The 141,300-nt window shown below is 50.9% G+C and overlaps 2 protein-coding genes, 2 long non-coding RNA genes and 1 other non-coding gene across 14 annotated transcripts in view; 3 read left to right on the plus strand and 2 right to left on the minus strand.

Moving 5' to 3' along the window:
* The window catches only part of RBM17 (RNA binding motif protein 17), a 21,828-nt gene extending 20,940 nt beyond the window's left edge, over positions 1-888 (plus strand). For all 3 annotated transcript variants that reach the window (XM_032473957.1, XM_032473955.1, XM_032473956.1), the window contains exon 12: positions 1-888. This exon is cut by the window's left edge and continues 547 nt beyond it. The gene's annotated coding sequence lies outside the window, so the exon portion shown is untranslated.
* Positions 889-20,697: 19,809 nt separating this feature from the next.
* Positions 20,698-91,838, plus strand: PFKFB3 (6-phosphofructo-2-kinase/fructose-2,6-biphosphatase 3). 8 transcript variants are annotated; one of them, XM_032473947.1, is made up of 16 exons: positions 20,698-21,028; positions 73,030-73,155; positions 73,922-74,018; positions 74,653-74,719; positions 75,232-75,306; positions 75,670-75,726; positions 78,227-78,351; positions 78,984-79,191; positions 79,564-79,710; positions 79,902-80,006; positions 81,353-81,482; positions 81,948-82,010; positions 82,123-82,187; positions 83,974-84,147; positions 85,529-85,645; positions 89,262-91,838. In XM_032473947.1, the coding sequence occupies exons 1-16, from the start codon at positions 20,713-20,715 to the stop codon at positions 89,307-89,309; spliced, it is 1,920 nt and encodes a 639-aa protein (XP_032329838.1). In that variant the 5' UTR covers positions 20,698-20,712; the 3' UTR covers positions 89,310-91,838. The 8 variants fall into 8 exon arrangements, with proteins under 8 accessions (XP_032329838.1, XP_032329840.1, XP_032329839.1 ...); XM_032473949.1 differs by having other exon boundaries at positions 85,623-85,645; XM_032473953.1 differs by lacking the exon at positions 20,698-21,028 and adding an exon at positions 66,553-66,990.
* Positions 30,485-30,556, plus strand: TRNAA-AGC. Its single transcript has one exon. It is a non-coding gene; the product is annotated as a tRNA-Ala (tRNA).
* LOC116661569 lies at positions 61,378-63,375 on the minus strand. Its single transcript, XR_004317516.1, has 2 exons — positions 63,117-63,375; positions 61,378-63,025 (listed from the first exon to the last, which is right to left on the minus strand). It is a non-coding gene; the product is annotated as an uncharacterized LOC116661569 (long non-coding RNA).
* On the minus strand, positions 72,122-91,068 carry LOC116661568. The gene is made up of 3 exons (XR_004317515.1): positions 90,937-91,068; positions 79,337-79,343; positions 72,122-72,157 (listed from the first exon to the last, which is right to left on the minus strand). It is a non-coding gene; the product is annotated as an uncharacterized LOC116661568 (long non-coding RNA).
* Positions 91,839-141,300: the final 49,462 nt, after the last annotated feature.

Consider the following 141,300-nt stretch of genomic DNA (forward strand, 5'->3'; position numbering starts at 1 on the left):
ATTCTATAATAAAGTATCATCTTGGCGGTCTGCCAAAGGTGAAAATGTCTGCTTTCTCTAACAGAGAAATTCTTCTTATTGACTCCAGTCATAGAAAAAGCTCTTCACGACCTGAACCAAGGCCCAAGAACTGTAAACCTACCATGACCAGTTTGGATGGATCATTTTCAGTTAGGCTAAGTCGGACTGTAGAATTTGTGGTGAATTTTGGGGTATTCGGATATAGAAATCATGAATATAGCGTTTGTTTTCAGAGATTCAAGGCTAGTCATTAGCGTAGGTCAGAAATGACAGGTTAACTCAGAACCTTGAGGGTGTATCGTAAGTGTGCGCCCAACTGTGTTTTGGAAATGGTGGGTGTTATTTTGGGGTCACATTTCTATTGGCAAAATTTGCAGTAGTGTTAGTTCTCATACGTAAGTTTAAACTTTATAAAATTCAGCCACATCAGCTACTTTAAACTGTGCTGCCACTTAATAGAGTTCTGGAATTGTGAAACATCACATCGTTGAAATGCAGTGGGATATGTGGCTTAAACATTCAGCAGGGCCACAGAACAGAAACAGATGAAAATGCTCAGTGCTAACGTTTGTTGTCAGAGCAGGAGGTGTCTCCAGAATATGCCTGTGCCTGTGTTCTGTCCCTTGCTTGCCCGAATGTTGCATGTGACTTACCTGAAGTGGCACCTGCAGGACATGCGCCCGCGTTGTCTCTTTGGGTCCTTATGACTTTATTAAAAGCGTGTTGTGACCCTCCACGGGGAGAAAGCTCTCGGCATTTCTTTGCACCCATGGACTTGGTTTGGAGACATAAGGAATATTCTGACCCTTTTTAAAAAAGGATTTTCTCATGTTTTTATTTAACATAAATAAAAGAATAACATTTTCTCTTCTGTGGTTTTATTTTACTGAGTAAAATTGAATCACGACTCTGCATTTGTGATAAAAGTGCGTATGTTCTGTAAAATAAGCGTGGGTTAAAGAACATTAGGTTAAAGAATCAGATAATTGAACATTTCATGGGACGTGAGAATCAACAGTCGGCCTGAAACATAAACAGGTGGACTTAGCTCCTGAGCACCAGTGAGAGCGCCGCGTCGGGCTTCAGGTGCCTGAGTGTTCACGTGACGGCGTGGTTCAGTTCGCACGCGCCCCGGTGCCCTGCAGTGTGCTGTCCAGCTGCCCTGGTGCCTCTCGCGCTCTTGTTATGCTTCATAGCTTCATTGTTCATTTGCGTGTGGTGGCTTTTTCCACCATTCTCATGATCGACAGCCAGAGAAGTGCAGGTGACTGCCCTAGCGAGGGCACGACCGAGTGAGCGTCTCTCTCCCCAGTCCCTCTAATTAGTACTTACAGTTGCCCACGGCTGCTGCAGGCACTTGGTGCGTTGTTTGCCGTGAGTTTCCAGCATGGGAACAATTTTAAATCTGCAATGTAGTGCTTGAAAAACCTGAAATTAATTTTCAGTGTTAACTAAAATTCAAATTAACTTCAATATAAATTGAAAATTAATTAAGCTATGATATAGCCAGAAAGGTTCGGTATAATAGACATCTGGCCCACCTGAGATCTGAAAGCCCTTCCTGTGTTGGAGGGTCTCCCGTGTTCACCTGCCTCCCAACAGCCGTCCTCACACTGGTGACAATGGGCCCCACGCTGTCCAGCCTTGGGGGGGGGGTGCGTGTGTGTGGTGGGGCCACTTGTCAGGCATGGCGGTATTGGGAGCAGTTTCTGGGTGTGATTTGGGAATGTCTTTATAGAACGCCTCCACGCAGGACTGGGGCCTGTCTGGAGATTCTGTTTGCTACCTGGATTTTTGGTTTTTTTGTTTTGTTTTTCTTTTTGCTTTTTTAGTAAATTCCTTTTCTGCTTAAAGAAGCCAGAGAGTTCTCATTTGCAGCCAAGAACTGGTAAGCACGTTGGTGTCTGGAATTGCAGGTGACAAATCCTAACGGAGGAAGGAGGGCCCAGTCTCCCAGGTTCACTGGTGAAAAGTTGATGAACCTTGTTATTTGGTGGCAAAACATTTTGCCAACCTGTTACTGTACCTTAGGGTCCAGACCAGACTGGTGCTGAGGGACGGGTCAGGGAGTCTGCAGGGTCACTTCTCAGGCAGCTGTGGAGGTGCTGCCGGGCTGCGTGGGTTCAAACCCCAGTTCTGCTTACTCGCTGTGTGACCAGGTGCCTCCGCTGAGGACGGACGTGATAGTCACACCTACTTCCTAGGCTCGTCAGGAGGAGGACACATACGTGGGAAGCAGTGTCGTGGCACGGAACACGCGCAGGCTGCGAGGTCCTGCAGAAAAGCCATCATGTCCCACTAACGGGAGCTGATTCAGAAGCAGAGCAGAGCAGAGAAGGGAGCATGGCCTCGCCGAGGGAAGCCTTCTGTGCCCGGCTTGCGGTCTGAGTCGACAGAGTTGCACAATGAGTTCTGCTGGTTTGGGAAAACCTACCATAACGGACTTGCCCGCGGGGCCCGGCAGCAGCCTCAGCGGTGTGGACTGGAGGCTGTGGCCTTGCAAAACGGGATGAAAGGTGTTGCTTTCCCACATCAAGTGATGGTTTGAAGTGCCCCAGGACGGTAGCTGCAGAGGTACAGGAGGGACTGGACCACCTGGAGACCAGCTGCCGCAGGACAGCGCTCAGACCAGAGGCGGCCAGGTAAGGTCAGACGCGCGGGGCTCCGCGGCGTGCTGGGTCCCGGCTGGCCCCGCGTGGCCCGGCGCTTGCCCGAGCGCCTCTCCTTCTTAGGCCTCTGTTTTAAAGGCTGGAGCCAGGGGCGGCCATGCGACACGACTGGCCAACGAGCTCTAAGTGGCAACTGAGGTGGTTTCAGAAGTGCTTCTCACGTTCCCAGGGAGGCCACCGTGCCAAGCCTGCTGGGGACGGGAGCCCCGGTCCCGCGCCGTGGGGCTGCGGCCGTGCGGGAGGAGCCCTGTGAGCCACAGGACCGTGCTTTCTGTTGCCTGAAGGCGGCTTCTCCGCTTCCTGACGCAGTCTGTCTGCTTCCCCAAATGTGTGTGATACGTTCACAAGCTGGGGGCGAATTACTTTGCAGATAATTTTTAAAACTCACCTGTTAGTATGAAACCTTGCAGACTGTGATTTTCTCTTAATCTGCCTTTCTGCTAAGTCACCCAAACTGAAGGAGAGTTCAGCTCTTCGTTTTGTTCCAACAAGCACTTCTCTGTGAATTGCCACGTATACATAGGTGGTGTTTTTGGCACTGGGAATGAAAAAATGACAAGGTAGTCATCTTTGCTTTCAAAGAGTTCATAGTTCTTATTTCAGAGACAGAAGCAAAAACAACGCAAGGTGAAACGCGTGAACATAGGCCATGTCCCCTGACTGAGCTCCGTGGGCGTCATGACATCTTCAGTCCCAGCCTTGACACGTATCTCGTACGCAGTAAGTTGGCAGTAAATCTGCTGACTGTGTGCAAAGTACTGAGGTCACGGGTGACTGAGCAGATCTGTTAGGTGTGGCAGAGGGAGGTGGCAGTGAACAAGGGGCCATGTGTGCTGGGTCTTGAAGGAGGAGGAGGCATGGCCTCTGGAGAGGAGGGCCTTCCTGACGGGACTGCAAGGAAGGGCAGTGGAGCGCGGCTGCCCTGCGGCCTTCTGGCCTTGGCCTGGTTCTGATTTGATCCCCAGCTCTATTAGTTTTTAAAATGAACTGTTAATTTGAGATTTACAGATTGCTGTGACCATTGCACAGAGTGCCCTTACGTTGTCCCAGCTTCTTATCTTACCATTAGTATGGTACATTGTTACAGTTAATGACCCATGTTGACACGTCACCACATACTCACAGGACATGTATTATTATTAAGATATTTTGTACTTTATTCAGATTTCTCTAGTTTTTAGCTGAAGTCCTTTTTCTGTTCTAGGACCCCATTCAGGAGACGGAACTACGTTTAGTCTTCTTAGGTTCCTTTTGGTTGTGACTGTTTCTCGGACTTGCCTTGTTTTTTGATGACCCTGACAGTTCTGAGCACTGGGAAAGTATTTTGTAAAATCCCCCTCAGCTGGGACTGGTCTGGTGGTCTTCTTGAGGGTAGACTAGGGTCGTGTTTTAGGGAGAGGAGGGCGGCAGAGGTGAAGTGCGTTCGGATCACATTGAATCAGGGTGCACGCCGCTGATGCCGACCTTGGTCACCTGGCTGAGGCCGTGCTTGTCAGGTCTCCGCTCTTCGGAAGAAAGTCACTGTGCACAGCCCCCACTCAGGGAGCAGGAGGTCTGTTCCACCTCCCCAGGGTGGAGTAGCTACATAAATTATTTGAATTCTGCGTGGAAGATTTATCTGTTCTTCCCCCATTTGATTACTTACTCAGCCATTTACACCAGTATGAGCACATGGTGTTTATGTTACACTTTGGGGTATAATCCAGTATTACTTTAAGTTGCTCAAATTGTTCCATCACTGGCTACTAGAAACTTCTGCAGTGGTTACCTGTGTCCCTTTGGCCTTCGACATCACATTGCTGCGTGGTGTCTGTTTTTTAGGAGAGAGGAGAGAGGAACCACAGGATGCTCCAGGCTCACCTTGTCTGTTTCCTGCGCCATTCCTGGGGTCAGCCATTTCTCCAGGGAGCCATGGTTCCTTTTGCTGGGGAGCCAAGACCTGGCCATTAGGTGAGCTCATTGCTGCGGGGGTGTCATCGTGTCTAGGCCCTCTCAGCTAACAGAGCAAGGAAGACGTGTGTGTAGACGTGTAACTGCCTGAATCCGTGTTAAGGTGAACACGAGTTCATACCGGCGTCTCCATCTCTGATCCACACGAGTCATTCTAGCCTCCTCCCCTCGCTTACCTGTAACTTCCCACCGCCGTGGGGAGAAGCCTGGCGCCACCTTCAGCCACCGTTCCGGACGTTCAGTCCCAGCGCTCCTTCTGAACTGCCAGTGCCTACCCTGTGTGGGAAGCGACTCTGTCAGCTAGAGGGCAGCACTCTGTGGACAGTTTGTCACGCCGCTGGTCCTGCAGGCTCCACTCACTTCCAGTTACTTAGCTCGCACTTTATTCCCTCACCCCAGCCTTCAGGAGTTTGTTTCATATGTCTGCAGTAAATTTAGATTTGTCTGCCACATTCTGCATTTCGTCCTGGGATTCCCCCAACCTCCCATATGAGTTTTAAAGAATTTATTTACATTAAGGCTTACTCCTTGGGCTGTAAAGTTTTATGGGTTTTGGCAAATGCTTAATGTTTTGCAGTCACCATTACACTGTCGTACAGGACGGTTTCACCGCCCTAAGTAACATGCCCTGTGCTGCGTGTGTTCAGATCTCCCCCTCCCTGTGCCCGGTAGCTGCCACTCTCATCGCTGTCTCCACAGTTTTGCCTTTTCCAGGTCACGTACTGAAATCACACAGTCTGCAGGCTGCTCAGACTGCCTGGCCTTTCGTTTCTGCTGTGGCTCCTTCGCTCAGCCCTGTGCTCTTTAGAGTCATCCGAATCTTCTTGCAGCCAGAGAGCTTATTTTTTTTTTATTGGCGACTAATATTCTGTTATCTGGATGTACCAGTTTATTTATCCATTCCCCTACTGAGGGACGTCTCGGCAGCTTCCAGGTTTGGCGACTATGTACAAAGCTGCTATGAACATCTGTGTGCAGGGGTTTTGTGGACTGAGTTTGTTCCTTAGTTGGGTGAATGTGCAGGAGTGCGAACGTTGGACCGCGCCACGCCTCCCCCCGCGGTAGTTACTTTGAACTGTTCTGCTGTTGCTGCTGGTCTTAAGCTGGGGTCTGGGCTCTGCCTCGTATTTCTAAATACACGCCCACGAGGCTGCTCTCTCCTCCCTCCACTGCCCCATTCTTCGTCCTTCTCTGCCCGAGCAAGTGTGTAAGAAGAAGAATCTGAACTCAGTCTTGGCCTCCTTGATTCTCATTCACTCCTCAACCCACTGCAGCTCGAGGAGTAAATCCAGAAAGAGATGACACTGACGTGGGGACACAGGGGGCCCAACTCAGAACAGAGGGAGAAGCCGTTCCCGAGATGATGGAGAGGAAGTCTTGGCCCAGGAGCCGCGACGTGCAGGCAGGAGGCCTGGAGAACTCGGGCCCTCTGGGAGCAGGGGGGTGAGGGCTCTCAGACCGGTGTCTCCACGGGGGAGACGGATTCGATGTATTGCATACTCTGTCTGACTCAATTACGGGAAAAACTTGACCCAGTTAATTCCAGGAAAAGTTGTATAATGATGAAAATTAATCACCTTATGGAGTTGGTTCAGCTGGGAATGATACACACACAGTCTTAAAAATATAAATACCAATGTCTGCTTTGTGGCGAACTTGACGGAGTGGGCAGGGCGGGTGGAGGCGGTGCTGGGAGGCTGGGCTCTCCCGTTCTCTAGGAGGCAGTGGGCAGTTGGAGCCCTGTCCCTCCCGTGGCGGGTCTGGGTCTCCGTTTCCTGACTCCCTGTTTCTGGCGGAGCTTATCCCATAGTAGGTTCCTGAGAAAAGAGACACGGGAGATACAGTTTTTGAAGCCTTGCACCTGAAAACACCTTAATTCTGTCATCATACTTAGTTGATAATTAGACTAAATATGGAGTTCTTGGTTAAAACCCGTTTTCCCTCAGGATTTTGAAGGCGCTGCCACACTGCCCTCTTCCCGCATCACTGCTGAGAAAGTCGGTACTGTCCTCTGTGACCCGTCTTCTTTTCTCTGGAAGGGCCTGCAGCCCCGGGAGCAGTTGCAGGATTGCGCCTCTCTTCACGTGCGTGCGGGGCTCCTTCAGTCTGGATGTTTCTGTCCTTTGAACCCACACCCCAGACGTCTCTCGTGCAGTGTTTCCGTGGTGTCTCCCTCCCCTTCCTTCATGGTCTCTGTCTCCACTCCATCTCCTTCTGGAGCTCGTGCCAATCAGTGTGTCTCTGGGTTGCTCTGACTTTTCCCTCGTTCGCTCTGAGCTGAGGCACTGAGATAGGGAAGTGGTTGAGTCCTGGACTGGAGCCTGGGGTCTGGATGAATCTGAATTACGGAGCTGCATGTGTTTTCTTTTTTAAAGCAAGATATTCTAAAGATTTTTAGATCTTTTGAAGAACAATGAATTAATAATGATGTTTTATAGAAACGCACATATATTGACGATATGGGAAAATTAGCCATTTCCGTCTAGAAGTATATTCTCACTCCTCAACACTTCGTCATTAGGACGTGGGTGTCATTTGCTAAAGGAAGAGCAGCCCGTAGACCCTGTTCTGTGAAAGGCTTAGCGAGTCTTCTTTGTTTTGGTTACCACCTAGACCTTCACAAAATACATTTTTTTTTTCAAAGTAACCTAGAACCTCTTTTAGGGAAAGACTAGGGCGCTACCTTACATGTAGAATGCCTTGAGTTCACACAACCACGATAACAGAGAACGACAGTATTGTTTCATTATTGTCCCTTTAAAAGTCACGTGTCTGCAGATATTTTTAAATCTGTCTCAGGACACTAGAAACTTCCAGATTTGGTAACAGCTGGGTCTTTTTCTTAGCAGCCACCTTTTTCCCTCCTCCGCACTCTCACGGTATTAGAAATACCTCCTGTTAAATCTCCCGTTATCTGCTTCCTGCTGCACTTTTCTCGCCCCCATGTGTGTCGCATGTGAGCAGCGAACACGTGAAGTCTTCAGAGTTGCGGGAAGTCAGAGCCCTGTCCCCGTGGGTGGCTTTGGAGCAGAGCCTGTGGGCGCGTGTGTGTCTCGCTGAAGCCGGGGCTGGTGATGGGAGGAAACGGACTGACAGGCGGCTAAGGGAATTTCATTGCTGATTTATCTCCGAGAAACAGAAGGAGTAAATGGAATCAAAGCCTGAAAGTTTGGCAAAAAATCTGAAACTGGCAAAGACACACTTTGCGGTTTCTTGCAGTTCTGTTCCTAGGGTCATAATCAAGAACTAAGACACCAGATGGTGCTGTGACACTGTCACTTCGGAAGTGAACGGACAGCAGGTCAGGAAGCCACCCTAGACGTGTGTGCGTATGGGTTTACAATGGACCGACTGTACTCATTCATTCTGAGCTGAATTTTGTGTAATTATTACCAAAACCGAGGTAATTGAAAAGTAAGTTTGGGCTGTTATTCCTCTTTTCAATTTTTAATTTTTGTCTATATGTACGCATAATTTTAAAGCCAACTAAGCTCAAAGGCTGATAGCAAACTAGACCTACCCCTGCCCCAGCCGTCCTGTTCCCCAAAGGAAAACACATTTCACTCTTGTACCTGTCATTTCATGGTATTTATTTCCCTGGTTTTAACTCATTTGCTAATAAAGCTATTCCTTTCTTTATTTTTTTTTGTTTGTTTTTTGGAGGGAGGTAACTAAGTTTATTTACTTATCATTTTAACAGAGGTCCTGGGGATTGAACACAGGACCTCGTGCATGCTAAGCACGCGCTCTACCACTGAGCTGTACCCTCCCCACTTAATAAAGCTATTTCTTGCTTTATTATTTTCAGACATCTTTCTGGTGCTTTTCTGTTACGGAGAGGATTTAGCTCCCTTAGCCCCACTTTTGGCACTTTCTCCTCCCCTGTTCTTCTAATATTACAGCAAAATTCTGTGTTAAAGCAACAGTCACTGCTAACTTCCTAGTACATGAGTGTGATTCACTTATGATCCGGGTAGTATATTATGATTATTTTCTTATGTAACTTTTGGGTTAACAATTGCTCAATTAAAAAAAAAGCTGTTTAGTGTATGTACTTAAGGTTTTCCCCTAGTTCTTCCATTGGTTTTTATGTACCATTCAGTACTCTCTCCCCTGGTCAGGGATACCAATCATTTTCATCGTTTTCCTGGAGACCTCGCCCCCAAGCCCTCTGGCCTCTACCCCAGTCCGGACTGCTCGCTCTGCAGGTCTCTGCCCAGGGCCCCCTGGAGACTTCCCTTGGTGTCTCCTGTCTCAGCACTGGGTCCCTTTTTCTTAGAGTCTCCTAACTTCTGCGTCCTTGCTGTAGCAGAGTATGTGCCCCCGGGAACTTCACGAGAATGTGGTTTGTTTCTGTATGTCTGAAACTGCCTTGACATTCTGCCCCCATCCCTGATTATTATACTTAGATGCGTGGCTGGGTTTTAAACTAATGGTCCGCCGTCAGACTTCTGAGCTATCACTCCATTCTGTTTTAGTTCCTACAGTTGACATTGACAAGTCTAGTGCCATTCTGGTTTTTCTTTCAATGTGACATGTCTCTTTCTCTCTGGAAACACTGAGGGTTTTTTTTTCTTTTTTCCCAGTGTTGAGAAATGTCCTGATGTGGTCGGCCGTTTCAATCTAGAGACTTGTGTCATTAAGGCCTGGGAAATTAATCTTGTTTATGTAGTAGTATTGCTTCATCATTTCGTTTTCTGTTCTCTTTTCCTGAAATTCTGATTAATCAAATGCTGGATCTCAAACTCTTACTGAAATGTCATTTTGATATGCTCTCCCTCCCTCCTTCCTCTCTTCCTCTTTCCCCCTAACTTTATCTCTTTAAGGACATTAATGAGGTTCTCTTCGTTTTATTATTTCAACAACTGTTTTTTGAGCACCTACTATGTACAGACCGCTGTCTAAGCACTTGAAGTGTACGTGGGACAAAACACACAGCAGCACAGTAACTGGACGAGCCTCCTGCCTGCAAAAGGCAGCTGGTCTCCTGCCCTCACACCCCTTCCCTTAGAGACCCCCAAGTTTTAACTGAACACAGAGCTGTCTGGAAAAAAGGCCACCTTCCCGAGCTGGTGTTCTGGGAAGTGAGACGGGATTCCCCTCGCTTCGTTCAGCAAACGTTCTAAAGCTCCCTGGTTCCGTTCTGAGGCCTAGACCGTACCTCCAGTTGAGTTGGTACCTCCAGTTGAGTCGGTGTCAGCAAGCCCAGAGCCACTCTGATTTTCCTCCACGTACCCGACCCAGCCCCTGCTCTCCTGCCCCCGGTGCCCCTCCATCCCCGCCTCACCATCGCCCCCCCCCCCCCCCCGCCTGCTCCCTGGTGGCCACGGAACTTCTCAGTTCTTCCACGTTCCATCACCAGAAGCCAAGAGCAAGGATCTTGCTGGTTGAGGAAAGCACCTCTTCTGCAGCAGTTACCCAGATCAAACCCCGGGGGTTCTGGTTGATTTCTTTTTGGCGTTCACGCAGCTGCATACGAAGTGCGGGTGTGGAAGGCCTGCTGACCACAGCCGCTCTAGACGGGTCTAACTGCTTCCCAGGTAGCACCTGGCCAATTGTTTCTGGGGTGGCCCAAAGCTTCCTTGTCCAGAGTGGGTGGGTCAGGGGGCAGAGAGAAGGGAGGGGCGAGGAGGGAAGATGGAACAAGAGTGAAAGAACCTACTAGGTGTTAGAAAGGGAGCTCTGCGCCATCTTATTAACTAGTTTTCCTGCGCTGCCCCCCTAATTTCAGAGGGTCGGCCCTCTGTCCCTGCGGGGTTGGTTCCAGGAGTCCCTCCCACCCCAGGATACCAAAACCCAGATGTTCAAGCCCCTTATGTAAAATGGCGTAGTACTTGTCTCCTGTCTACTTCGCATCCTCTCCAGATTACTTACAATACCTGATAATGCAAACGCTCTGCAGCTAGTTGTAAACACAACATAAATGCCGTGTGAACAGTCACCAGCACGGGCCGGTGAGGGAGGAAGGTTCTGGGCAGAGTTAACAGCGGAGCTGGTAATACAACTTCCACCTGCTATAAATCAGTGGAAATCGTCAGCCACCTGCCAGCAGATTTTCCAGTTCTGAGTAAACAGTGGCGTGAGTGTCAAGCGGGGAAAGCAGTGGTCCTGCAGGTTAGTACAGAGGGGTGCGCTGGGCCTCGTGCAGCAAGCAGGTAACGGCAGGTGAACCTGCTTCCTGGGGCTGCCTTGGCAAGTCATCCCAAACCGGGGGGCTTGAAACAACAGAGATTTATTCTCTCAAGGTTCTGGAAGCTACAGGCCCGAAGTCAAGGTGTTAATGGGGCCGAGCTCTCTCTGAAGGCCCTAGGGGAGGGCTCTTCCTGGCCTCTTCTTTATCTCCTGGTGGTTACTGGCCAGCCTTGGCATTTTCCAGCCTTTGGATGTACCACTCCAGTCTCCATCCCGTGGTGTTCTGTCTCAGTATCTCTGCTCTTACAAGGACACCAGTCATTGGATTTAGGGTCACCCAACTCCAGTATGGCCTCATGTTGACTAATTTTATCTGCAAAGGCACTTTCCAAATAGGGTCACATTCTGAGGTTCTGGAAAGGACATAAATTTGGGGGACACTATTCAACTTAGTACAGTAACTTATAAGAGTGCTTTTTGTCTCTCACAGAAAAGTTCCAGGATAAGTAGTCCGAGATGGGCAGGTGATGGTCCTGGGAACCCAGGTGTGCCTCTCTAATTGCTTTTCTGTCCTTACCATGTGCCTTCCACTACATGGTCTGTGAAGGCTGCTGAAGCCCCAGCCATCACATCTGCTTTCCACCTGCAAGAAGGAGAAAGTGGTGGAAGAAGAGCTTATGAGGTGAGTGCCAGCTGTTCTTTAATAACACAATCCAGCATGTCTACTCACGTTGCATCGGACAGGACTTTGTCAAATGCACAGCCAGCTTGAAGGGAGGCTGGGAACGGACCCTTTCTTCAGACAGCCTTGTGTCCTGCTAAACCTTGCAAGTTCTCTTTCTGAGAAAAAGAGGGTGGGTGGCTATTAGGTAGGCAGCCAGCAATCTTCCACAGTCAGGGCGGCTTATTTCCCCCACAGCGTTTATAGAAAGTAGTTTCCTAGATGAATCTCCAAAAGTTGCCGTGCTTGTTAAATGATTTTCTAAATGTCTTGGTAATAAATTCTCTTAAAAAGTGATCTATGTTTGTAGGAACTGGAGATGCCTGAAGAACTCCAAAACTGACTTTGAAAGGTGAGACGCAGGCTGCCGCATCGCTGTGGCAGCCCGAGGGCAGTGACGGAGCTGGACGCCCACTCCTCTGCCAGCCCGGGTGTGCGGCTGCGCCCCGCCTCCCACGTCCCGCCCCCGCGCCTTCCCCAGGCTGCGCCTCCTCCCTCCGAGGCCTTCTCTGCGCACCCAGAGGTATGAAAAGAGTTCGGCTTTCTTGCAACAATCTAGTAAATGTGGACGTTACCAGAGAAAAGAAAAGGGAAGACTCAAAATAAAAGCAGTCCCTAAAAATACAAGCTCTGGTCCCGCAGGAAGTCTGCAGGAGGCCGGGCCGAGGATGGAGGAGGAGAGTTTTCTCACATCTCCCGGGTCCAGTGAGTCACCACCTTCACGCTGACTCACGGTCTCTGACTCACTGAGCTCCTGTCAGTGTGTTCCCAGGGCTCCCGCAGAGGGGAGCTTCCTGTCTGCCGAGATCGTGTCCCTCTCAAGGCTGTGCTCACATTTCTGTCCCCTCTTCAGCCTTAGAAGCACGAACAGTTGTCACTGCGCCCCAGGCGGCATACTCCGGCGCGCTTGTCCAGGAGCCGTGGGAAGGGCTCGGTCACGGCTCACTGAGTCCAGCGCTGGGGGCGGACAGGGGCGGGGCGGGACTGGGACAGGTGGGCGCCCCCCTGGCCCCGCTCCTTCCGCTGAGTTCATCCTCACGCCTCTCCGTCTCCTCTGAGGCCCCCGCCGCTGGAGTGTAACCCGCTCTGGGCAGCAGGTGTGGCGCAGGACCCCTGCACTCAGCAGCGTCTGGCCAAAGGCTCCATCCTTCTCCTTGAGATCAAAAGTAACGATTTCTCTTTAAGAAAGACGCGCTGCTTCTCTGCAGCCCCCTCAGTGGGCTGATGAAACTCGTAAGGAATTTGCCTCGGCTGTAAGAGTGCTGTGCAGTTGCCACCTTCGCTCCATTGCACTGGTGGCAGGGGTTTTATAACGACGACCAGGCAGGAATAAAGGCTGCACTTTTCCCTCCGAGCGATGAGACAGATGCTTAGTTCCTGACAACAATAAACCTCCCTCCTCACATATCCTCTCAGGCTTCCCACCAGGCACCCACACGCCCCTCATCCTGAGCCTCTAGTCCCCTCCTGTGAATGACCTTTTGAGCAGACCCAGACGTTGTTTCCCAAGGCTGAAGTGACCTTGCCAGCTGGGCGGTGCCGCCACCGTGCTGTTCCATGGCCCTTCGCGGGCTTATTTGTGTGGAAGTGTTTCATCTTCCCAGGGCTCAGAGGGAAGAAGGGGCTAGAGTAAGATGCTGGACTTCTTTTTGAAACAAGTCCGTTTGAAAATGTTGGGCAGGAGGGAAGGGGTGCCACAGCCGCCTTGTCCAGTGTTAGAGGACGCCGTCTGTCTGCCATCGCGTAGAGTGCTCACTGAAGCCAAATTAGGTAATTTATTTCTAGATTGGGGTGGAGTGGAAACATATTCAGGGCAATCATATATTTTTATAGCAGTTAGCCATCAAAGAAGTATTTCTGAATGCTTACCATTCTGTAGGCACTAAGTGTGAAAAACACATTCAGGGCTTGGAGAAAAGGGTTTTTTTTTTTTTTTTTTTCCCTTTTTTCTAGCTCTTAGAGCCACATTAAAACAAAAAATTTCAAAGCATGGACGCTTTGCTTAAGCCACAGAAGGCTCCCACAGACACCAGAACTTCAGGGTTTACCGGGCTCACTGGTCTTCCTTGCACGGCAGGCGGACCCATCCTGCCCAGCCAGAGGTGGACCAAAGTCTAGTTTCCGTGTCCTCATCTGTCTTCAGTTCTTGGTCCACCAGCCGGGGGTGGGTGCTGGGCATCCCCGGTCAGACGGCAAAGCCGTGACCCCAGACTTACCTACAAGACGTCATGTCGACGGTGAACTCCCAGCTAATCTTGGGAATCTGAGACAGTTCATTTTAGTGAAATGTTTTACAAAGCCTTGGCCCAGGATTGGCGCTTGTCTAAGACATCTGCTTTGAACAAGTTCTAAGGACCCGAATGTCCCTCAGGGGGTGCTTCCCGCAGCTGACGTTGAACAGGACCAGAAAGCCCCCAGACACCACCCCCGCTTGGGAGCCCCGTGGTCACCCGCCGTCCCCAGCCCTCTTCTTCCCACCTGCCCTCTTCTAGGAAACACCTGCTTCCCAGCAGCTGTGTTGTGAGCCTGTCCCATGAGACGAAGCAGGGGTATCTCAGGCCTTTCAGGGAAAGCCTCTGCTTTCCTGGTGGAAGGGAAGGATGAGCTGGAGCTGCCCTTTGTCCCGGCTCAGGCCTGAACGCCGTGGACCCGGGCCTGGAGATGCGGCGGTGGCCGGACTGGACTGTGAGCAGCAAGCCCACTCACTACGGCCGGTGGGACAGAACCTGTAGACTCACCACTGGGCCATGCGCCTCTGGGCTTCCTCCACCAGAAGCAGCTGCCCTTTCTTGTTTAAGCCCCAGCAGACTGAGATTTCTGTGCCTTAAGGGCAGAAACACCCCTGACTGATACAGAATTAGGTGTCTGAAAATGGGTGGCTCCAGGATTTTTAAAAAAATTTAATACAGAGATTAGGAGGTATTGTTTAGTTAGCTGCATTTTGCCAAATGTTTACTGAGCATTTTGTGCACGCCAGGCATTGTGCAAGACCGGTGACGAAGAGGACAGGAGTAATTTAGAGTCCAAGCCACACAGAGATATGTATGGGTCCATATTCAGCAGGAAAGGTAGCCTCGTTGATTGGCTGACTCATTCTTTTAAAAATTATGTGCGTACGGTGAAGCAGGCTCTTGGAGCTGAAGGTACAAAGATGAATGTCTAAGCTTTAGAAGCACAATCTTCCGAACACCCTTCCTTCATCCGCCCGGCAAACGTTCCATGAGGACTTGCTGCGTGCCAGGCGGGCTCAGAGCTCATGATCTGAGGGGGAAAATCAGTAAACAGGGCTGCAAGGTCATTCTGCTTTTGCATAGTATCATAGGTGCCGGAAGCTGGATTCAGGAAGGAATAAAATGAGGGGCAGGGGACCCGGCCGGAGGCACTTCGGTGGGTCTGCTGGCATGGATGGTCGGGGCCCTCCCTGGGCGAGGCCAGGTGCTCCAGTGCCCGCTGGGCTGCAACCTTCTTCCTCTTCCTTGTTTTGCACCTGGCTGCACAGTTTCGCCCGGCCAGCGCCCGCTTTCCTTCAGGGTGTTTGCTGAGCAGTAAGTGCCCGCACCTCCATCCGTCTGCCCAGTGCCCTTATTGCTTCTCCTTGGCCCCCCAATCTGCCTTTCTGCCCCTAATTTAGAGGACTGTAGTCCCGGGCCTGGGAAGCCTCCTTCGAGGTCTTCTGAGTCACTTTAGAGTTGAGAAAACTGAGGCCCAGCAAAGGGAGGGGCTCCTCCAAAGTCAGCAGGTTGGCTGGTGACAGCAGTCAGCACCAGAATCTAGGTCTCCTGATTCCTGGCCCTTCCCATAGATCCGCGCATAGTTGACGAAGCCCAGGGGGATGAGCTGTTCTCCGGAACCAGGTGCGACCCTTCAGTAGAGCCCACCCCATTCCTGGAACCACTCTTCCCCAGCTCGGAGCACACGGCTCCCGCGGGAGCCCCCTCGTTCTTCAGGACCTCCACCACGGAGGGGATGCGGCCCCAAGAGCCACTGCTGTTGCCATCAGCTGTGTCCCCGAACACCGGTTGGGGGGGTGGTGGGGGCCGGTTCAGTGTGAAATAAGGAGACAGCCAGCAGGAGGAGGAGTGAGAGATGGGTGGGGTCCTGGCTGTGTACATGGTCCTTGTGCCCCTTGTCCCTGGAACACTGGCATCTTGTCCCGTGGTTTGGATGTTTTGTCTTTTATCCCGAGTAATACCACCATTCTTCTAGAAAACTGCCATTTTGCCCAGTCTCCTCTGAGTTGGACATCTGTCCCTCAGAGCCAGGCGTCTGGTGACCTTACCCCAGGGGACTGTGATTTTGACGCCAGCTTTTCCTTTAACTGTCTGCAGGCCTGTCCTCTCTCCGTGCACCTCTGCCCCGAGAAAGCTCAGCCCTGGCTCCGCCAGCACATGACACCATGTAGAATTTAATTCCCTGGCTAATTTTGAAGCCATCTTGAAGTAAGCAGCAAAGGCTTGGTAATAGCTTAAAAGCTCTTCTCAGATTCCATCTAGAAACTTCCCAGCAGCAGATCTATAATTTAGCTTTCTTTTTAGTTTTAAAGATTATATTGCAAAAATAATATAGCCCACAATTTAGAAGATACGGAAACCACTATTGTGTATTTTTGGGGGGTCTTTTTGGTCCATAAGTAACTTCAGTGCCTTGGGACAGAACCTTTGACTTCCTAGTAATGACATTCATGTATTAAGTTTCTTTTAACCCTGGAAAATTTCTGTGTAAGCAGAGGAATGTGCAGTAAATTAAACTCATATTTTTGAAAATTTGGGGTTAAGTTTAGGTGATCTGTACCTATTTGATATTTTAAGAACTTGTAATTTTAAGAGAAAGTGGCAAATTAGAGTATTCAATGGAGGAAACTTGTGATTCCAGTTTAAAATACGTAATTGAGTATTTGATGTAGACTTGTGATTTAAGCTAAAACAGTGCAGTACAATTTTATTAAGATTGTGAGGTTATGGGAACATTTCAGTGAACTTCAGATTCACCATATTCAGCTGGTTAAGAACTTGGAAAGGTTGTGAGTAAACTGAAGTCTTGTGAAGTTAATTTCATAAATGAAGGTTTAAATTGTTCAGGCAGTTTAAATCACTAAGTTTCTAAATGGGACCAGTCATCAAAGTTTCTCTTAAGAGTGACTTAAATTTTACTGTATTTTCTAAAATAAAGTTATAAGTAGAATAATCAGTTTTAAGTTAAACATAAAAGCTTAAGGAAAACCTACACTTTTTCATTTGAATAAAATGAATGAATATTACATGAAAATAGAAATAATTCAAGCAGTTTTTTTGTATATATAAAAGCCCCCTCAGTTACAGTAAAATGCTTGTCTAACATTAGAAATTCATGTATCTTTTCTTTTAAGCAGTCATTTCTCCTTACATGGGGCCAACAGCTAATGTCCTCTGTATTTCACAAACGTGGCAACAGAGGAGGGGAAGAGGAGGCAGCGGCGGCCGCAGCAGCAGCACCAGCCAGCCCTCGCCTTGGTCACGCGCCGCCCCACCCGCCCCACTCGTCCACGGGTTAGTTTGCCTCTCGAGTGTCCTTATTACAGGTGAAGTGAAATCCCATAAGGAACATGTACCCTTTTTCTCCAGAAGTGATTATGTGACTCGCTCCTTTCCCCCTCGGAAGGCAGCATCGTATTCTAGGACCTACTGGGGGTGGAAGGCTGCCACTGGGCCCAAGAAGTCTAGGCTGATTTCTGGGAAAGAGGCAGCTTGGATCCTCAGCCATAAATAGTTTATTAAGATGAAATGCACTGAGACTGAATGGCCCCCATTTCCCAGCTAAGCTAACCCTCAGAGGACCTGCGGGACAATAACCGCAGGAGAGAGCCAGCTCCCTGGAGAAAGGGTGTGGAGCGAGAACAGTGGCCGTGGTCAGCAGCCTCGATGCAGTCCCTGCTCTGTCCTCATCTGGCCCAGGGCAGCCGCCTCCCTGCCGGGGCCAGCTCTGTCATCCGCAGAACGGAGTGAATGCTGGCCTCTGCTTGAATCAAAAACTCGTCAGAGTGCAGTGGAAAAAAAACACATCAAAGCCCTTTGTAACAGGAGAAAAAAGCCTGGTTGTACTGGCACAGGCGTGGCTTCCTAGGGGGCAGACTGGTCACGCTCAGGGCCGTTTAGGGCACTGACGTTTCCAGTGGCTCCATCCTCAACGCAGACCCATCCCTGGGCTCAGTGGGCTTCAGAGGCTCAACTTAAACTCAGTGAACAGCTTGCCAAGGCCGACCACTGACTTTGGAGCTTCGACTTTGGTGCTTACGAAGTGCAGGGACAGTTGAGCAAAAAATACAATTGTTCTCTCCTTCCTGGGGGACATTAATCAAGGATTTGAAAAGGAGCTGTCCCCTAGACATGGAATCTCAATTTCTGAAACCCTAGCTGGAAAGAAAGGAAAGGATAATTGATGACGCTCGGCACAGGCAGGAGTTTAGAAAGAGGAGGGTTGCTAGGAGACAAAGGAGGCCCTCTCTGTGAAGCATCCCATAGCCGAGCCAGGTCAGACCGACGTGGGGGGCCCGGGGAACCCGCATCCTCACTGCAGGTAGCCCATCCCCCCCCCCCCCCAGTAAACCTGCCACCAATCCACAGCCATGTGTTCGGTCTGAGAAATTAGGCTCCGTGGTAGGCAGGATTTTCATCCTGGCCCGCCCCTGTGTACACACACTTCCCCCACTGATTCCAGCAAACAGGAGCCTAGGTACCACTGAGAAGAGAATCTGCAGATGTGATTAAGATCCCAAGTTGGTTGACCTTAAGAGGGAGATTATGTGGGTGGGCCCGAGTCCTCTAAGGCAGCGGACTTTCTCCTGCTGATCCTAGAAGAAGAGGTCAGAGCATGAGAAGGACTCAGCCCATCCTGACTGACTTGAGCCTGGAGGAACCGCGTGGCCTCTGGTTGCTGAGAGGGGCCCCCACAGACAGCCAGCAGGAAATGGGGACCCCATTCCCACAGCCTCGGGAACTGAACTCTGCCAACGAGAAACCTGGAAGCAGACTTTCGTCCAGCGCCTCCTGATAAGAACTCAGCCTGCCTGACACCTTGAGTTTGGCCTCACGGGATCCTGAGCACAGGACCCGGTTCCGCCATGGGACCTCTGACCTGCAGAACTGCGAGCTAGTAAACTGGCGGTGCTTTAAGCCACTAAATTTGTGGTGACGCTCCTCCCTGTGCCACCTGGCAGCGGGGCAGTTGATCACACGGCTAAAGTTTGGGGGTTTTCTCATTTAGTGAGCTCACCAGCATCTATAGTTACTTTTAAATTTTAAAAAACTTCATTTTGAATTAATTTCAGCCTTAACAAAAACGTTGCAAAGAGTACAAAGAGTTCCCGTGCACCCTTCACTCCCGTCCCCCGGTCGTTATCTAAACACAGCACAGTGATTGAAATCTGGAAATTAGCGCTGGCACAGTCCTATTCAGATTTCACCAGCTGCCCTACTGGTGTCTCCTTCCTCGCCCAGGGCGCAGCGCACGCCCCACTTCGTGTCGTGTCTCTTCAGTGCCCTTTCATCTGGAACACGTCCTCAGTCTTTGTCTTTCGTGATTTTGACATTTTTGAAGAAGGGCTGGCAAGCTATTTTGTAGAATGCCCCTTATTTTAGGGTCTCCTGCTTCCCCTAGATTAGATTCCAATTAGGCGTTTTTGGCAAGAGCACTGCAGACGTGGCGCTGTGTCCTTCCCGGTGCGCTGTACCAAGAGGAGCACCACGTGATCCTTTGCTTAAGGCGGCTGCCAGCCTTCTCCACGGTAAAGCTGCCTTTCCCTGCTTTGTAATTGATAATTACCTCGTGGGAGGAACTTTGAAATTGTCAGTTTCCATTTCTCATCATATCTGTGCTCACTAATTTTAGCATCCACTGATGATTCTGCAAAACAGTTGCTACTCTGGTATTTGCCAAATGGTGACTCTCCTAGTCGTGTGATTCCTTCCACATTTATTACCTAGAATTCTAACAATTTCTGTAAATTCTGGGATTTGTGAGAAGGCACGTGCCTCCTCTCCCTCTTACTTGTGCGTCTGTTTATGTCAGTGTGGACTCACAGCGTCTCACTTTGTTCTCTGGGTCACAGTCCATTTCTACCACGCTTCATCTTGTTGTATCACCACCGGTCACAGGAGTCCGCAAGGGCAGTAGAGATGCCAGCGAGAAGGAAGACACATGCGTCTCAGTGCGTGGCCTCTGGCTTCATTATGACTCATGGCAATCTGAGTCTGAGATGTGCGGTCCTGCACAGTTTATCTGACCTCAGATAAATTTGCCTTCCGTGGCAGCTAAGTCCATGGAGCAAAGTGCACGTCCATCGGGCATCATGGTGGTGGCAGGGAAAAGGGCAGAGGGAGCTGACAGCGCCCCCAGCACTGGATCTGGGACTCCCAACGTCCCTCACTGCCTGCTCCCCTCAGGCAGACCGACTCCCACTCTTAGGTCACCATCCAGATCTCCAGCTGGGTCAACGCAACAAGTGTCTGTCGAGAAGGCCAGGGCCGTGCTCCCAAGCCAACGGACAATACGCTGTCTGGCCACTTCCTTCTCCGTTCAGCAGCCTGTGGGGGGAGTTCGGACTCTTAACCATCAAAGATAGGAGGCTAGGAAACTGATTCTGATCAAGAAAAGATTAAAAAAAAAATCCACTGGCTGTGACTTTCCAGCTCACCTGGGTGGTTCTTTTTCCACTGTATAGAAAGTCGGCCAATTTGCATGGGTGCTTTGAATATTAGATCAGGAGATTGTCCTAACAGCATTTCTTCAAACTGCATTGTGAAACAGCACTTTTCGCAGGAACTAACACTCCTGACCGGAAGGGTGACTCGCCTCTGAGACACCTGAACCCACCAAGTAATGAAGCATCTCTCAGGTGCGGGTCTCACAAAGGCAAAGTGACCGGTGCCGTGAGGGGCCCCTCCTCCGCTTCTCCGGGATACAGCTCTCTAAGTCCCACACTCAGGGTACTTTCTGACATTTATTGAGCTGTGTGGAGCGGCTCCCTCCAGCCCCCATTTGATTTCAGGTCAGCCTGCCACTGAAGCACTCGCCTGTGCCTGAGGACGACCAGAGTAAAGCGGGATGAAGTTCCCCAAACACTTCCGAGCATGATGTCCCGAGTCGCCCGAAGGCTTTGATGAACGAGTTGATTTTCTTCCTGATCAGGAGTTTTCTTTCCGCTCAGTGGTGTCAGGAGAGGCAGGCCCAGCTCCGGGGTCCACGATGGGGGGTCTCGGAACTCCGACCCGGGAGCGGGCGAGGGGAGGCGGCCGGCTCGCGGGCCGGGCCGGGAGCGCAGGGGTTAAGCGGTTTCCGCCAGGCCCGCCCCGGGGCCGCGCTTCCCGCTCCGCCGCGGTTCCTCCCTCCGCCGGTGACGCGCCGGCCTTTGCCCAAATATGTCCCGTTCCCCCTCCCTTGCCCGGCACCCGGCACCCGCAGGCGCCCCCGAGCCGCGGGACTGGCACTCGGACGTCGCCCGGCCTCGGAGTCCCGGGCCGGACCCACTGGGAGCGCCCCTCCGCGATGCCCTTCCGGAAAGGTAGGCGGTCCCCGCGGGGCGAGGCGAGGCCGGGCCGGGCCCGAGACCCGCGCGGGCCAGGTGCGCGCGCGGCGCGCAGGCTGCGGCGGTCCCGGGGGCGGCGGGGGGGCGCCGCGGTGTCCCCGCCAGCCCCGCACTGTCCCTCGGATCCCGCATCGCCCCTCTGACCCGGTTCGCTCCCTCCAGCCACTCGGCGGCCGACCGCACGTGCCCGAGCGGGTGCGCAGGGCACGGGCGCGGGTCGTGGTACCCGGGACGCCCCGCGATGGCGCTGCATCAAGTTCTGAGATGCAGGTGGAATCGACGGACTGGTGATTTGGGGCGGGGTGGGGGGGGGTGGTTCTACGGTGGCGAGACGTTTGCAGCGTGGAGTCCTGGCTGCTCGCTGATTGCGGTCCGAGTCTCCGAGAGCGACCGGAGGGCGGGGGGTTGAGGGCGACAGACGCCGGTGTGGAAGCAGATCTGAGTGCGAGTCCTGCCTCCGTCCTGTTCTACCCTCTGACTCTCCAGAAGTCATTTAATCTCCCGGAGCCGCAGTTTCCTCCTCTGCAAAACGTGCGCATGGACGGGGACCGCTTTGTGGGGCGGGGTGAGACGGTGCGCCGGGCAGCAGCGTAGGCGAGGTGAAGTGGGCCGGCCTACGCAGGCGAGCGCTTCCTCCCTGCGCCTGGCAGCCTGACACCTAGCGCCCCACCTGGCCCACCTGCAGGCCCTTCTCCTCTGTCCCGGGTGCTGGGTGCACGAGGCCCGTCGGAAAGTCCCAGATGCTCCCATGGCCCCATTTTCCTGGCAGAGTGATGGAGGCCCTTCTCTGCCCAGGGCCCTGCAGAGCTGGGTCCGGCCCAGGGCCACCCTGAGGTTGGAGCCCAGAGCCACCTTCAGGTCAGAGCCCAGGATGCAGAAGGAGGTTCGTTTTACTCTCCATTCAGAGCCGTCCGACTCCTGCTTTTCTTTTATTTGTGTTGCAAGGGACTTGGGCCCAGTGACCCACTGTCACTTAGACCTGGGCACCGGGGACTGGCCGCGTGACTTTCTCCGGCTGTCTCCACCCTGCCTTTCCTGCCATCTCTTCACCCTTCTCCTCATTCAGATGAATCGTCAGGTTAAAGCTGCAGTTGCCCTGTTACCCTAGTGGCCTCTTAACGGAGGTTGCTAACATGCCATTATGAGGTGCTGGTTGTGAAGGGGCAGGGTCGGCACTCCCCATCCTTTGGGGACATTGAAAAGGCAGGTGACAGCTAAGAGCAGGGACCAGGGGTTCTGTCCGGTCTCAGCTGATGACGTGTCGTCTCCAAGTCACCGTCCTCAATGGCTCCATTATTCCACATATAACGGGGCTGCCTTGTCTCCGGACTTTCTCCCGAGTCCCCACCTGACCTCACTTAGCTGCAGAGTGAATGGTCATTTATCTCCTGTGTCCTTGTGGTCTCTGGTGGCAAACTAGAAGGCGAAGTCGCCGTTTACCTGTCACAGGGCTGGAGGGAGCCTTATGCAGGGAGGAGTAGGTGACTGGGCTGCTAAGTAAGTTCCCCCTCTGTGCTGGCATCATGAGGTCCCCACAGGGCAGGATGTCTGCACGCTGCCAACCACGCTGAGCTTTGATTTTTATTATTATTATTTTTGGTTCTAATCTGAAGAGAACATTGTTGCCTGGAGAGGTAAATCCTGCCCCTCCATTCCGTGACTGCTGATGCCAAAGGGCCCGGGGCGTGAGGAATGGTCCTTGTCGGGTTTTCTGGAAGCTTTGGTGTGAGCCAGGGCAGGGGGCACGGAGGGCTTCCAGTCCCGGGCAGAACGCCACGGCCCCGAGGCTCAGCTTCCTCTGTGGACAGTAGCACAGCAGTGGGGGAACTGTGGGAGACGCTGCCTGGAGGTGGAAAGGCTGGCCCGTGAGGGGGACCCCACGGCACCCCATCTCTGGAAGCGACCGGGTAGTGGAGACGTCAGTGTATATATTTATATTATATATTACATATACACATGTATATACTCTTAATTTTTTGAATTTTGAACCATCTGAATGTATTAACTATTCAAAGAAGTAATTTTTAAAAAATAAAAAAGAAAAGACTTTGCTGCTCTCCCCCCAAAATGAAGAGAAGCCAGAAGGAGGGGTTCTTCTTGTAGCTCACGTCTAGAGGTGAACTGACTGCCCACCCCCTTCCCAGGCGGTGTTTCCATGTGTCCACAAGTCCGATTTAGAAGGAAACACACGACCCTCTTGTGTCAGGCAGGTTGAGGAGAGTTTAATAAAGGGGCTCTTACAGAGGTGTGGGGAGGGTGGGGGAACCACAAGGGATGTTGCAGAGTGCCAGGCAGTGCCACCCCAGGCCCAGCGGGTCGAGGGCCAAGCAGTCCCTGGAGCCGGCAGCCTGATGGAAGCTGACCCTCTCGGGGGATGCAGAGACCCCACGTTGCTCCCTCCCTCTGACCCCAGGGCATGGCAGCTGAGGGCCCACGGGCCCCTGTGTGCACGCAGGTCAGCCTGCTGGGACCGAGATGGGTGGCTTTTCCGTTCGTGGACAGCGGATCTGGGGGGACAAACAGATCACCAGCTGAGGATTTTAGGTCCTCATCCTGTGCCTCGCCTATGGGAGAGGCTTGATTGATGGCTCTGAGTGTAACTAGGACAGAGTTCAGCGATCGGGCTCCAGTCACTCACTCACTCACTCTCACATTCATTCTCTAGATTGAGCCGCACGCTCGAAGTTCTAGGTGAGTAAGACTTGGCGGTTCCCTCCCTGCAGTCACCCCTCCCCGGCGTGGTCCAGGATGCTGTGATCATGTCCGGCAGACCGTGTGGCCTGACCAGGATGTGGGGCTGGGATGGCCGGCAGCAGCCGACAGGGACCTTCCCCGTGGATGCAATTCGAGCACCGAGTTCATGCTCACATCCACGTGGGCGTCCCTTCCTGACGGCTCCAAGGTGCTGGTGACTCTAGTGGGGAACAGAGTCAGACCCTCAGCCAAGCTGATGGCATTTGGAGATGGGTTTGAGTAAGAGGGAGATGCCGTGATGTGGAACGTTAAGGAAATCCGTGAGAACAAAAAGGGGACAGGAAAAAGTTAGGCGGGACCCCTGAGGATGGTAGTGAAAGGGGCAATTAAGTCTGGAGACCAGGCACGACTCCCTCTGGAGGACTTTAAAGATGGGCTAGATGGTGATTTTCCAGGGGCCTGAGCCATGGTCTCTTCAGAGACTGGGGTCTTAAGTTCCCGAGGTCCCTTTCGGGTGGAGGAGCTGATAAAGATGTCTCAGACGGTGGACTCGTAAGTATTCCTGCACATGCCCCCTTCAGAAGGGACAGGGGAATCTGGTGGAGGTTCTGATAATAGTAACAGTAAGAAAGCAAACGCACACTTACTGGTCACCTTCCAAGCCCGTGCTGAGTGCTTTGCACGTGTTCATTTATTCTCACAACTACCCCGGGGGCTGTTACTTCCCTGGTGAGGAGGAGGGAAGTGAAGCTTAGGAAGCTCTGCAATGAGGTTCCCACATCAGCTCATGTGCTGAGCAGAGCTGGACCGAGGCCTCAGCCTTTCCGGCGTGGACCACGATGACAGGACAGGATGTGACCTGGTGTGGTGTGTGGCAAGCTGAAGCCGTCTAGTAGGGCAGGTCTGCCGCTACGAACCAGCGGTGTCTGCCACGTTATAAACGAGCCGAGAGACAGGCTTGGAGGCTAGACTTCCGCCTCCTTTAGAGACAGACGCCTGGCACGTGTGAACAGTCGGCCTCCACCTCTCTTCTGTGGCCCCAAGGGCACAGCTGTCATGTGCTGGACTCCTAACCCCGCTCCGGTGTCTGGAGATGATAGACCAGCTGGACATCGGGCCACTGCTGTCCAGGGAGCCGGCCCGTCCCCTGCTGGGCACAGAGGCCAAAACAAGTTACACCATCGCAGGAGATGCAGCACCTTAGGGATTCCTGCAGGTGAACTGCTTGTAGCCGGAGGTCCATCGCCGTGATGTCAGTATTTTTGGACTCAAACCCGGGACCTCTCCTTCCTTTCTCTCCTCAGCAGGAGTGCAGGGAGCAGATCCCAGGAGGCTGGGCTGGCCCTTGGTCCTTCCATCCCTGCCCTGAGCTCCCGTGCTGTGCTGGCCCCGCCCTCTGCTCTGTGTCTCTGCAGGCAGGCTGTGTTCTGCGCTCTCCTCCCTTGGGGCCCGGCAGCTTGCTGGATGGGACAGGGCTCCCTGGCCATTTCAGAGGCTCTGCCCCGCATGTCTGCAGTACGATTCCCAGGGAATCACCTGGCAGCCGGGCTGAGCTGGCCCGTTTCCGAGCTGACCTGTCTCCAGGTTCCCCGCTGCTGGTTATCATGGGACATCTCTGCCGATGGCGCCTTCCCAGGCCTTTGCTCCATGGGCTGCACCCTTCTAATGCGTTCCCATTACTGTAGAGCACGTCCTCTGCTATGGTCAGTGTCCCCAGCATCCAGTCGTGGCCATCAGGGCCCCTGGGGTTCTCACACCTGTCGCTTCCCCCCCATACCCTCTCCCCTCCTCGGACCCAGCCACCCTTTCTGGGGGCTCACCACCCTTCACAGAACATTTACACACACAGACACACACACTTGCACGTGCACTACTTCTGGTCATTCCTTAAGGCCCTGCTCAAGTTCAAGTCTTCTCTGCACCCCTCTCTACCTGTTCTTGCAGGCATATCCTGCCCCATAGCCGGAGTTCCACACTTACTGGGCCTCTGAAGGCTTCCTGCATGTTCATTTGTCCTCGGCTTGGGGGACAGTCTGTGTCTCATACTTCTGTTGGGCCAGGCGGTAGCAAATGCTTCATAAATCCTTGTGCTCGGTTAATTTGTCAGAAACCCATTTTCTTCAGCAGTGGGTAGTTGCACAGCGCTGACTTCTGTCAAAGCACATGATACCCTCTGTCCTCCAGGCCGGCCTGGGCCCTGCCTCTGACGTCAGGATGCAGGCATCCCTGGTCTGGGTCCTGCTGGGAGCTCCGGCCGCGGACTCCTTGCGGGTCTCCCTAGAGTCTGAAGTAATTACTGGTGGCAGGTCCTTCCAGGGGGAACCTCAGCGAGGGGCGACTGTGCTGGGCGCGGCCACCCAGGCCGCTGGAGATGTAATTCATGTACTTCAGCATCGAAGCCCCAGGGTTTCCCATGTGTGTTCAGTTGTAAACAACTTGGAAAGTGCAGAAAACAGAAGGAACACAAAAAGGGCTCATCATCTCACAGCCTGCAGAGAACAGTTCCAAGGTTTCATCCTGGTGATTCGGCCGGTGGAGGGACACCTGTAAGGGGGGACCCAGGAAGGAGTGCCCTCCACCCAAGCCCGCTGGCCTCAAACAGCACGTGGGGCTCTGAGCTGCATCTGTGCCCCAGGTCTGAGCGAGGGGGGCCCGTCCCAGGGGTATGGACGCCCTGCTCAGGGGCCAGGCAGGGGACGTCCGGAGTGGGAGGGTTTGGGGCTCTCCTGTCTGGATGTGCAGAGATGCCGATGCTTTTGCAGAAACAACCGTGTTCTTCCTGAGGGCCAAACAATACCAATGATTTGGTATTTTGACTGTTGGCTTGACCTACTGAACCCTGTCGAAGGCCTCCCCCTGAGGCCTGGGGACGTGGGCCAGTCCAGTCACAGGAAGAGCAAGATTCTGTCAGTCCATGGGGGATAGACAGGAGCTTAGTGAGATGCTCCCAAGGAAGAGTGGGCTTTGAAGCAGGGACAGAGAAGGATTTGAGGTGCTGAGCATAGAAGGACGCATTTTGATGCAGACAGACGCTTGGGAAAGCCTGGTCTGGGTACCGTGGCCCCTGCTGCTGGGGCCAGACGCACCGTTTCTCTTATTCCTGGCCCCGCACTGGGGTTAACTGGGGAGCTTCTAAAAAAGTCTGATGCGGGAACTATATTCAGTATCTTGTAATAACCTTTAGTGAGAAAGAATATGAAAATGAATGTCTGTATGTGCATGACTGGGACATGGTGCTGTGCACCAGAAATTGACACATTGTAACTGACTTCTTTTAATTAAAAGAAAAATGTAGAGTCAAATTTGGGGGGGGAAAAAAAGTCTGATGCACCAGAAATTCTGATTTAATGGTTCTGGATTGACGCCTGGATAGAAGGATTCATGAAACAATGCTAACCCTTAGGCTACAAGGTACACACTGCCATTTCCAGTCCATTCCATCTCTTTAAAAAGGATTCTGGTCCAGTTCCAAGAAACCAATTTCAAGGCCAGTCACGGGAAGTAACCCACACTCCTGAAAATGCATTTATCAGACCTCGGAGGTGACAAAGCAGTGACTGGCACCTCGCAGGCTCCCTGGCAGCTTGGATTCTGGGTGTGACTGAGCGTCTTGGGCAGGTCTGGGTGGGGCAGGTGAGGCAGGTGCTGCTCAACTCTGGGGTGGGGTGAGGGGTTTTCTGAGCCAGGGTCCTGGGAGGAAGCAGTGAGTCTGTATGAAAGGAGGGAGGCCCCCAACACGCAGCCACCTGCAAGGGCTCATCATAAAGTAAATATTTTGAGAATAGGAAAAGGAGGGTTATGGACTCGCTCGCTGGGGAACTGTAGGAGAAAGGGCAAGAAATGCACCTGGAGCCCTGCCTTGGCTGCCCACCATCTGTGATGTTACCTGTCTCTCCATAAGCCCTTCAGTCACGCAGCAAATAGCAGGTGTGTGTGAAGCGCTGGGGGTGCAGCAGGGAACTAAGCGGACAGAGACGCCTGCCCTCGGGGGCTTACGTTCTGATGTGGGGACAGACAGTAACAGACAAGTGAGTGAGCAGAGTGTGTGTCCAATGGGCATAAGTGCTGGGGAGAAAGATAATGCAGTGGGGGTGGGAGGAGGGGTGCTGTTTCAAACAGGATGATTGGAGGGTCACTGAGATGACATTTGGGCAGAGACTGAATGGAATGAAGGAGTGGACTGTGCCATATCTTAGGAGAGTGTCTGGCAGGGGGATGTGTAGGTGCAAAGGTCCTGTGGCCACAGTGGCCTGAGTATGGAGGCCAGGGAGACTGGAGCGGAGTGCATGTGGGATGTGGTTTAGAAAGGGTGGGTCGTGTAGGTCCTCAAGGCCGTTGGAAAGCCGTGGCCTCTTCCTTAGAGTGAGATGGGAAGTCCTGGGAGGGTTTTGGTGGAGACGAGGCGTGGGTTAACTTTATGTTATAAAACCATCTGGACTGCATGTGGCTGCCCTCCTGGAAACAGATCGCAGGTGAGGGGGGCCGTTGGCTGGGGTCAGGGTGATGGAGCGAGAGGTGGCCGTCAGGGGTCAGATTCTGAACAATTTTGGGAGGCAGAGACGGCAGGGTCTGTCAATGGATTTGACTGGATGGGGGTGGGAGAGCCGGTGAGTCTTGAATGTCTCCTATGACTGCCTCCTCACCAGCCTGTGCAGATCCTGAGAACACGTACTGGTGTTTAACAGCCGCACCACCGGTGGAGTGGCAGGCCCCAGCGGGCTTGGCGGGCCCTGTAACTGTCGGGTAACCTCAGGCGGGGCAGACCTCCTGAGTTGTGGTTCACTCTCTGTCCCTGGTTCAAAAGGATTGGGGCTTGGCAGGCAGCCCGCTGAAAAATCCATTATGCCCTGGGCTGGTCGCCAGGCAGACGCGTCTTTTAAGGAGAAACTGGCTTCCCAAGTCTGGGCGGGTGATTCTTGCCGCTAGCTTCGCTGTGGCACTGGGCATGGATAGTTTCCAAGCTGGGAGGGAAGCGATTGGTAGGTTTTCCATGTGGCCAGTGTTTCCTACCAAGTGATCTGTAGGTTTCCACCAATTAAATTTCTCTCCATTAACCTGGGAAGGCCCCCACCGTGGGGGAGAAAAGGAAAACCCCCCTCCAGGAAGGCTTCCTGGACTAGCTCAGTCCAGCCACCAGCTGACCGAGTGAGCCTCCTAATAGGATGACCAACTCAACCTGGTTCATCCCGGGTTTGAGCACTGACGGTCCCAAGACCCAGCCACCTCCTCATCCCAGGCAAACTGGGACAGCAGGTCACCCTCCCTACCTCCAGCCAACCCTTGTGCCTTGTCTGATGACAGCTAGATAGCCTCATTTTAGAGAAATGGGCTTGAAAACCTCATTCATGTCTGAACAACAAATAGACTCCAAGGTAATTTTATGGCCCTGGGTTCCAGGCTTGAAAGGACAGAAGATGCGTTTCAAAGCCATTCTGCCAACAGACTTATTAGAAAAGTCGAAACAAGAATTTTATCATCGACTTGCAGCCTCATCGTAACAGCAAAGTAATCTGAATCTGCAGATTACCTGGCTTCTCTGTGAAAAATCGAGAACTCAGATGTCACCCCTTTTTCATGAAAGTGAGCCGGCCGGCATCCACTCTGCCATGAATCACGTTTACTTCTGTGACATCATTTCCCAGATACAAACGTGGAACAAAGAATGGAACCGGCTTCCAGCTGAAATCATGTTTGGCACAAATCCTGGATATGATATAAGAGCTTTTCACGTAAAGTCATTTGAATGCAGCAAAAGGTCATGTTGTCACTCCTGCTTTGTGGGAAATTGGTTTCTTAACCTTATAAAACTTTTACAAGTTCATTTTCGAATGCCTACCAATAAGTAATCCACAACGTGACAGCCACATCATAGGAGGGCCAGCTGGGCCCAGCAAGGAGACCGGCCTGTGCCTCTCTGGGGCTGTGGTCCCTTGTCTGGCTTCTGCTAGAAATAACCAGGTGACTGGGAGAGTCTTTAAGAAACCAGGCAGAGAGTGACGTGATAAAGAAAAAAAGAAACGAAACCTCTTCAGGGCTCAGGAGAACGTAGATGGGGGGATCGTGGTGAAAGGCTTCCTTGCTGGCAGAAAGGAAGGCTGACAGCATCAAGTGTGGGAGGGAATGAGGACCAGAAGGGTCTCTGATACGTTGCTCGTGGGCATGTAATTTGGTTCAGTTGTCTCAGAGACAAGTTTGAAATTGTCATGCACAGTTGAAACCCACGCGCCTGCAACCAGGTGTCATCCTAGGTGTTTCCCTGAGGGAGACCTCTGGGCAGCTGGTGTTCACTCGTATTCTACTGGAGTGCCTTTAAACAACCCCAAAGCCCCTGGACAGGAGAAGAATGAATTAATTCTTGGTATAGTCCCATGATGGAATATTCTGTGCAGTCTGAATGAGCCACACTTTGAAAGACAGCTACACACAGTACTGTCCATGAGTCTTTTAAAAAACCCCACAACATTGGATACAGTCAGATACTTTTAAAAATAAAATTAAAACAACAAAAGGAAACAATATGCTTTTAAGATACACACATAATAAAACGATATTTCTTTTATACGATTCAGGAGAATGGTTACTTCTGTGTGGGGAGGCAGGACCCCGGGAGAGGGGGACAGACAGACATAATCAGAGTTGGTAATTCAGATGTCGACTGGCTGATGGATTCCTGGTTGTCTGTTATATCATTTAAACAAACAAGTACAAAGGAGGGCCCTCCGGGGAATCAGTGATGGGGGGGGTATAGCTCAGTGGTAGAGCTCATGCTTAGCACGCACGAGGTCCTGGGTTCAATCCCCAGTACCCCCATTAAATAAATAAATAAATACATGAATAAATAAGCCTAATTACGCCGCCACCACCACCACCACCGAACAGATGAAAAAAAAAAAAAACACTCTGGTGGGGAGCCGTCAGCCAGGTAGCCGGTCGAGACAGCTCCAGCCCCGATCCGGCCTCGGGGTCTCTTACTGGAAGGCGCCGCCACCGTTCTCCTCGCTCCTCCGGTGCCAGCGTCTTCTGCTGCTGGCTCTCTCCTCCCATGGAGCTCAGTCCTTGGCAGCAGAACGAGAACAAAGTCAGAGATACTGGGGTACATCCTTGGGGCTGACGCAGCAGTTGTGGACACAGAACGTCTGGTCGTATGGCTGTGTCCTTGGAACCAGGGTTCCAGTCGTGGGGTAAGAGAAACCACCTGTTTTTTTTTTAACAGCCTGGCACTTTCTTGCCCCTGTTAGTCAGCCAGGGTCAGTAGCGAGCCTGGTCACCTCGAGTCACCGGCTGTTGCATTTCTCAACGTGTTTTGTTGTTGTTTGGCCATTTGAGAATCTGCTGCAGACGTCATGACACTTCATCCCTAAGTACTTCCGCCCGTTCCTCCCAAGATCAGGAACACTCTCTTATGTTATCCCTGTGGATTCGCGGAGTTTTACAATTATGATTGCTCGTGTTAGAATCCATTCCTGATGTGATTCGGTTTTGCTTTTTTTTAGCTGAAGTACAGCCGGTTTACAGTATTGTGTTAACTTCTGTGTTCACGCGCTCGTCGCCCCGGACTTGGCCAAGACCCTGTTGGGACGGCTGCCGAGTCTTTCTGACACATCGCCTCTGCTTTGTGAGCTCTTCCTTATTTTCTGGTACGGCCAGGTGCTCCGGGCTCTGCTCTGCTTCGTTGAGGTCAACCACTTCTCCAAGGGGCCTGGTTACTTCTACATCCTGGAGGGCGGTAGTTAACAACCAAGCCCTGGGCTCTGGTTTGCTTCCTGCTCCTGGGGAGCCACTGTTCCTAGGGCCTTTTCAACGGCCCTAGGAAGGAGATGCTTTAAAAAATCATCAATTTAGGCTCTCTCGTTCCAGCCCCACACCAGAGGGCTCTTCCTCTCCTTTCCCCGCATTCCATATTTTTTTAAGGTCCTTCTTTATTTTTATTTTTTAAAAACTAAAAAAAAATTTTCACATATTCATTTTCATAAAAGGTTATTGCAAGATATTGACTATAGTTCCCTGTGCTCTACAGAATAAATTTTTTAAAATCTATTTTTATATATAGTGGTTAATATTTGCAAATCTCAAACTCCCAAATTTACCCCTTCCCACCCCCTTTCCCCTGGTAACCATAAGACTGTTTACCATGTCTGCAAGTCTGTTTCTGTTTTGTAGATGAGTTCATTACTGTCCTCTTTTGTTTTTCCCATTCCATATTTGTTTTATATATTTTCCCTAACAGTCTTTTTTTTTTTTTAATCTTGAATCACCTTTACTCCTGGTATTGTTAATTTAGAAAACAAAATTCCTCGTGATGAACGTCTTAATTCCGCATGAGCGGCGGCAGTGAGTAGACCATAAACTCTGCACAGGTTGGGGCTGATACCCAGTCTCCTGGGGCCACAGAAACACCTGCTCAGACAGGAGGGTCTGGAGGAGGCACAACCAGGAATACTTTACGTTCTTTCTATACGTGCCAGTCCTTTCACGATGCATGTATATTACCTGAAGAGTAAGAAACAGGAATTTTTTAAAGTCAAAATTAGGGGGTGGGGTGTAGAAGGCCCCACACCTGCTATCCAAGCCCCCCTCTCAGCTGTGGGCCTCTCCTCACCCACAGTCCCAGGAGCAGATAAGCAACCCAGAGCTCGGACCACCAAGCATTTAAAAAGGAGGAAGGAAAAAACAACAACAACAACAACAACAAAAAAAACTTGAGGAAAACCAACACCAGAACAGAGAAGCCGAAAGCTTAACAGCTACAACACGCAAGACACAGAGTTAACAGAAGACACAGAGGAAGACATGTCTGGTTGATGATTAACATCTTGAGAATGATTAAGGCGGAAATCATGCTGGGAAGAGACAGCCGCTAGAGCCTTGCTTCTCAAAGTGTGGTCCCCCATCGCCATGACCCGGGAGTTTATTTAAAATGCAGAATCTCAGAGCGCATCCCAGGATGACTAAAACAGAATCTGCATTTTCAGAAGACCCACGGGGTGATGTGTATGCCCGTTGATGTCAGTGGGTCACTGGAGGGCATGGAGTCTGAAATTTTGATTATTGGGGAAAAAAATAACTGGTGGACTACGAGGCAGAAATGGATTCAGCTGGATTGAAAATTAGTGAGTCGAAAGCTGCAGATGGGGTGGTCTCTCAGTACTGCCTCTGGGTCTGATCTCTCTTGGCAAAATCAGACATCGGGAGGAGAGGAAAAAACATTTTTCTTAGAATTCTATACTTAGTAAATAAACTACCAGTGAAATAAGAGCAAAACAGAGGTGCATTTAGGATGGCAAAGATTCAGAAAAGTTACCCTCGTGCCCTCTGGTGGGGTTGCTGGGGCGTTGAGGGGGGGGATGGATGATGAAGATTATCTGAAAGAATTGCGTGAAGTACAAAGAAAACAAAGAATTAATGTAAGACACAAGAAACAGCGGTGAGTAATGAAGTAGAAAACCTAGGTTAGGTTTCACTAACTCTTGATGCATAATTTAAAAATATTTATATTAAAAATACTAGATAATCTCAAAATGCAAGGTCGCAGAGGGAGGAGAGAGGAAGACCAAAAAAACCCCCAAAAAACCAAAAAACCCTACATAGATTCAATGTCAACACTTTAGTCCTTCATATCGTAGGGGAGGAAAAAGAGTTTTCCTTCTACTCCTTGGCTGAGACATCTCCCCCTCCCCCTCCCTCCCATAAAAAGATGAGCAGGAGGAAAAAAATTTTAAATGATGATAAGGGAGCCCCAGAAAGACGGGATTCAGAAGGCTGCCAGGCAGCTGGGGCCTGTATACCCTCCTGAGCCAGGACTGGGATGGGGGTCGGGGCTCCGCAGGGGAGGAAGACAGTTCCCAGGACGGTGGGGAGGAAAGGTGTGGTCCACTGTCCCCCTCCCCTGCAGATGTCTCTGGCGACAGTGCCTTATTCCTGGTACAGACGCCCTTTCTAATGTAAATTTCCCTTACAAAAGGTGAACCTCTCCGTTTCCGGAGCTTCTCCTGTGACTGCGGTTTCTCAAAAGCAACCAGCTCAAAATAATCCTTAAGCGGAGAGGCATATTTTGGGGTGGCGCATTCTGCCGCCCTTGATACACCTGGAGCCAGGCCGTGGAGACAGACGGAGGTGGCCAGGGACCGTGGGATAAGGAGAGGCAGGCAGAGGGCAGGACTTTGCGGCGTCTCCACGGCGGCGAGGCCAGGGAGGAGCCTGCAGGTGCCCCACGCCCGACCCCAGCCGCCGCCTCCCCCTCCCGGAGATGTTAGCGGAGCCGCGCGGCCGCGGGGGAGGTCAGCTCAGGACACCCTGCGACGGCAGCGGCGGCGGAGCTGGAGGGGCGGGGGCGGGGGCTGGGGGGGCGAGGGGGCGGGGCGGGCGCGCGGATTGGCTGCCGGCGCGGCGCACGGGCCGATCAGCGCGCGCCCCGCCCCTCCCGGCAGCGCCGCACGCCGCGTTCTCGTGGCGCCGCCCCAGCCTGCCCCGCGGCGCGGCTCCTGCACGTGGGCGCGGCGTGCACCCCGCGCTGCCAGCCCGGCGACCAGTGCCGGCTCTGCGCTTCCCCTCCCCGCGGCGTGGTTTCGTTTTCCGGCCGAGGGCTTTTTCCGAGAAGGCCTGGGAGCGGCCGTGCTTTGTCAAGGCGCCAAAGGAAATAGGTCGGCAGGTGACTTGCCGAATCCCGGGTGGGGCGGGCCGGGGGGCTTGCGCGCCGGAGGAAGGGGGTCGGGGCGGCATTAAAAAGAGCCCTGAACGTGGGAACTTGCGTAAGAGCCTGCGGCGTTTTTATCTTCGGGAAGTAAATGGTGCAAGAGCTCCGTGCTGGTTTTCCCTGCCCGGCAGAAAGACGTACTAAACCCCCTGTTCTGTGGACGCGATGTTCCGTGTAGCATCGTGTAAACAGCTCACACAGCTACCCAAGATTGGGGACCTCAGTGGACCCCAGAAACTGCACCCCTGCGTTGCATGCAGGCCCAGACCCCCAACCTGGAGCTGGGAAGCTCCCCTACTCTCCACAGAGCCTGGAATGAATTGGGACCGTGGCTATATCCAGCTCATCCTTAAGAGGGTCTGGACTTAACTCGCAGAGAATGACTCAGCTTGTGGAGGGTCAGGAAGCCAAGTCATGTGAGGAGTGGTTGAAGAACTGGGGTGTTCAGCCCAGACTAGACAGGCCCTGGGGGTACGTGGGCGCAGCTGCAAGTATGTGAAGGACTCTCACGTGAAGGAGAGATTGCACAGGTCCCCTGCTGCCTGAGGGGACAGAACAGCGCAGTTTATAGCAGATGAATATCAGGTCAGTTACAGAGACAAGAAGGAAGGAGCCTTGATGGAGTTTTCTCCCGCAGTCTGGTACAGCTAGGTGTTTACCTCTGTGGGTGGTGAAACAGCTGGACCCTGTGGGGTCCTACTTGGTACAAATCCTTTCCGTATCTCCCAGTTTCTTGGTTGTAAGAAATAGGCTTCATTTAGCCTCCTAGATCTTCCGAAAGTTCTAGAGGGTAGACTCAAAACAGTTGCTAATCAGGAAAGGGAGGGAGTGCAGAGCCAAATGAGAAACAATTAGGAAGCAATTGTGCAGCCTTGGGGCAGGGTCCTGGTTCCTACTTAAGGAATACACATAACAATATCTTTTGAGTTCTGCAGGAAGCAGGGCCCCCACCCAGGTGGAGGATGGCAGCTTCAGGCCAAGGACAAGATTGCTGAAACATTGCACAATTAACCTCAGCACCAACCAATCAGAAGGAAGTCACACACACTGCAACTCTCAACCCAAATTCTACCTATTGAAATTTATATCCCCCCAAACCATTGGGGAGTTTGGGTTTTGCAAGCTTGAGCCACCGGTCCTTTCTTGGCCCTGCAATAAGCCTTTCTCTGCTCCGAACTCCAGTGGTTCAGTTTGTTTGGCCTCACTTTGTGTCGCGCACACGGACTTTTGTTCGGTAACAGTGGAGCTAAGATTTAAGCAGATCTGCTGCCCTGCAAAGGACTTGCCTTTTCATGACGCGTCTGTTTCAATGGAATGGGTTACTCTGGGAGTAGTGATAGTGCCAAAGGGTTTCTGCATTGATGGAGTGCACTGGACCAGAAGGTTCATCGAACTCCATTTAGCTGTGTCACTAATTCTCTACCTCAGATGAAGAGGGAGGTCGTCCTGGGCCAGACGAATGACAGAGGTGGGGTGTTGGGCTCTGCAGTCAGACTTCTGGGTTCAGACACCAGCTCCACCCCCTTAGCAGCTGCGAGCCCTTCGAGAAGTTTCTCCCCCTCTCTGTGCCTGGTTTTCCCACCTGTCAGTTGTGTGGGGGGGTTGTGAGGATGAAGCACAGAACACTCGGTCCTGGCTTGGCACGTGCTTGGTGCCCCCCCCTCTGCCGGTGCCCTCGGTCCAGTGATGACACCTCTGCATCCTGCCTCCGAATGAGCTTTGCTGGGTGGGAGACTGGAGGATGGGTGGTCAGCGCTGCAGCTGCCCCTGGCTCACTGGTCTTCCTGGCCTGCCCTGCAGAAATGCAGGTGGTCTGCAGTGCTGACTTGTGTCCAGGAAACTCCCTAGTCGTCCATCTGCCGGAGACATCACCTCCCAAAGTGGTCCTCACCGGGACGCCCCTCCTTCCCTCATCCCCAGAGTTCTCCAGCAGGATCCCGATCCGCGGTGGTCCATGCGCCCGGAGAAGAGAAGTTTTCCCATTCTTCCTCACTCTCAGATCTGTGGGATTGTGATGGGGTCTCTGGTGGCTACAAGCAGAGCTGGATCTTAATTTTTATGAGAAGAGGAATGAAGAGGGCTCAAGACTGGGCCACAGTCGTAGCTGTTGGGAGCGTAGATACAGAGCAGACATGCCTTCCCACGGGATCTTTGATTTTGATCTTGGGCCTTTGTGTCTGTTCCTCAGGCTGCCAGGGGGCAAGGTGTTTGTGTGTGTGTACTTGGGTGGGGGTGGGCGAGGAACAGGGAGAAAAGGGTAGTTTTCTGAGCTCCAGAGAGGCTCACACCTGTGAAGACTCTTTAAAAAGCGTTCTAAAAAATTTGGCGTCCTTAAATGCATATACTCTGGGGTGAAATCCGGGTCCCTGAGCTCTGCTACATAATTGGCCGCAGGTATCAGAGGCCCTAGAGAGGACTGGCTGCAGCCTGACTCCCAATTTTATGTCTTTATAAAGGTTTTATTTTGCGGATGTGCATTTCCTCAGCCTTCACGGGCTTCGGGGAGGCTCTGGGTCTGTATGCGAAGACTGAAATACTTGCTGGTAGTAGGTACGGCTTGCTCTCCGGGAAGATGACTTCTCTTCCCTGTTTGCATGAACCTTAATTTAGTAACATTTTGGGAGTCTATTTCTGCATTGAATTTCCTGAACTTCTGTTTGTGGTTGTTTTGAAGTGGCGGGGTTGAGGGGACGTGCCTTGGGGCCCACCCGCTGGTTCTCTAATGAGGAGATGATGGTTTTACTTTCAAGCAGGAGGACGTGTTCACCGTCCACGGAGCCCCAGAAATAGATACCCTGCCCAAGATAGGAGGCGATGTGCCTAGAAGCAGTTAACAAAGCTCTGTAGTTTTAACTCTCTTCAGACTATCTTGGGAGACTTCTTGGATTGTTTGGTGATCTAGAAATGAGAAGGAATATGAATTGTGTTCACATCAAAAGAGAAACCTGTCTTCCACGCTGACTCCCTGTCTGTTCCTTGTTTACCTTTTCTTTCCTGTTCCTCTAACGAATGAGATACACATACAGACGGATGGACATGTGAATGGGACTAGAAGCTCTCAGCCACTGATGGTGCAAATGGGAAAATTAAGCACAAGAGTGGCGGGGGCTGGTGTCAGGGGGTGGTGGTCAGGCAGGAGCAGAGTCGGGGTGGGGGGAAAGGGGAGGGGGAGCTTTCTGAAAAGCAGAGGGGATCACCTCTGCCTGGACCCCACCCATGTCCTTCCTCAGCCCCCAGAGCATGACTTTGCATGCGGGAAGGAAATATTACAACTTCTCTTTCTACTTACTGGTTAAAAAAAAAATTTTTTTTTTAAATGGAAGTAAGCTGGGGATTGAACCCAGAACCTCGTGCCTGCTAAGTAAGCACGCCCTCTACCCCTCAGCTCTCCCCTCCCCACTCTTTCTACATATGGTTAACTCATCCTTTTTAATTTTGAATTTTCAGGCACGCTTTATAATGTCCCTATCAGGACAGTGGCACGTATATCTAATTTATAGCTAAAGACATATCTTACTGGGAGGTGGTGGTTTGTGGGGAGGAAAGTTCGGAGGCCACTGCTCAAAGAAATGGTGACACAGCAGGGAGAGACGGTGGTGCTTCGGGAACTTGAATGCACGTGACTCATCAGAGATGTCGCTAAAATGTAAATTCCTGTTCAGTCGGTCTGGACTGGAGCCCCAAACTCAGCAGTCGAGGGCTGACTCAGAAGGAGCAAAATGGTGGTGTTCACTGCTGCTGGGTTTTTTTTTGCTACAAGATTTCATTTGGTGTCTTAGTCATAGAGGGAAACCCTGAAAGCCTGCAGGGGGTCAGGGACAGATGCTCTGGAGCCTCCTCTCTGGAATGTCCCGGCCTTACCCCCGACGCAGCAAGGAAGTCCCCATGTGGTGGATGTCAGAGACGTCCCGGCATCTGTGACCACCAGGGATGTCACTGTCCTGTGATATGTGACTTGCTCTGCTACCTTGGTCCAGGTGGCTTCAGGGGCCGCCTTCGCAGGAAGGGAGGGGGCTGGGTGCAGTCAGAGGAAAACGGACATCTCTGAAGCTCGAAGGAGGAGGAGGAGGGCGGACAGGTGCGCCCCTTAGAGCTGGTGCCGCCCCTCCTGCCTTCTGCGCTGGGGGCTCAGGTGCTTCCTTCCCTTGCCTGCCTGTCCCTCCCCTCCACCGCACAGGTGACAGTGTACCTACCCCTGCTGACGTTAACTAACATTTGTAAAGCACATTTCAGCACTGCTGCTTAAAAACGGCAGCTCCCCAAGCCTCGGAGTTTTTTTGATTGAAGTGTACGTTTACAGTGTTGTGCTAGTTTCTGGTGTACAGCATAGCGATTCAGTTAGACGTACGTATGTTCTTTTTCATTATAGGTTATTACAAGCTATTGAATATAGTTCCCTGTGCTCTACATTAGGGCCTTGTTGTTTATCTATTTTATATATGGTAATTTGTATCTGCTAATGTCAAACTCCTAACTTATCCCCACTCCCTTTCCCTTTTGGTAACCATAAGTATGTTTTCTATGTCTGTGAGTCTGTTTCTGATCTGTAAATAATTCATTTGTATTGAGCCCAGTATTCTTTTCACCACTTTGCAAAGGAGGAAACTGAGGCCCTGAGCGGTTGAGGGGCTTATCTGAGACCATGGGGCCTGGAAGCAGTGGAACAGGGCAGACTTTCTCAGCTATGGGCTGGGCTCGCCGTTCCCTGCGTTTAGATAAAAACTGCCTCTGCTCTGGGAGCCCGTGAGAGTTAAGAGGCTTGAGTTTTTGAGGACTTCAGTCCTCACTCATTCATTCATCAGATAAGTATCCATGATGTGTCCAGTCCGAAGTGCTTGTAACTCAGAGACGAACAAGGCAGTGCTGGGTCTGGAGGCAGGAGTCAGAGAAGCAGAGGCGGATCGACCAGATGTCCGGTGATGGGATCAGGTCACTGCGCTACTGGAGGGTCCCGGTGCCCGCGGCAGGGGTGGCAGAGAAGGTTCACTGGCAAAGGGGTTTAGGCTGAGACCTGAGGGTGAGTGACCAGCAGGATGAAGAGCGGGGACGCCGCCCGCGGGGACTCAGTGTGCAGAGGTGGGCGGCTCTCTGCAACGTGATCGAAGCAGAAAGGATGGTGATGAATATATTTGAAACTTAAACAAGAATCCTAATGACTTATACTCATGCATCACTCTGTCTTCCTGCCGGACCGGCCCGTTTAATCCTTGTGGAAGGCCCTGCGGATAATGTTGGCTCTGAGATTCCCCTTGCTCTTCATACAGCGGCTCCCTATTCTGTCGACTCGTGTTTGCATGGTGTGCGTGCCCCATCCTTGTACGTCCCACGACCTCCCGTCTTCGTATTTAAGCTGGATTTCTTATCCTGGGGCATGCCTGGGGGGAGAAGCAGCTGGGATGGCCGGAGTGAAGGGGCCGGGAGGGGAGAAAGGCTGCTGGGAGCCCCCTGCACGGGACCTACAGTGAAGACTGAGGAGGTTGAAGGTGGTCTCAGGAGAAGTAGGGAGCCAGTGATAGCTCCCGAGCAGGGGAAGAACCGGGCTGAAGTATTGTTTTTGGAAACGCGTGTGTGAGCGGAGTGTGCGACAGACGGGAATGGGGAGGCTGGAGGAAGGGGCTGGGAAGTGACCCCTATGGTCCAGGTGAGGTCGCAGGGCTTACGTCTGCCGAGACAGAAGGGGTGAGACGAGCACACATCACGTATATGAGCGATGCTACGGGAAGTGGGGTTTGGTGACTCATTAGCCATGGGGATTGGAGAGACCTGAAGCAGGAAGTGAAGTCAGAGGAAGGATCAGTGGTCACCAAGGGGGCCTCACTCCAAAGCCCATGCTCTGTCTGCTAATCTCTCTGAGCCTGAGTTTCCTTATCTGCACAGTACGGGCGCTTGGTCCCGGTGACTCATCCTGGACTCCTGTTAGACCTGGGCTCCTGGCACAGACCTGCTGTTTACGTTGTTTCAGGGACCCAGGTCTGTTTATCAGGAGAAGCCAAGCCCTCCCCAACCTCTTCCCGTCTGGCCACATCACCTACCCTCCCCATCCGGACTGGGGGTTCTTAGAAGAGTCACAGCACCCCCAGCACGTGGCCAGGCTGTGCCCAGGCAGGGCACCTCATGGGCAGCTCAGGTCCCACGGAGCCGGGGCTGCCACGGCCCCGCCTGCCCTCCCGGGCCTGCTGCCTGGAGCTGCCCGCGGTCCCCGGCCAAGGAGGCTGAGACAGAGCCCAGCTGCCAGGCAGATTCTTGTCCCTGCCCTGGACCGCAGGAACCCAGCCCAGGACGAATGGCTTCTCATGTGGTGGGGGGAGCAGGTGGAGCTAGCCTGGCGCTCCATCGGGTCAGGCCTCTTCGGCCCTGGGCTCCCTGTCCTTCTTCTGCAGACTTTGCGGGTGACGCCCGGCCGTGAGGTCCTGGTGAGCCCCACAGACGGGCCTGTTTCTTTTCAGCTGGGATGAATTGGCGCCCAGCCTCAAACATGTGTCACCTCTTCTTCTGTTCCCACGGATGAGGGAAATAACTTCTTTTTCGCTGGGTGAAACAGGAGGCTGCTGTTAAGTGGTGATAAAGTACCGACAGATGTGGAATTTCATCCACACCGTGGAAAATCCATGTCCTGCTCTCTGCCTCAGAAACAAAGGGCTGGTCAGTGACTCCCCCAAGGGCAGGAAATGGACACAGTTTGGACAGAATCAGGACTCAAACCCCTAGTTCTTTTGATTGCACATACTATGGTCTTTAATTGAACACAAACGTTTACTAAGCCTTAGTTAACTTAAAGATCTGTAAAATGCAAATACAGGGACTCTGTTTACTGAAGAAAACCCATTATAAGTGCACCCACGCAGTTCAAACCCGTTATGGTTCGAGGGTCAACTGTATATCCGTATTTTAGGCAGAATGGCCCAAAAGAAAGAAACCAAAGTACTGGGGAGAATTTGGAGTGACAGGAACTCTCAGGTGGAAGTAAAAATTGATATCACCGTTTTGGAAAACCATTCGGCAGGATTTGCTGAGCTGGGCCCAGCAGTTCCGCTCCCCGGCGCAGACCCGCAGGAGCGCGCGCCAAGGCCCGGGCGAGGGCGTGCCCGGCAGCGCTGCTTCCAACAGCGCCTCAGCGGAAACCACTCAGTGCTCCAGCCAGGTGGACGCACAGACTGTGGTGCGTCGCGCAGCCGAGCAGTGACAACAGAGGAACGAGGGCTGTAAGAGGCGACGTGAAACACTCGTGGTCTCCATGTTGAGTGCGTAACGCCAGCCCCAAGGGAATAGTACAGTGCTGAAGCGCTGATGTAACCTCAGCCAAACAGTCTAGCCCATGTTGTTCTAAGGCAAGGTGCTGGTTACCTCGAGGGCAGTGACTGGCGGGGACTGGGGTTCTGGTAGGTGACCTCGTTCCTGCTCTGGGTGATGCTCACGCAGGTGGGTTCACTGGGAGCTTTACAAAGTCTGCATTTTTGTACGTATGTTACACTTCAATGATGTGTCGATTTAAAAAATGACTTGGCGGGTTGGAAACCTGAATTTTAGCTGCCACTAACTTGTGCCTCAGGCCAGCCGCCTCCTTCTGGATTTTCTGTGAAATCGATGGCTTGGACCAGGTCGTGGTTTGCAAATCTCTCAGGGCTGCAGAACCATCTCTTCCAACAAAACTGAACCTGAAATCTAAGTACATGAAGCAGAGCGAGCGGGTTGGGGGAAAATCGGGGATGGCATCAGGATGGGGGTTACAGCTGCTGTCTGGCCAGGGCCCGGGGAAGCAGGTGGGAGCACCGTTTCTGCATGCTCTGGTGGGACTGCAGAGCTGGGAGACGACTCCGAGGGATGCTGCGGGTCTGCGGTCCTTGCGCTTAGCCTGCAGGGAGCTACTCCAGCACTTTGTCCTGCAGTGGCTTCTTACATGACAAACTCCGACAGGGAGGGCTTGACCAACTGCTCTGGTGTTCTTCCTGGTGGACAGAAATCCAGACGCTACCTGGTGACTCAAGTGTAGCCATTCACATCCTAGTATGAATTGCTCTTATCAGATTTCCTTTCCCTACACATGAGAGAGTTCAATAAAACCCAGTTAATGGAAAATTTTGGATGCAGGGATAGGGTGAGGAGGGTTTGGGGAGCTCGGAAAACTACTGGGAGGTGGGGGCACCCGGGAGGGTGGCTGTGTGAGGTGGGGGGTGGTGTGTCGACACCGATGAACTCCCACACTGTTGCGGATGCAGCCTTGATCATAATGGGGAGTGTGAAGAATCTAACATCAGCGATTCCCAGACGTCGGGAAGAGCCCCATTTACTCAGGTCTCGTTGCTTCCGGCCTCTCTGAGTCCGCGGGCGCAGGCAGGCTGCCCCGCATGGCTGTCACCACTCATCCACGGGTCCGGTGTTTACGGGACACCTAGTCTGTGCCAGGCTTGGTTCCAGTATCGGGGCTCATCAGTGGCAGAAACAAACAAGCAAACAGAAGTCTCAGCCCTCACGGGGGACACGAGACAGTAAACAGGGTAACAGAACACAGCACGTTCGCTGATGATGAATGCTCAGGGGGAAAATAAAGCAGGAAGGAGGGGACGTGAAGTGTGGGGCGCGTGTGCTAAGTCGTAAGCAGGGGGCCCATGGAGAGACGGTTTCAGCAAGTCCACGAAGTGGTGGGGGAGGGAGGCTGGTGGGGGTGAGGGGAAAGGGGATGGGTTCAAGGGGGCGGCGTGGCAGGAACTATCTAGTGGGCAGGGCCCCCCTCCCTCCCTCGGGACCTGGCCTGACCCGACACGGGGGCCTTCGGAGGGAGGTTACGCTGGAACGTGGTCAAGTGTTACTTCTCCTGGGAGCAGGGAGTGGGCATCTTTGCCTTGAATCTGTTTGCTGGGGAAGGGACTTAGGGCTTTGGGAGCCATTCCAGGCCTCGCAGGGCAGGTGGGGAAGTGTCTGTGGGCGGTGAGCCCTTGGGCACCCCTCCGCGTAGGGCACTTGCCTCTGCCTCGCCAGGCACTCTGCAGAGCAGGCTTCATTGCTGCTGGCCCACCTCTGACACGACTGCCTTGGGAAATGGCCTCTCGTCCCCCTTTCCTCCTCCCTCCCCTGGTGATCACTGAGAAAGCCCCGCCCCCAATCCCTGAGGAGAGCAAGGGCACCTCTGGGTTGGGTGGTTCCGAAGATGAGAGAGAATTTGTGCAAAGTGCTTAACACAGTGCCTGGTGCACTGGAGACAAGGGAGCTGTTAGGAATTTACCGGCTAAGCAGCAGCACAGCTAGTACTCCCTGGGCTCTGTTAGCTCCCCTGATTTACCAGTGAAGCGACTGGGGCACAGAGAGGTTAAGTTCTTGGTTGGCGGTCACACAGCTGGGAAGTGATGAATTTGAACCCAGGCAGTCTGAGCAGCGGATGAAGACAGGCAGAAGCTTGGCATGTGCAGGGCACTAGGCTGCTTTTGGGCTATTTGTCCAAATCTCTTACTCTTTGCCAAAAGCTTTCTGATCATTTATCAGTGAGCAGTTTGTTCGCTTTGGTGTTGAAAGGCCACGTCTACAAGGAGAAGGAATGGGGTGTGGGGAGGAGGCCCCCGGCAGGAGGAATTTTCCTTTTCCTGCTTCTGCTCTGGGATGGCACCATCACTGGGGCCGTCAGAGGACGGTGTGGAGGCCCAGGAAGTCAACGGGAAGGAGGTGGGGGAAAAGAAGGAACCCAGCCCCCTGCTCCCCCCCCGGCAGAGGCTGGGTCTCCTGATGGTGAGCCAGCTGGTGCCCCAGGAGCCCGAGGAGGCGGGAATCCTGTTGTCTGAGCAGGTTGATACGGGAGGACTGGAGTGCAGAGACGTGCTGGATGACCCTGACCGTGAGCTGGAGCTGCCGGCGTCACAGTGTGCGGTGGGGGCACTGAAACCCAGCGTTCCTCTGGGTTTGCTGAGTTATGAGATGACCGCTGAGCCCCCAGGCGTGTGACCAGCTCCAGACAGGGAGTGTCCTTTAACAGGGACAGAGTGAGGTCAACCTAAGCCATAGGTACGACCACGTGGAAAAGATTGGACTCTTGACATTCAGCCAAAGTAACCCACTTTTAGAAATGTCTGCCATTAGCCCGATTTTGAATGAATGAATGATGTGTACATAAGTCAGCGTGGACTCCACGTCCACAGGCAGCACTCAGGCGTTCGGACAGAGGGAAGAACGTGGTCCTGTTTTTTCCCTAATGGTGAGAATAGCACAAGCTCGCTGTGGGGGGCAGGAAGGAAAGGAACCACCTGTGATTCCCTGACACAGAGGTGGCCCGTGTTGTCTCTTCGGGTAGTTTCCTTCTGTCTTTTTCCCCCCAAATAGTTGACCACATGATACGTGCAGTTTGTATTCTGACTGCCTTACTTTTAAGACTCCAAACTCAGATGTTCTACTCGGTGTATTAGTTTGCAGAAAAACAGCCAATTGTTGAATGTGTTCCTAAAATGAAGACGTATCCTGATCATATATTGTAGAGGTTGATGCTGACAGTTTTGAAAAAGAGTTTAGAAGTGGAAGCAGAGACTCGAACAGATATTTATTTGCACACACACGCTTGTAGCAGCGCTATTCGCAGGAGCCAAAAGGTGGGAGCAACCTCAGTGTCCCTTGGCCGGTGACTGGATAAATCCGCACGGTGGGATGTTATGCAGCCTTGAGAAGGAAGGACGTTCTGACACCCACTGCAACACGTGTGAACCCTGAGGACCTCATGCTAAGAGAAATAAGGTAGTCACCAAAGTGCAAACAGGTGATTCCACCTATATGAGGGGTTCAGAGACAGGAGGGGGGACGCGGGTACCAGGGACTGGAGGGGAGTGGGGACCTACCGTTAGGTCGACTCAGAGTTTCAGTTTGGGACGATGAGCATTTCTGGAGGTGATGGGTGTGCTCAGTGTCCCTGGACTACACCCTTAGAAGTGGTTAAATTGGTAAGTTTCAGATTATGTTTATTTCACCACAATGAAACAAAACAGAAAAAAAGATAAAGAGTTTGGAGCGGGGGTGCCGGGCTGCTGGTGACCCCTCCTCCCTCTCCTCCCTGCCTCCTCTAATCCCTCGCCCGTGCTCTGGGGGAGGCCAGCCAGGTTCCCACGACTCCCGCCTCTTGCTTCTCCACCCCATGTCCCCAGTGCATGCGCGCGCACGCACACACACACGCACACACACCCTGGAAGACTGGAGGTCCTGGATGCAGACGGGCCTGAGGCCAGGGTGGCATCTGCGATGTGCGGGGAGACCAAGTAAGACAGGGGAGCACAAGGAGAGGGGAGAGGCAGCTGGCTACACCCCGTGAACAAGTGGTGGGGGCTCTGAATCCTGACGTCACCCCCAGGAGAAGCAGAGCCTCCCAAATACGATCCCTTCCAGGACGGCTGTCCCTGCCGGTGCTCTGTTGGGCTCTGAGGTGCAGCGGGACTGGCAGGGCAGCAGGCTTCTGTCTCGGGGCTGGAAACAGCAATGTAGCGTCCCCCTGCTTGGCACCCCCAGGCCTTGGTCCTCCCCTAGGCTCCTGCCACACAAGGCTGAGGACGTGGAACCTTGGCCAGGGGCCAGTGGGAGCCGGTGGAGGAGGCGGCAAGATGGCCCCAGGCTCTCATTCATGGTCTCAGCTGGACGATGCCCAAAGTGAAGGTGAAGTTTGTCATCCAGTCCAGGGTTGGGGCCAGGATCAGGAGGGCAGAGGGCTGAGTATCCATCACACAGTGCAATGCCATTGCCCCAGGGACCCCACTGGCTTCGCAGCAGGGTCAGCCAGGGTGTCTGTCTGTCCCCATGGACCCACCCTGTTGACCTCAGGCTCAGAAACTGGACATGGCTGAGCCCTGCAGCGTCTGAAGCACCAGAGCGCTGCATGCACACGTGTACACACACACATGCACACAGCCCCGCCCCAGGTGACTTGGTCTTCACCCGCCGCACCTGCTGCTCTCACAGCGGGGGGTGGGGGCACTTCAGGGGTCTCATCTCTGTGGGTAAATGAGCTCCCAGGGGACTTTTTCAGCCTGGGATGGCAGGTTAGGAGGGAATTTTCTCTGGAAACTACCTAGGAGTTCAGTATCCTAAGAATGTATCCAGCCTTCTTTCAGAAGGACCATCCAGTTCTTCATTCTCAAAAACAAAACAAAACAAACAAGAATAGGTGTCAGGGCTGCTAAGTGGCTATGAACCACATAGAAGAAAACGCTGCCCGTGCGGCAGGGATTCCGACTCCGAGGGGTTCACTGAGTCTGGAGCTTTTGCTCACGAGTCTCCCCAGAGCACCCACAGACTCCGCTGCGATTTTGCTTACCAGCTGCTTGCCATGCATGTGTGTCTTGTTTCCTGGCCATGGGATAAGATACGTAGTCAGACTGTTGGTGGGAATGTAATTTGGTACAGCTACTATGGAAAACACTATGGAGATTTCCTTAAAAAAACTGAACATAGAACTATGCTAGGATCAAGCAGTCCCAGTCCTGGGCACATATCTGGAGAAAACTCTAACTCAGCAAGACACCTATGCCCTAGTGTTCACAGCAACGCTGTGTACAACAGCCAAGACGTGGAAGCAATCTAAGTGTCCATTGACAGACGACTGTATAAAGAAGTTGTGGTATATTTATACAGTGGAATACTACTCGGCCATAAAAAAGAATGAAATCGTCATTTGCAGCAACATGGATGGACCTGGAGATGATCATACTAAGTAAGTCAGACAGAGAAAGACAAATATCATATGACATCACCTTATATGTGGGATCTACAATATGATACAAATGTTCTTATTTACAAAACAGAAATAGACTCACAGACATAGAAAACAAACTTATGATTGCCAAAGGGGAAAGGGGGAGGGTAGGGATAAATTTGGAGTTTGGGATCAGCATATGCAAAACAGATACACATCAAGGACCTACTGTAAAGCACAAGGAACTACGCTCAATATCTTACGTATACCCTATACGTTATAACCTATAATGAAAAAGAACATGAAAAAATACGTGTAATAACTGAGTCAGTATGCTGTACACCAGAAGCTAACACAACATTGTGAGTCAATTATACTTAAATTAAAAAAAAAAGATCCTTACAGTCAGATGCCCCGTCCTGTACTTCTCCCAGTTTCTGTGTGGTGCAGAATCTTTATTTGGCTGGACAGGTGGATCCCTTGAGAGGCTTGTAAAGCATTGCAGAGCCTGAACCCCACCTGGCAGTCCTGAGCGAATCACTCTAGCACGGGGCTTACACGTTGGATGATTTTAAAATGTTCTCTGGACGGTTCTTGCGTGTCCCTGACATGGCGAACGAGGGATCTGTGTCATGGCTCAGGTTAAGTAAGCAGTTTTGTGTGGTCACTCATTTTTCCCCCCTTAGATTATCCAAGGCGATCATCCCGGGATCTCAAGTTGTTGAAACCCAGGACATAAAAAACCTGATTGAAATAGCCGGGAGGCTGAGCCTTGTTTTACAGGAGGCTCTGGTGGGAGAGTCACTTGGGTGGCCCGGCTGTAGCCACCCAACTTCCTGGTGAAGTTGCGTCACATCTCGTATCGGCCCAGGAGGACTTCCAGTTCTTCCCACGCGTCCTCACTCAACCTCTCATGGCTTTGGGAGGATTATGGAAACTGCTTTAAGTCACGGTCCACTCACGAAGCATCCCAGGTGGGGCTGTTTCTGCAGGGAGCCCACCTCATCCACTCTACCCGAAGCCGCCGCGACCAGACGGGCTGCCACCAGCCCCGGTCCTGGGGGCGCACCGTGTTGGGAGCCTGGGCCCCCGTGCACTACACTGTACGTGTGTGACACCCGGTTTCCAGTCCGGGATGAGTGAGGATAGTCTCCTGCTTGGCAGGCTCATCGCTTTAGGTGAAGTCGTTCAGACTGCACATCTTCAGGGGCCCAGAGGTCATGCTGCGATGTGGGGCCAGGCGGTCTGTTCTGTTTCCCAGGGAGAGGGCTGACCGGGCCTGGGGTGTCCCCACCCGAGACAGCACACAAGGGCCTCTCCGCTGCGGACTCCTTTGGGAGGAAGCCCCTCTTTGTGCGATATGATATGTCAACGCAGCTGAACACGTGGCGGGCAGTGTTGAAATGGTCCCTGGCCAGGCACAGCCTCGCTTGTTCCGGGCTGCCTGACCCAGCTGCCAGGACCCAGGAATTTCTTCTCCTTTCGATGCTGTTCCTCCAGCCTCCAACGTGGGGCCCCTGAGTCCCCCCACCCCCGAAAAGGAGATACTCAGAAGGCACCCTCATCTATACTTGCTAATTGCTAACCTGCTAGTTGTCTGCTGTGTCCTGTTGTTTCTGTTCGTGTTATTGAACCCAAATTTGCATCGGAGGTCAGACAAAGAAGTGCGAGCCTTTGTCTTTGTCCAGGATCAGCAAGTAGGTGAGGAGGGGAGGTGAGGGCTGCCGGCCTCAGGCTCCTGCCCCAGACCTCAGGGGCCCCTTCCTCTGGGTGATGCGGGGGCTCCCGCGGCCCCTCCTGCCTGAGGCTCCCTGGCAGACCCCTACCCCCACCCCAGACCTGATGTCTTCCCCCTTTTCTTGCCCCTTTTAACCAGATTCACACGTGCACACAAACACACACTTCCTCAAACAGGGTTTCATTTCGGGAGGCCAGTGGGGCACAGTGGTTAACAGCACGGACTTTCCACCTTGTGGTCAGACACACCTGGCTTCGCATCCCTGTGGTGTGACCTGGTGCGGGGTTTTCACCTCCCAACCTGGATTTCCTTCTCCGAAAACAAGTGACACCATTACTTCCCTGACTGAGTTGTTGAGAAAATGTATGTCAAACTTGAGCACAGAGCTTGGCCCAGGGTAAGTGCTCAATAAATGGTAGCTGTTTTCGTAACGGTGACTAATTTGGCTGTTGGATAGTTAGCATAGATGGTGCTCCAGTTATTATAAAATATTTTAAAATATAGGAAGGCACACACACAAAATGAAAATGAAACTCCCCTGTGTTCAACCACCAAGATCTTTCATTTCTGATGTATAGAAACCTGTAATATATTCTATTCCATTGCATATGTACCACATCTTCCTTTTCCAGTCATCTGTCGATGGACGTTTAGGTTGTTTCCATGTCTTGGCTGCTGTAAACAGTGCTGCTGTGAACACTGGGGTGCATGTATCTTGTTGAATTAGAATTTCCCCTGGATGTATGCCCAGGAGTGGGATTGCTGGATCATAGGGTAATTCTATGTTTAGTTTTTAAAGGAAGAAAGCCCTAATGTATTCTAGAAAATGGAGATTCCACAGCATGACTTTTAGGTATAATTTCCTCGCTGCCATATTCTGCTGTTGGGAGAACACCTGATACACGGCGCACGACAGTGTTCAAGGAATACACCCTCGTTGGCAGTGACACCACCTGGGTCCCGAGACTTCTATGTCCCTGGCTTTTATCCTTTTCGTAATTCCCTGGTGATGAGTTCCTGACGACTCTCTGTGCAGGTGGTCATGGGGCGGGGTCCTCTGCCCTGGCTGTTGGTCTGTGGGGGGTGTATTCCACCTGATTCGTGTATCCCAGGGGGCCTCTTGGGACGGTGGTCCTCCTCCCTGCACGCCTGGCACCTCTGCCTCCTTCTGCGTGTCTTTCCAATACTGAGGCAGCCATCTGGGGCGGCCCAGGCCAGGACGCTGAGTGGCTTGGCCCGGTTTCCTAAAGACCAAAGCCGAGAGAGAGAGAACCCCCTCAGAGGGCGGGCTGTGAAGACCCCGGAAGAGACCAGCCCCTGGCCGCCGCGGGAGGCCACGCCCGAGCCCACCCACCTGACTCAGGGCCTCGGGGTCGGTGCCCGCCTTGCTGCCCCCCCAGCTTCCCCCTTCCCTTGAGGTCTGGGTGTGGGTTAAGTCAGGGACGGCGGGAGGGGCTCTGCTCTAAGCCGCCCAGTGATCATTGACAGTTTAATGGGGAGGTGGGTGCAGATTCTTCTCTGAGAGCAAGTTAGATAAGGATGGAATGCACAGGCCGTAAATGCTGGCCATTGAGAGGGTGAGGCGGGCGAGGGAAGAAGACCAGGGCCTCAGATTTGCTCCCTCTGGTCTGTCCGTCTTCCCTCTGGTGTGGCTAGACCAGTGCTCCGTCTGAAAGTCACTCTGTGGGGCTCAGGCCTCACCTGATTGTACTAGATCAAAGTTCCTTCCTCCTTCATTTAAAAAAAAACAAAACCCACTGCGGAACCCCTTTCACAGTGATGTGAAGTGTTGCTGACTCCTGCCAAGAGCAGGAACCCTGTCCGAATTTTCGGGAGTGGCTCCGGGAAAGGGGTTGGGGACCCCTCTTGCTTTCAGGGATGCAAAGATGCCAAAATCAAAGGTGGTTTTTTGTTTGTTTGTTTTGTGGTGGTAAATGATAGAGACATAATTTAAAAATTTTTTTAAACAACTTTTTGTGGTATAATTCCTGTACAGTAAACTACGCATATTTCCGATGCACAATTTGATGAATTTTGATAGATGTACACACCTATGAAACCACCACCAGGATCGAGAGAGCTGACACTTCCATCCCTCTCCAAGGGGAGCAAGGCTCCAGCCCCCGCCTTATCCCTTCCCACCCCCTTCCCCCGGTAACCATAAGTTTGTTCTCTATGCCTGTGAGTCTGTTTCTGTTTTGTAAACAAGTTCATTTGTAAGACGTGATTTTTGGAACTGTTTTGTTCTTGATTACATTATTAGCGCTGTAATCACGTGGCTTGTATTAGTAGAATTTTGATGACGCTCATGGTACGTTTACCAGTAAAGGACTGCTTCTGGCCGTAGCTCACAGAGGACCTGGCCATCAGTGGCTTAAACCTAACGGATGTCATTTATTGTTTTCTGGTGAGAGCTGGCCACATGATTGTATCCCGACAAGTCACCTGCAAGGGAGGTGGGCTGCGGAGGGGATGGGAGGCAGTTTACCCTGAAACTGGAGATTTCCGTGCTGCCCCACAACTACCAAACTGAAGTTCAATCAGATGGAGAGAAACATGGGGGGGTGGGAGGGGCCTAGAGCAAACAGTGGGCTGTGTCTCCACCTAAACTGAAATAAACCTTCCACTTTCTGTATTTGACAACTACCATGTGTGAGTGGACTTACTTTAATTATGGACGGGAAACATGAATTTTCGACAGACGAGTGCAAGAATGGCGTTGTGCATGTGAGAGTCAGAGATGGAGCGTATCAGCATCGTTGGTTTTGTCTAAGGGCAAAGAGTAATATCTTTTCCCACTCTTTTCACGATAGACTGTGTCTCCTGAGAGGTGTTTGTTGAAAAATTGTCATTGGAAAAGGTTGCCACGGCAGAGACTGCTAGCATTCCGCCAGTATCCACGCACCCACCCCCCTTTCCTGAGCAGCAGAATCCTGGGCAGTGGGTCCGGTAAAAGATTGAGTTTCCCTTCTGCCTTTGTGGCTAGTGTGGCCAATTCCACCATGGAGTTCTGGCCAGTGAGATGACGTGGAGGTGTTACGTGGACTTCTGCAAAGTGTTTTAAAAGTGAACAAAAAGCAGAGCATCTTTGTGTCAGTGGCATTTTGGCATCTGTAGTTTTATGGCATTTAAATCGTGCTATGTATCCAACATCGCTTATGTTACACTGTTTAATATAGTGTAATACACGTGACCTAGCTTATGTTACACCATATAAAATATAATAAATGAGGAGAGACATGTTAGAGAAATTACCTGTCTCCCCCGTGGCAGATCTTCTGTTGCCAACAAATGAAAAGTCAAGTTAAATGTCATGGTCATTGCACATTAGCTTTCAACATTAGATTCTGAAGTATTAGAGATGCCTTGATTTGATGAGATGTATGCAAATTTCAACCCTGGGGGACGGTCCTTTTGAGGTCATGTGCAGAATTACTACCATTTTGGGTACTAAATGAAATTAATTTTTTTTTGAATTTTCATTTTTTGTTTTGAAACAGTTTCAGAATTACAGGAAAGTTGCAAAAGTAGTGCTAAGCATTGCAGGACCGCTTTCCCCCAGATTTTGCAAATGTTAACATTTACCCTATTTGTTTTCTGTTTCTTTCTTGCTCTCTCTTTCCTCTCCTCTTTCCCTAACTCCTTCTCTGCCTGCCTGCCTGTCTCCATCCATCCATCCATCCATCCACCCTCCCACCCTAGGTGTGTCATATAAGTGGAATCATATGAATTTGTTCTTTTGTGATGGTCTTATTTCACTCAATGTAATCCTCAAGGTTTATCCATGTTGTAGCCTGTGTCAGAATTTCCTGCCTTTTTAAAGGCTAATATTCCACTGTATGGACAGACCAAATTCTGTTCATCCATTCATCTGTGGACAGACATTTGGATTGTTTCCACCTGTTGGCTACCATGAGTAATGCTGTTCTGAAGCTCTCTCCTCAGGTTCCAGGCTATTTATTTCTTAGAATATCCACCCCTCACCCTGCACCGGGTTTGTCTGTTGCATTTTACAATTAGACTCAGTTTCTGCAATTTTGGCAGGAGAACCTGGAGAGTGGTGCCCCATCCTCAGGGCCTCACATCAAGATGCACGTGGCATGTCTTTGTCCCATTCCCGCCGATGTTCACTTAATCCCTCGTGCAGGCTGGCGTCTGCCGGCTTCCTCCGCTGGAGGGTTACTCCTCCTTCTTTGTAATTAATAAGTATTTTGTGGGGAAGTACTTTGAGACTCTGCAAATATCCTGTTTCTTGTCAAACTTTCTGCCATTTGCCAACTCTTGTCCAAAGTAATAATAATTATTCCTGTGGTGATTCCCAAGCAGTGCCTTACAAACTCCATCGTTCCTTCTACACTAATGTGCTGGCTTCTGTGTAAGGAGACGCTGTCTCAGGATGAGATTTGAGGATTCTCGTTTTTCTTAGGGCTATCATCTATTACTATTATTCATTTTTTTTGGTCCAGCTTGTACCAGATTTGGCCAGTGGAACCCCTTAAAGTAGGTTCTTGTGTCTTTTTTGACATATTCTTACATTTCCTCATGAGCTCACATGTCAACATCATCGCTTCTTGTGGTGCCTATCTTTAAACAGCGATCAACAAGAGGTATTCATTAAATGCTAAAAAGCTGAGACTTAGTCCATCCAACACTGCAGAAGGACCACCCCCTTCACGTGGCTGGTGAGAATTCACCTGTGTGGTCGGCCAGTGAGCGTTAGGGGTACACTCATCTTGCACCCTAACTTCTGCACCCTCGACACACACTCCGATGCTCTCAAATGACTTTATTTTAAAGGCAGGTGTGTTGGCTGGGTCCTCTGGGAAGCAGGCATGAAGATGGAGTGAGAAGTGCAAAAAGCTTTATTGGGCTAATGCCTGTGAGAAGTAAAGGGAGAGGGCTGCCGGCCAGATACGTGTGCCCGGCGAGCGAGCAGGCAGTGGAAGCGGGCACAGAGGTGTAGGCCACCTACGAGAAGTCTCGGCCGGCCCCGTGGGGAGCCCCAGTGCAAGGCTTGCCCACTGTGGGCAGCACTGGCCAGGCCCTGGTGTCCGGCTGGGCTCGGTCATCGCCTGGGAGCTGCAGGAAGAGCATGGCCTCGACTCAGCTGGAGGTTCATTTACCTGCAGTCCTCACAGCGGAGAAGCCAGTTCTTTATTAAAGGGACACCCGAGTGGCAAACCGCTAAGACTGCTGTAGGAAAAACATTTAAAGATTGTATTTTTTGATTAAAAAGTTAGGAATTTGAGACAGGACTGCATCTTTTTTTTCCCCCTAATGGAGGTCCTGGGAGTTGAACCCAGGACCCCATACACACTAAGCACATGCTCCACCATTGAGCTACACCCTCCCCCCAAGACAGAACTATTTCTACTTGGGATGTGAACGTCCACTTGGGGTTCACACGTTCGTGGCTCGCTGAGGTTTCAGTAATCGCTAGGCAGGAAGGGCTGGTCTCAATGTCTGACTGTTCTCGGCTGGAATTCTGAACTAGAGTTTCTGATCCGTTGAGAGGGACCATCGTGGTCTCCAACTGCCCCAACGCACGTGACCAGACAGAGCGAGTCACAGCTCACCTTGTGATGCCAGCAGGGGCCTCCGGGGTGGGGAGCTGTCGCATTCCAAGATGTTTGTCAAAGGAGTGTCTCTCCGAGTCTGCGGCTCCCAGCCCCCTGGCTACCCAGACTGATCAAATGTGTTATTAAAGGCTGGGCCAGCAGCTTCGTACCCAGATTCACTTAGTATTGTGGCTCTAGACTTAGAGACTTTCCACTGAGATGCTGAGGTCAGATGCACAGAACTGTCCTGCCCCAGATCACCAAGTTGGTGTGCTGGGCGGGGGGCTCACTGCGGGGCAGGCACCCGCCACCATTCTGCCCCATTGTTGTCCCCCATCCCCTCCAGCCAGCAATCTGGTTTCTGCTCACGGGAGCAACACCGTGCAAGTCAGCTCCCTGCATTTGTCCGTGGGTGTCATTTTATCATCTTGTTCTTTATCTCACGTGGAGTTCTTTAGCTGTTCCTCCCAGAGCATGGTTTCCATGTGGCCAGAACGTCCTGATGGCCCTTCTCTGGAGATGTATGAGTTTGTTAACGTTCCCTGAAAAGGCTCCCCGCCCCACCTGCCGCCCCCAGAACAGGACGCCGGCTGCAGAGCGGTCTCAGCCCGGGCGATTACAGACCACCCTACTCTCTAACCTGAACACCACGAGTTCGTCCAACCCAGCTGCTGTAGGCGTTCCAACATCTACTTGTTTTCCAAAACCTGCATTTAAACATTTTTTGGCCTGATTTGGCTCTATTTTTAGAATGTTTTTCCAGCAGGAGAAGGAAGAAGTGTGAGGGAGAACAGAGCGGGAAAGGATGCCAGGTCTGATTTGGCAATCACGGAGCTGCACGTACCCGGCGGCGTAAGCAGGCTTGCAACACAGTGCCTGCCAGGTCCTCACTGTTCCCACCGCGGCTCCCGGAGCATCGCGGGCGCAGCAGAACGTGGGCTGGTGTCAGTGTCCGTTCTCACCAGGGTCCTGGGTCAGGAACTTCGTCGCTGCACCTCTGCGTGTGTGTGCATGTGTGTGTGCCTGCGTGTGAGTGTGTGTGTGTGAGTGTGTGTGTGCCGGGAGAGGCAGTCAACCTGTCAAGGAAACCATGGGCTGGAGACCAGATCACGGAGCATCAAAATTGGAGGAATTCTATTCGGACACCTCAACCACCACGGGGAGGGGGAGGGGGTGAGGATGGGGGTGGGGCTGGATGATTCACAAAATGCTACTCTTCATATATTTGTTGAGTACTTTACAGTGTTTCCATGAGCGCTTTTAGTCATATCTGATTTTTAAAAAATTTTTTTGTTTTATTTTGGGAGGGGGAGGTAATTAGGTTTATTTATGTATTTATTTATTTTATTTTAATTTTTTTAAAAAATGGAGGTGCTGAGGGTTGAGCACAGGACCTCAAGCATGCTAAGCGTGCCCTCCACCGCTGAGCCATCCCCTCCCCCCTCGGTCACATCTGATTTGATCCCCGTAACCACCTCTTCAGGTGCACGGGCAGCTACTGTCCTCAGTTGCCAGATGAGCCCACTGCTCGCTGGGGTGAGTGGCTCTCTGTCCCCCTCCGAGCCCTGGGGTTCCTGGAGCAGTTCCCGAGGCTACCTCCAGCCCACGGTGGGAGTGGTACCCAATCACTGCCAGTGTATTCTTTCTTCATCAAACAAACATACTGAGCACCTCCTCAGTGTCTGACGTAACAGTGGTCTCTGGGGACACCCAGATGAACAGCTGTCCCTGTTGCAAGTTGCTTATAGTATAGTAATTACCGTCCAGTTTCTATTTCATTGAGGACAATTTGAATCATTCGAAAAGTGGAGGAGGAACTTTGAGACCATGTAGACAGCTCATGGGTGGACAAGGAAACCAGAGTCCAGAGAGGGAAGTCCTGCGACCTGGGACAGAGAGGTTCAGAGCCAGGTTCAGGCCCCCAGCTCCCAGCCCGCCCTCCCCACACTGTTCTGTCTCTTCTGGGCCCCCATTCCCACCGGGGGAGCTTTGGAGATCAGACATGGCTGGTTCTCAGTAGAATCATGTTTTGCCAGTAGTTTTGAGTGCCTGGCGGTGGTATTTACACTCCACATTAACTTCTCCCTCAATCTGGATTCTTTTACCATCGTGCGTCCTGTTCCGTCTTCCAGTCAGCTTCGGGCTGTGTCATCGAAAGCTGTGTTTCTGCTGCTTTAAAGCCCAGGAGCGGGCTTCTTGCCCTGAAGAGTGCAGGTCCTTACGGGAACACGACGGCTGCACACACATGGCCGAGGACCGGCACCTGCTGTGGGAAGACGCGGCAGGCTGTGTCCGCCGCAGCGGCAGAGAGAGCCAGCGGGGGCGGTTACAGGAAGGGCCGCTTGGCTTCTTGCCCTCAAGTGGCCTTTCCTTTGCAGACACATGTCCCCGGTGTCTCTCTGTGTGTCCAAGTTGCCTCTTCTTATAGAGACATAGTCAGGTTGGATTCAGGCCCACTCTGACAGCTTCACTTAACTTACTTCTTTAAAGACCCTGTGTCCAAATATAATCACATTCTGAGATACCAGGGGTCAAGGCTCCAACGTATGAGTTTTAGGGGAACACAGTTCAGTCCACAGCAGTGATTTATCCGGGCAGCAGCATGTATCCATACCCCATTCCTTTTCATGGCTGAATAATATTCCACAGACCACGTTTTATTTATCCATTCATCTGGGTGGGCACTTTGACTTTTGGCTATTGTGAAAAATGCTGCTCCACCCACTGTCTTTTCACGTAAAGAGGCTGTTGGAGATGGGGCCAGGTGGGAGGTGTACACTGTCCCCAGACAGCAGTGGTAAGTGTCTGGGTGCAGATTCAAGCTCCGGTGTCTGTATCAGGGCGGCGCTGACCCTCGTCAAGCTGGTAGCAGGCATCTGAGAAGCGGCTGTGTTGTGAGCTCACCTTGGGGTGGGGAAGGGCGGCCGGGCCGCTTGAGTGGTTCAGGGATGTTGTCGCCTCCCTGTTGTTTGCACACTCTCCCTGGCCTCTGTCTGGCCTCGATCTATCATGACTGATGGCTGAGTGATAGCCTTCTTCCTGACGAGGAGACAGCTTGAACTAAGCCGAGCAACCGTTCCGGAGCTGACTACCTTGTCCTCAGTGTAAGTAGCCGCGTGCTATGAACGTCTTTCGCCTCCTGGGGCCCCGCAGTCCTTTTCTTATGGCAAAGGTGAGTTTTCTCCTGTTTCTCTTCCGTCTGTGATTCGGGAGAACGTGACATGCGGGACCTGGAGGACCCCCGGCAGCAGGCATCTGGGTGGCTCAGGGTTAGTTGCTGCTGTGGTCTGCCCTGCTCCACAGCGAGTTTTACCCAGAGCCATTCCGTCAGTTAATCTGGGTCTTACTGCAGCTCTGCGTGGTTTCTTCAACCTCTCTTTGTCTTGTGTTTGCATCTATAAAAGACTGTCACTGGGAAACTTTTCTGGCAAGAAACAAAGCCCTAAGTGTTCTCGGGCATGTTTCCACGCTCACAGTGCGAAGAAACAAGATTGGATGTCAGCGAGCAACCAGCCGGCTGCCAGCCGTTCCTCCCCGGATGGCTGGCCCTGTCTGCGTGGGGCCACTGTGGCCCCGGGTCCGGTCCTCAGACTTCCCTCTTTAGAAGGTGGATTTTAGCCATGTAACCAGAGATGGTGGAGCTTAGGGAGACCAAGTCACAAACCAAACTGGTGAGAGAACAGTATTGGAACCAGATTGCCCAGTTGGTGTGTTCCGGGGTGGATCACAACTACTGGTTGGGACAGAACATTCTGGTCTGCTCACCAGCGGTTCTCCGGGAGGGAGGGTCAGCGGTAGTCAGGATTCTGGGCTTGGTGGAGCAGGGAAGGGAGGATGTGATTTACTGTCACGGCCTGCGCGCAGAGCCAAGGCCGCTACATCAGTTTCCCACCAGATTACCCATTTATCCATCCTCACTGAGGACGGGTGGAGGGCCTCTGGCCGAGTCATGAGGCACAGGTGCGAGTTCCCGCACCCAGTTACGGGCTCCAGCACCCCGCTCCTTTTCTGCTCACCCCCACCTCTCATTTTCAAACCTCTGAGGGGAATTTTCCAGAATAAAGGTTTCTGGCTTGCCCTCCTCTTAGCTTCTAGGGTAAATGCTGTTGGGGGAGGAGTGGAGGAGAAACCAAGTCCTTTGAAACTGTCCCCGTGCAGGGGCCGGTCTCTAGAGCTTTCCTTCACCCTCTCTTCCTTACAAACCGCGACCGGAGATTCTGGACCTTGCAGTTACTTCCGGGTCCCAAGACCATTGCCTGCCTGGGATAACCTGTTCTTCCTCTTTTTTTTTTTTTTTAATTAGTTATTTTTTTGTATAACGTGCTCTTAGCACAGTAAGCAGAGGCCAGTCTTTAAACAAACTGCGTGTTCAGTCAACCAGTGTTCTGGGTCCCTGCCACCAGCCCGGCTCTGTTCCGGGCACTCAGGATGGAAACAGCAGTGAAGACGAAGAAGGTCCCCCCCATCCTCTTGCTCGTTCTTCTCAGTGCCCTTTGGAGGCTTCCTGCCCGTTTCAAAACAGGAGCCGGTCATCCTGACGCCTGCAAGGTGCTCCCTGACCACTCCCCCCCGTCTCATCATTCTCTAGCCCTCTCTGTTCCAACCCCATCCCCCTCCCTTCCCTGAATCCAGATCCCACGCTGGTGCCTTCCTTCTTATTTCCTCTTCTGGGACGGCTCTTACTTCCAGTACCTGGGAGGGTGATGGGAGATGCAGGCTAAGAAGTGGATTGTAGACCGTCCTCCATGATTTGTTAATAACCCAGCGTGACAGCATTTTGGGTGTATGACGTTAAGGAGACCACGTTGGTGATGTTGGTTTCTCCTGCTTCTTTTTGAGACTGGAAAATCTTAAGCCACGGTCGTAGCTCCTTGGCGACAGCGTCGCCCCGGCACCTGCAGGGATGTCGTGCTGTAGACAGCCTGGCTGGGGCTGCTGCTGTCCACGTGTAACAATAGAAATATGAGGTTTCTCCAACAATCGGAATAGTGTTGCAGACAGAGGAGTATTTCTCTTTTCTTCTTACCCTTTACTAATAAGTTAGTAAAACCTTTGAGAAGTACACAAAAAGCCCAAGGCCCCCTCCGATTCATTTTTTCTTTTCTTTTTTTTAATATATTTTATTTGATCTGGGTATTTGGGGACCACATCATTAAATTAATTGTTACACTGTGGTTGAGTTGTTCAAGGGAGGGTTTTGGTAAGTCATGCGTGGACCACATTGTGAATGACTTGCCAGTTGTACTGTATGGAACTTATTTTAAGAGTTAAAGGACTGTACCGTACGCAGGAGGCACGTCACCTTCTCCTTATGTGTGTGTTTACCATATACTTTGGAATGTTCTGTGCTGGAAAGGCTACTTATATTTCTAGAACTGATGGGATTTTATGCAACCTTTTTTTCTTGAGTTAACAGCAATAAAAAAAAGAAAAGCAACAAAAAATTCAGTTTCATTTCATAAAATGGTTATCTCTTTTTAAATGGACTCTGCTATGGTGGCGACCGCGTGTCTTTTCTGTACCCAAAGGAGGAGGCTTTCCGGGTGTGAGGGCCAGCGCGCAGAGGGCTGTGCCTCTCAGATGCCAGCTCTCTGTCTTCCTGGGTTAAATAGCACTTTACATCATAGGTTTATTTGAATGTTTTTAGTTATTAATCTTCATAATAGTTTCTCAAGATGATTCTTTTTTCCCACATTATAACCACATACTAAGTGATTTAGAGATTGTCATTGAAAACACTTGGATCTGAAATTTTGGTGTTGGCATGGTTATTGGGAAGAGACTGAATGTTCTTGTTGGAAAGGACTTTAATTGGGTGAAACTTGAAAGGATACCAGCCTAGCCGGAGATCTTGTCCTTTATTCCTTGGCTTACTGGCTATGTGAGCACAGGAATTGTAATTTAGAATTACATAGGAATTAAAGTGGCTTAATAGTTCTGAGACGCAGCTTCATTAACTCTAAGGAGGAAAGTGCGTGCGTGTGTGTGTGTGTGTGTGTGGTGGGAACACCATGAAATTCAAAAATAAGATCATAATTCAGACAAGGACCACATCTCACTTGACTTTCGAGCCCCCAGACAGCCGGTTCTCAGTGAATCCTTATTTGATATATGAAGAAGTTAGAGATACTGACTTTTAGTTCCACGTGTTCTCTTGGACTTAGCAGAGAAACACTGGAAAACAATGAGATGGCTGTGAAATTCCCAGACAATCTGCCCCAGTTACGGGCAAGCTCTCCTTACCCTCCCAACGTGGACTCGCCCGGAGCCCGCATTCGGCATAATCTCACCTTATCTAACGCCTCTCTATTAGTTCCCTACTTTATTCGAATTCGTGTACATTTCCTTCTCTGGTCGCCAATTACAAGTGCGTGGGCTTGGCAGCTGTTTCTCAGGAACACTCGCGTGAGGCAGAGCACGGAGCAGCGCGATGACAGCTAATGTGCTCACCTGCTTCTCCTCCGGGCTCGACCTGAGATCATGGAGATTCCAGTGCAGCCTGTTCCATGCCGTGTCTGACGCGCACTCCCTGCTGTGAGCATCTAATAAATGTACCAGAAGAAGATGGACGGTGAGCTGATCTCTGTGCTCCCTTTGCCTGCGGGGAAACACAGGCTTAGCGTGGCTGTCTGGAGCCCTCAGCTCAACTCTGCAAATGTCTCCTCTTTATTTTGTGTCCTGCATGCAAATTGGTGACAAAGACTACAAACCCACTGATACTCTCCCAAAGATCTGCATTAAGCCCAGAAATAGAATCGTCTCCCCCAAAGTAAAACACAACTGGAGCTTTATTCCGTTTTTCCAAAGGTGCAGGATTCGTGCAAATTCTGTTTGTATATGTGTGTCATTTGCAAGAAGCAAAAGTGTTAGGAACACATGCAAATCATCACAGAGTTCGTGGCTACCTCTGCCAATTTCCTTCTCCCTCAGTGCCTGGATCTATACCATCCATGCTTTTCCCACCCAGAATTTAAGCCAACTGAGATATCATTAATTTTAAAATTTTGGTGTTTTAAAAAAAAACCTTTTATTTTGAAATACAAGAAGTTACGAAACAGTACACAGAGTCCCGTGAACCCTTCACCCAGCTTCCTCTAATGAAGACATCTTATATGACTGATGTAAAATAACAAAACCAGGACTTGAAGTTGGTATAAGACTGTTAACTTGACTATAGAATACTGGGTTTTTAAAAAAGCACAAGTATCCTGAAGTCATAAAATAATACTTTAAACACAGATAACATGTCTTGATATATTCGGTGAGGAGGTTGACAAGGAGTATAAAATACCCTCAAAGCTGTAGCTGGAGGTGAAACACCGAGGGGCGGTTTTAAGAGCGTGGTTCCAAGGTCGGGGTTGTGCAGTAAGGAAGGGAAAGGCCTGCAGGCATGGAGCAGCGGCGGACTGGGCAGAGGGCGATGCAGACTTGGTGGAGAGTCAGCCGGACTTGAGTTGCGACTGTTCACCCAGAGCCAGGCGGCGGTCACTGTAGCTGCCCTTACACCCGGGAGGTGGCTAAGTCCCCTTAGTTGGAGATAAGTAAAGAAAAATAATGATTTGTTTTCAAACAGACTACTTTCTCGAGCCATTTTAGGTTCGCAGCAAAATGGAAAGTGGAGGACTCATAAACCCCTGACTCACACAGGCACACTCCCTCTGTAATCAACGTCGCTCACCAGGTGGTGCATTTTTACTAAGGATGAACCTACAGGGACACATCACCGTCACCCAAAGTCCACGGCTTGCCGTGGGGTTCCCTCTTGGTCTTGTATAGTCAGTGGGTTTGGACAAATGGTTAAAGATGTGTGCCCACCATGATGGTGTCATACAGAGTAGTGTCACTGCCTTAAAAATCCTCTGTGTTCCACTTCTTCCTCCCTCTTTCCCCCCAGCCCCTGGCAACCATTCATCTTTTTACTGTAGTTGTATCTTTTCCAGAATATCCTAGAGTTGGAATCATACAGTCTGTAGCCTTTTCCGACCGGTTTCTTCCACTTAGTAATAGGTACTTCGTGTTCCTCCATGTCTTTTCATGGCTGGATGGCTCATTTCTTTGTAGCACAGAATAATACACCACTGTCTGGAGGTGCCTCAGTTTATTTAGCCTTTCACCTACTTGAAGGACATCTTGGCTGCTTCCATGTTTTGGAGATCAGGAATAAAGCCACTGACCCCCTCCAGGTGCAGGTTTTGAATTGGGTTTTCAATCGGCCGATGTGGCATTAGGTGGACGTCCATACCTGTCTTCCCATTCATGTAGGAGTGACAAACATTTTATTTAAAAAACAAAAAACAAAAGTCGCCTTCTCCCCTTGTCTTCGGACAGGATGGTGAGGTAAGGGTTTATTTCAGCCTTTTATTTGGTGTCTCACTTCATTCTCTCAGACACAGGATTGTTCACAGGAGCAAATGACGACACTTGGTGTCTAATTAGCAACTTCTGATTGCTCTCAGCCTGCCACGGCGTGTTCGCTCTCTCCTTCTCTCACTGGGGAAGAGGTGGGTTCCAGCGTAGTTTCCCTGTTCAGTCTGGCGAGCTGGCCGGGGATCGTGGAAATGGGGTTGCTTTTGGCTGTCATTACAGCCGCATCAGGGAGCAGGGGTGACTGCTGGAGGACCTTGGCTGACAGAGGGACCTGGGAAGAGAGAGGTCATGGAGAAAGCCCATCTCCCCAATCCCTTCTGAGTCCAGCCCTAGCTACCAGCTTCTCCCCTGTAAGTCAGCACCTCCGCCAGGCGCTTCTGCTCAGGAGGCCTTTCTCTGCTCTTTCCGGCCAAACTGTCCAGCTGTTCTGGGTAAGATGGTCTGAGTCACAGTGTGGTCTCTCCACCCCCTCCCCATCAGGACTCCACTCAGCACCCTGGAGTTAGGCTGTGGCCATCATAAGTCCCCTGGGAACTGTCTGCCGTCTGTGTCAAGTCCAGGCTTGTGTAACTGGCTGTGTTCCTTGACCTTTGACCTAGTTCTTCAACTATATTCTCTAAACTTCCATTTACCCATTTAAAAGGATGAGTAGGTTATCTGGAAGATTCCTTCTAGCCTTAATAATGCCTCGGACCATGGGTCATAGAATCTCCCCGCTAGTCCTTGGAGCTGTCCTGTCTGTAAAAATACCACCGTATCAGAGGCGTTTTCACATTCTCTGCTGCCTTTTCTGCAGGATGGCGCTCCTGATCACAGGCTGGGGAGCTGGTGAAAGTACTAGATAGTTGGATATAGAGGGGTCATTAGGAAAATTACGGAAAGAAGTGGATGTCTAAACCAGTAATGTCTGAAAAATACACTCCTGGAGTTCAGATGTAGTTGAGTTGTTTGTAAGCGGTTTTGCAATGAAGCAATTTTCTTTTCCCTAAGGATGCTACCCTAATGTACCAAACCTGAGTGTTGTCCTAGCTGCCCCCTCCTTTATTTTAAAGTGTGAATTCATCCTTGTCCCCCACTCATTCCCCGTTTGTTTGCGATTTGATAGCAGAAGTGGGAGGGAGATTACAGGACACTTCTGTGTGCTGGCCCCCATCAGGTGCAGGATGTGGTGCGGGAGAACTTAGTCTCTGCCCTGCAGCGATGGACTGGATGCCCAAGGCCCTGGGGCGTTATTGACACACAGGCAGGGGAAGGTGCCAGGTTTGCACCTGGAGTGCGAGTGCTTAGCTGGAAGTACTGTGGAACCTCAGCTGCCTGTGCCTTCAGACACCTTATCCAGATCAGGAGACTGAAGATGTGCCTTCACCGGTGTGGATGTCTCTACCCTGAGCTGAAACCCACGGTTGTTTGCAAGCTTGGAGGGGGAAAGAATGCAACCTGGCCCTTTGCCCTGCCCCTCAGCGTATGCAGACTCAGTGGGAGAGCAGGCACTCGGGGACAGGGTCTTCCCGCGAGACGGATGTGCAGGCAAGAAGGGGTGCGGCCACCACTCCCGCACCCCAGCGGGCAGGGGGCAGCGACGTTTCTGGCCGCGCAGGCGCTCGCTTGCTGTTATTTTCCTCTTTGGATCAGCCCACTCTTATTTCAAGAGTGGAGTGGGACGCTCCCTAGGGCGTTATAGGGTGTCATCTCTGGCATTTGCTCCCACTGCAGAAAAACAAGTCCAAATGCAATGCACTCGGGTTTCTGAACAGCTGCCCGAGCGCCGAGCTCCGAAACCAGACAGTCAGCAAAGCTGTCAGGAGGGAGAGCAGGGACTCAGGGGAGGGAGGTGGGGGTGGGGGTGGAGGGTGCTCGGGGCAGGGTCGGGGCGTGGGGAGTGGGGGGAGGGGGTCAAGGGCACCCATTTGGTGGGCGACGCCAGCCTGGGTGCGGGCTAGGGTGTGGGAGGGAGAATGCCTAGGCTGGGTGGGGTGCCCGGAGTGGGGGTCGAACGGGGGGGGTGTATCGGGGTATCTGCTGGGCAAGCCATGCTGGGCGCTCCTCGCCCCTGGGTCTGCTGGGGTGCGAGAAGGGGGGATGCCCAGGCTGGAGGGGGTATTCGGAGTGGGGGGCGGGGCGCGGGGGGAGAGGGTCAAGCGTACCCACCCGGTGGGCGACGCTGGGCTCCCCGGGCCCCTGCGCGGTCTGGGATGCTGGAATGGGAGCGGCCTGGGCAGGGCGGGGCGCCCCGAGGCGGGGGTCGAGGCGCGGGGGTGGGGGTGCTGGGTACCTGCCTGGCGGGCGACACTGGGCGCCGCCGGCACTTGGGCTGGCTGGGGTGCGGGTAAGGAGGAGGCCGGGGAGGGGAGGGGAGAGGGGAGGGGAGGGGAGGGGCGGGGCGGGGCGGGCGGGAGCAGCTTGCCCGCCGCCAGGGAGCGGGCGCCGTCCCAGCCGAGCCATGCGGTACGTGAGCGACGTGTGGCGGCCTCAGCGCCGACTGTTCGGCGGCGGTGTGGGTTTCAGCGAGCGCCGCCTCCTTCCAATCACAGCGCAGCGCCGGCGCGAGCTCTGCACCTCTCCAGGGCCGGGCCGCGCTGCGAGCTGAGGCATCGCGTGCTGCAGTCACAGCCACGTAGTGCCCTGTGCCGGCGGCAGTCCCCGCTCAGAGCACCCCAGATCTTCACGGGGCGGCCACTGGCCTGACTAGACGACTGTCACATGTGGCGAGCTGATGCAAAGCTGCGAGGACTGGGGAGGCAGAAGGGACACATATACCAAAAACTGGCGAGGAAGAGATGCAATGGGGCTGTACCGGATAAGTCACGGTCTTAAGGGGTTTGCACAATCAAGGTGCCGCCTCCCAATAGTTATTCTGGGGTTTGCAGGCAGGTAATAAATTGCAGATCGGAATGGGGTCCAGTTTTATTTATTCTTCTACTCGGAGAGATAAAGGTATATCGAAAATATTTTAATTGGTGACCGAGAAAACCAAGTTGCCGCATTCCCTTTCTGTTCGGCCTCCGGGTCTTTCCCGCCCCCTCCTCGTGCCCAGCATTACGGGACCCGGGGTTCTAGGTCTTGGGGGCTAGGTGTTGGGGGAGCAATGTTCAGCACAAGTCAGAGTTTCTAAGGTATTCAGGGAAGTGGGCGGGGTGAGGACGAAGGACCAGGGCAATTCCCTCCCTGCGGGTGGTAGGGGCCATTGTGGGTGAGACTCAGGTATTATCAGGGGGTACCTCTGGCAAGGAGTGACCCCAGAGGCGCTCTCAGCATCCTCCCTGTGACTTCCCTCTAGGGTAGCAAAGACACCCGTTACCCAGTCCCGGCAACCTGTCTCCAACCTTCAACCTAAGTCCGGGTCTTCACCCAGAGCTGACCGGGAGCGCGTGTTAAGAATGAAGAGTATTGGGGTCCCACTCCCGGAGAGGCCGAGTCAGTGGGATGTGTTTTAAAAGCAGCATCCAAGGTGACTCAGCTGCGGGGCCCCACGGATCGGACTGTACGGCACCACCCCTTTCCTCTCAGCACAGCTGAGTGATTATTCTGGGAAGGTTGTGTGGATCGTCTTCAGGGAATGATAGAAGGAAACTCGCGGAGTAGGACTTTAAGCCAGGGCTGGTTTGGGGTGTCAGCTGGTAGACAGCGTTAGCGGGGCGTTTAGCTGTCGCCGGCCTGCAGGGGGCGACAGCACGCTGCCTCCTGGCTTGGCCACCCTCCTCCCACGTGAAAGGGGGCTGGAACCCGAGGAATGCGTCCCCGCCCCGGGCTGACGTGTGCATCGCTGCCGGCCCCGATTCTTAAAAGCCCAGGCGGAGCGCTGGGCATCCCAGCAGATCCGAAGAGGAGGCGAGCGGGCGGGGACCGCGGCGAATTTGAGCCGGCGCACGGGGATCGCGGCTGTCACTGCGCTCGGAGCATCCCGGGGCTTCCCGAGTGGACGAGCTCGGCCCTGCGGGAGCTGCGGGTGCAGCCCCAGTCTCCCGACCTTTTCGCAGCGCTTGTGGAGCCTCACGCCCCGGGCGAGCGTTCGTGACTTAGCACAAAGCACGTTTCCAAAAAGCCGCGCTCTCGCGCACACACTCCCACCCCCTTTTGTTTCGGGGGTCGACAGGCCGCTCTCCTTCCCAAGTCTGAATACCTCACGTGGGGCGGAGGGCCGCCGAGTCTCGGCTGGGAAGATGCCCTTGGAGCTGACTCAGAGCCGGGTGCAGAAGATCTGGATCCCGGTCGACCACCGCCCCTCGCTGCCCAGATGTGAGTGCGGATGCGCGCGGGGCCGGAATGCAGGGGAGGGCGCGCCGCGTGGAGAGCGAGGCCATTGTGTGGCGGGCGCTGGCGGGGTGCTTTTGTGCCGGCTCCCCTCCTCCGGCGCGCTCGGGCTGGCCGGGCACCGCCCTCCACGCCGTCCCCGCGGCCCGGCCCGGGCGCCCCCCGCTCCTCCCCGGCAGCCTCGCGGAGGGGCGGGGACGGCGCGGACAGGACGCCGGTGCTGGCGCTGCGCCTCCCCTGGCCGGCGTCGGGGGCGCTGTGGCCCGGCCCGCGGTCCCCGCGGTGCTCCGCTCGGCTGGCTCCGGGAGCGCAGAGGGACCCGGAAACGGCGAGCGCGCCCGGGGCGGGAGGCGCAGGGCACAGCAGAAAGCCTGTGCTTCGGGGACTCCTGGGAAGGGACGCCGGCGTTTCCCCGGCCCGGGCCACTCTCCCGGTCGCCCGCCGCGTCTCCTCGGGTCTCAACCCCGTTTCTCTGTCCATCGCTATCTCCTCTCCTCTCTGTCCCCCTACCTCCTTTTTACCTCTCTTTCCATCACCTCTTCCCCCCTGTATATTTCTCTCTCCTCTCTCTAGCTCCGTATTTCCACCCCATCTTACTCCACCTTTGTATGTTTCTTTCTATATATTTTCATCCCTGTTTCCCTCTCCTTGTTCCTATATATAATCTCTCTACTTCTCTTTATATCCCTGTCTTCTCTCTCCATCTGCCTGACCCCCTTTCCTCTCTCTGCTCTAGTTCACTTGCTGGGGGACGACCAGAGAGAGCTGTCTGGAACGAAGCCTCCCCGCGGGTTTTTGGGAGGGTCTGTTGATCCGTGACTGCACAGTTGGCAGCGTTTCCCACGTGCGCGTCCCTGTGTGCGCGCGTCCCCTCCCCCCCAACACCGCTCTCGCCACAGCTTGGAATTTGCTGGCAGTTCACCTCCCCACCCTGTCTGTATGTCGTCGCCCATTAGTGCTTTGGGAAGGTTTACCTTGGGCTCTGTCCCCAGCTAGGGAGAGAGCCACCTCTTAAAAGGGTGGTTCCCGTGGTTTGAAGGAGACACCACTCCTCCAGGGAACCTACCCAGGAGCCCATCAGGTGGACAGTCCGAGACAGTGGTGAGTGTTTAGCTCCAGGTCAACTCAGGTTGCCTGAGAGGTAAACACGGGATTGCAGGTGCAAAACCTCCAGGTGGCTTCTAGGCATCAGCATTGCCCAGGCGCCAGATGGCCTGCTGGCCTTCCCCACTGCCACGTTTCTCAGGGGATGGTCACCAAGGCCACGGTGACAGCTCTTCTCCCCAGGCTTTGCCCAGGTGTGAATCACCTCCCTGTCCCCAGCCCTGTCCCAGAAGGTGGGGAGAGCTGGCCTGGTGCTGCTCCTGCGTCATCCTGGTGATGGGGACCTGGCAAGGTACACCGGGGGCCGCTCCTCCACCAGTCCCACCGCTCAGGTCCGGCGGCCACGGAAGCCTTAGGGAGAACTGGGCTTCTTGGCAAGGTGGCCAAGGGCTGGAAGCCTTGCAGGTCTGTGTCATGCTCCCCAGCCCTTTCAGGTATGCTCTTGCTAAACAGGCTGACCACGGTCTGGTTGTATTTCTGTAAAACCTATTGGCAGCGAGGAATGCAGTGCCTTCAATCTCAAGGGAGATTTAGAGGATGCAGACAAAGCCCCGCCCCTTTTGACTTTTGAATAAAAGGTATTTATGGAGCAAGCACTTTGCAAACTGTAATGGGTCAAATAGAGGTTTGTTCTCTAAATACCTGTATTTGCACTTACGTGGGCGCAAATGCACACACACATTTAGTAGTCCCCTGGGGTTCGTGGCAGGGCGAGGACTGGGAGATCCCGCAGGAGGGCCCTGAGATTGACTGGCATTCGCTCAGTCGCGTGATTCTGAGACACAAGTGTGTAGCTGCGCTTCCCCGCAGGCTCCTGAGACCCATCCATTAGATCCTATCAGTCTGCACGTCTCACACGCAGATGGAGATAAGCTGAAAAATCCCTGTGGGAACAATTCAGAGCGGGGTGGGGGCGGGGGGCGTGGGGGCTGGCTAAAGCTGATGGATTAAGTCTCTGGTCCCCGCCCACTCCTGGAAGCCCTGAGTGTGCTTCTGGGGTTACATTTTTTTCTTACAAAAATACCTGCACCCTGGTATTTATTGCTTACGTGCCCTGATTTTAAATAGTGGTATTACCCTTGGTTTGTATAGTCACGGTTGTCTCTCATCCAAGAGAAAGGAGGGTATTTCTTCCTAGCATCCTTCCTGATTCTCCCCCTCCCACCCCCCACCGTCTTTAAAGGCATTTGGACCATTGGACGGATTTTCTTCCTCCTGGACCTGTTACCATCTTTCTAAGTGATGTCCTAGTTGGAGGTCTACAGCAGACTCCTCTGAGACTTGTCAACTAAGAGAGGGCATGGGAACCACGGCTGTTCACGTACAAAGAACAGTGAAACAACCGGAAGCCCCAGATTGATTAGTTTGGTGGTATTTCTGCCTCTGAAGCATCAGTTGGGTGCCCCGTTGCTGCTCCCTCACGATGGTAACTGCTTCTCACAAAACCTGCGGCTTCCTTCAAGTGCAAACAGTAACTCGGGGAGGCTTACCGAGTTGGTGAATCAGCTAAATAAACAAGGAAGTAAATTATTGGCCAGAAAGAGCTGGTGAGCCTTTCTGTTCACCCTCACATAGCTGAGCGTTCAGCGTGCCCGTCCCTGTGTATTTGGGACGTGTTTTCCCTTCCTCCACGCGCAACCCAGGTTTCTCATCTATAAAGCTGGTTACATACTGTCTCCTCGTCGAAAGGGTTTCATCCCAGAAAGGGCTTAGACCCCTTGATGGTTTTCCAACTTAAAGAGGGAAGGTCAGGGAATATTCTGGAGAAATCCTGATCTTATCTTTGGGGCGGCATTATAATTTATTGCAGTGATTCTCGGCCCTGTCTGCCCATTAAAATCGTTTGGGGGAGATTCTGGGGGAAAACAATCTGCAGGTGGAGCCTCAGAATCCTGTTTTTCAAAAGCTCGTTAGGTTTAGCCGCTGGTTGAGAAGCACCAGTTGAGGACCGAGTGCGCGAAGGATTTCGGGTGAGAAAGGCCTACGTGAGCCCCAGATGTGCCCCATACAGCTTGCACGGGGGACCTCCTGACATGTCGGTTTCCGCGTGTCTGGGATGATGAAGCTGTCATGACCGACACTGACGGAAGCTGCTGAGGGAAGCGTCTGCTCTTCCCTTGTGGTTGATCCTCCCGAGAGCTGCGTGAAGCACCCCTGCAGTTCAAAGAGCCTGAGAGAGCAAGTCACTCGTCCAAGGCCCGAGGAAGTGCCGGGGCCTGACTTCGAACTCTGCTTGGCTCTAGACCCTCTGGGCCACCATGCTATTGTGTTGTTGACTGATTTGCTAAACTGCCCAGTCCCTCACTGGCTGGCAGAGACCAAGTGCGGTTGGGAGGGCCGTTTGCTGCACAAAGATTCACTAGGCCGTGAGTTAAAATGTGCGTGCGAAGTAATGAACGAGACTGGCGTCCAGCCCATGGTACAGAAGAGCTTTTGAAAGAGGTTTTTGCTTAGCTGGGTCCTCTCCACCCCGCAGACTCTCAGCCCACCCCGCCGGGGCGAGCTCACCTAGACGCTGGTTCTTACCATAAACTAAGCAGACCCTCTGGCCTGGTGTGATCCCAGGAGAGGGTTTGTGTCCAGTGAACCACAGTCAAGTGCCCACCATTGTGTTCTGGGGCTGCACGTGGACCTGTTTCCCAGAGAGCCCTTCCCAGTTGGTGGCATCACCACAGGGTCACAGCAGGGCTTTCTGTGCAGCATTCGGTTTGCCCTTGCCCGCGGGGGGAGCAGGTTGCCGTGGTTACTGTAGACATGCAGCCATGAAACTTCCATCGGGCTGTTCTGGGCACTGACTCCACCTACATCTGCAGCTTGGCCGTCTGTCTTCCATGAGTTCCCCCGAAACTTGTCGTTGAAGAAGAGCTTACCTGCTCGTAAGAAAACAGTGTGAGTGACGTCTTTTTGAGGTTAACATTTTGGAGCATCTCTGGGTGCAAGAAAGCTTGCAGGAGGTACGGGAGCAACAGCAAAGTCTCCTTCCAATGGTTTGTTTTATATTCTGAGCTTGAGTTGTGGAGTCAGGACGGTGGGCGAGAACAGCTGTCCTGCCTGCTGTGTTAGTGGGTGACATCAGTCAGGGAGGATAGCAGCTCAGTCGGGGAGCAGGGCTGGAATTGGAACCCTCGAATGCAGCCTCTGTCCAGGATCTTCAAACAATTGCTTCCTGACCCCTCTGACATCTGTGTATCTCCCTATCCACAAGTGCTGTTTGGGAAGTTTTGTGTTAAACTCCCTACTTACTTTCCCCGATCCCTGTGCTGTCAGGGAAGAAGAGGCAGAGGCAGAACTCCAGGCAGGAAGGTATGGGAGTTGAGAGGGTTTAAAAAGTTCTGCCGAGAAGAAGAAACTGAGGGTCAGAGGAGAATCTGAGGCAGGAGCAGGTGATTATAGGATCATGAAGGCACTTGAGATGAGCTGTGGGTTTAAAAAAAAAGGAGGAGGTGGGAGAGGGTATAGCTCAGTGGTAGAGCGAGTGCTTAGCATGCACGAGGTCATGGGTTCAATCCCCAGTACTTCCGTTAAATAAGAACAAATAAATAAATAAACCTAATTACCTACTCCCCCCACCCCACCCCCTCCAGAAAAGGAGGAGGAGGGATGAAAAAGTAATACCCAAGGTTTAGCCACAGGTTTTGTGGTATCCCTGCTCTCCTGGGGACCCCAGAGCGCCTGGGCAGAGGGCCAGCTGCAGCCACTTTTGGGAGACCCCCTGGTAGCTCTTTGAATCTCATGCAAGAAACCAGAGGACTAGGGGGAGTGACTTCTGCTTTGCCAGCTAAGGGAGTAATGCTTTATTTGGGTTTGAGTTTCAATGTGAATTTTTGGCTTAAGATACTTACTCTGTTGTGTCTTTATGGTTTTTTTTCCCTCCCAAAGTGTCTTCTGCCGGAGGAGATTTGCATATATGACGAGTGGGTAGAGAGTAATGCCCCATTTGATAAATCAGCCAGCCTCTGTCTCCGCTGCCTTGGCATGAGTCCCACAGAACTATTCCATGCATGTGCACAGCTGAGAGTGCGTGCGCGTGTGTGTGGTGTGTGTGTGTCTCTGTGCGCATCTGGATGCTCTTGGGAGCAGTGTCACCGTGAGGACATCGGATGAGACCGGGGAAAGCCGGTGGCTTGGGGGAGGGAGTATTGTTTCCAGGCACCAGCGAGGACACTTTTGCTTTCTCATGTGTCACCTGCAGCTGCCACAGTGCACACAGCAGGTGTGTCTTCTGTCCCCACTGGCTTTTGGGGAGGCTGCCTGGGGGACTCAGGAAAGCCTGTTGGTTCTTCCTGGACTGACTCAGGTGCCCACGCTGGGCAGGGAAATGCCTGCGTTTTCTAGGAACTTGTTTGTTCCCGGCCACTGGCAGCTGGGGGATCCCAGCCCAGGGTTTTCGTGGCTCCTAGGTGTCTCCTGGCCTCCCAGTGGCCCTTCTTTCTTCTCCTCACTCTGCATGGAGAAGGTTGCTGATAGTCTAGGGACAGGAGAGGAGGAACAGTCCCTGGATGTTGCGTTGCTTCCTCGTGTCCCCAGCCTGCAGCTCTGGGAGGCAGACCCTAGTAGGGCATGGTGGGGTGTTCGGACACGTGACCTCAGTTTGGTCACCCGGCCCAGGATGGGGCCGTGTTGGGGCATCCAGTTTAAGACGAGGCGCCTCCTTCAAGCCTGTGCCTGTCAGTGGCCGGGTGTCCCCCCCACACCCTCGCGCTCATTTGCTTAGAGGGAGACAGAGCCCCCGTCTAACTGGGGTTTGTGGTGCAGCCTGAGTAGCCACAGCGACCCTTGAAGCAAAAGGGAGCTGTGTGACCTGAGGGTTCTGGCCTCCAGGGGCCCAGTCTCACTGGGCTGAGGTGGGAAATTTTTACAGCCTGTTGTTGGCTCTGCTGGGCGCCTCATTCATGACACTTCCCGTGTTGCTCTCCCCAGCCTGTGGGCCCAAGCTCACCAACTCCCCGACGGTGATCGTCATGGTGGGGCTGCCCGCCCGGGGTAAGACCTACATTTCCAAGAAGCTGACCCGCTACCTCAACTGGATTGGTGTCCCCACGAAAGGTGAGGCGAGGCCAGGCCAGGGCTGTCACATCGCTGAGGCTGCCCTCCTGCTTGTCATTCCCTCCATCTCCATCCCCCCCCCCAAAACGGCCCTTCCCTCTCCAGCTGTGGGGACTGGGCTTTCAGGACCACATGAGGGCGGGGCTGGCCCTGTGGGGGGGGGGCCGCCTTCCTTTCTGGCTGAGCCGTCCACCACCCTCTACGCACAGCTTGCTTTGTACTGGGGCCTCTGCTCACTAGCTCCTCCCCACTGCCCTGAATCCTGCCCAGCTCAGCCCTCACCTCCTCCAAGAAGCCTTCCCTGACCTCTGCGGTCTGTGTGGATCTTTTCTTTGAAATTCCCAAAGCCCTTAGCAGTGACATTCCCCCACTGACCATTAAAAGGGCTCTGTACTGTTGACTATGTTTTTATGAACCTTCCCAACTACACGGGGGATGTCTTGAGCCTGGGGACTAATTTCTCACATTTCCTGCACCGCTCCCCCGCCCCACCCTGTGCCCAGCGCAGTGCTTTGTGCCCTGAGCACCCAGTCAGTACCCAGCACCCAGTACCCACCCTGGATGCGGGTTGCTGAGCAATGCTGGGTCTGGAGGAGCCAGGCTGCCTTCAGAACGTGGAGCCCACCGTCGGGTTTCCAGGTCTTGCCGGGATCTTGTTCAAGTCAGCGTCCCGTGCCGGCTTGGCTTCCTCTTCTGGAAAGCGCGCTCGTGGCGGGGAGCGGCCCCTTGCCGGCCGCCCGCTCAGGGGCCTCTCTTTCGCACGCAGTGTTCAACGTCGGGGAGTACCGCCGGGAGGCCGTCAAGCAGTTCAGCTCCTACAACTTCTTCCGCCCCGACAACGAGGAGGCCATGAGGGTCCGAAAGTAAGGGCCGGGCTGCTGGGCCTGGCACGGCTTGGGGCTCTTTTGCTTTGCTCTTTAATGCCAGCTTGTGAGAGAGAGGGGGGCAGCCGGCCTGCGGTGTGGCTGCCAGCCACGCACCGCCTACCCCCGCCGGGTAGCGGCAGAGCCTCCCGGCCTCTGAGACACAGCCTTCGTCTGCTCCCAGGTGGTCTGATTCCGCTGATGCGATACAGGCCAACAAGGTCTCATTAAGAATGAACAAAATGGTTTTCTTGGAAAGTCATGTTTACATCTGAAAAGGACTGTGTTTAAGCCCAAGCTGACCAGGGAGCCCCAGTGTGACGGCTGCATTTAGAATCATCTGGGAGCTTGGCACGACCCCGGTGCCGGGCCCCCCTGAGTGGGTGCAGCGGGATCCGTGGGCAGGACCTGGGCATCTGTGTTTTGAAAGCTCCCTGGGGGGATTTCACGACGCAGCCGGCACGAGACCACTTCCGGAGGCTGCAGCTGCGTGTGGGGGGCTCCGGCCTCATGGCGCCACCAGCCCAAGCAGCTTAGCAGTAGAATCGTCAGTCGCCCTGCTAGTGGGGGTGCGTGGGCTTCCCTCTCGGAGGGACCAGCTCTGATGCACTGGTTCTCCTTCCGTGTGTTGCAGGCAGTGTGCACTAGCTGCCCTGAGAGACGTCAAAAGTTACCTGACGAAGGAAAGGGGCCAGATTGCAGTAAGTCTGGGGAATAAGCCCCGTCTCTGATCCCTCCCATAGCGGGATGGGGCCCTGGATGGAGGGGATTGTGGGAGCGCAGACGGAGCCCTGAGGGGAGGCCTCACGTGGGGACAGGTGCCTCTGGCCTGAGCGGCGAGGAAACAGGTGGCGAGGGCAGCACAGGGGCCCAGGAGGAAGGTGGGCGGCGGGGCGGGCGGCACGGCCAGCTGGTGCCCTGCACCACCTCTGGTGTGGCCGGCCCCGACCTCCGAGGCAGCTGCAGCCCTGGGAGCCAGTGCCCCTTCCTCCAGCGTCCTCCCTGCTTGTTGCTGTTGTTCGTCTGCTCTGAGGACTGGTCCCATCGCTCCCCTTCGGTCCCTGAGTTTGAGAGGCAGTGGGGGGATGGAGAGGGTGGGTGGGGAGGGCACAGTGTCTCCTGGAGCCCCAGGACCTGGCAGGCCTGACCTCTGGTGGTTCGGTAAATACTGGTAAGCTGGCTGCTCTTCACGGGGCTTCTTTCTCCCTGCCAGGTTTTCGATGCTACCAATACTACTAGAGAGAGGAGACATATGATCCTTCATTTTGCCAAAGAAAATGCTTTCAAGGTGAGCCAGAGGCTCAGGAGCAAGGGAAGCGCCACAGGCACGGGCTGGTCCTGGGTGTCGGGAGCGCCTGCGCGCCGTGCTTGGGCCTCCCCCTCCCGGCTGCCCTCGTGTGGCTGCCTGCAGACCGGGCCTTCCTGGCGGGGGGCCTTAGGGGCCGCTGTGACTGGAAGGGGGGAGCGCATCCCTCTGCTGAGGAGGGTGAGGGTCGGGACTGAGCGGCTGGTTCTTCCCTCTGTATTTGGGGATTTATGAGTGGGGTCCTTCCTCCTCCAGTGTGGTGATGACATCACAGTGACACCAGAGTTGGCCCTCTGTGCCCCCACATTGATTGTTCCCTTACATTTTTGTCTCGCTCCCTCCCAGGTGTTTTTCATCGAGTCTGTGTGCGATGACCCCACGGTTGTAGCCTCAAACATCATGGTAAGACCACGCGGGACCTCCACCAGTGTGGCCATCTGAGACAAATGGCCCAGAGTAGTCACTGGACCCTGAGAACGTGGTTGGTTTTGTCTGGGAAGTCAGATGTGCAGAGCAGTCTTTAAGCAGATTCTATGACCTGGACTGGCTTTATCAAGGCAGAGAGCAGTCTTTGTGGGACATAGGAGAGAAATCGGGGGACCGGGAACAGTTTCTGTGGGTAGCTTGGCAGCTGGCTGGTGATGGGGCTGCCTGGGGCAAAGGATGGCTCACCCCTTCAGATGGGAGAGGAGGTAGCAGGCTGGTCTCTTTTGCTTTTGAGGTCCCTGATGGGTAAGAGTGGTTGTGGGTTGATAGAAGCCCCTGAGACTCAGCAGACGGATGGAAGTTGGAATTCCCAAGTCTGGGAAGAAGAGGGGTGGTAAAACTGTCTTCCTGCTCCTCTCCCCGTGCCAAGGGGGAGTTGCCCAGCTCAGTGGAGGGTCATTGGCCGCTTAACTTGATTAATTCTTAAATGTGACTTGCTAGCAAGAGATCGTACACAGAAATGGTTTCTATGAAGACTTCACCACAAGTCACCTTCTCCTGTTGTAGGTTGGTTTCTCTCCAGCTTAAATACATCAGAGTCAGACGTTACCCACAAAGAAAAGCAGGGCTGACACTTCTGCAGGGGACACTGTGGTTTTGCCCCAGACACGTGTGCATCCTGTAAAGGAATGTGAGGCCTTCACGCCTGGTGTTGGGCCTTCCCTCCAGGCAAGACTGCTTGCAAACATTTCTCAGAAGTGAGTTCATCTCTCAGGAAGGGCTATTGAAATGGTGGAAATCAGTCCAGCGGCCCCAGAGGCTCAAAGTAAGAGGAAACAGGAGTGGTCATGCTCTAAACAAAGGGTTTTTCTATGTTTCTGGGGTGTGCGTCTCCCAAGTCCCCTTTGGTAGTGAAGTGAGATGCAGCTGCAAAATCATTTTTTCCCCGGTGAGCAGTTGCCACGCGCTTGGCCAGAAGCTGACCATCCAGCTCGTACTCTGGGGACACGCGCATCCGTGTGCCCTGACCCTCCGGGTTCAGAAGTCCCTTCCTCTGATTAAGCCTCAGAGCAGCTTTGCAGTTTCCAGGCCTTTCCATTGTGCTCTTTATGTGGGAGGCTGTGCTGGAGAAAGGAATCTGTGAACTTAGATTTTTTTTTAATTATGCTAAAATATATAATTTTGTTGTTGTTGAAATGTAGTCAGTTTACAGCGTTGTGTCAATTTCTGGTGTACAGTATCACATTTCAGTCATACACATACATACATATATTCCTTTTCAAATTCTTTTTCACTGTAGGTTACTACATGGTATTGAATATAGTTCCTTGTGCTCTACAGTAGAAACTTGTTATTTACCTATTTTATACATAGTAGTTAGTATCTGCAAATCTGGAACTCCCAATTTATCCCTTCCCACCCCCTTTCCCCTCTGGTAACCATCAGTTTGTTTTCTATGTCTGTGAGTCTGTCTGTTTTGTAAATAAGTTCATTTTTTTTTTTTTTTTTTTTTTGGATTCCACATATAAGTGATATCGTATGGTATTGTTCTTTCTCTTTCTGGCTTACTTTACTTAGAATGATGATCTCCAGGTCCATCCATGGTGCTGCAAATGGCATGGTTTTATTCTTTTTTAGGACTGAGTAGTATTCTGTGGTAAAATATACATAATATAACCTGACCATTATGATTGCTTTTAAGAATTCAGTTCCGTGGTTCCTGGCATATTCACGTTGTTGTGCAACCATCCCCACCACCTGCCTCCGGAACTTTTTCATCTTCCCAGACTGGAAGAGTCCTTGTGCAGAGTCCCTGCCTCTCTCACGGCTGTGGTCATTATTGAGGATGAAAAGAGCACATGCATTTAAAAAATTCTGGGTTTCCCTGAAATCTGTCAGGTTGTCAGGCCTCTTGTTCAGTTACAGGGGATGGCGGGCACAAGAGTCATTTCTCTTCTGTCTGCGGCCCATGAGAGCAAACCTTGGACAGGACTGGGTGTGTGGTCCAGGTAGAGAAGCATCAGCTGGGCACCGCCCGTCTGTGGGCGGTGAAGGAAGCATCGTGCCTGGCACATGGGACCAGGGCATCTCCAGTACCTCCGGAGTGCATCTTTGCTCAAGGATAACCTCCTTTTGGTGGGGGAACTTTACAGATGGTTTAGGGAAACTTGGTTGACTTGCGGGCTGAGCTGTCTGGTGGTGACTTGGCTACTGAATCCTCGTGGGTTTCCTGTCCTGCCATTCCAGGCAGCGAGTCTCTGTCTGCCATGGGTGCCCCCCCCCCCTTCGGGGTATCATCAGGTTATGATTCAGTGCCCGGCCACATCTTTTGTTTTTTTCTCTTAAACGCTGGGTCGGGTCATCGTCACTCTGAGCCCGTCCCAGCTTTTCCCCGTTTGCAAGCCCCAAATCCTGCTTCATCTCAGCAGAAAGCCTTCCAGCGTGATTCATCAGCTGCCTCTTTGTGGTGTTACAGGAAGTGAAAATCTCCAGCCCGGATTACAAAGATTGCAACTCAGCAGAAGCCATGGACGACTTCATGAAGAGAATTAATTGCTATGAAGCCAGCTACCAGCCCCTCGACCCCGATAAATGTGACAGGTAATTCCCAAGAGGTGACGATCTGAACCACCTGCCTTAGGGCTTTGAATGTTTTCTTGACGTTCCCATGAAACGTTTGCTCCTGGATACTTTTACAAACTCTCTTTGAAAATATCTTTGAAAAACTCCTTGACTACCTCTTTGGGGTAAATATTTTAGACCCAACGTACAAGTGTGGCTATTGAACATTGATCCCCGTCTTGCTACTTTCCTTCCATACTTCCTTTGTTTTTTTTTTCCATAATCTTGCTTTTCTCTCCCTCTTTTCTGGGAGGCTGGCCAGCCCCTCTCTGCTGTGGGTACTGCAGACCCAGACCCCTGACTCTAGAGAAAAGAGGTGCGGTCTGTGCTGGAGGAGGCATTGTAGTTCAGCGGGGACTGGGTCTCTGCAGGGATTGGGGTTAGGTCTCTGCAGGGATTGGGGTTAGGTCTCTGCAGGAGGCGGGGCTGGGCCTGCAGGGGGCGGGGCTGGGTCTCTGCAGTGAAGGGATTAGGTCTCTGCAGGGGGCGGGGCTGGGTCTCCACAGGGATGGGGTTAGGTCTGCAGGGGGCTGAGCTGGGTCTCTGTGGGGGGGCGGGGCTGTGCTGTGTCGACTCCAGTGTTCTGATCAGCTGGTTGCCTTCCCGTGCAGGGACCTGTCCCTGATCAAGGTGATCGACGTGGGCCGGCGGTTCCTGGTGAACAGGGTTCAGGACCACATCCAGAGCCGGATCGTCTACTACCTGATGAACATCCACGTGCAGCCCCGCACCATCTACCTGTGTCGGCACGGCGAGAGCGAGCACAACCTCCAGGGGAGGATCGGAGGGGACTCCGGCCTGTCCAGCAGGGGCAGGAAGGTAGGTGGGGCGCGGGCGGGCGGGTAGCCGAGGGTGGGGGCTGCGTGTCCCTGCGCATGTGTCTTTGGGTCTTTGTGTGTAGGTGTATGAGTGTGTGTCCCGGTGCTTGTGTGTCTTTGTTGTATATCTGTGTCCTTGTGTGTACGTGTGTCCTTCTGTGCATATATATGTATGTGTGTAAGTCCGTGTGTGTGTCTACATATGTGTGTGTACGTATGTGTGGGAAGGGGGACTCTCTTGGGCCCGTGGGGAGGGTTAGGTGTGTGTGTATCCGTGTGTGACTGTCCCCGACGTGGGCGGAAGCCAGCTGGGCGCCGCCTCCCCAGGAGGTGCAGCACCGGAGGCCCAGCGCGCCCGTGCCTCTCCCCCCAGTTCGCCAACGCCCTGAGCACGTTTGTGGAGGAGCAGAACCTGAAGGACCTCAGGGTGTGGACCAGCCAGCTGAAGAGCACCATCCAGACGGCGGAGGCCTTACAGCTGCCCTACGAGCAGTGGAAGGCGCTCAATGAGATCGACGCTGTGAGTCCGCGTCTGGCGTGGCCGCAGGGCGGGCGCGGGGGTGGGGGCGGGAGGGCAGGGAGGCCGCTCTCTCGGGTCCGCTGCGAATACCGAGAGCCTGCCCCCCCCCCCCCCCGCTCGGGCTGCGCTGACCGCGTCGAGGTGGCCGTGGGGGGCGTGTTCCCGGAGTGACGTCTGGGTGCTTCCGCCAGGGTGTCTGTGAGGAGATGACCTACGAGGAGATCCGGGACACCTACCCCGAGGAGTACGCGCTGCGCGAGCAGGACAAGTACTACTACCGCTACCCGACCGGGGAGGTGCGTGCGACCGCTCGCGTCCCAGTCCCCGTCTCCGGCCGGTGATCGCTGCGCCAGCGAGTGATGGTCGGGGCGGCTGGGCTGGGCTGCGGCCAGGAGCTCCCGGTGGTCCTTCTGAGGCCCCGGGGTCCAGCTGGTGGGGGCGTGGGGGGCGCTGCTGGGGTCCAGAGGGACCTGTTAGCAGTGACTACGGGGAGGTAGGGCCCTTTCCTCCACCTTCCTCCTCTGTCCCGATGCTCGTCCTGGCACTTCTGCCTTTGAATCGAGTTTTCCTGAGCTGAGTCTTATAAACAGCTCTGAGAGGAGCACAGGTGTGTTTTCCCACGAGGAGCGGGGAGAGAGGTGTTTCTCTGATGACGAATGTAATGATGAGGGAAAGACCAGGGGTCCTGAATGGTGATTCACTGGACAGGAGGGCGCCCCCCCCCCCCCGCCACTGTGGTGACATGGCAGACACATCATCACATCACTGGTGCTGACTGCATCCCTGCTGGCAGAGGGGAGGGCTGAGTGAGCAGCTGTCCAGGGCACCGGGTCCAGGTGCAGGCAGTGCTCTGGGGTCTGCCTGGTGACACCGTCCTGTCTGTACCAGATCAGCATTTGTCATATGTCAGTTCCCTTGAACCCAGGGCACTGTCCCTAGTTTTGACCCCAGTCCTTGTTCCCTGGGACCTGGTTAGTGAGAGAGGGACCAGTGCAAGTGGGAACCTTGGTGGTCTTAAAAATCCCGCGCCACCCTCTTCTTTTTCAGTTTCCTTTTATTGAGGTAAAATTCACATCCTATAAGAGTCACCATTTTAGCCAGTTCAGTGGGTTTTAGTATATTCACAATATTGTGCAGCCGTCACCATGAATTTTAGAACATCCCTTCGCTCCAAGAAGAAACCCCAGCCTCTTAATGGTCAGTCCGAATCCCCCTCCCCAACCCCGCCCCCCCGCCAGCACGAGTGTGTGTTCCGGACATTTCACATCAGTGGAATCCTACACCCTGTTGTCTTTTGCTCCGTGTAACATGTTCAAGGCTCCTCCATGCCATAGTGTCTGTCAGGACTGGTGCCCTGCTTCCCCTGGTGGCGGACGAGGGTCGGGAGAGAGCGGAGGGCGGGTTTACGTGCGTCTTAGAGGATCACTTCTCCACATCCTTACCAACACAGGACTGTTCCCCGTTCCTCAGAGGGCCGCTGGGGTGGGTCCCCCAGTGCCCATAAGGGATGCAGCACTAACGCACCGACTGGGGGTTGACTGAGGACCAGTCGCTTGTTCTCTGGTTTATAACGATGGGAGAGGTTTGGCTGGGGATACACGGCTTCTGCTCCAACGTGGCGCCCTGTCCCTCTGCCTTGCAGTCCTACCAGGACCTGGTCCAGCGCCTGGAGCCAGTGATCATGGAGCTGGAGCGGCAGGAGAACGTTCTGGTCATCTGCCACCAGGCCGTCCTGCGCTGCCTCCTGGCCTACTTCCTGGATAAGAGCGCAGGTGCCTGGTCCTTCTTCTCCCGGTGGGGCGGGGAGGGCTGGGAGCCATCACTGCCCCGAAAGGAGAACCAGCCTCCGGAAGCCCTGTCTCCCCACATCTCAGGGGCATTGGGTCGGGTGGGGAGGAGGCAGCCCACCTCTGAGGAGCAAACAGTCTAGAAAACTTGTAAAACTTAAGTGCCTGTCTGGCCGAGGACCAGTTGGACCCGGACACACCTACATTGTCTGGGAAATGACCCTTACTCCAGCTCTCTGTGTGGGGGTTTGAGTTTGCTTCGATTCTGTCCTTTCGGGTGTCTTTTGTAGGGCCCCCGGCTCGAGCAGTAGGGCCTGTGCCCAGTGGGAGGGGGGGCGCCCTGCCCAGCCAGGCCTCTGAGGGTCCCCACATGGCAGAAGCTCTCCCTGGGGCCTGGGAATGTTCGTCCCAAGTCTCACGTCTCACTGTGGGCCCTTCCCTCCTTCGCAGAGGAGATGCCTTACCTGAAATGCCCCCTTCATGCCGTCCTGAAGCTGACGCCTGTCGCTTACGGTGAGTGTGGGTCGCAGCCCCTCCGAGACCTGTCCCCTCGCTGGGGTAGGGGTGGGGCCGTGGGCGCTCATCCCCTGTAACCGGACGCCGACCTCTCCCCGCCCCTGCCCAGGCTGCCGTGTCGAATCCATCTACCTGAATGTGGAGTCAGTGAGCACGCACCGGGAGAGGTCAGAGGTGAGTGCGAGCTCGCGGCCTCCGCCCTTCACACCGCACCTGCCCTCCGTCTGGGACGGGCCCGCTGAGTGGCGGGGCCCGCGGGCGCCAGCACCTGCGAAGCCCTGAGACTGCGTTGCTTGTCCAGGCTGGCTGTGTCTGTCGGTGGATTCTCAACAGCTCGTTTGGAACTATGGCCCTCGTGACTGTCCCTCCCTTTTCTCCGTCTCTGTGTGCTCCTGCCCTGCCTGTCTGGTGGCTTCTTGGCATCGTCTTCCTTTTCTTTCTTTCCATGCCTTGTCCCCCATTTCCACCTGACCTGAGAAGTGAGCACTGAGGAGGAAGACATTCTGCTCTTTTAGACATAACTGTAGCACAATTACCGCTACCTTTTCCTCTGGGGCAGCTAAATGATTTCAAGTTCCAGAGTCACTGGTGGTAACAGGACCCACCAATCAGCTCAGCGGACCATGTGCACTTAGGTACCGAGTTACCAGGAAGGCGGTAACAGTAGAGCAGGGCATGGGGCTGGGGCAGCCCAGGTAGGGTTTGGGAGTTAGAGACGGGAGCAGTGGCGGATGGGACGTTTTTCCGGGAGACCCCAGTGCCTGGCTGCATCTGACCCCACCTGGGAGTTCTGGAATTCGGTGGTCAGCCTGGCCGGCCCTCCCAACAGCAGCAGGTTTCTGCCCAGGCGTATGTTTCACATTATGAAAGAAAGTTTGAATTTACTTTATATCGACTGTCAAACTCCAGTGCTTTGCCAGCATCAGTCCGGCCCTTTCCTTTATACCGAGTGTAACATTCCCCTCTGTGCAGGAGATGTCCCTGTACCCAAGGAGCTTGGCCAGAAGATTTTGGCGTTAAAATCCCAGCTTACCCGGCAGTTGCCTGGCTGGGTGACCGAAATGAAGGCGGACGGCTTCCCTTGGCTCTAACGGCGCCCTTCTGAGAGGGGGTAGTGGGATGTGCGTTTGCTCTCTCTCTAGGGGCAGTGGCCTCCCCACCAGACCCTCCGGCAGCCTTGTTATTGGGGTTTGACCCGAACTGGTGGCCCCTGAACAACTCACTGTGCAGAAGAGGGCAGGGGATTGATGGAGACAGACCCCAACTCAGGTTCCTGGGCCACAGGCTACAATAGAGTGACAGGCCCCGGGGACTTAGAGGTCCCCACTCCGATGGAGATGTCACTTGATCGGAAGGCTGGCGTTCGGCCCTGGCTGGCGGTTTTCTGCGTCTTTGGTGTCCTGGCAGGTTGAGGCTTGCGTTTCCTGTCCTAAACCGGGTGTAGTCACTGGGAGCAGGAGGTGCTCAGATCCTGGCTCAAGGTCAGCGGGATGGGGTCCGGCACCGACACCCTCTCCCCCCTGCCCCCCTGCCGCCCCCAGTGGTTGCCCCGGCCTCATGCCCAGCCGCTCCCCTGGCCCCGAGTCCTTGGAGGCTGGCAGCAAGGGTCCCCTGACCTCATTACCCGCTGTTGCTGCGTAACTGTCTGTGCAGAACTGTCCTGCTCTTCTTCTCTGCCTGCTTTGCAGTTGTCGCCTTTGTCCGAGTGGGTGTCTTGGAATGATCGGGAAGGGGTTCGGGGGGAGAGGACATCCCTTGTTCTTGCTAACCGCGAGACAGAGGGGAAGACGACAGCCCCGCAGGTCCAGGGCCAGTCACTGGGGTCGAGCTTGTGGTCTCAGTCAATTCCAAAAGCAGAGAATGTGTTTGGTGTGGTTTTGGATTTTTTTTTTTTTTTGGCTTATTTACCTCCCCCTCCTCGTAACTGTCGCCTTCTCTCTTTTGTCTTTGTCTTGCTTAGGATGCAAAGAAGGGACCTAACCCGCTCATGAGACGCAATAGTGTCACCCCACTAGCCAGCCCCGAGCCCACCAAAAAGCCTCGTATCAACAGCTTTGAGGAGCATGTGGCCTCCACCTCCGCTGCCCTGCCCAACTGCCTGCCCCCGGAGGTGCCCACGCAGCTGCCCGGACAAGTGCGTTGACCCCTGTCTCCTTCCTGAGTCGAGTCTCATGTCTGGGTGGGGAGAGCTTGCCCGGTGGGGAGGCGTGTGCCCGGTGGGGCGGCGGCGGCGGCCCGAGACCTGAGCCTGCGTGTCGGGGTGGAGGGAGATGGCATGGGGTGCCCCCTCTGAGTGTGGGGCCCCCAGATCTGTCCTTGTCACCATGGCTGTGAGTTCAGAGGAGATGGTCTTACCCGGGGCAGAAGTGGGCAGAGCCAAGAAATGGCCAAATGTCTGTGACCCATTCACACTCGTTAATAGTTTATTTTAAAAGTTGAAGGCAACCCCCAGTTCAGGGGTCTCCATTCAGCTCTGGGCTGTTGGCTTCTGCGTGGCCCAGGGACGTCTTTTCTGTCCCCATGCTGAGCAGTTTTCCTTACTTCCTCCCTTAGCATTGCTCCCGATGGGGAGAAGCTGTTGTCAGATGGGGCCCTTGGAGCGTGTCCGGAGCCGGCTTGGCCGGGCTGGAACCCGGGCTGGAGGATGTGGAAGTAGCCACTTTCTCATATAACAAAGTAAAAAAAAACCCAAAGCAGAGCAGAAACTAGATTTCATTCTTAGACTATTTCATTCGCTATAAGGATGAAAGGCTGAAAGATAAAGGCTATTATTGGGCAGTAAGATTTAGTTTTCAGAAAACCAATTTTTTCCTCTGTGACACCTGAGAATCTTTGCCAGTATGTGAGACGTAGAAATCCCTGGGCCCAAATTTGGGTCCCGCCTGGGGATCTCCCCCATCTCCGCCCACCACACCTGCTCTCTTATACGTAAATCACCGGCAAAAGTTTGAATTAGATTCGTAAATGAGCTGGGTGCTGGCCCACAGACTTCCTGTGTTTCCCCTGAAACTCATTTAAGTCTCTTGCTGGCTGGAAATGTGACAAGTTGGGGAAAAAGGGATGTGCAGCCCCGGGCAAGTCATCAGACCTCTTCAGGCCTCAGTTTTCTTGTCTGTGGAATGGGGGAACAGCACCAAAGGCTGATCAATGAGGTGGTTTGTGCTGAGCGTGTGACGTGGTGGTGTCTACCCTGGCGCTGCCTGTAGGATTTTACTCTCAGGTCCCATCACGTCCCTGGCTTTCAGTCTCTTTATCTTTTAAAACGAGGGAGGTAGACTGACTGGAGGTATCTAATTAATGTTCCTCTCAGGTCAAAAGTCAGATTTTTTTTTTTTTATGAAAACTGAGAGCTGAAGTGGTGTGTCAGTGACATCCTGTTTCCGTGTGAACGGTGGGGTCAGAGTTGGAAGTTTAGAGGCCGAAGTCGCAGACACTGTGGGGACCAGGCAGGGCTGGGTTGGGTGGCCTGCGAGGCCGTGCCGCCCCGGGTGACAGGGGACATTGGGCTCTGACAGGCCAGCCCTGTGGAGGATGTCCTGGTTCCAGACGGCTCGGAGCCTTCACCCTGTCCCTCGACTCACTTCTCTCTCCTGCCTTTTTTCTCTGCAGCCTTTGCTAGGGAAAGCCTGTTTGTAAGTATTTTTCTCTGACTACTTTTGCTGTTTGCATCTCTTTCTCCTTGCTTGCCAGTTTGGCCTCCCGCCTGTTAAAACGTTGACGCTTATGGCAGACAGTTGCTGTGAAATCTGCAGGATGGGGATGGGCAAGGGCGGGGGGGGGGGCGGATCGGTGAATTTGCAGAAAAGGCTGCAGGAAGTCATGATGGTTTTCAGTGCCCCCTTGTCCTCCTGCTGCCACAGCCACAGCTGCCTTCTCTGCCTCCCTCTCGGGGCCCGAGGTTACTGCGGTGGTCCGCGGCTGGGAGTAAATCTACATTTTCCCCCTTGGAGGCAGGTTTTAGGGGGGAGCTAGGTGTGTGCGCCAGCTGTGGTCTTTGGAGTTCTGGGCTCCTCCCCGCAGGAGGGCCCTTTCATTTTGAAGGGAAAGTTTACCCAGAGCCTAGTCTGCAAAACAGATAGTGGAGGACAGGTGGGGATGGAGCCCTGAGCCTCTCCCTGCTGTCCTGGCCGGGACCCCCCATGGCTCCCCCACACTCTAGGACCCCCACACTCTGGAGAGGCCCTTTGGGATCCGCTGTTCTGCTCGGTTTGTCCTGTATCAGAACCAGTTCCCGTAATGTCATGTGCAGGATGGGGGGCAGCCTTCTCTCTGCACAGAGTGTCCGATTCAGCTGGTGGATAATTCCGCGATTCCTCTGCCCCGGTGGTCCCCGGCCACAGAAGGAACCGAGGCCTTTATATCGCCGTGTTAATAACAACCACCATGAAGTATCGTCACCTCCCTAGCCCCTCAAGTCACACCTACCCCACCTTCCCTTCCACTGGTTAGGTTACCTGGACTAATTCATGCCGAAACTGAAGCCAGCAGATTGAGGCATTCTGCCTGATAAACTTGAAACATGGCTTGTTCTTGGAAAATAGGTTTGCCGGGCTGATACTGTGCTTGGATTAGGTAAAATACACTTCGTCACTTTATGGCTCACGGAGGATGTGTCTGTACACATCCCATGTCTTTGGTCCTTGAGACGACCCCAGGAGGTCGCAGGGCCCCAGATGAGGGCGAGTCTCTTGCCCACTGCCCCCGAGCTGGTCTGTAGCTGAACCAGCCTGGAACGGCTCTTCCAGCCCCGAAGGCTGGCTGCTTTCTGTCCGCCTATTCGAGAACAGCCCGGGTCCTGTTCACCTACCTGTCCCGGGCACCCAGCGTTTGCACCGCGGGGCACAGCCTGGAGCGGTCTGATTTTCTTTTTCGCTCTTGCCGTCTCTCCCTCGCAGCCGCTTCCCTTGGCTGAGATGTGTTTATTTTCATGGTGGCCCTGCCCGTTCAACTCAGCCTTAAGAGTAACAGTCCCGAGTCTGTTACCCCTTGAAGCCAGGCGTTGTACCTTCAGGATGAAGAGTTCTCCTTGTGTGAGAACCAGCCTTTGTGTTTGGAACCTTATGGTTTTGCATCTATGCATATCCTGTTCCTTTTGACCTACGACCGATGTGGCCAGGAAAGAAATCTTTCTGCTGGGAGGGGGCCATTCGGGCACGTCTCCCCCATCATCTGAGGTTGAACTTGCCCGGCTCTAAAGCTGAGCATGCCTGTGGCCAGAGTCCCTCCACTTCAGCAAAAATGGATTCTCTGGATCCATCACCCTCTGGGATCCCAGCGTCCAGGTGTTTTGAGAATATGGTTGTAGCACTCAGCAAAATATCTGGCATGTGGCCAGTGCCTGGTGGGCAATAGCTGTTATTGCGGGAGCCATGGTGCCCTGTGCTTTGGTGGGGACATCTGGTGTGCACACCACCCTGTTTCCTCCTGCACAGGCCAGTGGGCTTTCCTCTCGGGAGCAGCAGCAGCACCAGGAGACTGGGGAGTGGGGCGCCCCCGGGGCCTTCGGGTTGTGGCCCGAGGATGCTGGTGATGGTGGTGTCCTGGTAAAACAGGCATGACAGCCGGGTCGGATGCAGAGCCCACCCTGCAGTCCACTCCCCAAGGGGCTGCACTGGTGTTTGCGGCCGCGGGACCCTCTGGCACGCACGATGCATCCTTGAGTTTTAAATTTCAGATGCACACTAAGAAGAGAATGCTACTAAAGATGTTTTGTTTTGTTTTTCTTTCCCAACATGTTTCTTCCTTCCCCTCTTACTATGCTTGAAAGACGAACTGTCTGTCATATTTTCTCAAAGTTTTCTCCTTACTAACCTTGGAAAGGTAAATGGCTCCGTGCATGTCCCCCCCATCCCCCCACATCGTCTCTCCGGGTCATGGCATCTCAGCCCTCCGGGCGCCTCGCTCTGCCTGAGCACTGGCCATTGTGAAGTCTGTGACTCATACACCCTGTGCCCGGGCCTTGTGTGTTTTTTAAGAGCAGCACCATTGTCTGGAGATCCTCTCCCACTTCCTCCTCTCCCTCCATGCGCCCTGAGCCAGGGGCACCATGAGTGAGTGATCTGCTGTGGCCTGTGCCTGTGGTCCCCAGTGTCCTTGCTGCGTTGCCATCATTTGTGGGTGCTCCAGCCTCGGGCGTGAGCTGTCCCGGGGGAGGCGGGCAGCCGCTGCGCAGGGACACGCCAGCGCCTCTGTCTCTGACCCTGGATTGGCTGGGTCCTCTCTGGCTGTGAGGCTGGGGGCTCTCCCAGGAGATGCTGCACCCACGGGGCTGGGCCGTCTGCTCGTGGTCAGAGGGTCAGTTACCTGGGCTCCCGAGTCCAGCTGAGAGAGGACTCAGATCAGTGCTGCCAGCCCCCCCGATTCCCCTCTGTTCTGGCGGGAGGGGAGTGGGCCACGGTGACGCTTATCTCTCTGCCTGGGTTCCACTCTCCCTGCCGCCCCTTTAAGAGAGTCTTGGTGGAGACACTAAAGATGGAAGACAACACTTCTAAATACTGTCTCCCTGTTCTGTGGGGCAGATTGAGGAGGGTGGGTAAGCAGACGCCTGCTGTGCCGCGGCAGCCGTCACCTGTCCCCAGCTGACCCAAAACCATTTTTTAAAGGGGTTTGATACTGGCCAGCTTCCTACTGGTGGGGGGCTTCTGAGTGGGATCGCTTTTATTAGAACCGGGTGAGGGCTTGACTGACAGGCCTTCTCTGCCTGGCTCCCTTGCCTGGGTCCTCCCGGGCCACGCCCGGCCACGTCGGCCATCAGGCGGTATCTGAGTTCCAGCATCTGAACTGTGTTCCTAGAATCTGGGCCCCTCGGGCTGTGGTACAGCTCTGCTTGGGGCAGGCTGCGAGGAGAGTTCCCATGCTTCTCCTGAACAGCACCGCCTTTCTCCGCCTGGCGGAGGCCAGCAAGAGTGCCCCGAGTAGGGGCAAGACTCTAAAAAGCCGAGAGTGGGAGGGTCCCTAGGTGCTGGCACACAGTGCTCCCCAGGATAGCTCGGACCCACCAGAGCTGCCCGCTCCCCCACTTCCCCATACCCCCAAAGGCCGCCTCCCGGCCCTTCTCCCTGGGATCCTGGGCTTAACCTCCACCAAGTTCCTGGGCGGCCAGGCACCTTCCACCCATTCGGTAACGATGTTCTTCCGAGCCGTGTTCTTTGTGGGGAGTGGTGGGGGCGTCTCAGTGGATCGCATGGCTTTCCAAACCTCGTCCCCCAGAGTGGTAACCCGCTTCCCCCTCTTTTCTTCTGAAAGCAGAACCTGAAAGGCTCCCCGAGCGGCGCGGACGCCTCCAGGACGCACTGACGCAGCCCCGCCGGCACCGCCCCGTCCCCGCGCCTGCAGCTTAGCTAGTGCCCTTCGCCTGCGACCCCCAGGACGCCCCGCAGCGGGGCGGGCGCGGTGCGCAGGAGCGGCCCCAGCGCGCTCTCCCGGGCCTTCCGGGCCGCTGGCCCCGCGCGCCCCCAGTGAAGCTTGGCGAGGACCACGCGCAGGGGAGGCGGACGTCGGCGCCTCCGCGCTGCTTTGTTCATTTCTTTTCTGTGCGTTCCCGCTGGGGAGGTGACGCTGGCCCCGGAGTCCTGACCTTAAAGGGGGCCTAGATCCCGGCTGCTGAAGATTAAGGGACATGGGAGACTTTGAGGGGGCTCTTCGTGCATCTTGGTCCGGATGGTGCAGGGAGGACTCCGCACGTGCTGGGCTGGGGTCCGCGGGAGGAGCCCTCCCAGAGGTGGACCTGCTGCTCAGCCAAGCAGCGACTTTTCGGCCACCTTCCCAGGTCTGTGTCCTGCCTCTGAAGATGTTGTGGGACAGTCTGGCCGCAGAGACGAGACGAAACACTTGGCTGAAATAACACCAGGTTCTCCCCTCCCAGGGAACTCTCCCACCTGAGTCGGAGCTCTCCCACCTGGGACGTGGCGCCCTCCGGGCTGCTGGGTTGTGCACTTTTTTGTGGCAGAGCGTGTGACCTGAAAGTCACACCTTGTTCAGGAACTTAGATGTTTGGGTTTTGTGCCCTAGGGGGGCACACCCACGGGGTGGGGAGCTTGGAGGGAACCGCCCCCAAGTAGAATGGCGGGGAACGAGCATTGGGATCATTGCAAGACTGACCCTGGGTGATGGCGTAAAGATGAGGGTCTGGCTTCCTCCTTATTCATCAACTCCTGTGTTTCCCAAGTGGGGACAGTGGCCCAAGCCAGGCCTTTGCTCGCGGCCACCTTCTGCAAGAGGCTGTCCACCATCTCCCGGCAGGATTCAGCTCAGTCCCCTGTTTGTACCGAGCATCTACTGTGTGCCGGGTGTGGCCCTGGGCCGCTTGGGGAATTCGGCGAAGACAATGTCCTAGCTTGCCTTCGTGGCACCTGTGGCGTTTTGGGGGGGTTCAAAGCAGGGCTTGTGGACACGTGGTTCTAAACACCTGGAGTTTCCGCCTGCTGGTTTCCCCTGTTGCCTCCTGGGGGGTGGCGGGGGGAGGATGGGGGTGTGTCTTGAGGCCCAGAAGAAACGATTTGGACTCAGCAGTAGAGTTTGTCCAAATGACCCCTTTCAGCATCTCTGAGAGCTGGTGCCAAAGGTCACCATCCTTTCCTGCCTTCTGCTTTGGGACCCAACATCCTTACCCCTTCTTAGCTTGTGAAATATTCCCTGGGGGTGACGCTGGGGTGCGTTTAGACAGCTGGAGCTGGGAGAGGAGAGAAGAGCGGTTTTGAGTTTTGTTTTGTTTGAGAGGAGCTTTTAGAAAATGCACGTTTCTCTGGTTGAGATTAAGTGGGAAGTGGGGGTGCGTTTCGGACACCCTCCAACCAGGTTTGTGGGTTTCACACCAAACCATCCAAGTGCCCCCTTCCCTGAATCAGCCATCTGCCTGAGATGATGTCTGTTTGTCTGTCTGTCCATTCAAGACTTGGGTTACTTTCCCGCCGTCATGTCAGACTGTGTGTGTGTGTGTGTGTGTGTGTGTGTGTGTGTCTCTGAGGGTTGTGTGTGTTTAGACAGGAGCCTGCTGCTCTGTTTTTGAGAATGACTCTCCTGTGTTCTACCTTCTGGTTCCTTCTCTTTCCGGTTGATGGAGCCAACCCTGAATTTTGAGTCTTTTGGCTGATAGGAGTGGGGGCTGTATGAAGGCGCGTTCCCCCTCCCTCTGACTGCCCCAAATCAGTACACACACCAGGCAGGCTCTGCCTGACCCGGGACATCCGTTTGCAAGGGCCTCGCTGGGGAGACAGCGCATCAGTGGGGGCGGGGACGGGAGGCTGGGGGAGAGCAGAGGGCGGCCTGGCTGGAGGCCAGTGACCTGGCTTGGGGCCGGAGGTGTTGGACGGAGGGTGGGTCTCAGCCACGGTCTCGGGGCTTCTGCTGCTCCGACCATTGACTCTCACTCCCCGACCCCTTGAAAAACATCTGGGACCAATATTTTAAACTTTGCATATTTGTTTATGGGCGGGCTCAGCTCTCTCCTTATTTCTGTCCTGAGACCGTGGGCGAAGCGCTTCGTTGGGGGGGGAGGGGCGAGAAGAAAAACTGAACCACGCCAATGACGTTTTCGTTTCTAATACTTGAAATTTATTTTTTTATTATTTTGATAGCAGATGTGCTATTTATTTATTTAATATGTATAAGGGATCTTGAAGATGGGAAGCTGTATAGACTGGGTCGCGTTGACTGGTTGGCTTTGGGGCCTTTTACGTGTGACTTCTGATTTCTCTGTGATCTGTATAAATTTGTCCGAATTAATTACCTGGGACGAAGCAGTGCGAGCTTTCAAACAGGGGATGCCTGTTGGAAATTTGTATATTTTGCAGCTACCAGAACAATAAAATACCGGGTTGAAATACATGGATGAAGTATGCTTCTGATCCTTTTGGGGGGGGCAAGTGCGGGAGAGAAGAGTTTTTAATTACACTTGGGGTCAGTGCACCATGTTTCTACCACTCCACTCCATCACTTTCCTTTAAACAGAACCACAGTTAACCAGTTGCTCAGTGCCTGCTTTTGCAAAACAGTAAGCTGTGTCACTTTAAAAAAACAAATGAATAGACTATTTTTTGGAGCAGTCTTAGGTTTCCAGAAAAAAGCAGATAGGACAGAGGGTTCTCGGATACCCCACCTCCAGGAGTACGTCTCCCCTATTATTAACATCTTACATTTATGGTGCATTTTTTACATCTGATGAGCCAATATTGACGCGTTCACTGGAAGCCGTGGTTTAGACTAGGCCTCACTGTGGTGTGGTTCTGTGCGTTCTGACAAAGTCAGACAAATGTGTATCCACCATCACAGTATTCAGAATCCCCATCCACTGCCCTTCCCACGCATCCATACCTTCTCCCCAGCCCCTCAGTCCCCCAGCCGCTGTTCTTCCAGTCGTGCAGACCGTGTCGGGGCCCCGGGCAGAATCACACGAAGGCATTTGTCTTCCGTTCTTGGCCCCTTTCACTTCCCCGCCCTTCCTCCAGCCCCTTGTAGCCCCTTTCAAGGTTTTGCTGGGAAGAAACTTAATCCAGCCCCTAGGACTACTTTGCCACGACTTGGGCATGTTATTTCACGTCTGCATCTCCACCCCTGCGATGCGGGGACGTCCTCAGGTGGGCACAGGGCCCAGCGAGAGCACGCGTGTGTTCATGGGGCAGTGCCGGGCGCCCCCATCGGCACGGCATTTGTGACCCGCCGGGCTCCAGCCGCGTCTGAGTTCTTGTCCATAGCCCCACTGCTGTGCTCCGGAAACAGCTCTCACTCCCTGATGAGTCTTTCTGCATCGTTTTTGCTTTCCAGCTCTACCTTTGCAAAGAGAGTGGGACTCAGCAGTTTGGCACCTCCGTTGTGACATGACTTCCACGGTTGTCACCTGTCACCTGCATGAGTGGGCTGAGTGAGAGTGCTCATTATGTTCTGGGTGCAGGGCTCAGAGAGGTGGCCTTCACAGACACAGGTCTCTGTCCCCAGATCAGGGCCAGTCTTCCAAGTTACCTACCAAGGAACCTGGGAGGCTTCCCTCGCAGAGGATGCATTCATGTTTTAAAGTCCTGCGTCTGCTTGGAGGTGGGAATCCACAGCTGTTCCCTGGCCTTTGGGCAAGCTGAGATTTATCTGTGTGACGGTGGGCCAGGGCTATTATTATTGAATAAATACTGAAGAATGAGTCACCAGGTGGACCCCTGGGGGGGTGAAGGGGTGCAGAGCACTGCTGGAAGGTGAATCCCAGAAGGACGTTCATTACTGAGACCCTAGATGCGAGTCAGACCCTGTGGCTCTGTATCTGGGACACCAGCTTGGGAACTCACCTGGAGCAGATAAAGTCGTTAGCTCAAACAGGAACAGCTGCAGCGCTGAGGGCTTGGTGATCCTACGGGATCCTCACGTGTGCCCTGAGGGGGGTGAGCTGTTCTTATCAGCCTGCTTTACAGAAGAAGAATTTGAGACTCACCAAAGGTAAGGAATTTACCCAAGGCGGCTTGGCAGGTAAATTTCAAGGTTTCGAATTCAAGTGCCTGGGACTCTACTGTCTGTGGCTTTAGCCAGAGTAAAATTTCGCCTCTGTGTAGCCCTGGTCTCTCCTCAGTAATGTGAGTTAGCAGCAGAACAGGTGAGCGGTCTGCTCAGCTTTAAGCTCCGTGGTCATCCACCTGCCACGTTCAGCTGGTGGTCAGAGGGCCAGGGTCTTCAGGGAAGTCAGCAGCGGTCCCTCGGGAGGAGGTGGGGGCCCTGGCCCAGATTCTGGACCTCTCCAGGTAATGCCTGGAATCCATCTTGGCAGTAGTTCCTCCCAGGAAATTCACTAGCACTTTTAAAAGGGAGCAGGCAGCGCTGTCACAGAGTGGGTGGCAGGTGGGGGCGGGCAGAGGGCCGTGGGGGCTTAGGGAGGTTGTGCCGTGGGAAGCTGAGCTGGTGGCATCCCTCCCGGAGGCGAGGCAGGGCCTGCCTTCTTCATGCCAGGTGCTCCCACCTGCGGGCCAGATCCATCTCACCTTGCCCTCGGCTTACTCTCCGCTTTTCCTACCAGCAAACTTGCAATTACTTAATAAACTGTACTGGGAAAACTGGCCAGCTATTTGGGATTAAAAAGCTAATCAGATCATAGCATTGCACCATCCATTTTGACCTAAGTGTTTTTTTGTTTTGTTTTTTCTTTTTGAGGGGGAAGTAATTAGGTTTATTTATTTACTTAGTGGAGGTACTGGGGACTGAACCCAGGACCTCATGCATGCTAGGCGTGTACTCTACCACTGAGCTATACCCTCCCCTTTGACCTGTTCAAAAAATAAAAGTCAAACTATTAAAAAAGGAGAAGAAAATGTTGGTTGAGTATCTAAATTTTGGGTTGGACAAAGACCAAGCTTAAAAGCAATTAAAGAAACTACAAAGGAAAGACTGAAATTCCACAGTGTAACCACTTTAAGTTCAAGGTCATCAAAAACCTTGAATGTGAGCAAAAGGAAGACAACAGGTTAAGGGATATTTGCAACAACTATGACCCCGCCCCCCCCCAAATTATCATAAAGTGTAGATTGGAAACACATCCAGAACAGTAAGAAAAACAAGGAGACGCTTCTCTATCCCTGGACAAAGGCTTTTATTTAATCCCTACTGCAAACCTTTGCAGCTTTTAAAGACGTGGCCACTGAAGTTTGGTGGAGTTAACTTCTAACGGTTGTTTGATCAACCTCAGTTGGAGATCACATTTTTCAACCCAGCGGGAGTGGGTTTCACTCAAGTGTTCAGTCCGTGCATTTATGGCTTAGGTACAAAGGCACTGGTTTCAACCTACAGATTTTTAAAAAATTATTGGAATATAGTCAGTTTACAATGTTGTGTCAGTTTCTGGTGCACAGTGTAATGTTTCAGTCATACACACACATACATATATTCGTTTTCATATTCTTTTTCATGATAGGTTACTACAAGATACTGAATGCAGGTCCCTGAACCTACAGGTTTGCACATACACCTAGGACCGTGCTGAAAGAGAACTCCCCAAAAGACAGCAGAAGCCGAGGGGAGTAAGAGGTAGCAGCTCTTATGTAAAAAATAAATAAGCTACAAGGATACATTGTACAACACAGGGAACATAGCCAATCTTTTATAATAACTATAAATGGAGCCTAACCTTTAACAAGTGTGAGTCACTATGTGATACACCATTTTTTTTTATAAGATACACCATCAATTTATTAACTTTTCATACGAAAGAGAACAAACCATATGCACAACCGATGCAAGGCAAAATTCGATTTCCGCTGTGTTACATGTAGATGAAAAGTCTCCTTTAGAAGTGAAGCAATACCATAATGACTTTTCAGGATTTTTTGTGGCGATTAAATCTTACAGATGAAGACCCCTGACAGTTCCTGGCACAGAGTGAGCCCTGAAACGGTAGTTATTAATCTAATAATGTGTGTTGGGTCCTTGAAATGCAAAGTAGATGCCGTCATCCCCACTTTACAGCTGTGAAACTGAGGCTAGGAGAACTTAAGGAGCTTGCTTGGTTTTGCCCAGGCATACGTGGGGGTAAGCCTCAGGTGGCAGGCTGCCAGATCACACAGCCTAAGAGCCGCACAGCCGAGCCAGGCCGGGCAGGGTGAGTCACCCACCTCAGGAGTCGAACTGAGTCACACGTTAATTAGCGAACAGGCTTTTGCATCCCTGGGGCTATGGAGAGGTCTGTCTGCATCCAAAAATGAATTGAGAAAATAGGATTTTTAAAAAGAGCCGTGATTCAGGATGCCCACAGAACCTTAGAGGCCAGATGTCCAGTCTCTAAGAGCCTGCATTTTCCCCGTCCCACCTCTTCCAAACAGGACCTCGGGACCAGCGTCACCATTCCTGCTCCTCTCTCTGCCTGGATCACAAATATTTCCCTCTAAATTCCAAGTCTCACTAATCCTTTAAGACTGAATTTTGGGGGTCAAGCTTCTGGACTATCTCCCCTTCATCCTTGTGATGTGTTAATTTATGTGTTAACTTGATTGGGCCACTGGATACCCAGATATTAGGGCAAACATTATTCTGGGTGTTTCTGTGAGGGTGTTTTTTGGATCAGACTAGCATTTAAATCAGTGGGCTGAGTAAAGCAGATTGCCCTCCCTTGTGTGGGTGGGCCTCGTCCAATCAGCTGAAGGCCTGACTAGAATGAAAAAAACTGACTTCCCCAGATGGAAAGGAACCTTTGAGATGGGACATTGGCCTTTGAATTCAGACTGAAATATCGATTCTTCCCGGGTCTCAAGCTTGCTGACTCATCTTGTAGATCTTGAGATTTGTCAGCCTTTGTAATTGTGTGAGCCAATTTCTTATAATAAATTTCTCTCTTAATATATATATATATATATATATATTTTATATATATATATATACCCACACACACATACATATACATATATATAATATATATGTACACATACACACACACTCATATGCCCTTTACCCAGCTTCCCCTAATGTTAACATCTTACAAAAACATGGTATGTTCATCAAAACTAAGAATTAACATTAGTGCAATACCATTAACAAAACTGCAGACTTTATTCAAATTCCCCCAGTTTTTCCATTAATATCCTCTTTTGGGTCCAGAGTCCCATTCCGGATCCCACATGGCACTTAACCTCCTTCAGTTTGTGACAGTTTCTCAGTGTTTCCTTTTTTCTTTAAATGCCTTTGGTCTTTTCAAAGTGTGCCAGTCAGGTGTCTCATAGAAGGCTCCTCCATGCGGGTTTGTCTCACATTTTCTCACAATAGGACTAAGATTATGCATTTTAGGGGAGGCGATTTTCTCATCACATCATATCAGGGGGGACAAGACAACAACACGACTCATTGCTGGTGATGTTAACCGGTCATTTGGTTAAGGAGGTGTCTGCCAGTTTCCACGACTGTCAAGTTAGTATTATTGCCTTTCAATCTTCAGCTCTTTGGAAATGTCACAGTTCAGCTCACACTCAGAGGAAGAGTGAACATTAGCTCTGTCTCTTGAAGGGAGGCGTATCAGAGAATTTGCAGACATATGTTCAAAGCACCAGAGTGATTGATAAAGATTTTGGGGGCGTAAACTTTGAGGATATACACATATCCTGTTTCTTCTTAAAGCTTCACGCTCAGACTTGAGCATTCATTCCTTTATTTTCCTCGCAGGTGTTATCCCTGGGGTGTCTAATGGTAACTTTCTGTTTCTCTCCTTTTCACATTTATTGCTTGTAATTCTTCTGTGAGGAAAACTTGCCACTTCTCGCTATTCATTCACGTAGTCAATCATTTATTTCCATCACCATGGCCTCATGGATATTCCTTTGCTGATGAGTTTTTAAGTTTCTTACCTGCTCCACAATTCTGTGATTTCTGGGAACGACTTGCCTTCCACTACCCAGCAAGCTCAGGACTTGATGTTCTTGATGGGAGGGAGGCGGTCATGTCAATTTCCATGCCCTCAAACTCAGCTTCATCCTCCCTTATGGTTTCCCCATGTGTCTTAACTGCTATGGAAGGTTTTTCTCGGGTGTTTGGGCGGAGCCTGAAGGATGAAAACATTCTCACTGTTAATGCCCTGCAAAAAGCTTTTGGCTTTTTTCTTTTTTTCCTTCCTTCCTTCCTTTCTCTCTTTCTTTCTTTCTCTCTCTCTAATTGAAGTATAGTTGACTTATAATGTTGTGTTAGTTTCAGATGTACAGCAAAGTGATTCAGTTACATATGTATACATTTATCTGTTTTTCAGATTCTTTTCCATTATAGGTTATTACAAGACATTGAATATAGTTCCCTGTTCTGTACAGTGAATCCTTTTTGTTTTTCTATTTCACATCTATAGGTTTGTATCTGCTAACCCCAGACTCCTAATGTATCTCCCACCCACCCCTTCCCCTTTGGTAACCATAAATTTTTTATGTCTGAGAGTCTGTTTCTGTTTTGTAAGTAAATTCATTTGTATCACTTTTTTAGAGTCCACATATAAGTGGTATCATCTGATATTTGTTTTTCTCTGTCTGACTTACTTCACTTGGTATGATCATCTCTAGGTCCAACCATGTTGCTGCAAATGGCATTATTTTATTCCTTTTTATGGCTGAAGAGTATTTCATTGTGTGTATATACCACGTCTTTATCCGGTCATCTGTGGATGGACATTTGGGGTGCTCCCAGGTCTTGGCTCCTTCCTATTTTATTTTTAAAAGCAGATTCAGTTACGGTCCAGCCTAGAGGGGCTCATTCACTGGAAAGTGAGGTTTTTACAGTATGACTGGGAGGGAGGCTATCCCTCACCAATAAGTGTCTGTTGAAGGCGTGGGATGTGCAAGTCATTGTTCTAAGTAGCAGAGACAGAAAACGTTTTAAGCCTTGGCAACACCCTTCCTGAGCTGGTGATCTAATGGATTCACTGTGGATGCTCAGGTCCTGAGGCTTCCGGGACGGCCGAGTGGCCGTGTAGAGAAGGCAAGGGCATCAGAGTGTCTCATTTAAGGAAAAAAAAAAGAGATTCCTTTACAAACCACATTGCCACTGTTGGAAATGGAGCAGCAGCTGGCCCCAGGGCATTACATCGAGCATCTTTTTGTCCAGCTCCAAGATGCGAGGGAAGCTCAGTCTGAGCCCTCTTTCCTTTGTTATTAAATCCCAGAACGCCTCAGCGGTTGGAGCTGGAGAGGAACCAGAGGCACGGAGAGGGAAACAAGGAAGGAGGCGTAACGGCACCGTGACAGTTTCTGACAAGCCCTGGGGAGCAGGGACACGGCCGTCCACACGGGTGGCCTCTGGGGCCGGATGCTCTGATCTCACCCGCACATCCGAGCCGTCAACCAGGCAGACGCTGTCCTGGGCTGCTCCCCTGGGGCTGGGGGCGTTTTCTTACTGCGGCCTGCTCTTTCTCTAATTCACTTTGCGTCTTCCCAGACAGAGTGGACAAGAGGGTGTGAGACAGATTGTGATGCATCGCTTTGTCACTCTGGGGCTTTGGAGTTAAACGGGTTAGCTGTCTGTTTCCTCAGCCCATCGAGGGGACAGCGTGGCCTCAGCTCAGCTGTTGGGGACTTTCTGGGCCTCGGGTGCCAAATGGAGAGCATGACGGCACCTCACTCACCAGGATAAGGGGGCACGTGCCTGGGGAGCGGGAGTCAGGTGTATTCAGGGAGGCTCGAGCCCTCGTGCTCTGGGGGAGCTGAACCACTGCCAGCCACCGGAAGACGAGTTCCGGCAAGAGGAAGGGAACTTCTGGAGAGACCATGGTCTCCCTGGAGCAATCGTGTTGCTCACTGTGTTTCAGAAAGACACGAACCACATTCCAGTTCAAACCAGGCCTGGGGTGTGGGTACGGTCCCCTCAAAAAGCTGTGCTTAGCAGGTGCTCCGGGTCTAAGGGGGGACTTAGCCCAGTCAAGACTCTGGGCTTTCTTGCACAAGAATAAATTCATTGTGTGGCAAACAGATTATATCTGGACAAGAAATTCTTTTTTTTTCCCGGTTTTGATTTTTTAATTTTAAAATTTAAGTTTTTAACTAAAAATCATAAACTGAGGTTGCTTTAACACCATGCATTGTTTTCCATGAACAAATAAGCTTTCTGTCCTGTTCTGATGTGTTGCATCACATTATGAGCACTTTTAATATTCTGTCATCCCTGTCCTTCTAAGATATAGCCAACCTGGTCATTATTTATTTTCAGCATACACTGCAGATTTCAAATTGCCGACATACATTTTTAGGAGCTTTGTGTATATACGTAATAGGTTCTGGTCCAGCCAACTGTGGACCCAGTAATGCAATAAAAACACAGTGCATTAACAACACAAAGTTGCGGTCACTGTAGGATAACAAGGGATTGCTTTATATAGTGGGAGACAGACCCTTGAATGACAATGTGACGCCTTTCCTTTTGCTGAAGCACACGTGGACGGCAGCTGGTGACTTGGGCTCCTTTGATGTGGTGGGTTTCTCATCCTGCCCTCTCTTCTGTGAAAACAAAACTTAGGAAGTACATCTCTGAGAAACGAGGCCAGAATTGGGAAGCTGCATCCACCTTCTGACTTGTCTTTATCTCAAATATTTTGTCTGTTACTTGTTTACTGATTCAGGGACCTGCAATGCAGGTCGCCGGCTATTAAGACTTCCGGCATCGTTCTTGGCAGTCTTTAAAGTGAAATCAAGCCTTTTTGTTCGAGCCTCCCCCTACATGCAAAGTGAAATTGGCTTATAATTATTGTTTCTTATACTGTTCTTTCCTGATTTTGACTCAAGCGTCTATCAGTCTTATAAAATTACTTGAGCATTTTTCTTTTCTTTCTTTTTCTTGTTTTGGAAGTTTAGTGTACTTTGCTAGTAAAATTACTTGGCCTTGGGGAAGTAATCCTTGCTCTTTAAAATCCACAGCTCACAAAGGACTAGGTGAATGAGAAACTGGAAAGGGCTGTTAAGGACAATATTGTGCTGCTCTTGGGCCCTCCTCACTCAGAGACGGAGCGCTGCGGGGCGAGAAGAGCTGGGTTGAGTCAGCTTCGTCCATTCATTCACTCACTTACTTTATGGACTTCCTGTTATGGTCCAAGACTGTGCTAAACGCCAGGAGGACCTTCCATAGGAGATGAATGAGAAAAGTCAGTGAGAATCGTAAACGCACTATAACATGTGATCATTTTCAGCCTTGGAAGCCTTGATGGCTCAGCCTGGAACCTTCAAGGTCCTCTTATTCCGCCCGACACTTTACAGACGAGGAGACCGAGGCTCACGGCGGGGAAGCAATTTCAGGCATAAAGCGGCTGGGTCTACACCTACCTGACTCCCGATCCGGCTCTTTTTTCTGCGAGTTACTTCCCTGGAAAGAATGAGGCAGAAAACAGTGCCCCGGGAGGTGCCAGGAGCTCTGCGCGGCCCTGACAGTCTCTCAGCTGCCAGGAAGAGCTGCTACTGCTAGCTACTAAGGGGGCAACTTCCTTCCTCTCGGGAATGCTGAGCCCTCTCCCCCCAGCTCTCAGAGACGCTGCTCAGGGTCCCCCCAGCCTCCTGCTTCCTTCCCTCAGTCCCCGTGCTCTCCTGGGCTCTCTGGTGCTGGCTGTCAGCCCCGCTAGACCCGACTTCCTGAAGAGTCTCCTGTTTAAAGAGTGAACTTGCCACATGACCTGCACTAAGACACTTAGGTAATGTTTCCCAAAGGAGTGACTGAAGCAGTTTACACTCAGATTAAAGCCACGGAACATAATCCTTTCATCTCAAAGCAGGCGATCACTTTAGACAGTGAGACATTCTCACTGGCGCTAGAACATCAGAGGAAAATACATCAGTATGCAAAGCTGGGCACCCGGGGAACCTCCTGAGATGGCAACAGAGAGCACACGGCTGCTGGTGGAGTTACCTTTTCCCCGTGAGGCTGAAATGCAGCACAAAGGAAGGGAGAGGGCCGAGGCCACCGTGTGGACGAACCAAACCAAAGGCGATCTTCGCTCGTGTTGGTTCACTGGGAGGAGAAACAAGACGTCTAAAGGCTTGCCTTCATGCCCTGCTGTGCCTGCGGCGGTCTCGCCTCCTGGTATTGCGACACCCGGACACAGCGGGGTGGGGCCTGCCTTGCTGTCGGGTGCAGAGCTCCGGCTCACCGTCGGCTCAGTGAAAAGCAGGCGATGCTTCTTTCATGGGGGGGGGGGGCGGTCAAGCCCGGATCTAACATGGAGAGGCCTCGTTCTCAGGCAGCCTGCCTTAATTGCTGAGCAAAGCCCTCTTCTTGTGGGGAAGACGACGACGAGGACTCAACAATTAGCCGTCCCAGAGCGCAGTTCTGCGAAAACAATCGGGAGGAAACGGGCGGGGCAGCAGTCGCCCACCCCTCCTGGCTGGCGCGGGGGCGGGCAGGCAAAACAGCGGCAAGCGCAGCCAGCTGGTTCAAGGGTTCAGCGCTGCCTGCAGCAGGGGGAGACCCCAGCCAGGCTCTGTTCCTGTTGCACTGCTCCGACCAGGAGTCTTCCAGACCCGTCCTAACCGAACCCTGTCTAGTCTTGAGCTAGCCTAGCTCTCGCGCTGTTGGTGCTGGAAGGGTCTGGGAATCGGGCCTTCAGGCAAGGGTTTAACTTGATTTTCTTACCAGAGACTATATATATGAAGACATGGTTCCTCCAAAATAAACAGAAGTAATATTTGAATGCCCACTCTGGGCTAGATGTTTAGACTTGGAACATTGCATTGAATCTTCCCCACAATTTTAAGAGTTAGTTATATACATATATATATATATATTTTTTTTCTTTTTCTTTTTTCATTTCATATTGTTAAAAACAAGGCAACGGACCCAAAATGGAATCACTTATGCTAATCTGCACATCACCAAACTCAGACTTAAGTACAGTTCTGGCTTTCCCAGAAATGGGATCTTGAACCAGCCAGTCAGGAATCACCTTCTCTGCACTAAACAGGCCATCTGCCTGATGGACCCCAGCACCCCCCACAGGGAGGTAACCTTGCAATAACCAACCCTCTGTTTGCCGAGAATAACTTTCCTCTTCCCGCTTCCTTCTGGCTGTAAAATCCTTTCATCTTGTACAACAGCTTGGAGCGCCCTTCTGTCTGCTGGATTGGATGCTGCCCAATTCGAGTCAACTTTTGCTCGAGTAAATTCTTAAAAACTTTAGCATGCCTCATTTAATCTTTTAACAATTTATATGAGAAAACTCTGGCTCAGAGGTTAAATAATTTGAGGGGTTAAATAATTTGCCCTGGATCACACAGACTGTCATGGGTAGAGGGGGCATCAAACCAGGTAACCACGGTTACCAGGTGGCCACGCAGCCAAAGTCTTTGTTATTTTGCTGGATCCACCTTGATTAGAGAAAAGTCAATGAGTTTGCAGAAAGAGAAGCAACTCTGTGGGAGGAGTCTTTTGAGATGGGAAAACCGACCTTTCCTTTCATTTGTATTGAGGTGATTTCCTTGGATTTTCCTTTGCTTCCACATTCCTGGGCTGGTATGAAAGTGTAAGGTGTGCCTTTTTCTGGCTTGGAAATGTTTTTCTCTCTCCTATATCCAGAGTGTTCAGTTTGTAGTTGTAAGAGACGCATTTTGTTCCTGGTGCTGAGTTTCTAAATGTTAACTCCCCGGGAGATAATCAGTCACCTTGAGAACCTTGATCAAGTACCTACTACACACAGACCATTATGGAGGATGCCATGAGAGGCACAGAGTTGGCCAAGAAGTAGCCTGCACCCTTAGAAGTGGGAAGGAGATAAGACTGATTAGCACATGAAATTCTAACCTAAAGTCTACGGGCTGATACGAGCGAGTGGGATCAAACCAGTGCTTCTTAATGTTGGCTGCATCCCAGACTCACCTTGGGAACTTCAGAAAGTCCTGGAGTCTGGGCCTTACCTGCAGATCTTCTGTTTTAATTGGTCCGGATGTCCCCTTGCCCTCCCCCACGGCACGTTTTTTTTAAACTTCCCTGCTAAGTCTAACCTGCAGCCAAAATTGAGAACTTTGAACTAGAACAACCTAAGCTGTTTTTCCAATTCTCAGATTGCGTTGAGTCTAAGTGGATGTGAGTACACCTGGGATGTGCAGGGGCAGGGGTTGGGGTGGAGGAGACCGCTGGATTTATGTATTTGATCTCAGTGAATCTTCACAGGCTTATCCATCACCTCCCCTCAGTCTACGGCAGACTCATCCACCCACCCTTCCCCAGCTCAGCCGTTACCTCCGGAACAGAGCCATCTCCGTCCACAAGAAAGAGCCCCCGGCTGTCTCTATAATTTACTGCCTCTAGACTCTTTTTTGAATCCTCAGGCCCCAATAGCTTTTCAAAAAATGTGTTTTTGTTGGTTTATCCAGTTTTCTTTTTCTGGTGTTGTGGGTGGGTGTGATGATCTGTTACAAGTTTCTGTGCTCCAGTCGGAAGCGGAACTCTCTCTCTGGCCTTGCGAGCCCTTCGAAGGGAGGGAGGTGAACTGGTGTGTGGGAAGACGTGTCCGCTGCCAAAGGTGGGATGAGTGAAATGTAGGGGAGCCAGGATGCGGGCAAAGGGAGGCCACGGTAAGGATGGAACAGAAGCTGACAGACCGAGGTGCTGTGAGAGAGCAAGCTTCAGGTGGTAGAGACAGATTCAAATCCGTGTCTAACTCCGAAGCCTCAATCTCTGGTCTACATCTCCTGTGTAACTGGCCTCGGCTGCGTGGCTGGTACAGAAACAGTTCTCTTTGGCTTAAGTTGCTGCCCTGGCGGATCTGAAGGGTATATTTTTGGCTCTTGGGATTCCTATAGTTGACTTCTTTTTATGAGAAAAAATTAGATGCTTCAGAAAACTCGTGCCAAAACTCAGAGTGTAATTGGTAACAGACACCTAGAACGTTCTCTGTAAATTTCCTTTGTGATTTTTTTTTGGGGTGTTGTTTGTGATCAGCAGTAGTGTGTGCTTTCTGACTGGTGAATAATGAAGCATGTAAGACTTTTGGTCTCTTCTAATTCAGTAATTTTAGCTTCTAGAAATCTGTCCTAAGACATAAATGCAGACAAATACTTGCATGGGAAGTTATTTCTAATAAGGATCAATTTAGAAATGATGCAAATGTCTTACATGAAGGCATGATATATATAATACACACACATGTATATACAGAAAAGCATGTGTGTATGATTATAAAGGAGCTGAGACAACTTAAATGGCCATCAATGTGGAACTGGTTAAAAAAATTATAATATGTTCATACTATGGAAAACTGCAACAATTAAAAATAATGAGATAAACATACTACAGATTTGAAAATATTTCTAGTACATATTATTATTAGTATGGTGCCATTTATGTCCTCATTTTTATATATAAATTATACATAATATATAAATATTTTAGTATTTTATGTATAATTATATCATAAAATTATATATAAATTATATGTATCATAAATATAAAATTATAAATTATGTACATTATATATTATAAAGTATATGTGACATGTAAATTTAAATTTATAATATATAACATAATTTATAATTTTATATATTTTAATATTTTATATATAATACATACACTTCATAAAATATGTTTATATATAAAATTATACATAATAAATATAAAACTATAATTCATATATTATATATAAATCTTATATAACATAATTTATAATGTATAAAATATATAATTTATAAAAATATATAAATTATATATATATTATATACCAATGCATAGAAAAAGATAGAAGGATACTTATCAAGCTGCTAATAGCAGAAAGTTAGTTCTGAAGGTGAATTTGAAGTGGGGGGTTGATAACACAGGACCCTATGTTTTACTCTATGAACATCTATATTTGAATCTTTTACAATGAGAACAATTACCTCTATCACATGTGTAATTATAAATAGTGAAATCTTTAAAAGACTTGACTTTTAGTTTTCTTCCTATGTGCTTTTTCTTAAAGCTTGGCTGCTTATTGCAGGGTTAAACAACAGTGACCCTCTCTTCTGGAAATCTAAAGTGGTCGCATCAGGTTTGGCTGCCTGGGCAATTGCTTTCAGGTGAACTGGCTGCCGGGGAGTTGCGCACGCGCTGCACGGAGGTAGATGGCTGTGGGTGCAGGATGTGGTCCTGACTCAGATGGATTTGCCTGGTGAGGGTGACGGTGTGTCCTTGCCCGGATGCCCGCGGCGAGGTGTGTTCTATGACGAGTTGTCGGCTCAGAAGGGGCTCCCCCTCCTTGTTCCGACCGCCTTCTAGCCTGGTTGCCTGTGGAGAGGAGTCAGAAAAGGCTGCCAGAGCCTGGCGTGGGGGGTCCTGGGAGCAGGAGGGCAGCTGGGGTGCCAGCGAGACAAGAGAAAGAGCACAATCTTGGGCCAGCTGTCATTAAGAAGTGACACGTTTCACTTGGGACGAGGAACAGAGTGTCATTTAATTCACGTACTTTAGATGGTTCGTTTTGCCTCTTTGTTTATCCCCTTCTGGTTATCAACTCAAGCCAATCAGTCCACCACGTGGAATTTCTGGAAAGGACCCTGGGTCACCTCGTTCAAGCCGCTGCCTGGCGGAGCCGCACGCGGATACCTGGAGAGGTGGCCTGAGCATCCAGGCCCAGGACTGGCACCCGCACCCAGCACCCGGGAGCCGGGACTGGTGTTTGCTCCTTTGCGGCTCTGGCTCTCTGGAAAGCAGCTCCTAAGGATAACCCGAGACAATCATGAGCCTCCAAGAGAAGGTTTCCTTGTTCCGCCACTTTCTCAGATCAGTGTCAGCTGCGAAAAATGTGAGTTTTAGTGTCTTTACGTCTGTGCTTTTTTGTGCCGGTACAGACCGATTGAAAATGATTGTTTTCCATTAACCTGGCATTGCATGCTGTTTGGGCCCCATTTATAGCATCATGGTAGGGGTTTACACCTATTTCTACTTCTTTCTGACCACCACACAAATGAAATAAAATGCAACCAACCTCTTTTTTAAAAAAATCAGTCAATTTTAATGCAAAAATGCAAGGTGTATATATATATATATATATATATATATATATATATATATATATATATATTCTATATATATATATATATTTTTTTTTTTCTGGATAAGATCATTTCAACAGGTGTCTCCCTTATCTGATTGCATAAACTTGAGAGACGCAGCACACTTTGGGGTTTACTTTTGTTTTGTGCTCAGATCTCTACTGGGCCAAGCGAGCGATGGTTCTTTTTGGAGAGACCGTCTGGCTTTGTCGCGAGTCAGCTGGGACGGGGCAGGTTTCAGGAGGTGAAGGCTCCGGATTCTGAATGTCATCCGGCTGGCGGTGGCGGCGCTCTGGGTCCCGGCTGGCGGTGCTCTGGGTCCTGGCTGGCGGTGCTCTGGGTTCCAGCTCAGAGGGGCGGCCTGGGCAGGCATGATGCTGGGACTGCTGGGAACGTGGGATTGCTGCTTCTCCTTTGGAACCTTTATCTTCACTGGGTGTGGGGAAAAAATGACAACAACCTTCAGTAATAATAATAATAATTTAAAAAGTAAGTGTTGGCAAGTGATTGGCGTCTTGACATACCCCTTTCATTCTCTCCTGCGTTCTTCTCGGGTTTCTGATAACATTAGCAATGCAGGATCCCCAGGCCAGACATAGGAAGGCTGCCTGCAGCCTGTGACTTTCCAATAATGAGCCAGTTTGGGGGAAACCACTTAAACTCTGAGACATTTTTATCCCTCCCCCCAGCCCCAGCTCCTTCATAGTCTGGTTCTCTCCTACCTCCAGGATTTAGCACTGGGGCCCTCAGAACTTTGTCTTTTGTTCTTAGCATCAGGACTGAGATGCGTTCCTGGAAAATATTTCCGTCCCCTCCTTGCAGATGGTTTGGCCCGGTAGGTGTTTCTCCAGCCAGAGGCCCTGAATTCCCCGGGACTAATTAAGGATTTTGGGGGGAGGGGAGGGAATGGGAAGAAGTGTGTCAGCAGGAGACTGTGAGAGGTCCAGGTGAGTCAACCTGTTTTAAATCTGTCATCCTTGATGAAAGAGAGAAAGACAGGATCTGTCGTTGCTGGGATGTGAGTGATACCCTACAGAGACGGCTCTGTCTGGACCCAGCTGGCCCTAGGGTTGTGATAATATCACGCAACCCAGAGATTGCAGCCACCCCACCTCTTTATTCACATGATGGTTGTGTATCTCTTAAGTGGACTGACTTCTCCAGTTGCCCTGCAGAGCTTCAAGAATGAGGCGGGGCTACTAGCAGGTGTATTTAATGAGTTGGAGATTTGTCATCCTGAAACTTCCTTTGGAACTATTCCATGAGTGGGAATACAGCGTCAGAGATGAGAGGAGCCTTTCAGACACTGATAGATCAAACTCACACCCACAGGGAGGGAGACGAGAAGGAATCAAACGATTTCTGCCAAGAGAACTGTGCGGAGGAATTACTACGCTGGTGGTTCCCCAGAGAGTAAGAGACTTTAGCTTATTTTTAGAGGTTTCCTAAACAAAAAGGTTCCAAATAGATTTCCATATGTCCTAGCTGCTCATTTTAAGAAAGAAATACTCAACCCACCTGGAGCCTTTTCCTTGCAGAAACTCCCAGAAAATTTCACAGTAGCGTCAATAAATGAAGTCTCTCCATCATTAGGGTTTCGTCTTTTTTATTTGGAACCACCCAAGGAGTTAGGAAGAGGTTAGACACTAGGATGTAAGACCCTGTAATTTCTCAGACGAAGGACTCTACCTGTGTCATTGATCTGAAAATATGGACCCAGCCTCTGGGGAGGGTGTGTGATGATAACCATTGATTACTTAGGAGTCTGAGAGCAGGGAAGATGTGTGGGCTGAGCCATCTGATCCTAGCTTAACTCCAGGGAAAATAAACAAGCTTGCTGAGTCATTTATCTGCATGGTGGCTAATAAAGGTAGTGGATTCTTGCTGCCATGTTTACATTCTCATTTTTATGCTCTGACAGCGGGAGACCAGGCAACTGACTTGGCCAGTCCCTAAGAGTAGCCAGGTGGGGGGCGATTCAGGACCCTGTGGTAGGACTAGCGTGCAAACACATGTGCAGTGTGGTCTGGGGTAGGGGAAGCCAGAAATAACACACACATCCACTCATAGGAGACGGTGTAGGTGGATTATGGTGCATCCTATACCAAAAGGACACTTTATGAATAAAAAAAGATATTCCTGTTACTCAGGACATTCTAAAGGTCTTAGGAGCTCTGTGCTAGGAACTGGGACAAAGACTAAATATGATATTATACATATATAGTTTTTTTTTTTAAATAAAAAGAAATGTATGTGCAGGTAAAGGAAAAAGACCGGAAGGTAACAGATCCAACTGTTAGTTGTGTTAACCACGGGAGGGACTGGGGCTGAGGAGGAGGGGTGGAGCGGCAGGTGGAGACCTGCAGAGTTTATGCGTGAGCACGTTATGCTTTATACTCGGAATAAGAGGTAATGCGATGTGCGCCAGCCCCTGCCCTGGGACTGAGCGTATGCCTCCGTGTTGAGCGGCTCCTAAGCCTGCGGTTCTAAGAGCCAGGCAGGAGCAGAGTGATGCTTCGTGGGTAGAGTGGGCTTCTTCCTGCAACGGACAAACCTTTGAAGACTACAATTATATACAATCCTAGTCTGGAAATTGTGGCTTCAGTGGTCTCTCTTCCGGATGCCCGGTTGTCATTTTAGGCTGTCTTAGGAAAACATGTTTTTAGCTGAGCGAACCCCTGTCCGCTGGATGTGCGTTCGCTGCACAGCTCTCCGTGGGAGACTGTCTGGGTGGAAAAGTGCTCTCTTCCTCTGCCTTCAGCCCAGATTGATAGCCCTGGCAGGATGCTTAATTTGCAGGTAAAATAAATTACCCGCTTGATGGTAGACATTATAGATCCAGGTTGATAGAAGCCCTTTCCCTGGCTAGTAAACAGGGAAGACCACGAAGGACCATGAAAAGTTCTGCGGAAATGGTCACCAACTCCCCTCTTACCGCAAAGCCTGAAGCCTTACTGTGTATGATGCTTTTTAGGCACTGGGTAAGAGGACTGTGTGGAGAAACTCTCTGTGCTCTTGGAGCTGTAAGATTTGCATCTGATTAACTCTTGTTTTAGTTTATCCATCCTCCATCCATCCATCTTCCATCCATCCGTATTTCTAATAATTACTGAGAGACTGTCATAAGCCAGGCACTGTGGTAGGCACTATTCCTCACCTCCTGGCATTAATAATTTGTAGCGAACACACTTAAAACTCACCTCCATTTTCCACCTACAGACTAGGTAAGAGTTAGGGGTCTTTGTCATCTCCCCCCCTCTCCACTCCCATATCTCATGGGCTCAGTATCACTTATTGGGAGACTCTTTGCCCCATTGCTCTCTGGGGCTGTTTTGTCATAAACCTAGAGGGTCTGTTTCTAGACTCTCTATTATATTCCATTGACTTATTTGTCTACACACGCACCAGTATCACCTTACTTAAGTCAGTCCCTCGATTTGCTATGCCGTTCTTAATTTGGTATTTAGTGCTATTCTAAACAAAGAAAAATTTAAATTATTGGCTTGAATTCTACTGTTCACCTTTATGTTGTGTGATGCCAACTTGAAATGCAAATATAACTCATCAGCAGAGTCACCAAAGTCACAGGGTTAGGATCTCCCAGTTCGTGCATGCGTATGTATTTTATCTTTTTTCTAAAACAATGGACTCGTCGTACAAAAGTGACTTGACTGTTTTTATTTCACTTCTTGATATGCTCGCACTCTACCAGCATTCTACCTGGGGCTCCCTGATGAGGACGGAAGGACTGAGAGGGAAAGGAGGCCTGGGTTGTCCTTTGCCTCTGTGTCATCATTTCCAGCAGATGTGGTTGGCGGCTAGAGGGGAGTAAGGTTACGATGGGGCTCCTGGGTCCTCAGCTCTCCTTAGAATGACACTGCCTTCTTTCTGCAGTCAGAGCACGTTCTGGGTCAAAGAAAACACGGTCTCTTAGGACCATACGTGTTCTCACCTACCCAGCTGTAGACATAGCACATCTTATTTGCACCTGCTTTGAGCCTTGCTGAATTCTCATGTCTCATGGGGTCAGACTTCATTTCTAAAACATCAATTCAAAGACAAAATTAAGAATTTCAAGACGGCGACAACAGAGCGTTAAACCCAGCATAGCATCTCTCTGAGCACTGCCTCCCGTGTGACTGCAGAGTTCACTGCTCTCTTATTTTTAGTAGATTTTCTTAAGACTTTCCTCTCCCACTCTTTCCTCCCAAGGTCTTGAACCCACAGCAGAACTCCAGCAAGAGCTTTGTTGCAATAAGGTGCATATTTCTCTGCATCATTTGAAGTTCCTCTATATCCTGGTAATGCTGAAAGTCTGTGTGGTTTATTTCTACTCCTTGATAATCTTAGGGGTTTTTTTCTTTTGGAGGTTGCATGGAGAGTTTTAAATTCAAGTACTTGCTGTTATCCCTCAGACTAGGGATGTTTTTGTGGTTTTTATTTGATGTCATTGTAAAAATTATCTTTTTTTAACAACAAAAAATTGTTTGATTACAAACTTTTTTGATAATACATTCATAAAGATCAAACATGAAGAGGTTAAAGGCATCATTAAAAACTTCATTTTCTACTTATTTATTGCTGTTATGTAGAAATAATAATTGTATGTTAAATAATTTCCTTGTACCTTGGGACCTTGTTACATTCACTTACTAGCTCTGATAGTTTTTCTGTAGTTTTTTGTTTGTTTGTTTGACTCTATGTAAACCAATTGTGTGGTCAGAGAATGCTAACAATTTTATTTTCTCTTTCCAATTCTTGTCAATAATATTATGTTTTTTGGTAGATGCTTTTTAAAAAAAATAAAAGCAAGGAGTTACCTTTTATTGCTAGTCTTCTATGAGTATTTAAAAAAGCTGAATATATGCTGAATTTTATCAAGTGCCTTTTCTGCACCTTTTGAGATCTGAAGAGATTCTGACTAATTTTTGAATGCCAAGCCAATCTGGCATTCCTGGAATGAACCTAACTTGTCTGGGATGTATTAAGTTCTTTATATTTTGTTGCATTTGGTTTACCCTCCTTTTAAGATTTTTATGTCTTTGTTCATGAGTAAGATTGATTTGAAACTTCCCATCCTTGTAATGGCCTTAAGAGGTTTTGGATCATGGTTAGGCTGGCCTCAAAAAAAAACAAAAAAACAAAAAAACACATAAAAACCCCAAAACAAAAAACAAAACCGAGTTGGAAAATACTTCTTTTATCTTTTTGGAAAGAATCTGTTTAAGAGTGACCTCACTTCTCCTCTGAGTGTTTGGTAGAATTCCCAGTGAGCCCGTCTGGATCCGAAGTTTCCTTTTGGAGAGGTTTTAAGTTACAGATTCAGCCGTATTTTTCTGTTTAATTGTGCCAGGTTGGGTAAGTTTCATTTCTCTGGTGATTGACCACGCATCTGAGTTTTCATGATCACTTTCATAGAGTTGTTCACAACACCTTCTTGGCATATCGTCAGTGCCTCTGGGATTTGCAGCGCTGCTTCCCTTTTCACCCCAACACTGTGTGTACGTGCCGGGTCTCTCAGAGCTTTAAAGCTGCCCTTCTATTCTCTCTTGTTGAAAAGTCAGCTGCCATCCTATTTGAGGTCTTTGAAAGGTAATATGCCTTTTTTTTCCCTCTTGCTTGTATTCAAGATGTTACTTTTGTCTTTGATTTTCAGTGGCTTTATTATGATGTGCCTGGGGTGGATTTCTCTGTTTATCCTGCTGGAGTTCTTAGAGTTTTTTGAATTTGAGATTTGATGTTCTTCATTGTTTTCGGAATTTCCTCAGCCATTATTTCTTTCTTTCAGCCATTATTTCTTTTTCTTTTCTTTTTTTTTTTTAAATTGTGTCAGTTTCTGGTGTACAGCACAGTGTATTAGTTTTCATAGTTCATTATTTCTTAAATATTGCATTTCCCCCATCCTCTCCTCTCTCCTTCTAGAATTTCACAAGCATATATACTAGACATTCTTAATGCATACTTTATTTCTGTTACCTTCTGTGCTGTGTTTTCCATCTTTTTGTTGCTCTATGCTTTATTATGCTTTATTTTTTTCCCTCTATATTTTAGTTTACTAATTTTCTCTTAACCTATCCACAGAATTCTTTTTTGTTTTTTTAATTTGTATGTGTGCTTTTTTAAAATTTCAAAAGCTTTGGTCAAGTTGCGAGGCAAGAGAAATTTGGAGCACAGATCAAATACCCAGAAAGCTTTCTATCACACCACGTCCCTGCCAACTAAATTCTCAACGCTGAGGAGGGGCAAGAGCAGGAAGCACCAATCATTGGCTCCGTGACTGGATGCCCTGAAGGCCACTTATGCCCCACAGAGGTGTCTGACAATGACATCAGGAAAAGTGGCAGGTGGTATCCAGCCAGATGAGCTTTGTACAGCTTTGGAGCTTTTGCATGCACATCCGAGGATGGAGGCGACAAGATGGAGAAGAGTGGTCATGGAAGGGCTTCACAGATATGAGAAGGGCCCGCCATATGCAAATAGCGTAGACCTTACAACGGAAGCCCAGTATGAAGGGGGCAGTGTCTTGAAATGAGTCGTTCATGTTTGTCAACATCTAGTGACAGTGCTTAACTTTGTTTTTAATTGAAGTAGAGTTGATTTACAATGTTGTGTTAGTTTCAGGTGTACCACTGAAGTGATTCAGTTATGCATGTATGTATGTACATGTGTGTGTTCTTTTTCAGATTCCTTTCCACTATAGGTTATTACACGGATATTGAATATATTTCCCTGTGCTACACAGTAAGTCCTGGTTGTTTATATCATACATACTAGCGTGTATCTGCTAATCCCAAACTCCTAATTTATCCCTCCCCTCAACCCCCACTACTTTCCCCTTTGGTAACCATGTATTTGTTTTCTTTGTCTGTGAGTCTGCCCCTGTTTTGTAAATAAGTTCATTTGAATTACTTTTTTTAGATTCGACATATAAATGATATCCTATGATATTTGTCTTTCTCTGTTTGACTTACTTCACTTAGTATGATCATCTCTAGGTCCATCCGTGTTGCTGCAAATGGCATTATTTCATTCTTCTGTATGACTGAGTAATAGTCCATTGAATATACATACCACATGTTCTTTATCCAGTCAGTCTGTTGATGGACACTTAGGCTGTTTCCATGTCTTGGCTATTGTAAACAGTGCTGCTGTGAACATTGGGGTGCCTGTATCTTTTAGAATTAGAGTTTTTGTCTTTTCTGGATATACCCAGGGAGTGGGATTGCTGGATCATATGGGAACTCTGTTTTTAGTTTTTTTGAGGACTATCCATACTGTTATCCATAGTGGCTGCACAAACCTATGTTCCCACCAACAATGTAGGAGGATTGCCTTTTCTCCACATTCTCTCCAGCGTTTTATTATTTGTAGACTTTTTGATGATGGCCATTCTGACTGGTGTGAGGTGATACATTGTAGTTTTGATTTGCATTTCTCTAGTAACTAGCAATGCTGAACATTTTTTTTTCATGTGCTTGTTGGCCATCTGTATGTCTTCTTCGGAGAAGTGTCTATTTAGGTCTTCTGCCCATTTTTTGATTGGTTTTTTTTTTTTAATATCGAACTGTATGAGCTGTTTGTATATTGAAATTAATCCTTCATTGGTTGCATCATTGGCAAGCATTTTTTTCCCATTCCATAGGTTGTCTTTGCATTTTGTTTATGGTTTCCTTTGCTGTGTAAAAACTTGTAAGTTTGATTAGGCCCCATGTAAAAATTTTTGTTTTTATTTCTTTTGCCTTGGGAGACTGACCTAAGGAAGCATTGCTGTGATTTATGTCAGAGAATGTTTTGGCTATGTTCTTCTGTAGGAGTGTTATAGTGTCATGGCTGATATTTAAATCTTTAAGCCATTTTGAGTTTATTTTGTGTATGGTGTGAGGGAGTGCTCTGTTTCACTGACTTACATGGGGCTGTCCAGCTTTCCCAACACCACTTTTCCAAGAAACGGTCTATTCTCCATTGTACATTCTTGCCTCCTTTGTCAAATATTAATTGGCCATAGGTCTGGGGGCTTATTTCTGGGCTCTCTGTTCTGTTCCGTTGATCCATATGTCTGTTTTTGTGCCAGTTCCACCCTGTTTTGATGACTGTAGCTCTGCAGTATGTCTGAAGTCTGGGAGGGTTATGTCTCCAGCTTTGTTCTTTTTCCTCAGGATTGCTTTGGTAATTCTGGGTCTTTTGTGGTTCCATATAAATTTTAGGATTATTTATTCTAGTTCTGTGAAATATGTCCTGGGTAATTTGATCACATTAAATCTGTAGATTGCTTTGGACAATATGGCCATTTTAACAGTATTAATTCTTCCAATCCAAGAGCATGGGCTATCTTTCCATTTCTTTCAATCATCTTCTGCTGACTCTAGGTTTTGTTAGTTCTTCTTTTTCTAATTCTTTCAGGTGGTAGGTTAGGTTGTTTATTTGAGATTTTTTCTTGTTTTTTGAGGAAAGCCCGTATTGCTGTGAACTTCCCTCTTTGGACTCCCTTTGCTGCATCCCCTAGTTTATGTGTGGTTGTGTTTTCATTGTCATTTGCCTCGAGGTATTTAAAAAATTTCCTCTTTCATATAATTGTTGATCCATTGGTTTTTTTAATAGCATGTTGTTTAGTCTTCATATAATGTAGTTAGTTACAAGGGAATCCCCATAAGGCTATCAGGTGATTTCTCTACAGAAACTTTGCAGCCAAAGGGAGTGGCAAGATATATTTAAAGTCCTGAAAGGGAAAAACTTGAAACCTAGTATATTCTACTCAGCAAGGGTATCATTTAGCATAGAAAGAGAGAGGAAAAAATTCTCAGACAAGCAAAAACTAAAAATATACAGTAATACTAAACTTATCTTAAAAGAAATATTGAAAAGTCTTCTCTAAATAGAAAAGAAGCAAGAATCTATAGGAAAGAAAAACTCACAATAGGAAAAGCAAATATATAAAAGGATTGTAGGTAACTTAAATAAGTTAGTTTATAGATTAAAAAAATTTTTTTAAAGTCTGTGAAAGTGATTATAACTACAATGAACAGCAAAAGAATAAACATGAAGATGTCATATAGGACATCAAAACTGCAAAATGTCGGTGAGGGAAGAAAAATTTTGAGCTTATATGAATAACAGTCTAAAGCAAGTAAGTATAGTAATGGGTTAATATACTTGAAAACCAGGGTAACCACAAATCAGAAACATACAATAGATTCACAAAAACCAAAAAGAAGAGAACTCAAGCATAATACAAAAGAAAACCATCAAACCACAAAAGGAAAAACAAAAAGGAAGAGAAAGGAACAGAGAAGAATACAAAATTAATTGGAAAACAAGCTTTAAAATGGTAATGAATACATACCTATCAATAATTACCTTACATATCAGTGGACTGAATGCTCTGATCAAAAAGCATAGAGTGACAGATTGGATCATAAAAGACCCACAATCTGCTGCCTAAAAGAGACACACTTTAGAGCAAAGGACACACACATATTGAAAGTGAAGGGATGGAAAAAGAGATTTCATGCAAGTGGAATTGATAAGAAAGTAGGAGCGGCAATGCTCATATCAGACAAAATAGGCTTTAAAACGAAGGCCATATGGCAAGATAAAAGACACTATATAATGATAAAAGGATCAATACAAGGAGAGGATATTATACTCATTAACATACAGGCGCCCAGTATAGGAGCATGTAAATACATAAAACAAACACTAACAGACATACAGGTCGAATTCTTCATTTTGGTTATTGCCAGCTCTAGAATGTCCCCTGGTTCTTTTTAGAAGAAATAATTTCCATTTCTCTGCTGAAATTCTTAGTTTTGCTTTTTATCTCCTTGAACGTATTAAGCATTTAATAGTTTGTGCTTGTTGACTGGGGTCTGTTTCTACGTTTTATTGTTTCCTGACAATTTTCAGTCATGTGGTTTTGTTTCCTCATGTGCCTTGTTATTTTTGATGGTCTTCAGGGCATTATTCTTATAAAATTCTTTGTGGAAGTAATTCACACGTTGCTGTCTTTCCCCAGAGAGTGACAGTTTCTTCTGCCGGGTGCCTGAGGGCACTAACTGCTCTGGTTGCTTCAATCCAGTGTCAGTGGTTGAGCTTATTTGAAACTGAGCAACAGTTCCATATGGTTACCCTGGGTTTTCTCGTGTGTCCTGTGTGGCTCCAATTCAAAGTGAAGGGCCATGTCCCCCTTCTGTTTCTGTGCCTAGACTCCAATCCCCAACCCCTTGGCCAGGTGAGGCTATCAGAATTACCACTCCGCCTCTTGGCCAACCCCTTTAGAATGAGCAAATGCCTCCAGGAGAAAAGAACTTCTCCACAGCACGGGCTCATCTCCACAGGCCTTCATCTTCCCTGGATGGCAACTCTTTGCTGTATTTTTAGCTTCTTACTATGCCCAAGTCAACGTTTTTCACATTTTCCCAGCCATGCTAACTGTTCTCAGCAGGGTGTTTGGTTGGAGTCACCTGCTCTCCACTGTTGGCAGTGGGGGTCTTATTATTTCCATTTGACAGATGAAAATACTGAGGCTTGGCATAAAGAACGCTCCCTAAACACACGGAAGGCTGAATTATAGCCTCGATGGTCTAGGGTGACTTAGACGTGCCTTGGGGAGTAACACACGACATTTCCTTTTCCCCCTCAAGACCCGGGCGTCTGCCTTCGCTGTGCTGACGAGAGGTTATGCTGCAGGTGCCGTGGCCCAGACTTTGCCACCGGGAAGGCAGCTCAGTTAGGAAGCTGGGAGTGCCGTGGTGCAGAGAGATGGGACAGGATAAGGGCTTAGTGTGTGGAGAAAGGAGGTGGCAAAGGGTAAGCATTCCCGGGCTGATCCTTTACTGGCTGGTATTTCTGGCCGCGGGGTGAGTCATTTATACCCCCGCACCTTCAGAAGTCAGCATGTCCGATGCATAAGTGAGGAGGGTCACCTAACGTGACTAGTGATGTATTAAAAAAAAATTTTTTTTGGGTGGGGAAGGGGGTAATCAGGTTTATTTATTATTATTATTTTTTTAATGGAGGTACTGGGGGTTGAACCCAGGACCTTGTGCATCTAAGCACTCACTCTACACTGAGCTGCACCCTCCCCGCTGCTAGTGATGTACTTTTAATCTATGTTTTTGGAAGTGGAAGTCCAGAGACCGGGGAACATGGTTCAGGTGCCCTGTGCTTTAGCCCCCGGTACCTGTGACCTGGGCCGGTGGCCTTCCTTCCCTGTGTGCCCATGTTGTCACCTCTAGAGGAGATACTAATTCATACTGTTTCCTATTTTGTGTGAAAAGTGCAGCATGGCTGGTGTTACATCCTGCCGGGAAACGACGTTTTCGGCGTAGCTCTTTGGCTGTGTCACCCCAGGGATGAAGGCCCTTCGTGGGGCTGTGCTCAGGCCTGTGGATTTTTCTTTTCCTTTGTTCTTGGGCTTCGTGACAAACCCAGTGAGCACGGCTCACGGCGTCCTGGGCGGCCTGGCCCTTGCCCGCCTCCCTGGTCTCATCGTAGACCCTTCACGCCGCCATGGCTCCCCTGACCCTGCACTGCTCCCTTCCCTGGCGAGACCTCTGCACTTGCTCTTGCTCTGGCTGGTTAGTACCCTTTGCACCTGCTGTCATGTCCGCGGGGGAGGCTTCCTACTCTGGGACGAGCTCAGATCCCCGTGAAGTGCATGCAGGGGACCGCATGCCTCTCTCCACAGGACTCCTTGTGTTGGCGTGATGACTCACCAGGCTAAAGCCCCGGGGGCAGGAACGGTGCACTTTTTGCTCCTCACTCTCCCCAGAATTTAGCCCACTGCCTGGGGTTAGTAAACCCCCCAGACATACTGGTCCCATGAAGAAAGAAGAAAGGAAGGAAATCTTATTTGATTTCATCCTAATTAGAGATTTTTTGCCAGTTTATTAACTTGATTTCTGGAAAGAAGGTCGGGACCAGAAGCGTTAGGAACAGATGGTTTAAATCGTGAAGAAAGTGAAAGATGGTCTACAAATGTCCTTGGCTCCAAGTAATTAGTATTCCGCTACTTCCACCGTCTGGACCCTGGCCTGCAGCGCCAAGAGAACACGCGTTTAGAATGTTAACCGATCCTCCTGGAAACACCAGTGACAGTGAGGTTGCCGAGATCTCCAGGCTACACTGTGTGAACAAAGTCTCTGATCTTTGTTCATTTTGTTTTTAAACTGCTGGCAGGGTAGTGAGGACCTACTCGGGTACAGAGGGGACACGGGCATCTTTGAGAAGCGGGGAGAGACACCTCTCCTGCCCTTGCTTGTCAGCCGAGGCCACAGACTGGTCCTGACGCTGCTGCCTCTGGGGCTGGTGCACTTTAAGTGCCCGTGTGTCTGACGCCGCAGATAAGATGGGGCTGAGAGTGGAAAAATGGTTTCGCCTCTTCTTTATTTTATTTACTTCCTGGTTCCTGTGTGACAGCCCTGGGAGTCCTTGAGCCACGGAAGGACTTGGAAGGCAGCCTGCTGGGAGCCTGGGAGCCGCGAGGCAAGAAGTCAAACTTCCGACGCGGCTGTGAGGGGGCAGGATGCACAGTGTGGTGATGGTACTGGGAGAAGGGCTGGGAAGCCAAGCATCCTTTTGAGGCAGTGAAGCCACTTCCCAGCAGGCTGCCGCGCGAGCTGGTGGATCACAGCGCTTGGATCAGCCGTGTCTGAGCTCCGGTCCTGGTTCAGCTCTTACCCGTTTCTACAGATCACTTCTGACACCAAATGTGTGGGGGTTTTTTTTGCACCCTAACCCGTCCTCTGACACCAGCTGGGAATCCAGCCTTTCTACTAAATTCTGATACTGTCTGCCGGGGGCCAGAGCAGACCCCACAGGTCCCCCCATTTCAGACACCAGTGGCCAGTCCCAGGTTGTCACCTGTACTTCTGACCCACAGGCTCTAATGCTGGGAGCTGTCTCCCTCCTCTGGTTTGAAAATTTCCTGGAACAGCTCACAGACCTCGGGAAAAACTGTCGACTTGCTATATCACGGGTTTGTTCTAAAGGCTACAATACAGGCTCACGTGGATGGAAGAGATGCCCAGGGCACGGCTGTGGGAGGGCGTGGAGCTCCGTGCCCTCTCCAGGCGCCACCTTCCTGGCGTCTCTACGTGCTCGCCAACCAGGAAGTTCATCAAATCTCGTTGTGACGAATTTTTATGGCGCTCCGTCAGCAGCCACACTCCTTTCCCGGAGTAGGGCTGGAAGTTCCCCATCCGGCCACATCTGGGGGCTGCACCTGTCACCTCATTAGCATAACTCAGGTGTGCCCAAACGGGGCTCCTTAGGAATAACAGAAGACATGCCCACTACACAGGAGCCGCCAAGGGTCTTAGGGGCTCTGTCCTAGGAACAGGGACAAAGACAGAATCTGTTTCTTACTAAGCCACAAACCCTCTGAGCTGCATGACCTTGCACAGGAGTCTCCAGAATAAACTGAAACAGTGTACGCACAACCCCGGATGGAAAGTAAATGTCATAAAGGCAGGTGGGATGCTACTGGAGCCCCAGGCAAACTGGGGGCTCCTCCGGTGGTGGGGACGGGGGGCTGCAGTGTGCCCTCTGCTCCCACGCGCTGGGCACACTTTGAGATTTCCAAAGCTGAATTTAGCCGCCCTCGGGCGACCTCGGAGGGGGGACGTGTTGGGAAAGGGCATTAAGCTACCAAAGAGGCAGGTGTGGCGCGGGGAGAGGCTGAGAGCACAGGACCGGCATCTCCTGGGTGAGATCCGTGTAGAGCACCAAGAGCACGGGGTGGTGGGAGGGCAAGATACACAGCGCTCCCTGCCCCTACACTCCTCATGAGCCAGCAGGGGAGACACGTGGGAAGCAGCAATTCCGTGTGTAATTACCACGGCGTGTGAATCTGGTGTGTTGTGAAGACGTACATGTGCCCTGGGTCCCCGGGACACACGGCTGGACCCCAGCTGGTACACTCTGGCGAATGGCCACCATAGGGGCTGCTCAGAGGTGTGATCGCCTCCAATGTCTCTTCAGGGCTTGTAGGCAACTGTCTCACCTGCTGCCTCCTTTGCCTTCAAGTTGCTGACAGGAAGTGCTCATTCTGATCGTCCTGCTAGGACGCAGGGCTGCTGGCTTCTTAACTTTGAGTCATAATCAGATTTATGGATTCTGGCCACATATTGAAATAGGTCTGTCGAGGGGCCCCAGAAACAGTTTCAGCTGGTTTCCCCTGGGCTGGCTGCAGCTCCTGGAGTCAGGCCTGCCAGCAGCGAGGTGCAGATTTCACTTCGTCCCCTTGAGAACAGGGTCAGGTGGAGGAGACGGGATTTCAGATTTGGATAATCAGCCTGAGGTCAAGATGTACCAGAGAGATTCTCAGAGAGAGAGAGAGAGAGTGAGAAAGAGAGAAAGTGGTGAGAGGACCCCTCCCATTTCCCTGGGGGCTCAGTGTCTCCCAGGCCGTGAGCAGCCACAGGTGCGGGCGGCTCCCCCTGCCCCCTCACGTGCGCAAATCAGATGATCATAACTGCTAGAAAAATTAGAGGTGAGGCTGGCGGCAGCTGCCAATGGAAAGTAGAAATATGATACCAGAGTGGTCCTGTTCCTCCTCTTCTGGGGCCAAAGCACTGGCTGCCTCGTGGCCGGAAAGCTTTGCGTTCTGCTCCGGCCTTTGAGAACGTCTGCATGTGGAGAGACTGCTCCCTGCTCTCCAAGGCCTTCTTGCCGCCAATTAACCACCAGCTGTGGGCCCTTTACAGTTTATAAAGCCAGCAAGTCCTGACCGAGGCGGCGTCAGGAAACTATTAGCTCCAACTCTGGGCCTGAGCAAAGATGGAGGTGACCATACTGAGTGCTGTGCGTTGAACTGTGTTTTGTCGTGTCCCCCTGACCCTGCTTTGCTCTGAGATATGTTGGAGTCCTAACCCCTCTGAACTGCAGAATGTGACCTTATTTGGAGCCAGGGTCTTTGCAGAGGTGATGAGGTTGAGATGAGGCCATTTGAGTGGACTCTAACCCAAAGGACTGAAGTCTTTATCAAAAGGGGAAATTTGGACGCAGACGTGTGCAGAGGGACGATGGTGTGTCCAGACCTAAGGAGAAGATGGCCATGGGCAAGAGGAGAGTGGCCTGGGCACAGGTCCCAGACTTCAGCCTTCAGAACCATGAGACAGTTTCTGTTGCTTAAGTCCCCTGGTCTGTGGTCATTTGTCACGACAACCCTGGCAAATGATGCTCTTAAGTTTTCTCCGTGGCTGTCTGGGCTGGAATCAGGGTAACTTCTCAGGATAGCTCTTAAATGCAAACATAAATATATCAGCTTGCCCAAGAAAGCATGTTTATTGAAATACAGGTATCAAAATACGAAGCACCAACGTTTGTGATACAGGAGCCAATGTGCCACTTTAAACAGATTTTGCATAATTTTGGAGTGCTGTGGGTTAGTGGGGTGGTGTCTGGGGCCCGCTGGGGTCTGTGATTGGGTGACTCCAGATTGGTTTCACTGGGAGGCGAATGTCTGAGGCTCCACACCCGGGTGGCACTAACCCTCCAGCCCAGGCCTTGTTCAGGACTTGAAGGGCTTTATAAACTGTAAAGGGTGCAGAGTTGGAGGTTAATCGGCAGCAGGAAGGCCTTGGAGAGCAGGGAGCAATCTTTCTACGTGCAGACGATCTCAGAAGCCAGAGAGACTGGATAGAATGCAAAGCTTTTATTGCTGCTTTGGATTAAACGGCAAGAGGTAGGAGCAGGTTGAAAAACATCTGTGATTTCTAAGCAGAGATGAAGGGGGGTTGATATTTCAGGATATTTGCAAAAATCACTGTGTGACATGAGTGTATCATGGCTTTTATTGGTGGTCTGCCTACGTTCAGAATGACGATGCTAGATGCCTGCTGTGGGTTAGTGGAAGTGAGGGGTTTTTATTTTCCACTCAAGTGTACCTATTCCTGAACGATCCCCTCCTGGACGGGGTGGTGTCTGGGGCCCGCTGGGATCTGTGATTGGGTGACTCTAGGTTGATTCCACTGGGAGACCGATGTCTGGGCTCCACGCCTGGGTCGCAGTAACCCTCCAGCCTGGGCCTCGGGGACCTGGGTGGAGGCTGGTGGTCATGACCACCCCCTCCTCTTCTGCCTGTCGTTGGGGCGGCAGGCCTGTTTGGTTTCTCTCAGCTGCTCCCTCCTCAGTCACAGGCCCCGGTGCGGCGCTGCTGCTGCTGGAAATTTTTCTGAATAGTTTGTGACTCAGCAAAGGAAGCCTATTGAAAAGGGGCCGCGAACCTGTTCCTTCAGCAGAGCCACCTTGGTCACTGCTGCGTGACTCAGCCAGGCTTTCCTGATGCCCCGCACAGGCAGGAAGTGGCTGATTACCTACCCCGGCAACTGCATCCCTGCCCTTCTGATCCAGCCAGCTGCGATGAATCACAGACCTGCAGTCAGCTGAGCCCCACGAACGCACTCACACACATAGACACACACGCACACACACACACACACACACTGGCCTCTGGTCTTTCTGGGAAGTTTCCTGAGCTCTAGTTGCTACAAATAACCACACTCCTCCCTTTCCCCGCACTGGCTCTTATCTTGCAAAAAAGGAAACCTTCCTTTGGAACTTGTGTTTTGAAGGGAAGGATGACATCACCAATACACCGAAACTTATTTTTTTTCTAATGGCCAGAGGGAGCAGCCTGTTCTTCAGATAAATGCAGAGGTTACGTGATCTCAATTTGAAAGTATTTGCATGGAATATTACAGAATTTCATCGATTCTAAGGCGCGCCTTTTCATGCTTGACTATCTCTGAAATCAGGGCGCGTCTTACAATTCCTGGGTTCTAGTATTTGACAAAACGGGGTCAGTAAAGAGAGACCCTGCCAGGCTATCAGAGGACGCTGGTGAAGACAGGACCCAAGCTTCTGCGGCCCCAAGAGGAGGCTGGGGGGCCCTTTTTTGTGGGATTTTTGACCTTTGAATCAGGTTCATGGGTGGCATGTTTGATGGATAACAAATGGGATACCTCTTCAAAAAGGAGCGTTGCGTGTGAACAGAAGGGGCCGTTATTTATTTGTGGGCAGAGTTCATACATATATTTTAGCTCCTACTGTAGAAAATGCCTGAAAGTGCAAACTGTGTGCTTGTGGATCTATTTAATAAAAGGACCATGCTTCATATCTGAAGATGAGACCGTCATTTGACTGCTGGCGGGGCGGTTGCAGGTGATCTGCTGGCTTTACGTAACCATCGGCTACCTCAGTTGGAGTCCGGCCGAGGACCTGTGAGACCTCTGCCTTCGTGGGGCGACGACCGCAGGGCCAGAGCAGGGACGCCGCCGCCGCCGGTGGGGCTGAGGAATCTACAAAAAGAATACTTGTGTAGTAGTCAAACATTTAAAAACAAATTTGAAATAATTACAGATTCAAGAAAGTTCCAAAAATACGCACGGGGAAGTCCTTGTGCTCTTTGCCCAGCTTCCCCCAGTGGTGACGTCTTACATGGCTCTGGTAGCTGGAGTGCAGCGTCACCACCTGCATGTTGACATCGGTCTGCAGAGCTTGTCCAGATGTCCCCTGGCTTATGTGCATGTGCGTGCGTGCGTGCGTGCATGCGTGTGTGTGTGAATAGTTCTATGTGATATTATCACATGTGATGATGCTCAAAACTACCACTCAAATCAACACACAGACTGGTTCCATCACCCCGGGCTCCCTGGTGCTGCTCCTCATGGCCGCATCCCCTCCCCGTCCCATCCCTAGCCCCTGGCAGCCACTCCCCTTTCTCCATCTCTGTAATTTGTTATTTCAAGACTGTTACATAAATGGACTCATACAGCATGTCACCTTTCATTTGGCTTTTTCCACGGGCCACAATTCCGTGGAGGTCCGTCCTTGAGTTGTTCAGCGGCACGTGCTGATGTATGACTAGTGTTGTGCCACGCAATACCTGCGCTAGTGGTGATACCTGTACCGTGTTACCTGTGTTAACAGTTCACGCCTTCCTGTTGAGGGAGGGGGCCCTACCACGTGGCGGGAGGGCGCAGTTTGTTTGTTTATGCCCTGAAGGACATTCGGGTCGCTTCTTGCTTTTGGCTATTGTGAATACAGCTGCTATCTGTGTAGTAATTAAAAAGCGAAAAAAGGACACTGACTATTTGACCAAAGGTTTGCCGAGGACAGACTGCGCTTCATACACATTGTCATCCCCCGGTCCTCGGCGTGGGTGTGCACACAGGTGCTCAGCAACTGCTTCTTCAATGAGTGGGCAGGTGTGCTGCCGCCATTGCAAGGGGACAGTTGGGGTGGGAGGGGGTTAAAATAAAAGACTGAGACTCAGACAGGCTAGAGTGTGAGGCCTGGCTTTATCTCTTGTCCCAGGCCTGTTTCTTATCTGTAAAATGGGATAATGACAGGACGGCCTTTGGAAGGCTCTGGAGAGAACAAAATAAGGAAATGCGTGGCGCTCTTAGTCTCTGATGGGCAGTAATTGCTTAATGAACACGGCTTGTGATCACTGCCATTGGTAAGTCGATCACAGATCTCCATAAGATCATAATAACACAATAGCCAGTAACTTTTTCTTCCTTTTATTCTGAAATGCTTTTATCCTTCAAATGAAGACATACCATCAGACAGTCTACATTTAAGCATGTCTAAATGTTGTGTTCACGTGTATGCAACATTTTAAGTGTCTTAGGTGCCTTCTTTTGGAGATTGTCATTCTAAGTGAAGTCAGCCAGAGAAAGAAAAATACCATATATCGCTCATATGTGGAATCTAAAAAATGACACAAATGAATTTGTTTACAAAACAGAAACAGACTCACAGACATAAAAAAAAAAACAACAAAAAAACTTATGGTTACCAGGGGGAAGGGGGTGGGAAGGGACACACTGGGAGTTTGAGATTTGCAGATATACACTAATATATATAAAATAGATAAACAAGTTCCTTCTGTACAGCACAGGGAGCTATATTCAATATTTTGTAGTAACCTATAATGAAAAAGAATCTGAAAACAAATGTATGTATGTACATGTATGACTGAAACTATGTGCTGTGCACCAGAAATGGACACGACATTGTTAACTGACTCTACTTCAATAAAAAAGAAAGAAAAAGTTAGCACCTAAAAAACAAAACAAAAAAAGACAATTCTGGCTTAACATTACTATATTAAGAACAGTCATGGTCAAGTATCTAGCATGCGTGTGTGTATTTGTAGCAATTTGGAAGGTTCGAAATGTTCTTTCTGTGCAGCCATCTGAGGGTGGAAACGGCGCCTGCTGTCGTAAACGCGGGCTGACCAAATGTTGTCTCCTTTTTCTCATGCTATGAACTCATCTGGAGAAGCAGAAAGTGTCTTGGGTTTTTTTTCCCCTTTTCTTCTTTAGAAATCTGGGTGCTGTATGGACACCCTCCTTCCCCCTCCCCCCCGCTTGAGCGCACAGCCTGAGCGCCCGGAGCCACGCTCAGGGGCCGCATCCCTCCAGCGACCTCCTGGGACATCAGCAGAGCCCTGAGTCACACCGAGCCTCCCACCAGACTGCATGAGGCAGCAGTTAGGGACTGACCATCAACAAGCCATGGGGGCAGGAGGAGAGGGCACAATTTCCAGCTGTTGGACAAAGGCCAGTGGTACCACTGGGTATTGGGTATTTTCCATTACCCAAGCCCAAGTCCAGTGGCTCTGACTTATCAAAGTCTGCCTGCAAGGGAGGCGTTGTGCCTGGAGATGCTGGTTTGTAAAGATTACTTAGACCTTGTTCTGGACCCTGGCAGGATGTGGTATGGGTACGGAAGGTTGTTGGGGGATTCTGGGCTTTGCAGGTGGCTAGAATAGACAGCTATGGGAGAGAAAGGCCTCCAGAACTTTCTGCTCCGTCCACATCACACACTGGCCACACCGACCAGCACTTCCTGCTGTGCCATCTCTGCTCAGCTGAAATGCCCTTCGTTGGAGAAACTCTACTCATTTCTCAAGACCCAGTTCCAGTATGGCTTCCTCCGTGATCCCTGCCTTACCTCTGCCAGACAGAATTATTTTATTCTTATTTACTCTGTGGTGGCAGCCCTTTATTATGATACAAAGTATGTTGCTTTATTTTAGTTAATTTGTTTCAACTTTATTAAGATATAATTGACAAATCAAATTCTATATAAAATGTTTACAGTGTGATGATTTGACTTGCTTATACTTTGGGAAATGTTCAGGTTAATTAATCAGGTTAATTAATACATGCACCATCATTTTTCTCCTTTTTGTGGTGAGAACAGAATACTCAAGGTCTACTTTTAGCAAATTTCAAGTACTCAACAGAGTGCTTACCATGCTGTGCACGAGATCCCCAGAGCGTCTTCATCTTATAACTGAAGGCTTGTATCTTTTGACTGGAGTCTTAGCCCCTGGTAACCACCAGTCTATTCTCTATGTCTGTGAGTTTGACTTTTTGTTGTTGTAGTTTAAATTCCACATACAAGTGAGATCATACAGTGTTTGTCTTTCTCTGGCTAATTTCAGCTGGCACAATGTACCCTGGTTTCATCCATGCTGTTGCAAATGGCAGTCTCTTCATTAAATAGTGGCTAATATTCTCAACACCGTTTAATGAAGAGACTGTCCTTTCCTCATTGTGTGTCCTAGTGTTGTTGACTGTATACAGGTGGGTTCATATCTGGGCTCTCTATTTTGTTCTATTGGTCTGTGTGTCTGATTTTATGTCAGAGACATACTGTTTTAATTACTATAGCTTTTCTTTTCTTTCTTTCTTTTTTTTTTTTAAATTGAAGTATAGTCAGTTACAGTATAGCCAGTTTCTGGTGTACAGCATAATGGTCCCAGTCGTGTGTGTGTGTGTATTCATTTTCATATTCTTTTTCATTAAAGGCTATTACAAGATACTGAATATAGTTCCCTGTGCTCGACAGAAGAAATTTATCTATTTTTATATACAGAGGTTAATATTTGCAAATCTCAAATACCCAAATTTATCTATTTACTTTTAATCTGTTTGTGTGTTTATATTTCAAGTGGGTTTCTTGTAGACAACATAAAATTGGGTCTTGTTTTTTAATCTACTCTGACAGCCTCTGTCTTTTAAGTGGTGTATTTAGGCCGTTCACATTTAAAGTGTTTATTGTTATAGTTCGTTTAATATCTACCTTATTTGTAACTGTTTTCTATTCATTGCCTCATTGCCCCTGGTTCTTCGTTTCTTTTTTTTCCCCTTCTGCCCCTTTTCTGCCTTCTGGCTTTAACTGAGCATTGTGTATGGTTTCATTTTCTCTCTTCTCTGAGCATATCAATTATACTTGTTTTTTTTTTTTTTAACCTTTCTTAGTGGCTGCCCTGGAGTACGCAGTGTACATTTACAACAACTTCAAGCCCACTTTCAATACCACTGTACCGCTTATAGATGTGCAAGTACCTTGCAGCAGAGTGCTCCCGATTCCTCCTTCCTGCCTCTTACAACACTGTTGCCATTCATCTCACTTATCCATAAGCTATAATCACCAAACGTATTGTTGCAATGATTATTTTGAACACGTTGTTGTCTATTGGATCAATTAAGAGTAAGAAAAGTAAAAGATTTCATTTTACCTTCACTTATGTTTTTCTCTAATGCTCTTCCTTTCTTCAGATCTGAGTTTCGAACCACCATCATTTTTCTTCTGTCTGAAGAACTTCTAATATTTCTTGCGAGGCAGTTCTACTGGCAACATATTTCTTCATTATTTGTTTTTCTGCGAAAGTCTTTTACTTCTGCTTCACTTTTGAAGGACAAATTCACAGGAGATAGAGTTGTAGGTGGACTAATTTCCTTGTGACACTTTGAGAGATTTACTTGACTTTTTTCTTGCTTACATGGTTTCTGAAGAGAAGGCCAGTGTCATTCTTACCCTCGTGCCTCTGCAGGTGAGATGGAACTTTTCTTTTTCTCTGACTTCTTTCAAGATTTTATCTTTATCTTTGAGTTTCTGCTTTGAATATGATATGCCTAGGTATAGTGCTTTGTTAACGTTGGTTTTTGTTCTCTTTGATACTTACGCTGCTTAGCGTTCTGAGTTTCCTGGATCTGTGGCTTATTGCATGTCATTAATTTAGGAAAACTCTAAGCCATTATTACATCCAATATTTTTTTCTGTTTCTTTCTTTCATTCTTTTCCATTACATGTGTGTTACACTGTAATCATCCCACAGTCCTTGGGTATGCTGCCCCATCCTTTCCATTATTTTTTCTCTTTGCTTTTCAGTTTTGGAAGTTACTTTTGACACCTCTTTTGACATCACTGATTCTTTCCTGGGCCACATTCAGTCTATTGATATGCCTGTCAAAGGCATTCTTCATTTCCATTACAGTGTTTTTTATTTTAAGCATTTCCTTCTGACTCTTTTTTTTTTTTTTTTTACAGCATCTCTCTGGTTACATTACCCATCTGTTCTCGTGTGCTGTCCACCTTTTCCATTAGAACTCTTTTTAATCATTGTTATTCTAAATTCTCGGCCTGATAATTCCAATGTCTCTGCCACATTTGAATGTGGTTCTGATGCTGGCTCTGTCTCTTCAGACTGTGTTTTTTGTCCATATTTTGTCTTGAGATTTTTGTTGTTGAAAGTCAGCTACGATGTAGAAGGAGAAGGAACTGAGGTCGACAGGCCTTTGGGTTGAGGTTTAAGGTGCCTGGCTAGGTGTGAGGCTGGGTCTGCCGTAGCTGTGGTGTAGGAGGCTAAACTTTCCTCCAGTGTTCTTGTTTTTGTCTCCTCTGTTGTCTTAGATTTTCCTAGAGGCTCCTTAAATAGGGTCTGGGTCGTCTTCCATTTCTCTTAGCTGTATTCCCCTGCGATTACACGGGAGCCATGGTGATGAGGCGGGAGGTGCAGGGGAGGGGAAGCGCTCTCCAGGCCTACGATTTCGTCTCCATCTATTTGGGAACCTGCCTGGACAGTTCTCTTCTCGCAGGTCAGCTGGGTTTTGGTAAAGCCCCAGCTGGTTAGATTCTGGTAAATAACTCCTCTTGAGGGCAGTCCTTATTATCGGGAACACAATGATTTTCCTTCTTCCTGCTAAAAACAAGAGGGGATTTTTCTCCGATCTTCACAGTGAGAACCTGGTAGGATTCCTGGAGGCAACATTCACAAAATTGCGAGGACCCCGCTAAGCCTGGGTCCCCTTAGCATTTTTGATTCTCAAACTTAAACCCACTGAGCCTCCAGCAACTCGTCAAATCACAGCTTAATTTATTCCTGCAGATACTGGCTCCGGCTGTGGGCTTCTGCCCCCAGTAAGCTGTTTCTCTGTATCCGCCTGTCTGTCTCTCCAGCTTTTGGGAGCAGCAGTCTGCCCTGCAGCCTCAGTCCTCTGAAGGATCTAACAAGAATTGTCAGGCTTCAGTTTGCTCAGCGGTTTTTCTTGTTGGGAAAGTGATAATGACGCCTTCTGGGCTCTTTACATGTCAAGCTGGAAACTGGACGTTGGTGTTTTTTTATGATGTCTTAGTTTGTGGACTGAAATTGGTGCCCACTACAAACTGACCTCTGCAGGTATTGTCAGCAATGCCTTGGCAGCTCTTCCCATCGTGAAAGGGACTCACAGGGACGGGAAAAACTGGACCTCACCTGTACCTGCCAGAGGTGTCGGGAGAAGAGCAACTCGGCCTCCTGCCGCCAGCAAGGCTGCCAGGCATCACTGGGATCCGGCTTGTTATTTTAGTGCCTGGTGACCCTCCTCCATGACCCAGCGAAGCATGAGCTGAGAGTCAGAGTTTGCTGAGTGCTGGAATAGTGGCCCAATTTGCGTCCCCCTCCGCCCCCACCCCCACCCCCAGCTGGCCATACATTTGCAGTGGTTGCTATGCATGGGGTGCAGGGGAGAGCCTTCCTGAGAAATTATTTTGTGCAGTTTCCTGGGAGAAACTGGAATATGCTACTTGTTCCCAAGCAAGGACACAGGGATGCTGTCTGGACTCCAGGGAGAGAGTAGGTAAAATATGGAACGGCTGCATCCGCGTGACCCGCGGATGGGAGCGGGGCTGAGGTGGGAAGCCCCATAAAAAGACCCCCAGGCAGGCCCACTGCTCTCCTGCCGGCACCGTCCGGTTCCCTGGCCCAGAGGCTCTACCTCACTTTTTGCCTCTGAAACGGCTTACTTACCCCAAGATTCTATTGGTTCCCTGAGCTCACTCCTGATTGGTTATTTCCTTCACTCCTGATTGGTTATTTCTCTCCCTCCTGATTGGTCCATTTCTACAAAGCTTGTTTCTAATTAGTCAACTTTTGTTATACCTTATTTGCATATGATGTTGCAAAGTGTAAACTGGCAGCCGATAAAAGCCTGTGTAGACCTACAGACGGGGTCGAGCTTGGAGTGTTAACTTCTCTGGGCCCACTGGCGTGATAAACCTGAGTTCTCCACCTCTCCCAGTGCTGCTTGCCCTTTTCCCCGGATACAGGTTGGTGCCACAAATGAGCTGTAACACATTTTTCCTGCAACAGGGTAGCTCCAGGGCCCAGGTGAGAGTGAAATTAGGAATCAGGAGGACAGGTGTGAGTCACTGTGCTTTCTATTCTTCGCAGGCGGTTTCTGGGTGCAGTGCTGTTGGGGGGGGGGGCGGGCGGGGGGGCCGGCGGGGCCGCGGCAACATCGGAAGGGAAGCAAAGTACTTTCTGCCGCAGGAGCTGTGGCAGGATGCCACCGGGAGGGGCAAGTGGAGGACGGGGTGAAAGCAGACCTGTTTCCCAGCACACGCGGAGACACGCCTCAGGGCCTTTGCGTGTGAGCCGGGGGCTTGTTCTGTGGACGAACAGTCCCTCGATGACGGTGCGTGGGAGGCTGGGGGACGCGGCAGGAGACGCGCTGCGAGCAGGGCAGACCTTTCCTCCTCACCTCATCTCAGCGGGGTCCTCTTTCACGTCTGTGGGTATTTCTGGCTCTACTACATGCAGCCAGTTTTAACACCTGAGTCGCAGGTGTTTCCAAAGACCAGTCCGTCTTCCCTCTGCAGACAGCGTCCTAGGGACACCGGTCTGTTCACCTGTCAAGAATGTGGATAAACAAGTAAATTACATTTTCAGACTGAAGTGGCTCTTAGTCACCGGGCTGGTACCATAAGCCATTGGGTTCTGTTTGGTTAAGGAATTTACCAGAACCAAACGAAGAGGGGGAGGAAGGAGACTTGTTGGCTAGCCATCCATTTGTCTCGTAGATCAGTGTGACCTCTGAGCAATGCTGAAAGAAACGGTGGGGCCCGTGCTATGACCTGCCTGGGGGTGCACAGGTGGAAGTCAAGCCAAACCCATGTCTGTGTTTTGGCTCCATGAGCTGGGGCTGTTTCTTCCAGGGTCACAGTTACAGAAGGCCCTGGGGTGAGGCCCATGGAAGTGGGCTCGAGGAAGCGGGTGGGGGCTGAAGAGGCATGGACCTTCTGTTCATTGGTCAGTGCATCCTTCATCCTCACGTCTTTCTCAGTCTCAGCACATTCCGGCTCTGAGTGGTCCTGAATGACAGAGGTGGTCTTCCAGGTGGATGTCTGTGAGGAACCCCCAAAGCAAGGCTTCCCAAATCTGTCGGTGCCCAAAAAGAGCCCGCCATTTGTTGGCTGTAAGTGATGCTGATCATTTCGAAGCGCTTATTGGACTGAACCGACCGTGGCTCTGACACTGCGTGCAGTGTCGTCTTCCCTCCCCCCGATTCTAAGCTCCTTGAGGATGTGTTTGTCCATCTCTGTATTCGCCACAGAGCCTGAAACCCATGCTGACGTGCACCTGTTTCATTTCTCGCCCCGATAAAGTGGAAGAACCCAAGTTGCATCTGCTGCCTCCTGGCTGCTTGACACACGTGCCTTTTAAATTCTCTTTTCCCTGGTGCTCTGATTTGTAGGCCTGGAGGTGATGGCCCGGCCAGCACTGCGGTTAGCTGAGAACTCATGGCTCACGCGGCTGGGGGGACACGCTGGCTGATGACCTGCAAGGATGCATCCTGCCTGTAATTTTCCAAGGATGCCTGTGAGACTGCTGTAATGAACCAGCTCTTGCTCTCGTGTATTTGCAGAGGCGGATAGGATTCATACGTGTGTGTCTACACCCTGCCCTGTCTCCCTGACTAGGATTTATAGGCAGGTGTGTCGGCTGATGACAGAGGGCGGCCCTTCCATGGTCAGGGCAGAGGGAGCTTCCTCAGGTCACATGGGGTCACCTCCAGTGCTGACGTGCCTCGCGGGGGTGCTGTGGCCAGGTCACGTACAGCAAGTCAAGGAACTCGAGCCCCTCCCAGCGCTGATCTTTCACAGGGATGTCCTGCCATCTCCATCTGTTACGACAGATAAAGGGTAAAAATTTACAGGCCCCAAGTTCTCTTTGCTTTGATTTCACTGCTTCTGTTTCCTAAGCAGGAATTGCTCAACCTTGGCTTCCCAAGAATTTGCCCGTTTCATCTGCTTAGAATCCCTTCCCTCAACCTTGTTTCTTTGGCTAAACTTTTACCCTCAGCAGAGATGGCACCTCCTTTCTGAAAATGTCCCCAGTTCCCAGGCAAGGTTAAAGCCTGAAAAATGGATCTTTTCTATTGTGGTTGGAAAAAACCCCATAAATGTACCCTCTTCACAATTTAAAATGTACAGTACAGTAGTCCTCACTATATGTGCACTTTCTACAGCAGATCTTTGGAACTTTCTCATCTTGCAACACTGAAACTTAACATCCACCGAGCAGTGGACACCCCCCCTTCCCCCTCCTCCCAGCTTCTGGCAAAAACCATTCTACTTTCTGTTTATGTGGGTTTGGTGACTCTAGGTACCTCATGTAAGTGGGACCATGTGGTATTTGTCTTTTTTGGGACTGGCTTGTTTCACTTAGCGTCATGTCCTCAAGGGTCATCCATGTTGTCACATGTGACTGGGGCTTCCTTCTTTCTTAAGGCTGAATAATATTCCATGATATATATACCACAAGCCACACTGTGTTTGTCCATTATTCTTTGATGGCCGTGTAGGGTGCTTCCACGTCTTGGCTATTGCAAATGACACTGCGCGGTGATTAACATAGGTGGGCAAATATCTCTGTGAAGTCTTGTTTTCCACTCTTTTGGATGTATACGCAGAAGAGGAATTGCTGTATGAAATGGTACTTCTGTTTTAATTTTTGTGGTTTCCACAGTGGCTGCGCATTTTACAACCCTGCCGACCCTGAAAATGCTTTGATTTCAGACTGTATCACATTTTTTGGCAGCTCTGTTTCCTTGGCCTCCCCTTTCACTCTTTGCTGAGCATTTTGAAGCATGAATTTAGACTGTTTTAATGCTTGTATTCCCAGAGCCTGCTTGTAATAGGCACTAAAACTTTTTTTTTTTTTCTTAATGGAGAGAGCAGTGTGAAACCCAGCTCAGGTCTCACCAAGGCTGATTATTAAGATCACTTTAAAAATGTTCCACCTTTTCCGAATTCCCCTTGTGGTTAGAGTTAGTGCCCCTGGTTTGGCCCTGATGCCTCTCCAGGTGTTTCTGTGCCTTGTTTGCCTCTTCACGTAGGACGTGATCCTCCCCAGGGCAGATCTGTCCCCTCCAACTCTTTCACATCCTTAAGGCCTCTCTTGGGATGTGATAAATCTTTCTGCCTCTGAACCCTTCAAAGGGAAGGCTGTGTCTCCTTCACCTACTTCTTCCAGTCTGACGCAGTGCCCGGCATAGAGTAGCTGTCCAGTAAGTGTTTGTCTTTGTGGAACATGTGGGGGGTCCTAGAGCCGTGGGGTGCCCGCTCAAGGTCAGTTTCACCGGCGAGGTCCAGCCCAGTGCTCCCGGGCCGCTCTCTTTCTCTGTTCCTATCAAATGGTTTTTAGCACGTGCTGACTTGAAATGTCGAACCTGGCATTTCCAGAAAGCAACTCACCGTTACACTCCTAGGGCCAGGGCAGCTCTGAAGCTAGAAGGAAGCTAAGGGTCCTGTCTCTAAACATCTTTTCTTGCTATTGTCTTGCGAACTGCCACCCAGAAGCCCACGCTTTGGCAGAGCCAGCCTGGTGATGCAGAGTGGAAGTCAGGAGCTGTGTACAACTGGGTTTGATTTCTTCTTGGGTTTGGGTCCTAGATTCCTTTTTGGATTTGAGTTCTGGAAGGCCTGGCTTCTTGAGGGGATTATTGCATATGTGGTAGAAAGAACCCATTACCTTTGAAAGAAGGGTAATCACTCAGAAGGGTCAGGAACCTGTGGGTCCCGTGAATGGGGGGACTTCTCTGGAAAGGTGGGAAGACATTGAGGGGAGTGGCCTTGTGGTGCACCATGGAGGCTGGACCCTAGCAACCGAAGACGCCATCCAAGCTTGGCATGGAAGCCACAGTCAGCCAGAGGCCACATGTGTGTGAACAGGAGATGAATGTTTTGCTCTGTGAGCCTTTTCATAACCTTGGAGAAGACGTTGAACAGGCAGAAGTGTCCACAGTTGAACTTCTCGCTGTCTTGGTGACTTGGAGTTGACTGCGGTTTAAGGAAACACAGTGATGCGATGACCCCCGCATACCTAGGTTACGAGATGGAGACTTATTCCCAGCACATATGTGAGACATGTAGCACGGTTCCTGGATGTTCTAGGACTTGATAAAGACGTGTTCTTTCACCTTTTCTTGTTGCTAATGGTCAGTGCCCACTCTGATTGTTTGAGCTACATCGTCAAAAAATATTGAGTGTTGGTCAAAAAATTTAAGATGGACGTTGACTTGTTTTAAGTGTACTGTGTGTGAATCATGTCATTTCTTAAAGTGAAGGATTCTTACTTAAATAGAATTGTGCCAGTCTGGATTTTTCAGACAGGTTCCTTCATGCAATAACGGCTAGATTAAGGAAAGCTCTCTTTTCTTATTTTTTTTGAAAAGCACTGATTGATGTAACTGTGAGTGACCAATTGACCCAGTGGAGTCTGCCTTAGAGAGCATCTCTGCTCAAATGTCTTGTGTGGGAATTGTCATCTGTGGTGGGGACAAGCCATAGAGGAAACGGAGCTGGTTTGCAAAATGGGCCCGGTACACAGAGGGCCAGCAAAGACCAAAGAAAGAGGCAGCCACTCCAGCTGGGCAGGTGGCAGGTGCAATAAGCAGGGGAACGTGCAAAGCTTGTGTTGGCAACCACTTAGTGACCAGAGTTCTGCCCCCACCATAATCTTAAATGGTCTCAGCAGCACCTCATTCTCTCAAGGCTGTGTCCTTGGAACCGCTCCCTCTGTGGGAGTGGTGAGCACAGTGTACATTCCAAGGACAGGGGAGGGGCGAGGAGCCTCTGATCGTTGGGTTCAGCTCGTGGGTCAACTGGTGGTCACGTCCTCTAGATGACCTCCTCCAGCACAACACAAAGAAACCCAGGAAGATGAATGAGACTTGAGTGAGCAGAGGGAGGAAGTGATGCCGCCCCTCCTGCTTCAGTGCCTCTATTCAGCGTCACAGTTACTTTTCAGGACTTTCCACAGGGAAGGCCCTGTCCTGGGCCAGGAGAACAGGGAAGGTCTCAGGACCGGCCAGAGATGAGGCTCTTCCAGTAGGACGTGGGTTCACTGAGCTGTAACCAGGACAACATTCTCAGCTCCTCAGAGTGATGGTCAAGTTTATGTGTCAACTTGACTGGGCCATGAGATGCCCAGATGTGTGGTCAATATTAAGACTCCCTCTTACCAAGGCGGCTGTCAGATATTCAACGTGCCAGCAACAGAGACCAGTGCCGAGCCCTGGACTAGGATTCTGCCTTGAGGAGACCAGCTGTCCACTTGGTGGCCAGTTTAGTACATTGGGCCCCTCCCATCATGGAAGGAAGTGGTTTGTTCTAATAGGAAGAGACACATATTCCAGGTAACGAGTTTGTCCTTTGTTCTTGCCAGGGCTTCAAGCTCCATCTCTATTAGAGAGTCCCAGGGTACATGGCTATTCCTGTGAACATTTGTGTAGTTTTTTTGTGGGACATACATTTTTTTCCCCATTGTGCCATGAGAGGCGGTGTCTGGCAAGAGATTAAATAGCTGTGTCTTGCTTTGTGCAGGTTGTCAATTTGTTAACACGTCATACTATAAAGGGGTAGCTGGGAGTGGGTGCAAACTGTGGGGAATGTGTGTGCATTGTATAGCGTCTCATGTGAACACCCACGGCCGTGCAGCTGCTCAGCTGAAGGTTAAAACCAGTTCTAAGGGGTGATCTCAGCGTTATTCACACGATCAGGGTGGAGAGACAGAGGCTGGGGTGTTGCCGGTTCACACATGGTACTTTGGGGGAGTGTGTTGACATAAATATTTATTCCTCTGGAATAAATGACCAGAAGTGCAATTTCTAGGTTGTATGGTAGGTGAAAGGTATTGTCGCTGGCTATTGAATTCTTGGTGGACAGTTTTTTTTTTTTTAATTTCGGTCATGTCATTTTTAGTAGCCAAGTCGGACTGAGCCCTTAATCATGGGATCTGATGCCACCTCCAGGTAGGTTGTGTCTAAGCTGATTTGGGTTACAGGACAGCCAGCTGGTGTCCAAGAACTGCTTGGTGTGGACTTTTCCCCACCCCCGCCTTCACACACACACACACACACACACACACACACACACACACACACTCACACACTCATTGGAGCTGGTGTCGGGGTCCGAGTCTGGGTTGTGCTGTAGCCATGCTTAGTACCTCCAGGGCATCACTGGCTTCGGATTTCTCCCGAATTTCCTTGTGCTTAGGTCTGAGATACTGGAGGGTTTTCCCTCTGTCCCTGTTTCACTCTCAGATTTCAGCTTTCCCTCTACCCCTGCACCAGGGTCTTCTGTCCCTCCCCAAGTGGCTTAAGATTTTTGCTGTGTAATAGGAGGGAGGGTTCCAGGTGAGACTGTGCCTTTCTGGCAGGTGGTGGCGGCTGAGGGCACGCAGTCCTCAGGGGAGCATCCTGCTCAGGGGCTCCTTCAGCGGGGAAGACCACTGAGGCATCTGGAGGACCCCTCCCTCTCCATCCATGTGCTCCCCGGACAACCTGCCTCTTCTCAAGCCTGGCCCTGGGGGGGGGCAGCTGTGTCTTGCAGTCCCCCACCTGCTTCCTCTTTGTTGGAGCCACATCAGGCAGAGTAGGGGGGTGCGGGGGGCACAACACCTGCTTTCTTTTGGGGGTAGGTACGCCACGATGGCCTCGAGGTTCGAGGACAGTCCGACTGTCTGGCAGTTTTATCTCTTGGATGCTCAGACCCGAACGGGGAGTCAGAAAGATGAGGTTTCCCGCCCGTCTCCGGAGACGTGCTCCAGTGTTCTGCCAGCAGACCATGGCCGGCCACATCCTGCAGCAAGCACTGTGATGCTTTGACAGAGATGCTCGTTCCGCGCTTACGCCTGCCTGCTGCGACTCGTCTGCTGTGGCTCTGTTGTGATGGTGTCACTTACTCCACGGTAGAAAAATCCCAGGAGCCTCCCAGATCAAGGGCCTGAAGGGAAGTATGTGGGAGGCCACTGACAATGAGTGTAAAGGTGGGGATAGTCCCAGCTGGCTGTCCCTCCCTGGGGCCGGGGACTCAGGCCGCTGCACGGGCTCCCGGCTTCACGTGTGTTGTACACAGAGGTTGGGAGGCCAGGGAGGTTTTCCAAGGCCACCTCCATGAGTTCATGGTCACCTTGCTGCTGGCGTGGTCCACAGCTGGCCTCTTGCCTCAGACCTGCCTTTCCCGGCCTTCTCGCAGTGTCCTTCCTACAAAGTGACAAAAGGACACTGACACGGGGTTGTTTTCCTACCTCTGTTCTAGGTATACTGTGGGCACTTAGAACTTGTTTGCCCCTTAAACACCAGTATTAACTGAAGAGCACATGGGACACTGGAAAACCCGAGCCTGTCTGCCTGCTTGTGTGACGCACCCCCGTCCCTGGGAGCGGTCAGGATATGACCCCAAGGGGCCAAGTCAAACAGTTCTGTTCTCAGCAGACAGTGGTGCCTGTGAATGAACAGCCACAACAGCGAAACACCCAATGTGTGTTATTCTGCGTTCTCTGCTTTAAACACAGGTTGCACAGAGCCGCACATCTAAGAAGGCGAGCTGTTTCAGATGTTCAAGCCCGAGACGAGGACCACAGCGTGCGGAGCGAGCTGCACTGTGCCGTGAGCAATCCCGCTGCGCCTGGGCCCACAGGCACGCTCTGGCCCAGAGCCCTTCCCCTCCTCGCGCTGCCGCCCAGCGGGCAGCTCTCCGCGTCTGCGATGCGTAGAGGGGAGTTTTAACAATTTCCGGGAGTGCTTTTTCAGGAGATGGTCTTTGCCATGGATTTTAACGCAGAATGTACAAAAGAGCTTACCAACTCTACTTTTGTCAAGCCACCTCCTTCACATCTGGGAAGATTGGATGCTGTAAAGCGAGGACCCACTCGTCCGTGAGACCCACTGTTTGCACAGCAAAGTGAAACCAAACGCAGACCCACGGGGCGGGGGCCCGTCCGCCCCGCAGCGGACACGCCGCCCGGAGCCCGCTGCGCTCCTCTCCACCTGTCTTCTCTCAAACCACAGCACAAGGGCCCTGGGCTCCAAGGGGCCCTTTGGCCATGCCGTTTCCAAAAGACACTATTTCTTATGGATTTTAGTGGACAAACATTTACAAAACGTGTCAGTGTACCCCCCCCCCCCTTTTTTAGCAGTTATCAGGCACTTTGGAACATCAAGAAAGTTGAGCGATCTCAAAAAAGTCCTTCTGGTCAACCATTGACGCTTTAGTGAAAAATAAAATGCACCCAGAATGAAAACACAAAAATGTCTTCCAAATATGAGCAGCCTGGCATAGAACCCTTCTTCTGAACTCTGCCTGAACTGCCTAAAATTGGGGCTACCACAGACCCCCCACCTCCCCCTCAAAGCTCATTCTTGAACCGTCTAGAGATTCACGGAGTCCAGGTTTAAAGTCCCTCTACTTGAGATTTCTGTGTGCTGCTTACAGACCCCACCACTGAGCCACTGATGGAGAGAAGGCTCTTTTGATGCCTTCCACGTGGGGCTCTGCCTCAGAGGACGGCATTTCCAGTTACTGAGCCGTCATTTCGCCCCGGGTCTCCTCCTGGGAGAGAGAAGCGTTTGACTCCCAAGGCTCCTGGCATTTCTGAAAGAGATCTAGGCCACGGCCAGCGCTCCTTTGGCAAGTCTGCCCTTGCCTTTCTTTTCCTCTTTCCTTTCCCATGGAACCCACTCCTTCCATCCGTCTTTCAAAGTCTGCTTTATAAATAGCAATTCAAGTTTTATTTTCTCTTGAATGCGCGCTCTCTGTGAAAGCCTTTTCACCGAGAAAGTGGTGTCTGAGCGCTGTCTTGCCAGTGGGTTGCACAAAGGTGCCCACGCCGGGTGACATTTTTACCAACGCGCTCGCTCATGCCTGCTCTTCTACGCTTGGCTAAAACCTACAACATCGTCGTGACAGTAAAAGGGATGAAAAAATCCTTCCCCAAAGGAATGGAGAAATATCTTTGACATCATTTGATACAATTATTTCTATTTTGCTGCTGGTTCCTCTGGAATGTTCTAATTCAGACAGACACATACAAAGGAGGTCCTCCATCTACATGTGTGAAAACCCTACGTGATTGTGTCTGTTCAGGTTGCTGACCTTCAAGTGTTAAATTGTCTGAAGTTCGAGAAACTCAGTTGATAACTTATATGTGCTGAGAACTTTTACAAAGCCAAGAGCATAAATATTAATTGCTCCTTGTCTCCAGAGTAGCCTAAAAGAAACTAGGAAGAGCTTGGTTCTGCTTTCAACTTTTTCCTTAAGGGAATTATAGTGGATTGTTGCCCTTAGCTGTGTGTCCTCACGCCACGAGAAGTCAACAGGAAAAGAAACACACACAGCTACTGTATGTAAAATAGAGCACGGGGAGCTACATTCAATACATTGTAATAGCCTGTAATGAAAAAGAATATGAAAAGGAATATATATATGTGCAGCTGAATCGGTACGCGGTGCACCAGAAACTAACCCAGCATTGTAAATCCACTAGACTTCAACTTATAAAAAATATGCACAAGACCAGCGCCTTAAATACCACAGAGCCGGCCTGCATTCTTGCTCTTGAAACAGCAGCTGCCCAGAGTGCAGGAGCAGGAGACGGCCCGAGCCGGGCAGTTGGCCTGTGTGCATGTTCCTCAGGTCTGGGACTTTGCAGCACCGTAGCGTCAAAGCCAGGGCATGAAACCAGCTATTGTCTTCTGCTGTTCCCTCTGCAGTTCTCTCCTTTCTGTCCCCTCCTTCCATCACCTCCAAGAGAGTTACCCAGAGCTTTACACACAGGTAGAGGGTAGAGGCCGTCATCAGTGTGCTTGGAAGGACTTTGAGAAAGTTCTCCAAGCCCCACTTCTGCTGATGTGACTGAAATTCCCGAAGCTCTGTTCTCCAGAAGAGTCACACGTGCCATTGTTACCAACTACTGAAACACTCGTGAGTTTGTTGATAACTGAGCCTTTTACCAAGCCTCTGAGTCCTTCTCCATCACTCCCATGTTCCCCACATTGTCCCTCCCTTTTCCTCTTCATCACATCATCTTTATACGCAGGTTCTGGAACTTCTCCAGGAAAATCATTTGATGTAAGACTGAGTGGCCTCTGGCTCTTGAGAGGAGCCAGAGATACAGAAATGCATTCAGGAGAGTTTAAAACATAAGTGGAGGGAAGCGTGCAATGGAGACTGGACCTCCTGAGAGATGGTGACATAGGCTGGTGGGGAGGTACGACTGGTGGCTGGGACGCGGGACAAGAGGAAGGCAGCTGTCCAGGTAGGAACACCTGGATGGATGACGTTCACCTGTGCAGTTACATTCTTTCTCTGCCAGTAGTTCTCACTTTGACCACATGGTAGAATCTCAGTGGACTTTATAAGGTCCCATGTATGCCCCACACCCCAATCTCTGGGGGTAGGGCCTCTGTCAGTATATACTGTTGACCCTTGAACAACATGGAGGTTAAAGGTGC

The sequence above is a fragment of the Camelus ferus genome, chromosome 35 (assembly GCF_009834535.1).
Source record: "Camelus ferus isolate YT-003-E chromosome 35, BCGSAC_Cfer_1.0, whole genome shotgun sequence".
Taxonomy (NCBI): Eukaryota; Metazoa; Chordata; class Mammalia; order Artiodactyla; family Camelidae; genus Camelus; species Camelus ferus.

What these genes read in the sequence shown, in the direction of transcription:
- PFKFB3 (XM_032473947.1), top strand. Translation starts at nt 20,713, where the DNA reads ATGGGGGGTCTCGGAACTCCGACCCGGGAGCGGGCGAGGGGAGGCGGC. An exon ending in AGGAAAGGGGCCAGATTGCA is followed by an intron (nt 74,720 to 75,231) that starts GTAAGTCTGGGG and finishes TCTCCCTGCCAG; the next exon opens with GTTTTCGATGCTACCAATAC. An exon ending in TTGTAGCCTCAAACATCATG is followed by an intron (nt 75,727 to 78,226) that starts GTAAGACCACGC and finishes GTGGTGTTACAG; the next exon opens with GAAGTGAAAATCTCCAGCCC.